The sequence below is a fragment of the Pinus tabuliformis genome, chromosome 2_2 (genome assembly GCF_031772625.1).
Source record: "Pinus tabuliformis cultivar Carrire ecotype Pingquan chromosome 2_2, CPIR1, whole genome shotgun sequence".
Lineage (NCBI taxonomy): Eukaryota > Viridiplantae > Streptophyta > Pinopsida > Pinales > Pinaceae > Pinus > Pinus tabuliformis.
In genome coordinates this window covers 524,157,538-524,301,716 of record NC_142300.1, presented here as the reverse complement: position 1 = coordinate 524,301,716, position 144,179 = coordinate 524,157,538, and the positions used below count along the sequence as shown (strand labels likewise).

At 39.8% G+C, this 144,179-nt stretch overlaps 1 pseudogene; it reads right to left on the bottom strand.

Moving 5' to 3' along the window:
* Window positions 1-770: 770 nt before the first annotated feature.
* LOC149193658 (large ribosomal subunit protein uL11y pseudogene) lies at window positions 771-1,271 on the bottom strand (annotated as a pseudogene).
* Window positions 1,272-144,179: the final 142,908 nt, after the last annotated feature.

Genomic DNA, 144,179 nt, shown 5'->3' with positions numbered 1-144,179 from the left:
TGTTGTATGAACCCTTTGTTCTGTATAGGCCCCATCGCGGGAAATTTGAGTAATAAAAAGTTTAGTTTAGTGCCTCGGATGACTCACTCAAGTGTGGATCCATAAAAGGGACTAGGTTCTTCCATCTGAATCTGACCGAGCATCTAAATAACAACCACGAAACTCAAAATCTGGATCATGATCTAAAACATCATAATCTGGGTATCGATCTACTGTTGATTGTGACAATGCTTTTGCAGCGTTGAAACATAGAAGGGTCACTGCACTAATATTAGTGTTCATGGGCTTCTTGGAAAGAGGGGGTGAGAGAAGAATGAGATCAGAAAATCAGATTCAGACAACAAACGAGGTTGTTATGAGACAAAAATAGGAAATGCAATTGTTTTATAGAATCAGTTCAAGTTGGCTTCTTTTTCTTAATCCATATAATGCAACAGTGCAACAAGAAAACACTAATTATAATTTCACCAATAATTTCTCTTCCAACAACTGCTTTCATCCATTCAGCGGATCGACGTGTAGATATATTATCTAACTACCCAAAGTCTTCAAAGAAGTGGAAAATGCCTCAAAATCCCTAGGACCTAAAATGAAATTCACAGGACCCTAAATGTCTCAAAACTTCCCAAGGTCGTGAAATCAAATTCAAAGGCCACCTTTTTCTAGTTTTCAACTTCCTTAAACCTTAAAACCCTAAACAAACGAACAAATAGCCAACAATAAAAATAATAGAAGGCTCTCACTTTAATTACCAAATATGAATTCTTCCTTCATTCTTTGGGGATCTCGACCTCCCCTTCATCGATCTCGGCCTAGACATCCTTGGGATCCTTTCCATCCACCGTGTAGCCGATGGAGAGGCATGTACCTAGAATCTCCTTCATCAACCTGGACAATTCCTTCAACATGGACCTCAGCCTCATAACCCTAGCGATCTCAATGATATCATCTAGGGCGATATTTCCATTGTGCTTGATGTTCTTCGTCTTCTTCCTATCTCTCTCGAGATCCTTTAGCGCTTTTATGACCAGGGCAGCAGCACTCGGCACCACAGCGACCTTGGCCTGCCTATTCTGAACAGTGAGCTTTATTGTGACCCTCAAACCCTTCCAATCCTTCACAGTTTCATTTGCAATGTCTTCTCCGATCTTCTTGGGTGATAGACCCAGAGGACTGATCTTGGGGGCCATAGATGAATTAGCTCCCACTTCGCCCCCTGTGACCCTCACATACACCTTGACCACTTGGGAAGGATCAAGCTTGGGAGGCATGGCTATCAATTTTTTCACAAAACACTAAAGAGTGTTTGATATTCTTGGCTTCTGATCATGTTGTGTTGCTCTTTCTCGCCCCTCCAGAGATCACTCATGTGGATGTGCAACCTTTACTTACTAAACCACCCTAGAACTCATGTTGGATGATGCAATTCTTGATGGATCTCCCAAATGGAGATATATATCCTTTCATATGAAGTCAATTAGTAGTAATAAGGTGTGGTTAGAGTTTTTATGGCTTGTTGCAGAAATTTATGGAATCAACAACTTGCTTACCAATAATCTTTGCTAATCTTACAATTGGATTGACTACTGGGGCCAATGCATGTGCTATTTGGATCTGGAATTGGCTACCTTTTCCAGGTTGAAGACACAATTTTTTTTACTTAACTTTTTCTTTTTAAGTGTCAATGGTGAGTAATTTTTGTCCTTGCATGTTGGAGGGTGCTCTTCCATTATTTTCAAGTCATCTCTCAACATTAATGATGTTGCAACTTGACACACAATAGCCCAAGTCACAACAAATCTGTGAACAGGAAATCATATAAACTTTTGTATGGAATAGCTTTAGGATTGGAAATAATGCAGAACACAAAAAACTTAAGGATATTACTTATATCAATTTGAAAATGTATCAATTATTTCCTTGAGTATGGCATAAAACTGTATAATATATTTCCTATAGTATGGGCTACAACCTATAACTACTTTTCATGAGCTAAGATCCTATGTCTTGTGTGGATGTAAGAAAATAGGTTAACTACCAACTAGTTGTTTTAGGTGGCTAGCTTTTGTTTTCACACAATGATGTAGCTACACATTTGGCTTTTGAGATTATATCAATAGAAGCTAGGCTAGTAGCCTCAAGTTTTGTAGGCTTTTCTTTATTTGGAGAAATAAATGATCACTTGAAGAATGTTATATATACCAAGGAGCCAAAGATTATTACACAAGACCCCTCTTCCTACGTAAGGAGAGATGGCATATGTGCTTTGTCTACAATTTGTTTATTGATATCTTTCATAACCATATCATTCTTAGTTGAGATTTATATTGCTACCTTAGATCTAAAAGCACAAACCTTTTCCAAGTTCAATGCAATATTCATCTCATGAAAACTTGTTGAGAGGTAAATGTTTTGGAGTATTTATGATCTCAAAATAGTTTTCTTTTGGCTTACTCCAACAGTGTTTACACCGTGATTGGGGATGCTTCATGATTTTTGGGGTACATGATAAATGCTCTACCCTCTGATGGTTTGATATGGATTGGTTCATGCGAGATGGTCTGTGATGGATTTGTAAAGTGGAGACAACTTGTTGAGTGATTTCTTGACCTTAGCTAGGTTCTTGCTTGACCTTCTTGCTAAGGGTGTTAGAATTCCTATGTGGACTCCTTGCATTATGGACACATGGAGAGATTCACTTGCTTGGAGAATGCACTACTTAGGAGGAGTGTAGTGCATCTTGGAAAAGGGCATCAATCCCTAGATGACATAGGTTATATTGGATTCCTAGATGGAGGCTTGGAGTTAGCTTGGGGACAACTGGGCTACAACTATGTTCTTGCAAGGGAAATTGACGTAGTGAATTACATGACATAGGAGGAGCATTGAAATTTGTGCAGGCTTGGGATGGATAGGTGTGGATGCACTTGATGTAGGTACACCATCTTGGAGCTAATATTATGTATGACATCATGTTGGAGCATGACATGTTTATCCTTGGAGTGGAGTGTCTCACTTGTGTATGTCTACATGAACTTATTGTAGGTTGGTTGCATGTGCTTGGGCCCAGGTAGTATTGTTCGTATCCCTTACATCGCGCGCACACACACACACACACACACACACACACATATAAATGAGAGAGTCATCATTCATACTTTATGTTGCCTATTCTTATTTAGTCTTGTAGAAATGTGACCTATTAGAGGAGCACACTAATATTCTCTCTTTTTTTTCTTTTGTACTCTCTCTCTCTTGGAGTCGCTAGAATTTCACATCTTCTTAGAGTCTAGGGTTAGGTTTTTTCTTTGGAGGTTTGAGATTAGGATTTTGTGATAAACACCTAGTGTATATTTTCCAGAGAAGAAGAAGACAACTTGCCTTCGAGGAATTCTTAAAGTGATTCTTGCATGTTTAAGCCCCTTAGTTTATCTAGGGTTTTTCTTCAGGTATCTCTAATTGTTGTTTTGTAGAGCTAGTGGTTCACACTAGATGATTGAGAAGGCTATAATATGTACTTGAGTTTCATCTTGAGGTTTTTAGTTGATGTTTAGATTGTTGTGAATATTCCATTGGAACAATTTGTCACAATAGATCTCATAAAATTACTGAAATATTTATTGTTAAATTTTCCTTAGATTATAGATTATTTAGTTAGTTGATTTTTTGATTAATTAATTAAATTAATTGAAATGCAAGAAATAAAAAATAGAAATAAGGACACACCATCCACAATAAACACAAACATTTTCCCTAGGAAATCCTTATGGGATAAAACCCAACTAGAAGGTGAGGCTACTCTGCTCTCTTTCTCAATGGAAAATGTGCAAGTACAAAGTAAGAGGTACTCCCTATGGAGTTACTTGAGACCTATGGCATTTATGGCTACTACATAATCTTAACCCCTTCAGTTTTTACTCTTTAACTTCCCACTCTTATTTTCTTTGCTCAACTTTGGAACAAAATGCAATAGCTTAGAATGAAACCCCTACTCCTAGTGGCATGTTATTTAACATAGTTTGATAGCCAACTATGGGTAATATTTAACTCCCTCAACCTTCAGCTATCATTGCGGGTTTGAACCTTCTAGATTCCTTCAATGCCCACATGTGGCTAGCTCCATATGCATTAGTAAGCGGGGTTGATGTGGTATCCACTCGTACCATGGTGGTCAACACAGTTGGTCAACTTGTAGGAGACATAAATATTACTTACGAATTTTGTTTCACATGATTCTTGAATTGTTGTAGTTTTCTATAGAATAAATTTAGGGGTTTGGCACAAGTGAGATTTTTTGGACTCCATAAAACTTTTTTTAATGCCTCAAAATGGCTCTAGAATCTTTCAAACCCTAATTCTCTCTATTTAGACCCACAGGTAAAAATGACCTCGCAAGCTCATTCCTTCAATTTTTCCTCCTTGAAAGTATCAAGATAGATGGAAAATAATATATGATCCATTCATGATCATAACTCCCCATTCATGGAGGCTTATGGTCCCCAAAGGCTTTACTGAATGAGGTGAGGAAATTTTTCCTCTACCTTCTCTTTCGAGTACCATTTTTCTTTACATGGAAGTCATCCTTTCAACCCAATGAGCCAAATGTCATGTTGCCCCTATCTTGTAGTTTTGGACCTCTTATGGAAAATTATCATCTACCAACTCTGCCTGAGCATCTAGTGTTGATTCCTCTATAGAAAGTATGACCTACCCCTCCTCATGGTTCAACATGGAAGGCTTATGGAGTTTGAGATTCTCCACATTCATGACTGAGTAAATGTGTATGCATGGGGGTAGATTGAGTTTGTAGGTATTATCTTCCACCTTTTCCAATATCTTGAAAGGACTATACCATAGAGACTTGATCTTCTTATAAGACCTTGTAGTTTTTCCTTGTTAAACTGTAGCCATATTTTGTCTCATTCTACTTTAGTTGGAATAGATGTCTCCTTTAGAGTCAAAGACTCTATAAGTACCTCAACTACCTCGCCACCTGCATCGGCATTGTCTATAGCAAACCCCATTTCTTCTTTTATATTATTTCTCTCCAAGGTTAAAGAATGAAGCATGTCCTCAAATTAATCTCTTTGGCCCTCTGTTAAGTCACGTTCCTCATCCACTCTCCTGATCCTTCTAGCAACATAAGCTACATTTGAGGCTTTCTCATGCTCATGTATGTGTTCAGTTTTAATTGCATGAGTGGGGGAAATTAGACATATTCTGAATTGATAAACAATATTGTTGTAGAAATATGTCTATAAGAGTTATTGCTTGCAGCGAAAGATGCATATTTTTTTCACAAACGTGAAAAAAATCATGTTACAAAGATTCAAGGGAGGGATTGCTTTAAAAAGTCAAGTTTTAGCCTACCTTTTAGGATGGGTTAGTTCCTATGGAATCATGAAGCACCTAAATATTGATTATACACAAGCCAACAAAAATAAATGTATACCAAACTAGAGCAATCAAAGATACAGGTACAATGTTGAGATTTGGATTTGAAAATCCTCTGGACTATACAAGTTTTCAAGTAATTTCTGAAAAGTACAAACTGTAGTACTTTAGCTGTAGACCCAATATATTCTTTATTATTTTCATAAAATTAGAAAACATGGAGAAGTTGAATCTCATTGAAATTTAAAGGTGCTTTATCTTCATACATGATTTTCTTTCATCATTACTATCCTCAACATGTTATATTATTTAGAGTGAGATTTCGTGAATTGGTAGGCATGTTTTCCCACATTTCTGTTTTTATATCCCACACAATTGGAATCCTACTACATTTTTCCTCCTCTACTTCCCCAGGCTACATGTGTTAAAGAGGGTACAAAACACTAATGATATGTTCTTTTTCCATAAGTTCTTCTCATTTTTGGATGGATTTTGTGGAAATTTTACGCATGTCAATTATGTGGTAGGAAACAATGTTCCATTATTCTTTTTTATCATCTCATGTTTCTGAGTTAGCATGCTTCTATTGTACTAGTTCATTACACCTATGTCATGTAAAGATAGAGTTGAGTGGGTTTTACATTTTATTTCCACTATGGTCAGTAACTGAATACATATCTTTTCTGTGTAGGTTGGATGATGGGATGACACACTTTGATTTCCATTAATGTTCTATTTTTCATATACTATCACTAGTGCACAAATAAAAAATCACTTTTTGTTTTACCTGTATAAGAAAATGATGACAAATTTGTATTTTGTAGTGATAAGGATAACTATGTATTGGAGCTAGACCTTGAGCCCTTCAATTCATCTTTTCCTTACGCAACATGACAATTTCCTATTGGTAATGGAGTTCAATTTTTGAACCAGCATTTGTCTTCAATACTATTTCATGATAAAGAAAGCACACAACCATTGTTGGATTTCCTTCGAGCACACGAATACCACAACCATGTCATTTTTCTTTCCTTGGTTAATATATTGTATCATTTTGTTTTATAGTCAATTCATTATTATTCTATGCACAATAAATCTCTATCAAATAGCAAAGAAGGATGACCTGGTTGTTTTAGAGATATATAATATGAATTGATTAAAAATTCACAGGGCTATTTCGATTTTCATCTTTCTATTTCACTTCTTTAGAGAAAACTATATATTCAAATACAAACTCAACTCAAATCAAACTAAAATAGAGAATCTTAATTATGAATATGTTTCTCTCCATACCTTTCAATGGCATTATTTTTTTGAATTATACTTGAATTTCACTGATAATAACTTGGATTCATATATTGCTTTGATCAACAAATTGACATAATGTTAAACATATGAATATCCCATTAAATATGACCTAAAGATTATTTAAAGAATATCACCTTTAGTCTAAGCACATGGCAAAATAATTTATGAGGTGTGAAGTTTTATTAGAGGCATTGTTTGTTTGTTTTGGTCAAAAAAGGGTTTGCTCTTGTTTTTATGTGACTTCAATTTATCATATGTATCATGTTGAGAAATGGGAAAGACTAATGTGTGACATTTATCTTGTAGAAATTGATGTTGAATGAAAGGATATAGAGTTTAACCAAGCTACAATCCGCTTTGGTAAATGTAGAGGGACATCGTAAAAATATACCTAAGAATTCACCATATACAAAGTTTGAACATAAGTAATATATGGTTTTTTATTTTGCATATATGTTATTTTTTCTATCCAATATATCATAGCAAGACAAATATTGATATTGTAGAAATTGTTAGAGGACCTCATTGAGGTCGATTTTTCTAATGTCCTACTTGATTAATATCTTCTCATGACACGAATGCTTTAAATACAAATTAATATGTTTGCGAAACAAACTAGATTCAAATTTTATAGATATCAAAGATAAAAACAAATGTCAATGCCTTCATTCAATTGTTACCTGATTTTAGTGTGGGCAGGTTACATGAAATGTGTTTGGAAAAAGGATGGGGAGACAATGGAGATGACTTCTTGGATATGATTCATTTGTTTTTGGAGATCCTTGAAGCACTTAAGCCATCGACTTTGGAAATGTCTCTAGTAGGTATTCCTATGGTTTTTAATGTTGTTATTCTTTCGCCTCATGGTTATTTTGGGCAATCAAATGCTTTAGGAATGCTTGATAAAACATCGATGGACAGGGATTTTTTTTTTTTTTTATAATTGCAATGTCAATTCCATCATATCCTCTCTTTAATGTTTGATTGTATTTTGATTTTGCTTTGCATTTTAACTATGAAATTGAAAATACTTGGTATCATGTTCGTTTAAATAACAACCAAAGCTTGAACATGAAATTAGTATTACAGGATATTGATTGAAATCCTTTTAATTGTCTTTTGTTGAAATATTTTCATGGCTTTTAGAAAACTTTACTTTCATGTTGTTATTTGAGCACATGTTGCTTATATACTTGACCAAGTTCATGCGTTAGAGAACAAAATATTGTTGCGAATAAAACGACAAGGATTAGAGATCACACCTTAGATTATTTGTTTTTACAAGTTATTTACAACTTGAGCTTTTTAGCATGTAACTTAGTTGGCATGATTGTGCCTAAGCTTTCCCTTAAGGTTGAATACTAAGTTACTAAGGTTTTCTTTTCTATGGTGACGTTTATTTGTTTATATAGGTCATCTGGTCTCATAGTGGCCACTATCGCTCAACTGAAGAAAACTTGTTCAAGTTTTTTTCTTTTATGGGGAAGGATGGCTTTAACATTGTTGACATTGAGGTATATGTCATATAAATCCTTTATAGTCTACTTTAGTTTATATTCTAGTGTTCATCGGCTTTCATGTCTTTCACTATGCATTGTATCTTCTTTTGTTTTCAGAAAAGGAACCCAATATTGATGGTTAGCGGCAGGATTTAAAGAAAGAGGAGAACACTAACAATGGAGCGGCAAATCCAAAGAGAGAGAATAGAACAGTTTAGTGATAACTTTAAAGCCAATATACTGCATAAAGCACACACATAGAGACTGGTGTTCAAGTCTTCAGAGTTGGTGAATTCACCTGCAATGACTGGGAAACACAATGATAATGTTTTGTAGCAATGAAACAACTTTTCATGTGTAAATTGTAGTCCAACCAATGTTAAGTTGGAAACTCATATTGTAATACTTGAAATTTCATTTAATATAATTTAAGTGGTTGAAATTATTTATAGTTGCTCTTAACCTTGTTTAGTATTTTAATTAACATATGTAACTTTTCATTTTCATATTAGATGAACGAGTACACATTCTATGACGTTTTTTTTTTTTAGTTGCAAAATCATAATAATTAATTTATGTTGATTAATAATGAACACATAAAATCAATATAAATACTAAATTAGTAGTTTATATTGATTAATGATGAACACAAATAAAATGAATATATGACTAAATTGATTGTTTATAATGATTATTAATGAAAATAAATGAAATGAATATAAACTACTAAATTAGTTGCTTATATAATGAATATAAAACTACCAAAAAATATAAATTACTATTATAAATGATTAATTTGTGATTACAAATAAAAACTAAGTTTTGCAGATATATGACTATTAGTAGCTAATTTACAATATCTTATAACACGACAAAATTTTAGTCATATTTCTTTGGTCATTAATTAGTTTCAAATGGTGACTAAAATTTGCATATATATGACTATTAGTAGCTAATTTACAGTATCTTATAACACGACCAACATTTTGGTCAAATTACTTTGGTCATTAATTGGTTTTCTCGGATGGCCATATAGTATAATATTTTGTTGTATATTTGGTCATTAATTGTGGCAATTAATGACTAAATCAATTACTAAATTAATGACTAAATATAATACTAGATGATAAAATTGAGACAACCAATTAATGAATACGATAAAAACGACTAAAAGTTGGTCGCGTTATAAGATACTATAAATTAGTTACTACTGGTCAACGACGGAAAAATGGTCATTTATATGCAAATTTTAGTCATTGTTTTAGTAACTAATTAACCACTTTGTACTAGTACTTGCTTGCCCACTCAAAAAGGCCTCAAAGGTTCCTCAGTTAGGGTAAGAGGCTCAAAGTTAGCTAAAAAGTGTTGGTTAGTAAAAATGGGGGTTTTGGATAAAAACATTCCTAGCTTATCCCCAAGTCTACAAAGCATACAAGAAAAATTCTAAGAAAAAGAAGAAAAAAATCCATTTTTTATTTTCTAAAAGAATGTTAATGCTTTTTCTATTTTTCTTTTTGCAGAAGAAAAAATAAATAAAAAGAGTGAATCAGTCAATGAAAAAGGTTTTTCATACCTTCACACCTCCTTGGAAACGACACCAAAATGTCATGTCCCTCAATATTATAGCAATAATGTTGCAAATCCCAAGGGTCTCGACTTTAATTATCAACCCACTATTCATATACAATTAAGAGGGATAAACACTATACATTTAGTAGGCACTATATCTTTCATTTTCTAATCCTCATACATGTAAGATATGTTGTAATGTATATTATATGAATAGGAATCAAGTCAGGTTGCTAAGCTAACTATACTACAGGAAAGTGAAATTGCAAATATAATTTGCAGAAATGTAATGGTTCACAACTATGTTGATTGTAGGAAATGGAAAACACACTTTGCAAATATAATTTGCAGAAATGTAATGTTTCACAACTATGTTGATTATAGGAAATGGAAAACATAAAATACTTCGAAAGTGAATCCGAGATCTATTTTCTAGAAGTTAACAACAACACTCATAAAACATAAATTAAAATCTTCTAAAATTAACTTCAAATGATCTCTACTCTTCCAAAATCCATCCTTTACATCCCAAACATGTTCTAATATGATAAGGAAACTACATCAAGTTTATTGCTGAACTGGATGAAGTAAATGGGTTGTTTATTGGTTGCTATAGGATTCCTAGTTTTGCTACATGAAAAACCATTGGACCAGAAAATGTACTAAAATGAAAATCTAAGATGAGAGAAGGGCTTAGGAATGATGAAAAATAATATTATTTATCTAGTAAAATAATATAGCAACTAAACCCAACCTTTAAAACTATGAAACAATTTCTATCCACCCTCCATAATCATAATCTTGGTTGCATAGTAAAACAAGAAATTGTAGAAATTGTAAAAGTAGATGCAATGAATGGAAAGAGACTTGAAAATACAATGGTAAGAAATATGAGTGATCCAAGACACTGAAAATATGTATAAATGACTTGCAAATAAATTTAGCTCATAAAAATACCTACTTAACCAAGCATAAGGCTATCAAACTGTAATTTCCAGAAATGTTGATTTAATGGCTAAAAAAAAAAATGAAAATCATGCAAATGATAGTAACAAAAATATAAGAGGGCTTTGAAGCTACTAGGGTGGACCCAACCTAAGGATTCTTAGAGTCCTTGAGGAGGAAACTAGTTAGAAATTGAAATGAGGAACTACTTCCATTAACTTAAAATCTATCTTACAACAGGTAATACAATGCTGCAAATCTTACTCAAAAATATTCAAAGCCTAAGCTTCTTCCTAATCTGTTCTTTTCTTCCCTTAGCCTCAAGTTCCAACTTGAATTTCTTATTTATAAATAAAGTGGGGAAACAACCTCCTTGAGAGAAGGATTGCCTGTACCCCCAAAAATCCTAAAAAGAAGGGATTTGTCCCTATTTCTAACTCACAATAGAAGGAGGAGGCATTAAATTCCCTAAGCCAACCAACTTTGAGTTTGCTTGCAATAGGGAGCAAGTTCCTAGAATCTCTCCAATTTTATATTCTTCATAATCTCCTCAAAATATTTATAAATAATGTGCAATAAACATATTAAGGTAATCAAACATGAAAACCACATTGAATCCTTTAAGAATTCATTAAGATACAAAACTATGCCATTAAGTGAAAAAAGTTGGATCAAAATGATGTTTTATTTGCCTAGGAGTTGACTAATGGGCCTCATGATCACCTTATGATTTACCTATTTCGGAGGCCCATCAAGAGAATGGAATCATTCAACCTAGCCAAAGTGCTTTCACTACATTAATGGTGATGGTTATTAAAAAATATGGTTCTTGGTGTATGTATTCATATTATAGACAAATCAATAAAAGTGACATTCAAATACAAGTTTCTGATTCCTATCATTGATGAACTATTATACAAATTGCATGGAGCAATTTTCATTACCATGTTGGATCATTGTTCTAGATAATATCAAATTAGAATGAGGTAACAAGATGAAGGAAATTTTAAGTTTTTGGTTATGCCATTTGGACTTACTAATGAACCTTCAACATTTCAAAGTTTGATGAATTCTATTTTCAAACCCTTCCTTAAGAAAATTTATATCAATATTTTTCGATAAGACACTAGTATACAACAAATATTGGGAAGAGAATATGCAACATGTTGTGAGGGTATTAACAATATTGGAAGAGAAAAAACTATATGCAAAGTCTTCAAAGTGTTCCTTTGGGGTTCAAGTAGTGGAATATTTGGTCATATTATGTTAAATTATAGAAAGAAAAGGCTTCATTTGACTTTTTCCTTAGTCAAATGGAGAAATTCGAATTTCCACTTTAGTAGGATGACTTGAGTTGTAGTTAGCAGAAGTGACATGGCCAAATCACTCAGTTAAGTTGGTCAATTCAAGTTTGTGGGCAAGAAGTAGAGTTATACATGAGTTGATTGCTAAGAGCTCGTTATCTAGTGGATTTATATTTAGTGAAATTCAATTATTTGAGCTCTAGTCTATAATAGAGTTAGTATGAGTTTAGATTAGTAGTTGTAATTGTTGCTAACTCATTGATCTCCTAGTTAACTAGTCAATTTACTAAAAATAGCCCTAGTCATACATGTAATTTGAATTGCCTAGTGGAGTGGAGGAGAAAAGGCATAATGTAATCATTATTGTATACTAGTGAGTGTACATAGTTTTCATTCAACATGTGAGCTATTTCTCTTGGGATTTGCGCAAGGAAATATGAGCTTCCCTATTTTTTCGGAGCAAGAATTTCGTAAGGAAATAGAAGCAGGAAGCCTATTTTTCCTAAGTATTGGGCAGAGAAGACCCAGGAGCAGGAGATAAGTATTGCAGTGTAGGTTGAGCTTCAAGGATTGAATTTGTCATTGTAATAGATCATTGTTTTCATATGATTTTAATACAAACAGAGGAGGGGTTTTTCCCAGCTGGTTTCCCCATTTAAAATTTTGTTCATTGTGATTGAATGATTGCATGTGTTTCTATTGTATGCTTTCCCTTCTGCAGATTGAGTAAAAGAAATTTGTGTCTATTAATTTCAATCTAATTTCATTAATAACAGAAAAATTTGAGTTATTTCTACATGGTATGAGAGTTATTGAAAACTACATATAAACCATGTTCCTAATCATCTCTCAAAGAAATTTTGAATAGCATATTTCTAGTGTAGGTATTTTCTTCAGTGCATGAAAAATATCTTTTAATGGATTGAGGTTTGAGTATGCATTAGAGGGAACTTCAAATTTATGTGCTTATAAAGATGGGATGGAAATTGTGTTGTATGGAAATGGAGTATTTTAATACATAAAATTATATATTCCCAAACCAGCAACATCATATGCACAACAAATGGCTTAGTGGAAGAAAGACATAGCAAAATCCAAGAGAATTATCCCAGAGGGAGTCAAATATCATGTGGTTTCTAATTTGCATGCAAAGGAGACTCCATTTGAAAAGTGGAAAATTTTCACATACCTATTCCAAAGCAACAATGATGCCAGGAAGCTGGCATTGAGGGATAAGCTTAGGAACATTCAAATGGGTAAAAATGAGACTATAGCTCAGCACCTATCCAAATTCACTAAGGTGAGAGATGAACTTGGTGGAGTAGGAGAGACCCGTGCCATCATCTGAACTTGTGATCTTAGTACTCCTTAGTCTACCAAACTCCTAACAAGGCTACCGGGATTTAGTTAATGGAAGAGACAAACACCCATATTGGGAGAGACTTTGGTCTAAGTTTGTGTAGGAGGAGATCAAAAGAAACACTAGAGATGGTGTCACATCCATAACTGATGAGGAAGAAAATTTGTCTTTAGCTGGAAAATGAAATAAGGCCAAAGGAAAGAAGGCCCAAGGTAAGGAAAAATTTAGCCAGAACCATGGCAAGAAGAAATACCTCAGTTAAATTAAATGCTTTCACTACTGTGAGTATGGACATTATGCAACATACTATCCACACAATGAATCCAATAAGAAGCCTCCAAGATGAGAAATAAGAGATGTTCTCACATCACAATTCGAGTCATATTTCACCCTCACTACATGCATGGAAAGTACTGTATGAGGTTTTTTATGGTACTTAGACTCTGGTGTTTTATTTCATATGACAGGAAATAAGGAGTTCTTCAACAACTTAGAGGAGAAGGACCTACAATTACACTAAATCTTGGAGATGATGGAAGGTATAGTACCAAAGGGATTGGCATTATCATCTTTAAGAGGAAATCAAGCTCCCATATTCACCTACATAATGTAATGTATGTTCCTGGTTTGAATAAAAATCTAGTTTCTATATTTGTACTGGAAGATAAAGGATATGATGTGGTGTTTGGTAGAGGGAAGGCTTATTTGAAGCATGTTTCTTCTGGACAAGTTAAACAAATTTGTGTTCGGGTTAAAAATATCTACAAGCTAGAGGTAAATTCTTGCATTGCATTGAGTAGCAAGGCAGAACATGTTTACGGTTGAGATGTTGGAGAGCTCTGGCACATGTGCATGGAACACCTACACCATTGAGATTGAAAATAGTGTTACAGATCACCAATGGACTACCAAAATGCACCCTTGATCTTGATGATGTTTACAATGAATGCACTCTTGGAAACTATGTTAAATCCTGCTTCCATGGCCGATATAGCAGAGTTGAAGCCATCTTGGAGTGAGTTCACTTAGATGTGTGTGGACCATTTTCCATAGTCTCAACTGCAAACTATAGGTATTATGTGATATTCATAGATGATTTTTCCAACAAATGTTAGATCTATTTCATGAAGAAGAAAGATGATGTCTATTCAAATTTTGTTGAATTTAAAGCCTTAGTTGAAAATGAGGCTAGAAAGAAAATTAAATCCCTAAGAAGTGATAATGGAGGAGAGTATGTGTCTAGTTGATTCAAATAATTATGTGCCAAGGAGAGTATTTGAAGGGAGTTTATTACACCCCACAACCCACAACAAAATGGGGTTGCAGAGTGGAAAAATAAAAGTATTGTAGGAAATGATAGAGAAATGTTGCATGACCAAGGATTGCCACTATCCCTATGGACAAAAGCTTGTAATATAACTATTTTCTTACAAAATAGGAGCCCACAAAGAATTCTTGGAATGAATACACCTGAAGAGGATTTCACAGGGAGAAATACAAATGTATCCCACTTTCACATTTTTGGATCCCTAGTCTATTGTCATGTCTCCAAATATTGCAGGAAAAATTTGGAGCCCACTGCAGAGAGGGCGATCTTTGTAGGTTATACTAAGACACCTCATATTTACCAAGTATACATGCCCTTTCTCACGATAACTGTTATGAGCAGGGATGTGAGATTTGATTAGGGGAAAACCATGAGGAGTTATCTAGAGCAAGAGTTGAGCATACCACCAAAGGAGGAGCTTCTAGTTGTAATGGAGAAGCCTTAGTGAGATCTTGCTCAAAGGAAAGAGGAAATTCCAAGAGGATGATGTGGAGCATCCGCATGTGGAGGAGCAGAGAGAAGACTAAGTGGAGGCACCCATTCACACAAAATATTCTAGAGAAGGGAGGAAGAGGACCAAGATGGTTGACATATTGGTCCAGGAAGCTACTAGTTCCTCTCATAGATAGAGGATATCACTCAATAAATATATAAGATATATGGAACTTATGACAAGATTGATAGATTCTAAGCCATGTTCTTTTCAAGAGGTAGTTTCCCAGTAGGTGTGGGTAGACGCCATGGTGGAGGAGTATGACTTCATTATGAAGAATGATGCTTGGGTGGTTGTGCCTAGACCTAAGAGAATATATGTTATTAGTTCTAGGTGAGTGTATATGGTGAAACATGCAACTAATGGCAATGTTGAGAAGTAAAAGGCTAGATTTGTGGCCAAAGGCTTCTCACAGGTGGAGGGGATTGATTAAGAGGGGAAATTTTCCGATGTGGCAATATACTCATCTATTATGACCATAATTTCATTGATAACACAGTTAGGGTGGAGGATCCACTAAATTTATGCTAAGACTTCCTTCCTCAATGGAGTGGTTGAGGAAGATATCTACATTGAACAACTTGAGGGGTTCAAGACCTTTAGCAGGGAGACACATGTGTGTAGGCTCAAGAGATCCCTCTATGGTGTCAAGAAGACACCTCATGATTAGTACACTCACATAGATTCTTATCTCATTTGATTAGGCTTCACTAAGAGTGAAGCATAAGCCAATCCCTACTACATTATGGTAGATGGCAGTCTTCTCATCTTAATTCTCTATGTGGATGATTTGATATTGACAGGAGATGATAACTTTATCTAGTCTTGCAAGGAAGACCTTGTAGGATGGTTTGAGATGAAGGATGTGGGTTTGGTGCACTACATCATTGGCTTGGAGGTGTGGAAGGGAGATGGAGATATATTTGTTGGACATGCGAAGTACACCTCTAATATCATTAAGAGATTCCATATCCAAGATTGCAAACCCATAGATACTCCTCTAGGTACTAACTAGAGGAAAGATGATGCTTCTATAGGAGAGGCAACAGATGGAACTATCTATAAATAATTTTTGGGGACCTTGATGTACTTGGTGAACACAAGGCCTGATATTTGTTTTGTAGTGAACCAACTTAGTCAGTTCATGGTGGAACCTTCCAAGCTTCACTGTAAAGAAACTAAACATGTTCTAAGATGCCTTAGAGGTACAATTAACTTTGGTTTATGGTATGTGAAAACTAATGGAGTGAAGGTTCGAGGCTTCAAACACTAGTACAAAATGACTAATTAATTACTAAAAAAAAACTAAAATTTGCATATAAACGACCATTTTTCAGTCAGTGACCAATAGTAGCTAATTTACAGTATCTTATAATGCGACCAACTTTTAGTCATTTTTAGCTTAGTCATTAATTGGTTTCCTCAGTTTTACCATCTAGTAGTATATTTAGTCATAAATTGGGCCATTAATTTTTCATTGGTTTAGTCATTAATTGTTGCAATTAATGACCAAATATACAACAAAATATATTACTATATGAATCATCGAGAAAACCAATTAATGACCAAAGAAATATGACCAAAATGTTAGTTGTGTTATAAGATACTATAAATTAGCTACTAATAGTCATCTATATGCAAATTTTAGTCATCATTAGAAACCAATTAATGACTGAAGAAATATGACTAAATTTTAGTCGTGTTATAAGATACTGTAAATTAGCTACTAATAGTCATATATATGCAAAATTTAGTTATCATTTTAATAAAAAAAAAATTAACATTTGCAGTAGTCATTTATCTTTTTTTGGTATTTTCATATTCATTATATGATCCAGGTGGATATTGGTGGCCACCTGCCAAGTCCACCTGGACCCCCACCATTGTCCTTCTCAGCATTTTCAGTTTCCTTAATTGTAGCACAGTTTACTATTTTTAGCAGTTTTTCGGGTCCTGAACTTCCGGAGCCGTTTTGAGGCCCTAAACGACGTTTTTTTTGGGAATCTGGGGCAACATGGGTCCATGGACCCATGTTGCCTCCCAAAGTGGTAGTACTCGGATAGATCTTTCTAACGAGCTATTGTACGCGTCAAACGGAGATCATATGCCAAAGTTACGACCCCGGGAAGTTGATGTACCAATTTACCCCCAAACGGGGCCCGCAGTTTGGCATTTCATCTCCTAGGGTTAGGTTTTGGAATGTTAAGGGTTTTCCATTGTTTCTCAACAATAAATAGGCCTTCGAGCCTCATTGTAACACAGTTCAGAGGCATGTAGCCATCACATCTCTTCTCAGAGATAAGCTACCATCGCCCTAGCTAGTTTATTTCCATTTCTGTTTGTAAGCATATTTCAGTATTTTCCATTAATGAAATGAAGTATTATTTCCGCTGCATCTTTGTGTATATGGTTATCTCTGTAATTTGTTGCGTTCCTGTCGGGGGCATTCGTATTTCATTGTCACGCGTGAGCTCCAGCTATCCTGAGGGAAACTTCGGAGGAAACCAGCTACTAGATGGTTCGATTAGTCTTTCGCTCCTATACCCAAGTTAGACGAACGATTTGCACGTCAGTATCGCTACGAGCCTCCACCAGAGTTTCCTCTGGCTTCGCCCTGCTCAGGCATAGTTCACCATCTTTCGGGTCCCAACAGGTGTGCTCGCACTCGAACCCTTCGCATAAGGTCAAGGTCGGTCGACGATGCACCCCCCAGAGAGGGGATCTCGCCCGTCAGCTTCCTTGCGCCTCGCAGGTTTTCAAACCCGCCGACTCGCACACATGTTAGACTCCTTGGTCTGCTGTGATATTCTTCTTGCAGGCCATCATAATGGCCATCTTTGAGAACCTGTCGACGACCACAAAAACACAGTCATTTCCATGCTTAGTGGAAGGAAGGCCTGACATGTAATCCATGGAGATGGATTCCCAAGGTCGACTAGGGGTAGGCAACGGGGTATAGAGGCCTTGCTTCTTAATGGTCGGTTTGGCAATGGCACAAGCAGTACATGATCGGATGTACTTCCCAACTCTGGCTGAAGATCAGAATGTCATCCAAGTATACTACTACAAAGGAGTTGGTGAATGGCCGCAAGATGTCATCCATTAGCCTCATAAAGGTTGCAGGAGCATTCGTCAATCCGAAAGGCATGACCAACCATTCGAAGAGGCCCTCCTTGGATTTGAAGGCAGTCTTCCACACATCTGAGGGCTCAATTGGTACCTGGTGATATCCTGACTTCAGATCGATCTTGCTGAAATATTTCGCCCCCTTTAGTTGGTCTAGGAGGTCATCAATCCGCGAGATCGGGTACCTATTACGGACAGTGATCTTGTTCAGCGCCCGATAGTCAATACAGAGTCTCCACTGGCCATAGCCCTTTTCAGGTGGGTTTGGGATTCCAGCCACTATGCCCCATTGATGTGGCCATGCCACTTGCAGCTACTCACATGAATTCATCTCATGTCCAGTCCGAAACAGATAAGGCCACCAGCTTCATTGAGCGCATCCAACATATTCGCCAGCAGGTCCATGACATCCTTGAGAAATCATATGCCAAGTACAAGCAGCGACATGATCAACATCGGGTGCCACACAAGTTTCAGGTGGGTGACAAAGTCTGGTTGCATTTGCAAAAGGAACGCCTTACTGGAGCCTATCGGAAATTGAGACCACTCCGATATGGTCCTTACACCATTACTAAGGCTATGGGAGACAATGCATTTGAGCTCAGCATTCCCCCATTCCTTGGCCTGCACCCAGTGTTCAATGTGGACCGCCTTCGGCCATACTTTCCACCATTGCTAGACACCTCCGACATTGCAGAACAGCTCAAACCCACAGAATTAAATCAGAATGCATGGAACAAGCTGCAACTGATCGGATCATGGACACACAGATCAAGAAAACTCGCCAACAGAATATCCAACTGTATCGAGTTGTCAAAGCAGGCCAACTCCTTCAGCAGGGCAAGTGGCTCACCAGGGAAAAAGTTCAGCAGAAGTTTCCTCATCTCATGGAGGAGCTCAACGCAATGGGGACCATTGCTTCCTAAGGGGGGAGGAATGATCCAGGTGGATATTGGTGGCCACCTGCCAAGTCCACCTGGACCCCCACCATTGTCCTTCTCAGCATTTTCAGTTTCCTTAATTGTAGCACAGTTTACTATTTTTAGCAGTTTTTCGGGTCCTGAACTTCCGGAGCCGTTTTGAGGCCCTAAACGACGTTTTTTTGGGAATTTGGGGCAACATGGGTCCATGGACCCATGTTGCCTCCCAAAGTGGTAGTACTCGGATAGATCTTTCTAACGAGCTATTGTACGCGTTAAACGGAGATCATATGCCAAAGTTACGACCCCGGGAAGTTGATGTACCAATTTACCCCCAAACGGGGCCCGCAGTTTGGCGTTTCATCTCCTAGGGTTAGGTTTTGGAATGTTAAGGGTTTTCCATTGTTTCTCAACAATAAATAGGCCTTCGAGCCTCATTGTAACACAGTTCAGAGGCATGTAGCCATCACATCTCTTCTCAGAGATAAGCTACCATCGCCCTAGCTAGTTTATTTCCATTTCTATTTGTAAGCATATTTCAGTATTTTCCATTAATGAAATGAAGTATTATTTCCGCTGCATCTTTGTGTATATGGTTAACTCTGTAATTTGTTGCATTCCTGTTTAAATCCGGATCAGTAACTTTGGCATATGATCTCTGTTTGACGCGTACAATAGCTCGTTAGAAAGATCTATCCGAGTACTACCACTTTGGGAGGCAACATCGGTCCATGGACCCATGTTGCCCCAGATTCCCAAAAAAACGTCGTTTAGGGCCTCAAAACGGCTCCGGAAGTTCAGGACCCGAAAAAATGCTAAAAATAGTAAACTGTGCTACAATTAAGGAAACTGAAAATGCTGAGAAGGACAATGGTGGGGGTCCAGGTGGACTTGGCAGGTGGCCACCAATATCCACCTGGATCATTCCTCCCCCCTTAGGAAGCAATCGTCCCCATTGCGTTGAGCTCCTCCATGAGATGAGGAAACTTCTGCTGAACTTGTTCCCTGGTGAGCCACTTGCCCTGCTGAAGGAGTTGGCCTGCTTTTACAACTCGATACAGTTGGATATTCTGTTGGCGAGTGTTCTTGATCTCTGTGTCCATGATCCGATCAGTTGCAGCTTGTTCCATGCAATCTGGATTTAATTCTGTGGGTTTGAGCTGTTTTGCAATGTCGGAGGTGTCTAGCAATGGTGGAAAGTATGGCCGAAGGCGGTCCACATTGAACACTGGGTGCAGGCCAAGGAATGGGGGAATGCTGAGCTCAAATGCATTGTCTCCCATAGCCTTAGTAATGGTGTAAGGACCATATCGGAGTGGTCTCAATTTCCGATAGGCTCCAGTAAGGCGTTCCTTTTGCAAATGCAACCAGACTTTGTCACCCACATTGAACACTGGGTGCAGGCCAAGGAATGGGGGAATGCTGAGCTCAAATGCATTGTCTCCCATAGCCTTAGTAATGGTGTAAGGACCATATCGGAGTGGTCTCAATTTTCGATAGGCTCCAGTAAGGCGTTCCTTTTGCAAATGCAACCAGACTTTGTCACCCACCTGAAACTTGTGTGGCACCCGATGTTGATCATGTCGCTGCTTGTACTTGGCATTTGATTTCTCAAGGATGTCATGGACCTGCTGGCGAATATGTTGGATGCGCTCAATGAAGCTGGTGGCCTTATCTGTTTCGGACTGGACATGAGCTGAATTCATGTGAGTAGCTGCAAGTGGCATGGCCACATCAATGGGGCATAGTGGCTGGAATCCCAAACCCACCTGAAAAGGGCTATGGCCAGTGGAGCTGTGAAGAGCTCGGTTGTAGCTGTGCTGAACGTAGGGGAGGCTCTCGTCCCATGTGCGAGGATGCTTTGAGTTATACATGCGCAGAATGTGCACAATCATCCTATTGACAACCTCTGTCTGGCCATCAGTTTGAGGATGGAAGGCTGTGGACTTCGTGAGTTTGGTGTCCAGCATTGACCAGAGACTAGACCAAAAGGTACTGAGAAACCGACTGTCCCGATCTGAGATGATAGACTGTGGGATCCCAAAGTGCACCCACACTCGTTCAAAGAAGAGTTTAGCAGTGTCTTCTGCTGTGATATTCTTCTTGCAGGCCATCATAATGGCCATCTTTGAGAACCTGTCGACGACCACAAAAACACAGTCATTTCCATGCTTAGTGGAAGGAAGGCCTGACATGTAATCCATGGAGATGGATTCCCAAGGTCGACTAGGGGTAGGCAACGGGGTATAGAGGCCTTGCTTCTTAATGGTCGGTTTGGCAATGGCACAAGCAGTACATGATCGGATGTACTTCCCAACATCCTGTCGAAGATTCGGCCAATAGAAATAGTTTTGCAGTACTGCCACTATTTTCTCGACCCCGAAATGCCCAGCAGCCCGACTGTAGTGTGCTTCCCAAATCATCTTGGCACGCTCGCTTGAAGGAACACAAAGGTGACCGAGGTGGCATAATAGGGCATCCTGGAGGTGAAAATCTGCAACCTGCCGACCCTCCAAGAGTGTCTGGTATGTGTGGCCGAATTCTGGGTCGCTTTTGTAGAGAACTGGCCAATCAGAAGTCTCGTGCCCGCAAGAGTTGAGCACGGTGGTCAGCGCCATGATCGGTGGTCGACTGAGACAATCTGCAACATTATTGGTGCTGCCGTTTTTATACTTGATATTCAAGTGAAACTGTTGCAGGCATGTAGACCACTTCTGATGGCGATCATTCTGCAATTTCCCTTGGGTCTGTATGAACTGCAGAGGTCGGTGGTCTGTGTGGATGACTGTTTCCTTCCCCAAAATGTAATGCTTCCATTGTCGGCAGGCCTGTACAATGGAATACATCTCTTTATCATAAGTGGGGTACTTCCGGACTGTGTCTGAAAGTGTTTCACTGTGATATGCCACTGGATGTCCATGTTGAGTAAGGACTGCCCCAATAGCATAGTCAGAGGCATCTGTCTCGACCTCAAATGGTTGTTGTAAATCTGGTAACGCGAGCACTGGTGCCGTGCAGAGGTGATCCTTCAACTCCCTGAATGCCTTCTGTTGAGATTCAGACCAAAAGAATTTTGCTTTCGCCCCGCCCTTGGTGACTTGACTCAAGGGCCAAGAAATATGAGAAAATCCCAACACAAACCTGCGGTAGAAGTTGGCAAGACCTAGAAAGCTGCGGAGCTCTGTTAGAGTGGTTGGAGAGGGCCAATCTCGAATGACTTGGACCTTGGCTGGATTGACATGCACCCCCTGTTCATCAATGATGTATCCCAGATACTGAACCTCGGTCATGCCAAAAGTGCATTTCTCCAAATTGGCACATAGCTTGTGTTGCCGCAGTGTTTGGAGGACCTGTCGGATGTGGTGGAGGTGCTCTTCCCAACTCTGGCTGAAGATCAGAATGTCATCCAAGTATACTACTACAAAGGAGTTGGTGAATGGCCGCAAGATGTCATCCATTAGCCTCATAAAGGTTGCAGGAGCATTCGTCAATCCGAAAGGCATGACCAACCATTCGAAGAGGCCCTCCTTGGATTTGAAGGCAGTCTTCCACACATCTGAGGGCTCAATTGGTACCTGGTGATATCCTGACTTCAGATCGATCTTGCTGAAATATTTCGCCCCCTTTAGTTGGTCTAGGAGGTCATCAATCCGCGGGATCGGGTACCTATTACGGACAGTGATCTTGTTCAGCGCCCGATAGTCAATACAGAGTCTCCACGTCCCATCCTTCTTCTGTACCAACACTATCGGGCTCCCACAGGGCGAAGAACTCGGATGGATGTGACCTTTCTGCAGGAGCTCCTGAATCTGCCTCTTGATTTCATCGTTCTCCAGAACGGAGCGCCGATAAATTGGTCCATTGGGTAGCGGCGCACCTGGGGTCTGATCGATGGAGTGCTTGACTTGACAGTGCTTTGCGCAGATCCTTCAGCGGCTACCCAGAAGCGGCGCATCGGCTTCCAGCAGCTCCTCTGGAAACGCCACACCCTTTAAGGTACAAGTTAATTTTGAAATCCCCATATTCGAGGGTCAGATAGACACCGATGCCGTAGATAAATGGTTAAATCTGCTAGAGGGTTATTTTTCTGTTCATGAATTTTCGAGTCGGGAAAAGATTGTTTTTGCCCTTCTCAAAGCAGCCCCCCACGTCAAGGACTGGTGGGAAACCTACTGCGAGCAGAAGGATGAAAGTACTGGCTCACTATTTTCAGCCGCACCCACCTGGGATTCGTTCCGGGATGCCATCAAGGAGCAGTACTACCCTGTCGGAAGCTATGAGGATGAATACATAAAGTGGACCACGCTGCGGCAGGGAAGGGACCAAGACGTGCCAGAGTTCACCAATCTTTTCCATACCCTTCGTACAAAGTTGGGTATCAAGGATTCGGAGCAACATTTGATACTCAAATACCGTGGCTGCCTGCACAAGTACATCCAGGAAGAAATACAGTTCCTAAACATCCCCTCGCTCGGCGCAGCATACCGGTATGCCGTCAAGGTCGAGCAGAAGTTTAAACAAAAGAAGCGAGACTTTGGATCTGCGAATCCAAAGCAGGGGAAAGGTGCCCCTAAACCACAGAACAAAGGACAAAGCCAAGGCGGGACAGCCCAAGACAACCAGCCGAAGCTGCAAGCAAAGAGCAATGCCGCGAAGCCGAGAAAGGACACTGGAAAATGGTGCGAGTTCCATAAGAGCTCCACTCACAACACAAGTGAGTGTCGGGCCAAGCAGTCACTGGTGGCTGAGCTAAAGGTTTCAGAATCAGATGCATGTTCCGACTCTGAGTCAGAACCCGATAAAGGGTATGAAAAAGGGAAGCAGATCATTGATGCGGATCCCAGCGCCACCGTTGCTACCGCAAAGATCCAGAAAAATGAACCCGAAGATCCAGAGGAGGAGGAGCGTCTCTTCCACTCCCAGATGTGGGTAAAGGGCTCCCCGATACAGTTCATTGTTGATAGCGGGAGTCAAAAGAACCTCATTTCGGCAGAGGTCGTGAAGCGGTTGGGCTTACCGACCACAGCACATCCACAACCATACACCATTGGGTGGCTTCACCAAGGGCGAGATCTTCGCGTGAGCCAGCAGTGTCGCCTTCCATACAACATCAAGCCCTTCACGGATGAGGTATTGTGTGACATTGCTCCCCTTGAAGTTTGTGATGTATTACTAGGACAACCATACTTGTGGAAGCGACATGCTGTGTATGAATCAAGGCCCCGTGCTGTTATTATTACATTGGGAAATAAGTTGTTCAGGATACCAGAGGTAGCACCACCTGCCGCCATCTCTTTGGTTACTGCAAAACAATGCAGTAAGATCATTTCCAAAACCAGGAAATTTGTTTTCCTGATGATACGCCCTCAAGGGAAGAAGAAGACAGTGGCCGCGGCCTCCAAACGGGGTCCCCCTGCACGGCAGCTACAGATGGATAAGATTGTGGAGGAGTACGAAGACATCTTCACCTCCCCGGCAGGGGTTCCTCTGCACTGTCAAGTCAAGCACTCCATCGATCTGACCCCAGGTGCGCCGCTACCCAATGGACCAATTTATCGGCGCTCCGTTCTGGAGAACGATGAAATCAAGAGGCAGATTCAGGAGCTCCTGCAGAAAGGTCACATCCGTCCGAGTTCTTCGCCCTGTGGGAGCCCGATAGTGTTGGTACAGAAGAAGGATGGGACGTGGAGACTCTGTATTGACTATCGGGCACTGAACAAGATCACTGTCCGTAATAGGTACCCGATCCCGCGGATTGATGACCTCCTAGACCAACTAAAGGGGGCGAAATATTTCAGCAAGATCGATCTGAAGTCAGGATATCACCAGGTACCAATTGAGCCCTCAGATGTGTGGAAGACTGCCTTCAAATCCAAGGAGGGCCTCTTCGAATGGTTGGTCATGCCTTTCGGATTGACGAATGCTCCTGCAACCTTTATGAGGCTAATGGATGACATCTTGCGGCCATTCACCAACTCCTTTGTAGTAGTATACTTGGATGACATTCTGATCTTCAGCCAGAGTTGGGAAGAGCACCTCCACCACATCCGACAGGTCCTCCAAACACTGCGGCAACACAAGCTATGTGCCAATTTGGAGAAATGCACTTTTGGCATGACCGAGGTTCAGTATCTGGGATACATCATTGATGAACAGGGGGTGCATGTCGATCCAGCCAAGGTCCAAGTCATTCGGGATTGGCCCTCTCCAACCACTCTAACAGAGCTCTGCAGCTTTCTAGGTCTTGCCAACTTCTACCGCAGGTTTGTGTTGGGATTTAGCCACTATGCCCCATTGATGTGGCCATGCCACTTGCAGCTACTCACATGAATTCAGCTCATGTCCAGTCCGAAACAGATAAGGCCACCAGCTTCATTGAGCGCATCCAACATATTTGCCAGCAGGTCCATGACATCCTTGAGAAATCATATGCCAAGTACAAGCAGCGACATGATCAACATCGGGTGCCACACAAGTTTCAGGTGGGTGACAAAGTCTGGTTGCATTTGCAAAAGGAACGCCTTACTGGAGCCTATCAGAAATTGAGACCACTCCGATATGGTCCTTACACCATTACTAAGGCTATGGGAGACAATGCATTTGAGCTCAGCATTCCCCCATTCCTTGGCCTGCACCCAGTGTTCAATGTGGACCGCCTTCGGCCATACTTTCCACCATTGCTAGACACCTCCGACATTGCAGAACAGCTCAAACCCACAGAATTAAATCCAGATTGCATGGAACAAGCTGCAACTGATCGGATCATGGACACACAGATCAAGAACACTCGCCAACAGAATATCCAACTGTATCGAGTTGTCAAAGCAGGCCAACTCCTTCAGCAGGGCAAGTGGCTCACCAGGGAACAAGTTCAGCAGAAGTTTCCTCATCTCATGGAGGAGCTCAACGTAATGGGGACCATTGCTTCCTAAGGGGGGAGGAATGATCCAGGTGGATATTGGTGGCCACCTGCCAAGTCCACCTGGACCCCCACCATTGTCCTTCTCAGCATTTTCAGTTTCCTCCGGATTTAAACAGGAACGCAACAAATTACAGAGATAACCATATACACAAAGATGCAGCGGAAATAATACTTCATTTCATTAATGGAAAATACTGAAATATGCTTACTGCCCCCGAAGTTTCCCTCAGGACAGCTGGAGCTCACCTCTGACAATGAAATACGAATGCCCCAGACAGTCCCTATTAATCATTACTCCGGTCCCGAAGGCCAACACAATAGGACCAGACTCCTATCACGTTATTCCATGCTAATGTATTCAGAGCATAAGCTTGCTTTGAGCACTCTAATTTTTTCAAAGTAAAAGCGCCGGAACCGCGACCCAGCCAATTAAGGCCAGGAGCACGCTGCCGACAAAAGGGACGGAAGGGCAGGTGCACACCGAGTAGGCGGACCGACCCTTACGACCCAAGATCCAACTACGAGCTTTTTAACTGCACTTTTGGCATGACCGAGGTTCAGTATCTGGGATACATCATTGATGAACAGGGGGTGCATGTCGATCCAGCCAAGGTCCAAGTCATTCGGGATTGGCCCTCTCCAACCACTCTAACAGAGCTCCGCAGCTTTCTAGGTCTTGCCAACTTCTACCGCAGGTTTGTGTTGGGATTTTCTCATATTTCTTGGCCCTTGAGTCAAGTCACCAAGGGCGGGGCGAAAGCAAAATTCTTTTGGTCTGAATCTCAACAGAAGGCATTCAGGGAGTTGAAGGATCGCCTCTGCACGGCACCAGTGCTCGCGTTACCAGATTTACAACAACCATTTGAGGTCGAGACAGATGCCTCTGACTATGCTATTGGGGCAGTCCTTACTCAACATGGACATCCAGTGGCATATCACAGTGAAACACTTTCAGACACAGTCCGGAAGTACCCCACTTATGATAAAGAGATGTATTCCATTGTACAGGCCTGCCGACAATGGAAGCATTACATTTTGGGGAAGGAAACAGTCATCCACACAGACCACCGACCTCTGCAGTTCATACAGACCCAAGGGAAATTGCAGAATGATCGCCATCAGAAGTGGTCTACATGCCTGCAACAGTTTCACTTGAATATCAAGTATAAAAAGGGCAGCACCAATAATGTTGCAGATTGTCTCAGTCGACCACCGATCATGGCGCTGACCACCGTGCTCAACTCTTGCGGGCACGAGACTTCTGATTGGCCAGTTCTCTACAAAAGCGACCCAGAATTCGGCCACACATACCAGACACTCTTGGAGGGTCGGCAGGTTGCAGATTTTCACCTCCAGGATGCCCTATTATGCCACCTCGGTCACCTTTGTGTTCCTTCAAGCGAGCGTGCCAAGATGATTTGGGAAGCACACTACAGTCGGGCTGCTGGGCATTTCGGGGTCGAGAAAACAGTGGCAGTACTGCAAAACTATTTCTATTGGCCGAATCTTCGACAGGATGTTGGGAAGTACATCCGATCATGTACTGCTTGTGCCATTGCCAAACCGACCATTAAGAAGCAAGGCCTCTATACCCCGTTGCCTACCCCTAGTCGACCTTGGGAATCCATCTCCATGGATTACATGTCAGGCCTTCCTTCCACTAAGCATGGAAATGACTGTGTTTTTGTGGTCGTCGACAGGTTCTCAAAGATGGCCATTATGATGGCCTGCAAGAAGAATATCACAGCAGAAGCCACTGCTAAACTCTTCTTTGAACGAGTGTGGGTGCACTTTGGGATCCCATAGTCTATCATCTCAGATCGGGACAGTCGGTTTCTCAGCACCTTTTGGTCTAGTCTCTGGTCAATGCTGGACACCAAACTCACGAAGTCCACAGCCTTCCATCCTCAAACTGATGGCCAGACAGAGGTTGTCAATAGGATGATTGTGCACATTCTGCGCATGTATAACTCAAAGCATCCTCGCACATGGGACGAGAGCCTCCCCTACGTTCAGCACAGCTACAACCGAGCTCTTCACAGCTCCACTGGCCATAGCCCTTTTCAGGTGGGTTTGGGATTCCAGCCACTATGCCCCATTGATGTGGCCATGCCACTTGCAGCTACTCACATGAATTCAGCTCATGTCCAGTCCGAAACAGATAAGGCCACCAGCTTCATTGAGCGCATCCAACATATTCGCCAGCAGGTCCATGACATCCTTGAGAAATCAAATGCCAAGTACAAGCAGCGACATGATCAACATCGGGTGCCACACAAGTTTCAGGTGGGTGACAAAGTCTGGTTGCATTTGCAAAAGGAACGCCTTACTGGAGCCTATCAGAAATTGAGACCACTCCGATATGGTCCTTACACCATTACTAAGGCTATGGGAGACAATGCATTTGAGCTCAGCATTCCCCCATTCCTTGGCCTGCACCCAGTGTTCAATGTGGACCGCCTTCGGCCATACTTTCCACCATTGCTAGACACCTCCGACATTGCAGAACAGCTCAAACCCACAGAATTAAATCCAGATTGCATGGAACAAGCTGCAACTGATCGGATCATGGACACACAGATCAAGAACACTCGCCAACAGAATATCCAACTGTATCGAGTTGTCAAAGCAGGCCAACTCCTTCAGCAGGGCAAGTGGCTCACCAGGGAACAAGTTCAGCAGAAGTTTCCTCATCTCATGGAGGAGCTCAACGTAATGGGGACCATTGCTTCCTAAGGGGGGAGGAATGATCCAGGTGGATATTGGTGGCCACCTGCCAAGTCCACCTGGACCCCCACCATTGTCCTTCTCAGCATTTTCAGTTTCCTCCGGATTTAAACAGGAACGCAACAAATTACAGAGATAACCATATACACAAAGATGCAGCGGAAATAATACTTCATTTCATTAATGGAAAATACTGAAATATGCTTACTGCCCCCGAAGTTTCCCTCAGGACAGCTGGAGCTCACCTCTGACAATGAAATACGAATGCCCCAGACAGTCCCTATTAATCATTACTACTCGGTCCCGAAGGCCAACACAATAGGACCAGACTCCTATCACGTTATTCCATGCTAATGTATTCAGAGCATAAGCTTGCTTTGAGCACTCTAATTTTTTCAAAGTAAAAGCGCCGGAACCGCGACCTAGCCAATTAAGGCCAGGAGCACGCTGCCGACAAAAGGGACGGAAGGGCAGGTGCACACCGAGTAGGCGGACCGACCCTTACGACCCAAGATCCAACTACGAGCTTTTTAACTGCACTTTTGGCATGACCGAGGTTCAGTATCTGGGATACATCATTGATGAACAGGGGTGCATGTCGATCCAGTCAAGGTCCAAGTCATTCGGGATTGGCCCTCTCCAACCACTCTAACAGAGCTCCGCAGCTTTCTAGGTCTTGCCAACTTCTACCGCAGGTTTGTGTTGGGATTTTCTCATATTTCTTGGCCCTTGAGTCAAGTCACCAAGGGCGGGGCGAAAGCAAAATTCTTTTGGTCTGAATCTCAACAGAAGGCATTCAGGGAGTTGAAGGATCGCCTCTGCACGGCACCAGTGCTCGCGTTACCAGATTTACAACAACCATTTGAGGTCGAGACAGATGCCTCTGACTATGCTATTGGGGCAGTCCTTACTCAACATGGACATCCAGTGGCATATCACAGTGAAACACTTTCAGACACAGTCCGGAAGTACCCCACTTATGATAAAGAGATGTATTCCATTGTACAGGCCTGCCGACAATGGAAGCATTACATTTTGGGGAAGGAAACAGTCATCCACACAGACCACCGACCTCTGCAGTTCATACAGACCCAAGGGAAATTGCAGAATGATCGCCATCAGAAGTGGTATACATACCTGCAACAGTTTCACTTGAATATCAAGTATAAAAAGGGCAGCACCAATAATGTTGCAGATTGCCTCAGTCGACCACCGATCATGGCGCTGACCACCGTGCTCAACTCTTGCGGGCACGAGACTTCTGATTGGCTAGTTCTCTACAAAAGCGACCCAGAATTCGGCCACACATACCAGACACTCTTGGAGGGTCGGCAGGTTGCAGATTTTCACCTCCAGGATGCCCTATTATGCCACCTCGGTCACCTTTGTGTTCCTTCAAGCGAGCATGCCAAGATGATTTGGGAAGCACACTACAGTCGGGCTGCTGGGCATTTCGGGGTCGAGAAAACAGTGGCAGTACTGCAAAACTATTTCTATTGGCCGAATCTTCGACAGGATGTTGGGAAGTACATCCGATCATGTACTGCTTGTGCCATTGCCAAACCGACCATTAAGAAGCAAGGCCTCTATACCCCGTTGCCTACCCCTAGTCGACCTTGAGAATCCATCTCCATGGATTACATGTCAGGCCTTCCTTCCACTAAGCATGGAAATGACTGTGTTTTTGTGGTCGTCGACAGGTTCTCAAAGATGGCCATTATGATGGCCTGCAAGAAGAATATCACAGCAGAAGCCACTGCTAAACTCTTCTTTGAACGAGTGTGGGTGCACTTTGGGATCCCATAGTCTATCATCTCAGATCGGGACAGTCGGTTTCTCAGCACCTTTTGGTCTAGTCTCTGGTCAATGCTGGACACCAAACTCACGAAGTCCACAGCCTTCCATCCTCAAACTGATGGCCAGACAGAGGTTGTCAATAGGATGATTGTGCACATTCTGCGCATGTATAACTCAAAGCATCCTTGCACATGGGACGAGAGCCTCCCCTACGTTCAGCACAGCTACAACCGAGCTCTTCACAGCTCCACTGGCCATAGCCCTTTTCAGGTGGGTTTGGGATTCCAGCCACTATGCCCCATTGATGTGGCCATGCCACTTGCAGCTACTCACATGAATTCAGCTCATGTCCAGTCCGAAACAGATAAGGCCACCAGCTTCATTGAGCGCATCCAACATATTCGCCAGCAGGTCCATGACATCCTTGAGAAATCAAATGCCAAGTACAAGCAGCGACATGATCAACATCGGGTGCCACACAAGTTTCAGGTGGGTGACAAAGTCTGGTTGCATTTGCAAAAGGAACGCCTTACTGGAGCCTATCGGAAATTGAGACCACTCCGATATAGTCCTTACACCATTACTAAGGCTATGGGAGACAATGCATTTGAGCTCAGCATTCCCCCATTCCTTGGCCTGCACCCAATGTTCAATGTGGACCGCCTTCGGCCATACTTTCCACCATTGCTAGACACCTCCGACATTGCAGAACAGCTCAAACCCACAGAATTAAATCCAAATTGCATGGAACAAGCTGCAACTGATCGGATCATGGACACACAGATCAAGAACACTCGCCAACAGAATATCCAACTGTATCGAGTTGTCAAAGCAGGCCAACTCCTTCAGCAGGGCAAGTGGCTCACCAGGGAACAAGTTCAGCAGAAGTTTCCTCATCTCATGGAGGAGCTCAACGCAATGGGGACCATTGCTTCCTAAGGGGGGAGGAATGATCCAGGTGGATATTGGTGGCCACCTGGACCCCCACCATTGTCTTTCTCAGCATTTTCAGTTTCCTTAATTGTAGCACAGTTTACTATTTTTAGCAGTTTTTCGGGTCCTGAACTTCCGGAGCCGTTTTGAGGCCCTAAACGACGTTTTTTTGGGAATCTGGGGCAACATGGGTCCATGTACCCATGTTGCCTCCCAAAGTGGTAGTACTCGGATAGATCTTTCTAACGAGCTATTGTACGCGTCAAACGGAGATCATATGCCAAAGTTACGACCCCGGGAAGTTGATGTACCAATTTACCCCCAAACGGGGCCCGCAGTTTGGCGTTTCATCTCCTAGGGTTAGGTTTTGGAATGTTAAGGGTTTTCCATTGTTTCTCAACAATAAATAGGCCTTCGAGCCTCATTGTAACACAGTTCAGAGGCATGTAGCCATCACATCTCTTCTCAAAGATAAGCTACCATCGCCCTAGCTAGTTTATTTCCATTTCTGTTTGTAAGCATATTTCAGTATTTTCCATTAATGAAATGAAGTATTATTTCCGCTGCATCTTTGTGTATATGGTTATCTCTGTAATTTGTTGCGTTCCTGTTTAAATCCGGATCATTATATAAATTGTTAGGTTCCTATACCAATAGGAGTCATAATTTTTGAATGGCTAAGATTAAACTTGTAATATGTACATACCTTTGCTTTTTGCAAATGTTTTCCATATTCAAAAAATTTAAAAATGTAAAGAGGGTATGTCCTAAAAGAAAAATCAAAGGACAAAAAGAATAAAAAGGTCAAAAAAGATGAAAAATATGAACCCCAAGAAAAGAGAATACCATGAAAGTGTGCTAGTCAAAATGCCACTACTATTTACTTTTTATGTAGAATAAATGATTGTATGCAGTTTGTAACCTATGCCACAATCCATGATGGTCAAAATGTTTAAACTTGGCTATTTCATGTTTCAATTTCATGTTTATAGATAGAGAATAAAAATCTGACCAAACAGTGTAATCTTGGCAGATAAGTAGATTAGGTAGAGTAAATAAAAAGGAGCTCAATTGTTTAATCTAAGCCCTTGGATGTAATAAGGTCAGATTTAGCTAGATTTCCATTGTAAAGAAAAGAAAAATCTTTGATAAGTGTTTGCCAGCTCAAATGCACCCTACTAAAGAGAAGTAAAAATGGTAGGATGAGTAGATGGGTAAGTAAAAGAAAGGTTGCAGAATTGTGATGATTGTTAGACAAAAGCACATTTATCACCCTCATCATGAAAGTTCTAAGTGTTGGGTCTTGAAAATGTCATTCATTTCCATTACACTTTCACTATTATATCCATTATATCACCTCCATTTCACTACTATGTCACCACATTCATCCCACTTTCATTATCATTGGGCCACATATATGCTTTTCCAAACTTTATTAATTCCAAGCCTTTTAAGTGAATTTTTGGTTAAAAATTAGAAAATAATGTGCATATGCTTATACCTAACAAGTGGGTTGAGATTGTTGACATACGTAGGTTAAAGGGAGGCTTCTAGAAGACCCTTATGTGGCACTCTAAGGCCAAATTCGAATTTGAGTGGAAAGATTCATGGGATCATGAGGATATGTATCACATCTCCTAATTGTATTGAAACTCTAAGAAGACATGTGTCTTATCAGTTCCTATTTTGATTAGGACTCTAGAGGTAGAGGGAGAGATTCATGGACTCTCATTAATGAGATGGCTTCTCATCTTTTTGTATAAATAGGAGATCTCTCTCCTTCATTTGTTAGCTTGTTAGTTTAGAGCTTGTTAGCTTGTTAGTCTTAGCTTAGCTTGGCTTTGTAGTTCTTCCTTGATGGCTTTGGAAAGCTTTGGAGAGCTTTGTTGTACTTTGTAATTTTGAAGAATTTGAATAAAGATTTGATGTTCTCAACATGGAAGGAGATGTGAAGTAGATGTCATGGAGCACATTAGAATGTAAGGTAGAGTAGATTTTATTTTGTAATTTTGCTTTGATTTCATTATGTCATTTGATTGCTTTCAAGTTTGATAGATTAGAGTTTCCATTGATGCAATTTTAATTCATGCAAGTGTGTTCAACCAGTTGATTGTAGATTAGTTTTTATTTACATGTTTTTGTATCAAATAGTGACATGAGATTTGCCTTTCTGTTGAACTTTTTCTTAAGCTTTTCAATTTCAATTATGCTTTGATTTCAGTCTTATTTATTTGTTGTTGTTAGTTAGTTTAGATATCAAATCCTTCATGTCATTTGACGTTATCTCCAGAGCAATGTCTTAACCCCGAAAAGCTACTTGGCGAGCTATCGGATTATGAGTGAAGTGATTTGATTTTACTTTCATCTCTGCAATTAGATATTAGGTTCTTCATGTTATTGGTGTTATCTCTAGAGCCATGGCTTAACCCCGAAAAGCTACTTGGCGATCTATTAGATTATAAGTGAAGTGACTTGATTTTACTTTCATTTGCAAGTAGGTAATTTAGATATCAATTCTTCATGTTATTGACGTTATCTCCGGAGCCATGGCTTAACTCAGAAAAGCTACTTGGCGAGCTATCAGATTATAAGAGAAGTAAATTGACCTTGCTTTCATTAGTTTGCAATTTTTGGTGTGTTTAAGTGCAATAGTTTAGATTTTATTTCTGTAATTAGATGGGCAGTAGAGATAGTGATTTCATAATCAGTATTTCATCTTTTGTTTGATTTAAGTAGCTGCATATTTACATTCATGTTCAAGTATTAATTTTATCAATAGCATGTTTTGAGATCTTTTGAAGTGCTAAGTTTGGGACGTTACCATAAGGGACATAAACCTTGTCTTGAAATCTATATCCATACTTGACCTTTAAAAGTATTCTTAAGACCTTAGAATAGGATTTCTATTTACATTAGTCACTTTAGGAGATCAACAAGAACAAAACCTCAAAACAAGATAAAAAATATAAAACAACGAAGTAAGAAAAAATGTTAACTAAGCACATATGGTGCACCACACTTCATCAGTTTATGATACTCGGATTAATAATTTATGTAGAGCAATTTAAGACGTTAAATTGACTAGACATTTTTGGTGCTGTTGTCAGGGAAGTGTAATTAGGAGACCTTATTTCTTACATCTAAAAAAAATTAATAATTCTTGAGTATGCTCTTCTCTTGCACTTTGTGTGATCTAGAGGATCAGAAAAAGATTGTTATAAAAAATAATAATTAATAATTCTTGAGTATGCTCTCCTCCTGCACTTTGTGTGATCTAGAGGATCAGAAAAAGAATTATTATGTTAAAAAAAAAAAGAGACAAAGTAAACTTCATCATTTCAATTGATTCAATAAAAAAAAAACAAAAAACAAAATTAAAAAAAGTAAAAAAAAACCCCAACTGCATTGATAGGTTCAACTATCCAAAATTGACTAGTTATGGTTTGTAGTGGTCCTCAAAACAATGTATCATGTTTTAATAAGATTTTGCAGCTTAGCTAGGAATGTAGCCTGATTCCGCAGCTAATTGTGAATTCCGCAGCTAGTTTCAAGGTTTAATAGGTTACAGGCATCCAATGAAGAAACTGACCACATGGGCATCTCCGGAATTGTCTCGACATGGATCCTATCCTAGTCACCCAACCCAGATTGATAAAAAATCAGCTTAAGACCTCAGTCAAAGTCCTGTTTTTAGTATATTTTACTTGAAGTCTTTGCTGCCTGAAATTAAAAATCATTAATAATTTTTATAAAATTTCACAATTTCAGAGAAAAAAAGAAGAAGAAACAATCAATGGCTATCCCCAATTTTAGTTTTCACTGTGGTCTCAATAGAAAATTTGCATTCCTGTCTGAGCTTTGGCCTTGAAACAAACCTATAAAATCTTAAAAAAATAAAAATAAAACCTGCAATAGCCTCCTCTAGTTGTTTACCTGACTCTTGTAATCAACAGCAGCAGGCCAATGTTAGTGAAAATCTTCAACACTCATCCATATTCCATCCATTGTTGAAGTATCATCAACATTGTTACAGCTGCTATTTCTCATCTCAATCATTTCTTCTGTCCCTCCATTTTGTTGGAACATTCCAACTAAGACCATAAATATATGGAGATGTCTGCCAAAATTTATAAGGAAATCAGTAACTTTCCAATGAGATGTGAGCCATACAATATCAAGGATCATAATATAGGAGTATATTGTGATGATAGCAATTGAGCAGAGGTTCATTACAAAGCACGCATCCCTCCTCTATCTTTGGTCGAGACAAGCTTAAACCCTCCTAGGTGCACAACACTAAGTAAACCAGGCCAATCCAGATTTCTTATAGTGGAAAATAATGAGAAATTGGTTGGGTTACTTACAAGGGGGAATATGATTAAAACTGCACTGAAAATCAAACATGTTGTTTAGTACAAAGCTATAGGGATTTGATTATATGGAGATCTTAAAACATGGATTTAGAATGCATATCTCCTTACTGTATAGGTAAATAGCTAGCCTCAAGAGCCATTACACAGCAAATGAAACCCAGAAAGCCAAAATTTTAAGAAATTTGAAGTGATTTGGGAGATCTCCTTGGTTCTTTGAAGCCCATTTTTGCAGGCCGTGAGGAAAAAACAGAATTTGAATTAATTAACTGATAGTTGATTTAATTCGGCTGCTTCCGATTTGAAATCAATGGCGTGCTGATAATTAACTGTTTGCTGATTATACATCTCCCACCTTTTGCCACCCGTCTAACACCTGCTCTGCCACTTCCCAATTAATAGCAATTCTAATTGGATACGGCCCTTCACTGATAGACGTAACACCTATTAATAGTAGTTCCAATTGGATATGGCTCTTCGCTAATAGACATAACACATGTTAACAAAAATCTTAATTGGATACGGCTCTTCGCAACCAACCAATAGATGTGGCATGGAGCTTCTTGGCATTCGATGCAGAGGCCATTCGAAAACTCACTCACATTCTATTCATGTATATTTCCTGTGAGTTAAATCCAAAATTACCTCTAATTACATCGGTTGCCTGGAACTACCAGAGAGGAAGAAAAAGTATCAAAGTGGAATGAATCCCATGTAGGTAGTTGTGTTGTTTGTTTTTAGAATCATCGCCTGGATATTCCTAGGAGTTGTCTTAAAACATGAGCTATGGCTCAGTATATGCATACTTTAACCAAAAACAGCTAAAATCTATCAAAGGAAATGTAAAAAAAAACCATGGCTATCTCATTCAACAACTATGAATTTTGGGAAATGGTTTCTTGAGAATTTTCAAATCCAAAATAAGATTGAGTGTTGCAGTAGTTGGTCTGGAAAATAATCCTCTATACATACAAAAAAAAAAAAAAACTGATGGTTGGTTGTCTTTTAGCTGTGGAATGAAGCCTGATTCCGAAGCTAACTGGCAATTCCGCAGCCATTTTATTACTTTTATAGGTTATAGGTGTCAAGAGACGAAACAAACCACATGGGTAGCTAGGAAAATGTCAGTACATGGATGGTGTCCTATTCATTTGATCCAAGTCGATGAAAAAGCCCCCGATCAAAGGGAAGTCAAGGTGTGTGTTATCACTAAGTCACCGCATGTCAGGAAAAAAAAACAATTTTGAATCAATGAAATGAATAAGTTATTTGCTTACTTTTCTCAAGGTATTGATTAATTTTGGACTGATCATGAATGATGAATGGCTAACTTTTTATTCAAGATTTTGAGCTACAGAAACTGTGCACATTCCACAGCTAAAGTCCAATTCCGCAGCTATTCTCTAATTCTGCAACCAAAAAAAACCTCATTATTCAAATCAACTTATCTTTGTCATACAAAATCAAATTTTGATGATTCAAGTACCATTGGAAAGATCTCAATAAGATCTACACAATGAGAAATCCATCATCAGAGTTTGAAATAGCAAATAATGAAATAAATTTCTGAAAAGAAGCAACATCAACTTGAGGTGCTAATTCCAAAAAATGTATAAATTCTTTTGATTTTTCCTTTGAGAACTTGTTTCATTAATACAAATTCTTAGTTTTGTGTGTAAATATCATAACTAGAGAGATTGATCACCTCTCTCCTTTGATAATGTTACATTCCATTGTAGAAGAAGTATTAGTTTTTTGCAGGTTCCAGGAGGAAGGACAAATGACTACAAGAGAATAGTGTCTCTCTAAGAGACCAATTTGTTTCATAAGAGGATGATCAGCGACAAAGAGGAAATGTGCTGATGCAAAATCAGATCCAAACACTTAAAAAACTTTCAGATACTATTGTCTCCATGAAATCCATACCTGGACAGAGTGAGGGAGTTGTACCCTCACCTCTTTAATAGGTAGTTGAAGGCTTTTGGGGTCCAAAAGCTTCCCAATGGGGAGGCGTGATCAGGTGCTCATGTCCTAAGTGTCATAAAATGCTCAAAATTTAAAGTGCTTAGAACTAGTTCAAAGTTGAATGAATGGAAAGTGCTCGTCTTCCCGATTCCAGTGCCGCAAACGGTTCGAAAAATGGTCACCGTATGAGGAAGTTATGGCAAAAAGAAGAATTTGTCCATAACATTAGAAATTTTAATTTTTCAAAAAAAAATTAAAAAAGGAATATTCCGCCGGGCACGAAATCTGAGGCAACCACCAAACATTAAATGTAACTACAGTTAAGTTGGCAGAATTTTGGCAGGAGTGCCAAATTTGGCGAACACGCCATAATTGGCGGAGCTATCTGGAGTTAACTAAAGTTAGCTGGAGTTTTTCTAGGGGCAAACTGGAGAAACTTTAAATGGCCATAACTTTGGCTAGGAAAGTCGGTTTTGGACGATTTTTTTTTTCTGATTTTGGGTATTTTCGACCTGCTGAAGCCATTGGTTTAGGTCTTACAGCCATCTGAGGTCATTTGCAGAGGTTTTGGAGCCGTGAAAGTTCTAAGAGCCACCAGGGCCCTGTTTTGTGAAGACTGTATAGGGTTGCAGGTATCCATTGGAGGTGATCCAATAGTCAATCCTGAAGGATTCAAGTGTTCTGAATCCATTTTTACCATCTATTTCTCCTGTAGATGCTTCTATTTAGCTATATTTTCAATTTGAGCATTTAATAAAAACAAGGACAAGCCCGGTTGGGAGCTTTGGACCCAGCAGACGTAGCCCTGGAGGGGGTGAACTGCTTTATCAACTTCTTTTGCATTTGTGGTTGATTTATTTTGCAGAACAAATTCATTTTAATGTGTTAAATAGTAAAAGGAAATAACTCTGCTATGCTTAAATGGGTCATGAACAACTGAAAATTTCATGTGTTTTCTTTCTGCAAGACATGGAAATCTTTTAAACATGTTTAATTCTGAATTGAATACCTTGCAAACAAATTTCAAGTAGTTTCAAATTCAGATCAAGTTGGTATCAGAGCCAAGTTGTGTGTAAATATCTTCTAACTGTCTTGCAAAGTATTGATGCTTACCAGGTTGAAACTTAAAAGAGGGGAAGGACAGTTGACTAGAGAACGAGAGAATCCTCAGTCAAGGAAGGCCAGAGAGCCATCACCTCCACCTTCAATTTCACCCTCAAGAGTCTCAGCAGAAGCTTCAAGAATGTCTGCACATGAAGGAGAAATTCCTACAGAGACAAATCCAAGAGAAGAAGAAAGAGTCTTCAGAAAGGCTTTCTTGGACCTCACTGAAATGGTGAGGATATTGTACCAAGAAAGAAATGAGAAATTGGCTGGAGAAGGGTCCAAACATCCACATGAAGGAGAGGGCTCTTCAGGAGGTAAGAAGGATGATGATCATTCCAAGAAAGGACATGGAGGAAATGGTGATCCACCACCCCCATCTTCATCTTCGTCTTCTTCTGTTCATAAGCATAGATCCTCTAGAAAAAGTCCTTTTTTGAAGCTTGATGTAAAATTTGAATTACCTATGTTTAATGGTGAAGTGAATGCAGAAAAGCTTGACAACTGGATTAGGCAGTTGGAAGTTTACTTGAGGATCCAAAATATGCATGATGATGCCACAAAGATTCAGTTGGCTTCTTTGAGAATGGATGGAGCAGCACTGGTATGGTGGGAGGTCAAGACTAAGGAGGAGATCAAAAAATTTGGTAAGGTTACCTTAACATGGCCTGAATTTCTGTTAGCCATTAGAAAACAGTTTTATCCTCTTGCTCACATGCAGAAAGCCATTATGAATTGGCAAAATTTCAGACAACTTAAGGGTCAGAGTGTCCAAGACTACACCCAAGAATTCAGGAGAAGAGCTCTCTTGTTAGGGGTAGATTTACAGACCCATGAAACCTTGCTGAAATACATCGGTGGCTTGCATAGCTACCTTAGACATACCATCTTGATGTTTAACCCTACTAGCCTGGACGAGGTTTGTGTCCAAGCTACCCATTTAGAGGCAAGGGGAAAAACACATTTGAAGAAGGTAGAAACAAGCCCCCCAAGGGGAAAAACAAAGAGAAAACCTCCAAGGGAAAGAGCAAAAAGAATGCATCTGTCAAACAGGAGAGTGAGAAAGTGATCTGTAAACACTATTCTAAACCAGGCCATGAGGAGAAAAATTGTTGGAAATTATATCCTGAAAAAAGACCTCAATTTAACAAATCCAAAGGGAAACAGAAAACTGCTGCTACTACATCTACACCACAAGATTTAGGGGAAGATTCAGGTGATGAAACCAAAATTGCAGCCATGGGTTTGAAAAACTTGAAGGGAAAAGAAATTGAAACTCAAGCCAGCACTAGTACCTCAAACTGCCATGTACAAGCTCCTAATGAGGAAGAAAGAATTGAATTGTTTCATGTGAGGGTGATTTCAAAACATACTAAAATTGACACACTTTTGATAGTGGGTCACAAGCAAAACTTATATCAGAGGACTTGGTCAAGCAGCTTAAACTTGAGACCGTTCCACATCCGAAGCCATATCCACTTGGATGGATTTGCAAGGATGCAAATTTACAAGTTTCAAGAAAGTGCACATTGTGCTTTGCAATTACTGCACATTTTATTGACACAGTTGAACTTGATGTGGTACCTTTTGATATAGCAGGAATTGTTTTGGGAAGTCCTTACTTGTTTGACAAGAAAGCTATCTTTCATCGCCATGAAAACAAATATCATCTGTTTAAAGATGGCAAGGAGTTCATTGTTAGAGCTCATCGCAAGAAGACAAATATAGCGATGGTGAATGCAGGACAGGTAAAAAGGTTGGTCAATTCAAGTAAGAATTTTGTTCTTCTTATGATTAAGCCCAAGGTTGATGTGAATCATGAGTCATTTGAAAATTGTGATCCAAAACTTAAATCAGATCTGTATGATGTAGTTGATGCATATCATGAGATGTTTCAGGAGCCAACAGGTTTGCCTCCTAAGAAGGAGATTCAGCATGAAATCCATTTGCATCCAGATTGTCCTCTTCCAAACATAGGCATGTACCACATGTCTATTATGGAGAGTGTTGAAATAAAGAAGCAAATCAAGGACTTGTTGGACAAGGGTTTCATAAGGCCAAGTACTTCACCATGTGGATCACCGATTGTATTGATTCCAAAGAAAGATGGCACTTGGCGTATGTGTGTTGATTTCAGGGCCTTGAACAAGATAACGGTAAAGAATCGTTACCCACTCCCAAGGATAGATGATTTGCTAGATTAGCTAAAAGATGCTCGATATTTCACTAAGCTAGACTTGCGCAGTGGATATCATCAAGTAAGAATTGAAGAAAGTGACATTTGGAAGACAACCTTTAAAACCAAACAAGGACTCTTTGAGTGGCTTGTGATGCCGTTTGGTTTGTGCAATGCACCTGCAACTTTCATGTGGGTAATGGATGATGTCTTGCATCCTTTTCTTGATGATTTCGTTATTGTCTACTTAGATGACATCTTAATTTTCAGCAAGTCTAGAGAAGATCATGTCATGCATGTTAGAAAAGTACTTGATGTTTTGAAGAAGAATCAGTTATTTCTTAAAATGTCAAAGTGTGAATTTGGAAAGACTTCTTTGATTTATTTGGGACACATAGTAGGAGGAGGTGCTTTGAGAATTGATCCTGCTAAGATTGAGGCTATTGTGAAGTGGCCTACTCCTAAATCCATAACAGAGGTAAGAAGTTTTTTGGGTGCAGCTCAATATTGGAGGAAGTTTATCTCTAACTTCTCTTCTATAGCAGCTCCTATGCATGTAGTGACAAGTGTGAAGCATGCTTTCCAGTGGGGAGGCAAGCAGCAAAAAGCTTTCGAATCTTTGAAAGAGAAGATTAGTTCAGCTCCAGTCCTTGCATTACCAGATTTGAGACAGCCATTTGAAATACAAACTGATGCTAGTGATTATGCTATGGGTGCAGTTCTTCTACAACATGGTAAGCCTATTGCTTTTCATTCTGAAACTTTTAATGGTGCTGTTGTAAATTATCCTACATATGATAAGGAGTTGTATGCATTGGTACAAAGCGTCAAAAAGTGGAAACACTATTTGATGGGCAAAGAAACTGTTATACATACCGACCATCAGCCCTTACAGTACTTGCAATCACAAAGCAAGTTACAACAGTCACGACACTTCAGATGGATGGGCTTCTTGCAATAGTTCCATTTGGTAATAAGGTATAAGAAAGGTACTTTGAATAAGGTTGCTAATATGCTTTCAAGGCCTATTATTGGTGCTGTTACTTTACTTAAGAATGATTCCATTGTACATGATAGTTACATAGAACAATATGCATCTGATGATGACTTTAAAGATGTGTATGTTAACTTGAGTAAAGGAAATCATGTAGAGGAAAATGACTATCACATGCATAACAATTTGTTGTTTCATTTGGGCAAGTTGTGTATACCACAGGGGGAGAGGATAAATGTCATAAGAGAAGCTCATTCTTCTCTTATTGTTGGCCATTTTGGTGTGAGCAAAATAGTTGCACATCTACAGAGGTATTGCCATTGGCCTCGCATGGTAGATTATGTTTCAAGGTTCATAAGAGGTTGTTCATTATGTGCTACAAGCAAGCCTAGCAACATGAAGCTTGGTTTGTATACTCCTTTGCCGGTACCTTCTAGACCATGGGAGAGCATCTCTATGGATTTTGTAGGAGGTTTTCCAAAATCTCGAAAGCAGCATGATTATTTATATGTAGTAGTTGATCGTTTCAGCAAAATGTGTATACTTATGCCTTGTAAGAAAACTATAACTGCTGAACAAACTGCTGAATTATTTTTTCATCATGTATGGATTCACTTTGGTTTGCCTACTTCCATTATTAGTGACAGGGATTCCAGATTTGTGGGGAATTTTTGGTCCAACCTATGGGAGATGATGGACACAAAGTTGAAGAAAAGTACTGCTTTCCATCCACAAACAGATGGACAAACCGAAGTTGTGAACAGAACCATTGTGCACCTCTTGAGAGGTTATTGCAGCAAGCATCCCAAGCTTTGGAATGAACATTTGCACTACATACAGCATGCTTACAATCGTGCCAAGCACTCTTCCACAAACACCTCACCGTTTGAAGCTTGTTTTGGTTATTTGCCAAAATCACCTCTTGATTTCATTCTTGAGAAAGATGTTGCCATTGAGGGACATAGTGACATTGACAAAGCTCGTTCATTCATTGAAAGGATTCAGCAAATACATAAACAAATTCAAGAATAGCTTGAGAAGAGTCAAGGCAAGTACAAGGAAAGACACGACAAGCATAGAATCGATTACAAGTTTCAAGAAGGAGATGAGGTATGGCTGTACATTAGTAAGGAAAGGATGCAAGGAGAAGGTAAAAAGTTGAAGCCTATTCATTATGGTCCATTCAAAATCCTCAAGAAGGTTGGAAATAATGCTTTTCAATTAGATTTGCCTTCCTACATGCAAATGTATTCTGTTGTCAATGTGGAGAACTTACGTTTGTATGAACTTCCTTTGATTGCTGATCATGAAAATGTTGTTCAGCTGCCATCTATAGAAGATTTCTCACCAGAATTCTTAGATGAGCAGAAAGAAGATACAATCCTTGACAGAAGGACACACACTTCAAGGAGGGGTAGTGTAGATTATGTTCGGGTTGGTTTCAAAGGCAGCAAACCGAACAAGGCAAAGTGGATGGAGGTGGACAGAGTGAGGGAGCTGTACCCTCACCTCTTTAATAGGTAGTTGAAGGCTTTTGGGGTCCAAAAGCTTCCCAATGGGGAGGCGTGATCAGGTGCTCATGTCCTAAGTGTCGTAAAATGCTCAAAATTTAAAGTGCTTAGAACTAGTTCAAAGTTGAATGACTGAAAAGTTCTTGTCTTCCCGATTCCGGTGCCGCAAACGGTTCGAAAAACAGTCGCTGTATGAGGAAGTTATGGCAAAAAGAAGAATTTGTCCATAACATTAGAAATTTTAATTTTTCAAAAAAAATTAAAAAAGGAATATTCCACCGGGCACGAAATCCGAGGCAACCACCAAAAATTAAATGTAACTGCAGTTAAGTTGGCGGAATTTTTGCAGGAGCGCCAAATTTGGCGGACCCGCCATAATTGGCGGAGCTATCTGGAGTTAACTAAAGTTAGCTGGAGTTTTTCTAGGGGCAAACTAGAGAAACTTTAAATGGCCATAACTTTGGCTAGGAAAGTTAGTTTTGGACGAATTTTTTTTTTGATTTTGGGTATTTTCGACCTGCTGAAGACATTGGTGCAGGTCTTACAGCCATCTGAGGTCATTTGCAGAGGTTTTGGAGCCGTGAAAGTTCTAGGAGCCACCAGGGCCCTGTTTTGTGAAGACTGTATAGGGTTGCAGGTATCCATTGGAGGTGATCCAATAGTCAATCCTGAAAGATTCAAGTCTTCTGAATCCATTTTTACCATCTATTTCTCTTTTATATGCTTCTATTCAGTTGTATTTTCAATTTGAGCATTTAATAAAAACAAGGACAAGCCCGGTTGGGATCTTTGGACCCAGCAGACGTAGCCCTGGAGGGGGTGAACTGCTTTATCAACTTCTTTTGCATTTGTGGTTGATTTATTTTGCAGAACAAATTCATTTTAATGTGTTAAATAGTAAAAGGAAATAACTCTGCTATGCTTAAATGGGTCATGAACAGCTGAAAATTTCATGTGTTTTCTTTCTGCAAGACATGGAAATATTTTAAACATGTTTAATTCTGAATTGAATACCTTGCAAACAAATTTCAAGTAGTTTCAAATTCAGATCAATACCTCATAATAAACCATTCACCTCATTTCACTCCATATTTTCCATTTACATTCACATACACTTTCCATCTCTTTTTGTCCATTTATAACCCACAAATAAAAGCAAGAGGCTCATTCACATGCTTATTGCCCATTACTATTTCTGCTCTCCATTGCCATCTACCATTTTCATCTTTCATTTCCTGTCAATTTCATTTCGAAAATAAGCCCTACTTCAATGAAAATTATTGAGTCCATAGTCCTTTGAGTCTAAGTTCTTTGTAAAAACACCTTGAGGCTTGCATGCCTTAATGGCAAGTCCTCATGCCGACAAATAATGGGAATACATTAATGTTCCTTGTTCATCAGATCTTCTAGGTGACTCGACATCGGAAAAACTATTGTTACCTAGAAAAATGTGTTTGGGCATCTTGACTCTCATTGTCATCAATGGTGAGAGTTCTCGTGTTGACTAGTGGCATCCATTAATGGCCACTAAGTCAACAATTTCCTGCTATGTTCGATATCAGAAATTTTTTTTCACGTAGTAGGAATTGTGCCAATGAGTTTTGAAGACATGAAGACTATTATTTTCAGCATTTTGGAGCAGATTCAACAAGTTTTAGTAGAAGAAATATAAAGTCATCATAACTCTTTATCCATGCTTTTTTTCTTGCTTTTACAACAGGTCTTCTTCTAGCTATCAAATTAAGTCAAGCATTGTAAAAAAATCAGTCATACAGAACTATTTTTAATGAAATGAACAATACGATTGACTGGATTGTTCTTTATCCAATTGAATCACGGAAATATTCATTATAATGCTGATACAATCTGTACATACTATGATATACACCTTTACTCCACCATTCATTTTGTTACACATGAACTCTTCCATCTTGGAGAGATGGCTGAGCGGACCAAAGCGGCGGATTGCTAATCCGTAGTACGGATCAGCCGTACCGAGGGTTCGAATCCCTCTCTCTCCGTTCGTCCACTATTGATCCTGAAAATGAATAACCCCGAATCTTTCTACGGAACGCAAAAGGCCCATTAACCTAGAGACTTCCTATTTTGACCTTTTTTCATTGCATAGCACAAAATGATAAAGTTATCATTTTGACTGAGCATTTGAACTCAGTATTTTATTTTTTCCTGCAGTAAAGTATTACTGTTTATGGAACAGTAATAGCTCCACTCTTTAGTAGAAAAATGATATTTTTTCATCAAAAATTATATCTGACTTAGTCCATAAATTGCAAAGGTATCGTTCATGAATGAATGGAAGGATTAGAATATCTCGTTTCTTTCCTCTTTTTTTATCAATATAAATGGGACCAATCCCTACATTGTGTATTGGTACATACAAACGATAAAATATCTTTGCCTCTCCCTGCTATTATGTATGAACAAAATTGTTTCAAACCTGTTCCATCATTAGCAATGTCCAAGTGAATAGATGTTCACTTTCGAGATGATCCGGGTCTAGCTCGATAACATGATCTCTTCCAATCCAATGTGAGAAAGTTACATAGTGTCTACTTTTTCCGATAAAGGGGTGTTTGCATGGGTTTTCCTTGGTATCGCGTTCATGCCGTCGTATTGAATGATCCTGGACGGTTAATTTCTATACATATAATGCATACATCTCTAGTTGCTGGTTGGGCTGGTTCAATGACTCTATAAGAATTAACAGTTTTTGATCCATCCGATCCTGTTCTTGATCCAATGTGGAGACAAGTTATGTTCGTTATACCTTTTATGACTCATTTGGGAATAAAGTATTAATGGAGTGGATGGAACATCACCGGAGAAACTGTAATTAATCCCGGTATTTGGAGTTATGAAGGTGTGGCCGGGGCACATATCATGTTTTCTGGCCTGTGCTTTTTGGCAGCTATCTGGCATTGGGTATATTGGGATCTGGACATATTCTGTGATGAACGTACGGGAAAACGTTGTTTAGATTTTCCAAAAGTATTTGGAATTCATTTATTCCTCTCAGGAGTAGCTTGTTTTGGATTTGGAGCATTTCATGTAACGGGTTTGTATGGTCCTGGGATATGGGCGTCTGATCCTTATGGACTAACTGGAAAAATACAACCAGTGGATCTAGCATGGGGAGCTGAAGGTTTTGATCCTTTTGTTCCAGGAGGAATAGCTTCTCATCATATAGCAGCGGGTATTTTGGGTATATTAGCAGGTCTATTCCATCTCAGTGTTCGTCCTCCCCAACGTTTATACGTAGGATTACACATGGGGAATATTGAAATGGTCCTATCCAGCAGTATTGCTGCTGTGTTTTTTGCAGCGTTCATTGTTGCTGGGACCATGTGGTATGGCTCCGAAACTACTCCGGTCGAATTATTCGGTCCCTCTGGTTACCAGTGGGATCAGGGATACTTCCAACAAGAAATAGATCAATGGGTTCGTGCCGGTCTGGCTGAAAATTTAATCCTATCAGAAGCTTGGTCCAAAATTCCCGAGAAACTCGCTTTTTATGATTACATTGGTAATAATCCAGCTAAGGGGGGGTTACTCAGAGTAGGTGCAATGGAAAATGGAGATGGAATAGCTGTTGGTTGGTTAGGACACCCTATCTTCAAAGATAAGGAGGGAAATGAGCTTTTTGTACATCGTATGCCTACCTTTTTCGAAACATTTCCAGTAGTTATGGTGGACAAAGAAGGAATTGTGAAAGCTGATGTTCCTTTTAGGAGGGCAGAATCAAAGTATAGTGTTGAACAAGTAGGTGTAACTGTTGAGTTCTATGGTGGTGGACTTGACAGGGTCAGTTTTGGTGATCCTGCTATAGTTAAAAAGTACGCTAGACGTGCTCAATCAGGTGCAATTTTTGAATTAGATCGTGCTACTCTAAAATCTGATGGTGTTTTTCGTAGTAGTCCAAGGGGTTGGTTTACTTTTGGACATGCTACATTTGCTCTCCTTTTCTTTTCTGGACACATTTGGCATGGTGATAAGACCTTATTCAGAGATGTTTTTGCTGGTATCGACTCGGATCTGGATGCTCGAGTAGAATTTGGAGCATTCCAAAAACTGGGAGATCCAACTACTAAAAGACAAGTGGTATGATATTGCTCCTATCTCTTCTCTAATAAATATTAGTACGAAAGCTATCTCCATAATTGTAAATTTCGATCAAATCAAATCTATGGAAGCATTGGTTTATACATTCCTGTTGGTATCGACCCTAGGGATAATCCTTTTCGCTATTTTCTTTCGAGAACCACCCAAACTTCCGACTAAAGGGGGAAAATAATTTTTCTTCTCCAAATCGTCATTCTTTCTCTCCCATCAAAGAAAGAATGACCTTCCCTATAGGGAAGGTCATTCTTTCAATTAGTCCTCGTGATCCTCAAAAGGATCCCTAAGTTGTTTAGAGGGTTGCCCAAAGGCGGTGTATAGGGCATAACCAGTAAAGCTTACAAGTAAACAAGATATGGAGATGGTGACTAAGGTTGCAGTTTCCATTATTAGGTGATCCCAATATCATGGTATGTTTACCATATAATAACAAAGTTAACAGATCTCAACCAATACAATAGTTTCTATGGCTACACAAACCATTGATGATAATTCCAAAACCACACCAAAAGAAACCCTTGTAGGAACGACCTTAAAACTGCTTAATTCAGAATATGGTAAAGTAGCTCCTGGATGGGGAACTACTCCTCTTATGGGTTTTGCAATGGCTCTATTTGTAGTATTCCTATCTATTATCTTGGAGATTTATAATTCTTCCATTTGGATGGGATTCTGGTTAGTTGGGGCTGAGGAACTCCAAAATTCACCTGGTGAGCTCTTGAAGAAAAAAAAAAGAACTGAGGGATTCAAACCCAGACCAAATAGTGGCTTTGAGTTTTTAGCTTATCTTGTTCCAATAGTTTGATCGTGTAATTACTTTTCTCTAAGTATTTTTGGAATATGGGTGTGCGACTTGTTGAAATCGATCAGAAGACCGATCTGTTATCTTCATCAAGATGGTCCTACCTCATTGGATATTTCATTTCCAAAATATTGAATCTCTAGAGCACGAGGTCTATCATAAATATGTTTCGGAAGATCTGAACTATGGTTTTTACCTATCATTTCCTCGTCACCAGACTTCCAATAAAGAAATTGAAAGAGGTATTTCCTATAATAAATCGAAGGATCTATCCCCTCTCATAATTATGCTGATTATGACCAAAGAATGATATAGTATCTGATTTCTCTTAGTTAGCATATTTCGTTGAATGAGAGAAAATGAAAAGGTTATTACCCAGAGAACCTTTTGGGGATTTGATAAAATCATCGGGGTCTAATTGAAATCTGAGGTTTGGATTGATTCATCTATTGAGATCTCGACAAGATAATTCCTATAAATCGTCTATATTAGTTCTTTTCTAGGGGACTGGTATCACACGAATAGGGTAAAAGATCGTTCAAAGGGCCTATACTGATTTATCATAGGGATGAGCCGACTTGAAATTTTGGCAATTTTGGAAATTTTGGCACTATAGAGTCTTCTAATAAAAATGTTGGATTGTTTCGAATGATCTTCATTTCTCCAGCCGGTTAGGCAACGAACCCTCAAGTATCTCTTTTCCCAAATTTATTTATTCGTGTCCAAAAGCATTTGTGTGTTCTTGTTCAAGCCATATGAAGGGAAATTCTCATGTACGGTTTTCAGAGGGGGAATTTCAGTTTACCTATTTCAATAAAGTATACGATCGGTTCGAAGAGCGTCTCGAGATTCAGGCGATTGCGGATGATATCACCAGTAAATATGTTCCTCCTCATGTCAATATATTTTATTGTCTAGGGGGGATCACACTTACTTGTTTTTTAGTACAAGTAGCTACTGGTTTTGCTATGACTTTTTACTATCGTCCGACCGTTACAGAAGCTTTTGCCTCTGTTCAATACCTAATGACCGAAGTTAACTTTGGTTGGTTAATCCAATCAATTCATCGATGGTCGGCAAGTATGATGGTTCTAATGATGATCCTGCATGTATTCCGTGTTTATCTCACAGGTGGATTCAAAAAACCCCGTGAATTAACTTAGGTCACAAGTGTAATTTTGGCTGTGTTGACTGTATCTTTCGATGTAACTGGTTATTCTTTGCCCTGGGATCAAATTGGTTATTGGGCAGTGAAAATTGTGACTGGTGTGCCTGATCCTATTCCTGTAATAGGATCTCCTCTGGTAGAATTATTACGCGGAAGTGTTAGTGTGGGTCAATCTACCTTGACTCGTTTTTATAGTTTACACACTTTCATATTACCCCTTCTTACTGCTGTATTTATGCCAATGCACTTTCTAATGATCCGTAAGCAGGGTATTCCAGGTCCTTTATAGAGAGGAAAGATAGATTGAAAATAACTATTCATAACTTATTGTTCCGAACAACGACAGTAATATATCATCGCCAGGAGTATTTCTTATTCAAAAATGGAAATATCCATAGAAAATATGGTCCTCAGATTTCTCCTTTCGATTTTGGAGTATTATTCATCCAATACAAACAAATAATTGGAGTATATTCTCAGACGGAGAAGATGGATTATGGGAGTGTGTGACTTGAACTATTGATTAGGCCATGCAGATACTTTCTCTGATCTACCACATAAATATTTCTGATAAAATGTGTCTCTGTCTCAATTTCCTTATCAGAAATAGGAAGTTTAGCACCTGGGTGGAAAGGCATTGGTCAGTTTGTTCCGTTCCAAGAGAATTCTTTCTATGATCAAATCCGAATCAGGAAGGGCTCCGTGAGATCCGGACAATGGGACAATATTTTCATATATTCAATAATTGGACTATATGACTTTACTTCTCCTTTTCATAGTGTGAAAATGCATCCATTTCCCTTGCATCCATTTCGATCGGAAAACAATTGGAGTGAAAGAAGGGATCTAAGGAAGGAGAGAGGCCGGATCAATAACAAGTCAATACCTTGTATAATACTAAAAAAATTTTGAGGTCTATTCGTGGTGATAAACACAAATTACAAGGACTAAGATGGTCCAAAAGGCATATCGATCATGATCGAATTTGTGAGCTTACTTGGGTCATGAGAATTTAACTGGAATAATAAAATGACCAATGATGGATAATCATAGACATTATTAGTTCCTATTTTTCCAATTCGTCTTCCATCACGGGAAAAATAAGTGATATATACTTCCTCCAGTTATTGTTCGAGCCGGATGATAAAAATTGGCATGTCCGGTTCTTTTGGGGGATAGATCCATAAAGATCTACTTATCCCAATAACAAAGAAACTTGACCTAAATGATCCGGTATTAAGGGCTAAATTAGCTAAAGGTATGGGACATAATTATTATGGAGAGCCCGCTTGGCCCAATGATTTTTCATATATTTTTCCAGTAGTAATTTTAGGTACAATTGCATGTACAATAGGTTTAGTGGTTCTAGAACCATCAATGATTGGTGAACCAGCAAATCCATTTGCAACTCCTTTGGAGATATTGCCTGAATGGTATTTTTTCCCTGTATTCCAAATACTTCGTACAGTACCTAACAAATTATTAGGTGTCCCTTTAATGGGCTCAGTACCCGCGGGATCATTGACGGTGCCTTTTCTATAGAATGTGAATCAATTTCAGAATCCATTTCGTCGTCCAGTAGCTACAACAATATCCTTGATCGGTACTGCAGTAGCCCTTTGGTTAGGTATTGGGGCAGCATTGCCTATTGATGAATATTTAACTTTAGGTCTTTTCCAATCCAATTTGATCCAACTGTCGAATATAAAAATATTTCAATTTTTTTATTCATATATCTAGGGAGTAGTTGCTTTAAGACAAATTATATCTCCCTAGATATAACCATCTTGTCAGATATTTCGTTCGAAAATTCCACGAGAGAGAGATATGTCAAAGATTCTCATGACTCTCCAAAAGAACTTGGGGAAAGGAAATGAAGAGATGAAATGAAACCAACCATTTTATGAACCCGAAACTAATTCCTGGGTGGATCAATTGCGAAACGTTTTTGTAGAACTTCCAATACCTGTTCGACAGATTCCTTCCCGAAGTGTTCAATTCTCATTAGATCTTCTCGACTGTAATTTAAGAGGTCCAATAATGTATGTATATTGGCTCTTCTAAGGGAGTTATAGGTTTTGGGGGGTAACTCTAATTGGTCAATGAAAATAAGTTGAAATGCTATTTTTTCTTTCGTTTCCCCCGTATCAGTCAATACGTGCGAAAGGGGGAAGGGAAGCATATTAGACCCTTTTTTATTGTTCATTCCATTGATGTTCTGTTCCTCTCCATGCAGGAAGGGAATAAATAAGTCGATCAAATTTCGAGAAGCTTCGTAAAGTGCCTCCCTAGGAGTTAACCCCCCATTCGTCCATATTTCCAGGAAAAGGACTTCTCGTATTTCATTTCCACTCCCATAGGAATGAATACTATAATTCGCATCGCGAACAGGCATAAAAACAACATCTATAGGAAAAATTCCGTCCTGATAATTATTTGGACTATGTATAATATATCCACGATTTTTTTCAATTTGTAATCTGATATCAGAAGTAATTGATTTAGTAAGTCTAGCTATATGTTGTGTAGTATTAATTATTTTCACAGAAGGTGGTAATATGATATCTTGAGCAGTTACATTTCTGGGTCCAACAATATAAATAGAAGCTTCTCGGATTCCGTACGAGTCACTTCTAAATACAATTTCTTTTAGATTCATCAAAATGTCATGTACTGATTCTTCAATACCTATTATCACGGAATATTCATGTTTTATGTTCTCTAATTTTACATGTGTGATACATGTTACTTCTACTTCTCCAAGTAAAGCTCTTCGCATTGCGATGCCTATTGTATCGGCTCGACCTTTGCGGAGTGGGGATAGAGCAAAACGGCCATAATGAAGACACTTACTGTATGCTCTGGATTCGATGCATTTCCATCGTAGTGTCTAAATAGAGACTGAGATTTCATCTCGAATCATACCAAGAATGTTTGATCAGATCATTAAATCATTTCTTTCTCTTGAAATTTATTCAATTCTTACACACGTCTCTTTTTGGGAGGTCTACATCCATTATGTGGCATAGGGGTTACGTCACGTACAAAACTTAATAGTATGCCACTTCTATGAATGGTTCGTAATGCTATATCTCTCCCTCGACCAGGGTCACTTATCATAACATCTACTCGTTCCATACCCCAATCCATTAATGCACGAATAACATTTTCTGCTGCAGTTTGGGTAGCAAATGGTGTACCTCTCCTTGTACCTTTGAATCCATAGGCACCAGCAGAAGACCAAGAAAGAACTTGTCCCCATACATCTGTAGCAGTCACTATGGTATTGTTAAAACTTGCTTGAACGTAAATAACTCCTTTGAGTACTCGATGTCATTCCTACGTGAACCAATTCTTTTTATAGTTTTTGACATATTAATCATTATGAGTTCAGTTCGAAAAATGCATATCGAAATCTATTTTACCACTAGATCCATTAATTGATATAGAAGAGGATTACCCCTGTTTTTGCTTATGTCTCAGATTAGAAAAAATTATCATAACTCGTTTCCGTCTACAAATTGGTCGACATTTTCCACAAATTCTACGAATAGAAGCATGAATTTTCATATTTGTGACCCTCCAATTTGCTCATATTACATTTTGTTTCCTGAGACAGAGAGTCTATTTCATCTGTGATTCTCGATCCCTATCAGATGTTCAAAAGGTGATTCAATCATTTGAAGATTTGTTGCTAAGTCTATATATTATACGTCCTTTGGTTAAATCATAAGCACTTAATTCGACCTTCACCCTATCTCCTGGTAGTATTCTTACGGAATTACGTTGAATCCTACCCGAAATATGAGTCATAATTTGACATCCATTATTTGTCAGAGCTCGAAACATACCGTTTGGAGTGATTCAGTAACCAAACCTTCCGCATGGATCAGATTCTGTTTCTTCATCGAATCTCCTCCTCTTTTGATTCAAAAACTTGACTAACATGCCTAGATGAAGATGAATGGTGTCTCGACTTGCTCCGACTTTTCATACTATGGGGATATCTTACAGAATAAATATTTTTGGACAACATTTGGATTAATTACCATACATAACATAAAATTTCTCCTCTAATTTTTTTCTATCGAGCTTCTCGATCCGTCAAAATTCCTTGGGAAGTAGAAAGAATTATGATCCCCATTCCACCTAGAACTTTTGGAATTTCTCGATAATTAGAATAAATTCTCAAACCAGGTTTGCTGGTATGCTTTGATGTGGTCATATATGTCCTTTTCTTCCTTCTCCGATATTTTGAAGTCGATATCAAAAAATATTTTTGGCCTTCCTGATGTTCCCTAACATCTTCTATAAAACCTTCTCGTAAAAGGATCCTTCCAATGTTCTTGGTAATATTAGTAGCTGTTACTTGAACCGTTCCTTTTTCTACCATGTCAGCGTTTCTTACAGAAGTAATTAGATTGGTAATAGTATCGTTACCCATGATGAACGAATTCTTAGGAATTCCTGGTCTCGATATAAAAGGCATGTTCGATCTTCTTTGAGGAATATGCCTGAGGTGCAATGAATTTAATTGATCCATGTACCATTTGATGAACCTTAAGCAAAGATTCCTACAAGATCTATCAGTACTTATAATACTTCGGGAGCCAATGAAACTATTTTCGTGAAATTCAATTGTCTCAATTCCTGAGCAACCGGACCAAAAACTCGAGTTCCTTTTGGATTTCCTTCCTGATCAATGACAACGGCTGCATTGTCATCAGATCGTATCATCATTCCATTGTCACGTTCAAATTCTTTACAGGTGCATATAACTACGGCTCTAACTACTTCCGATTTTTCCAGGGGAATGTTAGGTACTGCTTCTTTAATTATAGCAATGATAACATCACCTATATGAGCGCATTTACGATTACTTGCTCCTAGAACTCGAATACACATTATTTTTCGGGCTCCACTGTTATCCAGTATATTCAAATAAGTTTGAGACTGAATCATTTTTCCTCCAAAATATTTTTTACCTCGGCAAATAACATGAAAAAGAAGGAAGAGTTCTTACGAACTAGTAATCTTCTTCCACCAGAAATAACTCTTTGATTCTGTATGGATGGGTTGGGTTAAGTAGTAACAAATTGAGTACGTATAGGCATTTTGTATGCAGCTATTCTAGCAGCTGCTCTAGCGATGGTGTCCTCTTGTTTAGCCACTTGAAGAAGAATATGATCAGAATTTTGCAGCCACCACACATACAACTCATTCATTCCAAAGGGTAAGTTAAGGTACGTCATTTTCTAACTTTTTGACCATAGAATTCCATAAAAATCTAGAATAATAATTGTTGGAAAAACATTTCTCTTCCTCATTTCATAAAATTGCCAATACCATCAGTTTGGGGGGGGAATATATTCATCTTCATATATTTCCATGTCCATATCATACTCAGGAGCCCACATACTTCCAACATATATTAACTATTACATTGTTATTATGAGCATACAATGGCTTTTCAAAAAGTGCTTAAAAGATAAATTGGATACAAACAAATCATGGTTGTCACACAAGAACCAACCATCATGCAATCCAATAAAGATATACTTTGCAACAATAATTAAAATATCATTATGCAAAGTTCAAAGATCAAAATAGAATGCAACAAAAAAAAATGGTTGTAACACAAGAACCAACCATGTTGCAATTCAAGTAAAACACTTTGCAAAAATATGAAGTTATCAAATGATATCATGCAAAGTTAAGCCAAAGCTCAAGGATCAAAAGAGTTAATGTAATATATATTGCATGAGAACATGCAATAACTTCAGTTGGGGGGTATGTTGGGTCTTGAAAATGTCATTCATTTCCATTACACTTTCACTATTATGTCCATTATATCACCTCCATTTCACTACTATGTCACCACATTCATCCCACTTTCATTATCATTGGGCCACATTTATGTTTTTCCAAACTTTATTAATTCTAAGCCTTTTTAAGTGAATTTGTGGTTAAAAATTAGAAAATAATGTGCATATGATTATACCTAACAAGTGGGTTGAGATTGTTGACATGTGTAGGTTAAAAGGAGGCTTCTAGAAGACCCTTATGTGGCACTCTAAGGCCAAATTCGAATTTGAGTGGAAAGAATCATGGGATCATGAGGATATGTGTCACATCTCCTAATTGTATTGAAACTCTAAGAAGACATGTGTCTTATCGGTTCCTATTTTGAATAGGACTCTAGAGGTAGAGTGAGAGATTCATGGACTCTCATTAATGAGATGGCTTCTCATCTTTTTGTATAAATAGGAGATCTCTCTCCTTCATTTGTTAGCTTGTTAGTTTAGAGCTTGTTAGCTTGTTAGTCTTAGCTTAGCTTGGCTTTGTAGTTCTTCCTTGATGGTTTTGGAAAGCTTTGGAGAGCTTTGTTGTACTTTGTAATTTTGAAGAATTTGAATAAAGCTTTGATGTTCTCAACATGGAAGGAGATGTGAAGCAGATGTCATGGAACACATTAGAATGTAAGGTAGAGTAGATTTTATTTTGTAATTTTGCTTTGATTTCATTATGTCATTTGATTGCTTTCAAGTTTGATACATTAGAGTTTCCATTGATGCAATTTTAATTCATGCAAGTCTGTTCAACCGGTTTATTGTAGATTAGTTTTTCTTTACATGTTTTTGCATCAAATAGTGACATGAGAATTGCCTCTCTGCTGAAATTTTTCTTAAGCTTTTCAATTTCAGTTATTTTTTCATTTTAGTCTTATTTATTTGCTATTGTTAGTTAGTTTAGATATCAAATCCTTCATGTCATTTGAAGTTATCTCCAGAGCGATGGCTTAACCCCAAAAAGTTACTTGGCGAGCTATCGGATTATGAGTGAAATGATTTGATTTTACTTTCATCTATGCAATTAGATATCAGGTTCTTCATGTTATTGATGTTATCTCCAAAGCCATGGCTTAACCCCGAAAAGCTACTTGGCAAGCTATCGGATTATAAGTGAAGTGACTTGATTTTACTTTCATTTGCAAGTAGGTAATTTAAATATCAATTCTTCATGTTATTGACGTTATCTCAGAGCCATGGCTTAACCCGAAAAAGCTACTTGGAGAGCTATCGGATTATAAGTGAAGTAAATTGATCTTTCTTTCGTTAGTTTGCAATTTTTGGTTTGTTTGAGTGCAATAGTTTAGATTTTATTTCTGTAATTAGATGGGCAGCAGAGATAGTGATTTCATGATCAGTATTTCATCTTTTGTTTGATTTAAGTAGCTGCATATTTACATTCCTGTTCAAGTATTAATTTTATCAATAGCATGTTTTGAGATCTTTTGAAGTGCTAAGTTTTGGAAGTTACCATAAGGGACATAAACCTTGTCTTGAAATCTACATCCATACTTGACCTTTAAAAGTATTCTTAAGACCTTAGAATAGGATTTCCATTTGCATTAGTCACTTTAGGAGATCAACAAGAACAAAACCCCAAAACAAGATAAAAACTATAAAACAACGAAGTAAGAAAAAATGTTAACTAAGCACATATGGTGCACCACACTTCATCAATTTACGATACGCAGATTGATAATTTATGTAGAGAAAATTAAGACATTAAATTGACTAGACACTAAGTATGAATGAGAAATGGGACTGGCATAAAATTCACAAAGTCAAATTGATTAATTTCTCCTCACTCATTTCACCTTTTACTTAACTAATTTCCCACAATAAGGATGAAGTACCCAAAATCTTAAGTCAAAGAGGCTCAGAGCATTTCTCTGACTTTTGGAAGGACCGGATCCTCGACCCAATGACTTATAGATCTTAAGCACTAACCTCCCCTCTAAACATTCACCCCCTTCAATTCATTCATTTTCCCTTAATAAATCCCTTTTCCTAAGGGTAAAACACCATTTTTCTAAGGAAAAGCAATCACCCCCATGGATACCCCTTTTTATGCAAAACCCACAAAAATGCCTTTAGCCTGAGTTGTAATGTTTCTATGTAAAAAGTGAAGGAATTACAAAAACACATTATTCTTAGCGCACTTCATTTATCTCTCGCAACTTTCATATTAACTTTAACATTATTTATATGTTGGTTCCCGAAAAAACCCATTTTCCCTTATATTTTATTAAACCTCTTTAATATTAATATCCCTACCATGAAGTTTGAAATATAAACTTTATAATATCCAAACCCCGACAAAAGACATAATTAATTGATCTGCGATTAATTAAAGTCAAACCATCCGCCAATCATATCCCACCCGATACCTTAATCCCTGCTTTAATCCCTCATTAAGCTAAAACCACCGCGTTTAAATGCCCGTCGGGCCCCTCCATTACCTTCCATGCAACTCCCATGCCTGACCACCACACGATCTCCCCCCTCCCCATCCGATGGCCCATGTTGATTTCAGAAGGGCCCGAAATCCGAACAATACCCGCCCAAAATGGGTTGTTTTTTACCGAGCCCCCGAGGCGACGTGGCGCTCGATGAGTGGAATCGAGTGGCCTCCCCCCAATACCGCCAAGCGCCCAAATGCTATGCAAAGTAAACCGCTTACCGCCAGCCTGCTACTTGCCAAAATAGTCACTATTCATCCTGCTACACGACAAACAACCACTGTTCACCTGTACCCACCAAATTTCCTTTTTGTGTATAAATCCAAAAAAGCACCAAATCATTGTTTTTATCGTTTTTAACTGTAATTTTCCATGCATGCACCTATGAATGTTGAAAGCCATCAACCCACCTACACTTGCACTCTGAAGACGCGAAAAGCTCCCAGATTGCCTTCTAGCCTAATTGAAGCCTTTTCAACCGTTCAGAATTACTAGTTACCTGGTTCACACCCCATTTTCTTCAATTCTAGGTATTTAAGCTAGAAGCCATTGGAAGCCCTATTAAATTTCTGAACCAGTGTCTAAAGCTTTCTTAATTGAAATTAAAGGGAACTTTAGTAACATAAAACCCACCTAGAATTGAACTCCCATTACCTCAAAAAACTAAAAATTTACCGTCTCCATTCTTAAATCCACAAGAACTAAGAATGGCTACCCCTATTGCCATGGAATTCAGGCCAATTACTACTCCTCATCTGGACTTGGACCACCTTCCCCTTGCTGATAAAGATTTCCAAATCAAAGACACCTTTGTCTTTGAGTCCCCTATCAAACTGTACTGCTGATACAGAGACCAATATTTTAACCACGCTAATAAAATAGGTCTTTGGGAGTCTAATTTGCCCAAATACCAATTCCCTAAGATGCACATCTTTCCAGAGATTGTCCATTATTTCCATGAAAACTACATTCCTAGTCAAAGAGCAGTGATGTCCCCTGACCACACCATAATTTTCACCGTCACTGCCGAGTCAATCAATGAAATGATGCAACTAAAACCAGGGCAGAACTTGTTAGCCTTGTTGCCAAATGGCCCAAAAATGGATCCAAATATGCCCTTTAAGCCTTCAAAAGATAGTAAAATCCTTCCAAAGATGAAAACTAGTGTAGGAGAAGAGCCCTTAAAAAGGTAGAAAAACACTATCGGGAGGCTAAAACACTCAAAAATAGTGAAAAACCATGTATTGCAGGCTTAAACAGTCCAATGCACAGCAGTCGTTAGATCTTGCCGATCAACGACCCAGATCTAAGTGTCAAATCTCAATCGGCCTAGCACAGAGGATGACTTAAATATTGGCGGAAGACACCCCCAATCAGCGATCTCTGATGATCGGATCGGCGGGTCGCAATTGGTGGATTGCAATCGACAGGAACATACGTCGTGTTATATGGAAAGACCTCTGGCTTGGGCGATATGCGATTGTGACAAATCGTATCGCAATATCACGTTAGAACATTGCGAAGGAGCGGGGCCTTTATATAGGCATATGCGTGATGTGATGATGCAGACCCGACGGTATTCTAAATATTATTTGATAATATTTAAGCTCTGCAGAAAGTCTGGTTTGAATGCATTTTCGCAGTTTTTTATGTATTTATAAAATACAAAGGGAAGCTTGGATTTGCGATATGTGATAAGACCTGGACCCAAAAGGGTCCGAGAAGGGAAATATATAATATTTGAGGTCCGCGGGAAATCTATTTTCAATGCATTTTCGTGTATTTCGTTATTTAATGAAATACAAAGGGAACCAAGGGGCAGCGAAGATGCGATAGGTCCCGGACCCGAAAGGGTTCGGGAATGAAATTTTATAATGTTTTCAGGTCTACCAAAGCCATTTTCATGTATTTTTAGTGTTTTTTTTTAACACATTCCAAAATACAAAGGGAACACAAGAACAAGCCTTCTGTGACATGCGATAGCAACCCTAAGGGTGGACCCGATAGAGGGATAGGCCATGATTAAGGACTTTTGAAGTCCGAAACGTTGAAAGCTTGGTGGGATTTCTCAAAATTGCAACGTTTTTTGTTTAAAACAGAAAACAGACATTGTTCACATTTAAAAGATAATAGAGGCCCGAAGACCCATTCTATCACATAACAGAGGCCAAGAAATAACTGTTGGGAGACAGAGGCCAAGAAGCGATCATGGGCATTGACAGCACAGCTCAGCAAACCAACAGAATCGATTGTGGGGCATCTCTGGCACAAGAAATCTCCCTGCCAGTGCAACAACACACCCAAATGTAGTTATTCTTCTGTCAGAAGAAGAAACCTCCAAGCCCATGCTTGCCTAGTCAGGGCATCAAACACTTAAAGGACAGAGAGGATAGATTAGGACACTATGAGTCTTTGAGAGCTCAGGAGCATTGTAAAAGGCCTATAAAAGGCTGAAAGTTAAATGTATGAAGGATTCAACTTCTAAAGACTGTTGATACTCTGTTCCTTGCTGCGTCTCATCTTCATTCTAGTAATACAAGCTTATTTTGTTGTTACTTGTTCAATATCCATTTCTCTTATGTTCTAAGTTTTCACTTGAATAGTCTATTCATGATTTCTTCTGTATCTAATGCCAAATAACTGTCATCTTATCTTTGTGTTGATAAATTAGATTCGCAAGCTTCTTTTACTGCCTATAGCTAGCCATTCATATATGTTTATATATGCATTTGCCGATACAGTTAGTATTCTCCATCTATCCATTGAATCTATAAACTATTGAGCATTAGTGGTCTAAAGCCTTATCAAGTTGAGGGTGTTCATGCATATCTGGAGTGAAAATAGAGTTGAAACTGTTATCTAGCTTGATCCAAACCTTCATTCATTCCAATAGTTTCGAGAAAAATATTGAAGATTATATGTTACTAGGCATCTTCGAGCTACAACATAGGAGAGTTTCCTGGAGTGATAACATAATTGGCGCCATTGTCGGGGAGAGGAAACTGAAGCTCAGCTTCCCTGGGAGACGACAAAAATCCAACTTTGATGATAGACAAAGTTTGGGCGCTTTTTTGGTTGTAATCATCTATCTGGCGACTCTACTGAAGGATGAACCTCTTGGCGACTCCACTTCATAGTTCTGGCTCAGTTTGTAGAGCATACTTGGAGAAATCCTCAGAAGCCACAAGTTGACCCAATACCTGACCCTGAAAAAATCATCAAAGGAAGAAAGGTATTGCAGAAAGGAGCATCAAGTTCAGGTCAACCTAAACAATATTCTATATCTCTTCAAGAAAATCCTACAATCAAACAAATACATGTTGACAGTATAACATCTAATACTAGCAGTGAAGAAAAACTCTCAGAGATTCATAAAGCTCCTTATTCTTTAGGTTCTCCTTTTGTTGTAAGCCCAAAGGAAACCTCACCTCCTATCCATCATACCCCTTTATTCTTGTCAGTTACTCCTCAACCCTCTATCATTGAGACTGCCAGTACTCTTATAGCCACCACAGCTATGGCAAGTCCATAAGCACCCACCAAAATGGAAAGAATCATAGCTGCTAAGTATGGACCTCTAATACTGCCCACTCCTTTGATTGCCATGCCTACTGGAGAATATAAGGAATATAGGCCTAATTTCACTGGGACTAAAGGTGTTACAGCTAAAGAACATCTTGAATCATTCTATAGTTATGCAGATAACCTAGACATTAGTGAAGATGATGTCTGAATGAGAGTCTTTGTCCAAAGCCTAGATGGAGAGGCTAGAAAATGGTTCAGAGAACTGACCCCAAGTTCTATAGTAGATATTGAGGTTATAGATGATGCATTTCTAAAGTATTGGGGGGATAAGAAGGATCTACTCTACTACCACACCGTGTTTAGGAACTTAAAGAGGGAAAATGGTGAGTTGTTGTCTGATTTTAATAAGAGGTTTAACCGCATGTATAGCAAGATACCAGCTGAAGTAAAACCCCAACGCCTTTGATTCTGACTTCTGTTTACTGTTGAGGGAGAGGTGATATGCTACTTTGGCTAATATGCAGGATGCAGCCTTGGAAGTAGAATCAAACATCATGGCTGCTGAGAAGCTCAAGGGAAATATTGATACAAGAAGATTGAGGGGTGAATCTTCATCATCTTCAGATCCCAAGATAGATAAGATGACCAAAATGATAGAGTCATTAGCCTCTGAAATCTCCAAATTAAAGGTTGAGTAGCACCCTGGGAAAGGAAGAGTTCCTAACACCTTTGCTCCTAGAGATCCAAATCCATATAGAAGAGCAAAGGAGCAGTTGCCGATTTTGCAAAGAAGCAAAGATGCCAATGAAGACCCCTTTTCAAAATGCAGTCATGGAGGAAGAGCAATTTGAGGAAGATGATGTGATCCATTGTTTTGAAGACAAAGGCAGTGCCCCTTTTTTTTACCTTACCTACCTATGAAAATTCATTGTTCAATGACCAGATCAGCCAAGAGTGGGACGATGAAGTTTTTCTAAAAACTGAAGATCAACATAGATATAATCTGAGGTCAAAGATCAATAATGCCAAGGAAACTCCTGTTTAAAGAGTTGATGTCCCTGTACTACAACAAGCTAATAAGTAGAAGCAACTAGCAGTTGATCCTATCATCCTCAAAGCTCCAGCTCACGAGGTAAGAGGCCTTGACAAGTCTCCTTCTCCTTTCAGTTTTCAATCAGAAATTCAGAAGCTAAGAATACCTATGCCTCTAATTGAACTAGTAAATAATGAGTCCTTCAAGAAATCTATCCTCGAGGCCCTTGAGCGTAAAGCCATCCAAGCCTCCCCTGACTATGTAAATCTACAAGATGACCAATCAGCTGCTTTTCTCAGCCCAATGATTGAAAATTGTGAAGACAGCTCCCCATGATTCTATGTCTCTCTGACTATTCATGATAAAATCCTTCACAACTGCCTTCTGGACGTTGGAGCCAGCCATAATCTAATGCCCAAGGCTGTCATGGATAAATTGGGTCTTGACATTACCAAGCCTTATCATGACTTGTTTTCTTTTGACTCTAGAAAGGTGAAATGTCTGGGATTAATCAAAGACCTAGCCATCACTTTGTCTCAGCTGCCCATGAAGAACATGATGATGGATATTGTGGTAGCAGATGTACCCCCCAAGTTTGGCATGTTGCTTTCCAGAGGCTGGATCAAGAGATTAGGTGGAACATTGCAAAATGATATGTCCTATGCTACTGTCCCAATTTTTGGAGGTGAAAATAGGAGATTGTACAGAGAGGCTCAGTTGGCTTATATCATCAACGATGAAAGGAATCCCACTAATCATCCCATATATGCTGTCGACATTGATTTTGGAGCTTGTTTTCTTCAGATTGAAGAATCTCAGTTGGCCTCCATGCAGCTTAAGAAACCAGTTTTCCAAATCACAGAGGAAGAAGGCCCACAGATTTGGGATATGTTCTTTGATGGGGCTTGCTCTAAGGAAGCTACAGGAGCAGGTGTAGTCCTTATGTCCCCCACATAGGAATGCATTGATTCATCTTTTATATTAACTTTTCAGGTGAACAAAACCTTCCAAGCAAAACATCCAAGGTTGAAAGCATATAGAGATGAGATGAAATATAAACCATCTCTGCCTAACAAAGTCAAATGCTATAAATTTTTTGAAGAGGATGATCAAATTAATAGGCTTTTACAAGTCTTTGATGAATTTGATGCCTTATAGACAGGTTCATTTGTCATCGCTCAAGTTCAGATGGGCAACATTTTCGTTCTGCACAGTCTAGAAGGAGGATATGTTTTTGATGGCCCAGTCAATGGGCGGTTTTTGAAACTTTATTTCATTTAAGGTGTTATCACTGAAAATGCTGTTGTCAAAAATTTTTAGCCTAGCTTAAAGACAGGGTGTTTTCGCAGCGCCAGAATTCTTTTTAGCAATTTCGCAGCGCTACCTGTTTAGGTGATTTCGTAGCGTGCTGCGAAATTGGGGATTTGTTCAAGTTTTCAGTGGAGGTTCAAATCCTATCATGCCTTTTGTACATGGGCTACAACTGCTGTGGATGAGGATGATGTGCTTAAAGGTCTAATGCTGACTAAAGGATATAACTCTGGTGTTATGCATTATTTTCTGACAATGTGCTGGATACCTCTGTCGTGGTTAATTCAACCATACTGAATGCCAAGGAACCTGAAAAGCATGTTTTTCATCTTGTAACGGATAGATTGAATTTTGGGGCTATGAAGATGTGGTTTTTAGAAAACCTTCCAAGCAAAGCTACAATACATGTTGAAAATGTTGATGATTTCAAATGGCTAAATTCTTCCTATTGTCCAGTTCTAAGGCAGCTTGAATCTGTATCAATGAAAGAATATTATTTTAAGGCAGATCATCCAACTACTCTAGCAGCGGGTTTTTCCAATTTGAAGTATTGAAATCCAAAATACTTGTCTATGCTAAATCATCTTCGCTTTTATTTACCACAAGTTTCCCCTAAACTGGACAGGATCCTCTTTTTGGATGATGATATCGTGGTACAGAAAGATTTGACTGCACTCTGGTCTGTCAACCTCCAAGGAAAAGTAAATGGTGCAGTTGAAACATGTAGCGAGAGTTTCCATTGCTTTGACAAATATCTGAACTTTTCTAATCCTCACATAGCCCAGGAATTTGATCCGAACGCTTGTGGTTGAGCATATGGAATGAATGTTTTTGACTTGAAAGAATGGAAAAAACGTGATATAACTGGCATTTACCACAAGTGGCAAAGCATAAATGAAGACAGGGTATTGTGGAAGCTTGGAACACTGCCACCCGGTTTGATTACATTTTACAACTTGACCTTCCCTCTGAATAGTTCCTGGCACGTATTGGGCCTAGGATACAACCCAAGTGTCGAGTTTTCAGATATTGAAAATTCAGCTGTCTGTCACCATAATGGAAACATGAAGCCTTGGTTAGAGATAGCAATGAGCAAATAAAGGTCTTACTGGTCAAGTGACAACATACGTGTTAACTGTATGACACATGGCCTCTACAACAGCGCGCTGGATTGTGGATTATGTTTGGGGAATTGCCGGGTGTTATAGATCATTCCGTTCATGCGCAAATGGAGGATTGTCATTATAATTTCTGGCGCTCACTTAAAAGCCACAGTTCAAGAAAATCTTGCTTATACAGAAGCTTATAATCATCTAGAGATTTTGCACCGGGAGTAGCAGAGATAGTTGTGGATATGTCGGGGTTTTCTCATACCCGGTTTTCTGCATGTGGGAGCTTCAGATTCTGTGAGATTGTAGGTGGAGCGGTGGAGTTATTAGTTAACTAGATTGAAATGCTACTCTGTACTCAGGAAAGTATGGTTTTATCCCGACAAAGATGGTTTGTGTGAAACTGCTGCATTAATTCTTGCGGGGTTATGTGAGTAGCTTACTAGATTGGAATGCTGCTCGCCTTTATCCATTCGCTCCCTCCCACCTTCTACAAATCCCCATCCTCCGCGAACATCGCAAAGCCTATTTAATCCATTGCATCCTCCCCCATACTTCACCAGAGTTAGAAATATCCGAAATCTCCTATCAAATTCCTAAACCACTTCATGAAGGCTATGTGAGAAAGCGCTCAGCTAGTGCTACATCTGGGACTGATGTAGGTCTAACGTAGAAAATGAAAAGCATTAGCTTTATAATTACATGTGTTGAACATGGACGCCACTGGAGATTGGCATATGCATACAAAAGAAATATGGAAACTGAAAATTCAGGGGTTATTGAAGACAGCAAGGAATACTACAGTGACTTTATGTTCCAGTTGGGATTTATGAAGCTTTTTATTGGTTTGATGCTAATCAAGTTTGCTGTGATATGTAATGACAGAAGCAAGCTTCATCTTTTTAAAACTATTTAGGTTCCTAATAGCTGTACAAATGTCTGAAGAGATCATGAATCTAAGCAGAAAACGCTTCAAAGATACATAGGTTCTGTTTTGACATCTACAGCAGTTTCGTAGCGCGCTACGAAACTGCTGTAGAATGCTGTTTTGTGGAAAAACAATGAATTTTGATGATGAGGTCAGCTAACGGTAAAAAGAAGGTCTCAAACACAGGCAGGGAGATCATACATGGATTTCATAACAGCTCAAACAGTGACAGGTGTAGGTCTTGAAGGGAAAATAAAATATTTTGTTTATTTTCATAAAGTTTTCTCAAAGGCACTTTATGACCGAGCTACTAGGGTATTGGTGGGGTTACCAGAATGTTCGGTTGGTACACCTGTTTGGTCCATGAAGCATCCAGATCATATGGCATATGGTTATTATGCGTTGTCATTAAAGGTTTAAAGAGTTTGGAGCGTGGTATTTATATGATGAAGGAAAATGGGAGACAGAGACCGTTAAAATAGGAGCACATCTCTTGGTCAATTAATGAGCCATCAGCGCTTTCAAGCATCCAAAATCAGTATTCATTGTATCTGTAGCTCAGCCTTCTCAACTCAATCAGCAAAAGGACATGTGTCAGGAGCCAGAACAGCATCATGCTACGAGGAGCAAAGATTGTGGATTTTGATTAAATGAAAACCATTTGTAATTTCAGTTTAGCCATTATGTAATTAATAAGTTAGTTATGCACTAGATAGGGATAGTCAATAGCCACCTTCGAGGCTCCCCTCATGCTGGAGGAGGAAGCTCGAGGTGTTAAGTTTGCTTGCCTATAAAGGGATCAGATTAGGATGTAGAAAGGGTTGGACATTTTATACAAAAACAGAGTTGTTTTGGGCCATTGTAAGACTTGTGACAGTAATAGTAAAACAGTGTTGATTTCTTCTCAAGATTCTCGATGGATTATTGTGTTCAAATATAATGATGGTGTTTTATATTTTATGTTCTTTTACAGCCTTGTTGTAACACAATCACTCAGAATTCATAATCTTATGCTCTGACTTCTTGTGTGTTAGGCAAGCTGTGGTTTTGATGGAGTATGTTTGACATGTAATGCAAAGAGCCTTGACTTCCATGAGATGACTATGTTTTTCTTGTTTACTTAGTATATGAGACTCCATAGCCCAATGAGAACCAGTTTGATCTGTTTCCAACCAGCTTTTGCTTTCATGAATGAATAAAGAGTTAGCCATCTGTTGTAGTGAAGGATTTTTATCAAGAGTTTGTGAGAGAGCCCTCTCTGATCAAAGAGGCTAAGCTTTGATCTAAAGTTAGGTTGAAAGAGTTACATGAAATCTTGCTTGGTTGCAGCCCTCAGTAGTGATTTTGTGATAACATAAGGCTTGAAAGCCTTGGTATTGTAAATATGTTTTTCCAATTTTTATTTCATTGCAAAATAGACTCCATGCCCAATGGAACACTAGGAAGAAGATTTGATTTTGTTTTTACAGGAAAGGCATTGTTCTGTGATTCTTGAAACCTCACAGGGAGGATTTCATCACCAGAAGGAGCCAGTGTTAGCCTTGGTTGCAAATGGCCCAAAAATGGATCCAAATATGCCATTTAAGCCTTCAAAATACAACAAAATCCTGCCAAAGATGAAAACCAGTGCAAGCGAAGAGACCTTAAAAGGGTAGAAAAACACTATCGGGAAGCTAAAACACTCAAAAATAGTGAAAAACCATGTATCGCAGGCGTAAACAGTCCAACACACAACAGCCGTTATATCTGGTTGATCAACGGCCCAGATCTAAATGGCAAATCGCAATCAGCCTAGCACAGAGGATGACTTAAAGATTGGCGAAAGACACCCCCGATCAGCGATCTCCGATGATCGGATCGGTGGGTCGCAATCGGCGGATTGTAATCAGTGGGGACATACGCCGTGTTATATGGAAAGACCTTTGGCTTGGGCGATATGCGATTGCGACAAGTCGCATAGCAATATCGCATCAGAACATCACGAAGGAGCAAGGCCTTTATATAGGCATATGTGCAATGCGATGATGCAGACCCGACGATATTCTAAATATTATTTGATAATATTTGATTTCCACAGGAAGTCCAGTTTCGATGCATCTTCCCAGTTTTTTACGTATTTATAAAATACAAAGGGAAGCTTGGATTTGTGATATGTGATAAGGCCCAGACCCGAAAGGGTCCAAGAAGGGAAATATATAATATTTGAGGTCCGCAGGAAATCTATTTTCAATGAATTTTCGTGTATTTCGTTATTTAAGGAAATACAAAGGGAACCAAGGGGCAATGATGATGCGATAGGTCCCGAACCCGAAAGGGTTCAGGAATGAAAATTTATAATGTTTTCAAGTCTTCCAAAGCCATTTTTCATGTTTTTTTAGTGTTTTTTTTTAATACATTGCAGAATATAAAGGGAACACAGGAACAGGTTGTCTGCGACATGCAATAACAACCCTAAGGGTGGACCCGATAGAGGGATAGGGCATGATTAAGGACTTTTGAAGTCTGAAACGTTGAAATCTTGGCAGGATTTCTCACAGTTGCAGCGTTTTCTGTTTAAAACAGAAAACAGTCATTGTTCACATTTAAAAGATAACAGAGGCCCGAAGACCCATTCTATCACATAACAGAGGCCGGGAAATAACTGCCAGGAGACAGAGGCCGAGAAATAACTGCCAGGAGACAGAGGCCGAGAAGTGATCATAGGCATCGATAGAACAGCTCAGAAAACCAACAAAATCAATTGTGGGGCATCTCTGGCACGAGAAATCTCCCTGCCAGTGCAGCAACACACTCGAATGCAGTTATTCTTCTGTCAGAAGAAGAAGCCTTCGAGCCCATGCTTGCCTAGTCAGGGCATCAAATAGTTAAATGACATAGAGGATAGATTAGGACACTCCAAGCCTTTAAGAGATCAGGAGCATTGTAAAAGGCCTATAAAAGGCTGAAAGCTAAATGTATGAAGGGTTCAACTTCTGGAGATTGTTGATACTCTGTTCCTTGCAGTGTCTCATCTTCATTCCAGTCATACAAGCTTCTTTTGTTGTTACATGTTCAATATCCATATCTCTTCTGTTCTAAGTTTGCACTTGGATAGTCTATTCATGATTTCTTCTGTGTCTAATGCCAGATAATTGTCATCTTATCTCTATGTTGATAAATTAGATTTGCAAGCTTCTTTTATTGCCTGTAGCTAGCCATTCATATTTATTTATATATCCATCTGCCGGTACAACCAGTATTCTCCATCTATCCATTGAATCTATAAACTATTGAGCATTAGTGGTCTAAAACGTTTTCAAACTGAGGGTGTTCACGCATGTCTGGAGTGAAAATAGAGTTGAAACAATTTCTGGCTTGATCTAAACCTTCATCCATTCCAATAGTTCCAAGAACAATATTGAAGATTACATGTTACCAGGCATCTCCAAGCTACAACCTAGGAGAGTTTCCTGGAGTGATAATAGAACTTAACTTATTTCAATTAGAGACCTACTAGACAGATTTCCCAAGCTTACCACTGCCAAACTTGCTGAAATGCTCCAAACCTTCATCAAGGAGGAAAAAAACATCCCAAAATACTCTCCCCCATATGTGGCTACCATATTTTCCCCATTTGGTTAGGATATAGTAGCAATGATCTCTTGTGTTTTAGGCTATACCACTAGTGAGTACATAGATGAAATCATTTTAGCCTTCATGTCCATTTTTTCTCCTAGACAACCCCCTGCTATCATGTATGATTATGCGAAGTACATAGCTGATAGGATGCATGAACAATTTTTGAGAATGAGTAATGAAAGAGTATTTAAGTATTCTTCAGTTTTGTACCACCTTTTCTTATATTACCAAGTTGACAAGTTCCCTTTCACTCTCCAAAAGCTTGACACTAAAGGTCATCCTAGGTCAGTAATTTTTTGGACTCCTTTGACACATAAGTATGATTCCCCATATCAATACACATACTTCATAGATCTTTTTGTACATCCAGTAATGACCATGCTGCTAGGAAGTCCTCCTCCGAGAATTAGTTCAGATATGAGGAGGATCATGCAGTTGTCAAAACAACACAAAGTGGGAGATTGGTACTTGTACCAAAATCACATAGAAATTAGGATCTATGGCTCGGAGTTGGACCCATATAAACTGCCCAGATACCTCCCAATGAGGTTATTTGCTCTGGAGTACTACAGGCAGATAATCAACTCAGATGAGGTACATTTTGTTAAGGCCAAAAAGAAGGCCCACATCGAAATCAAAGATCAACTAGGCCCCTCTGTATGTAATAGATGAGAAGTTTGAAGAGAAGTAGAAGAAATCCTTCAGAGACTTAAACTAAAACAAAGCTTCATGTGGAGATATGACCCATGTGACTTCATCTGCAACAAGAGATAGAAAAACAAGATGGCTCCCTACATTCACCACTAAATCCCTGAGATAGAGAAATATGCAAACCAATTGGAATGGGTGGAGAACATTTTAGTGGACAAGGATAACATTGAAGTAGCAGTTGAGAATGATCTAATTGATTTAGAGAAAAGGCTTGATGAAGGTTCTTTCCTGCAGGTGCCAGGAGAATCTCAAGTCCAAGGACAGTCCCAAATCCAAGAAGAATCATAGGCATAGGGAGAATCTCAGGCACCAAGTGAATCACAAATAGAAGAAGAATCCCAGGTGCAAGAAGAGTCAGAGCAGCCAGACCTATCAGAGGAATTAGGTCAAACAGGTATACAACAACCCACTATGAGTACTCCCCCTAACTTGCAAACTCCTCTAAATGAGGAGAAAAGCCTCAAAAGGAATAGGGAAGAGGCCACTACATCAGGCAGAGCAACCACACAAACATATGCAGAGACCAGCCTAGTCAAAAGGCAAAGGTTAAATCCTGTTTCAGAATAGGAATTCATAGAAGAAATTGTTGGGGCCACCAGCACTGAAAGAGAAAGAAGCAGGCCTACCACTCCCTCTGGGGGCACACTAGAACCTTCCACATCAAACACTCAGATGTTGGAAAGGCAACAGAGTGTTGAAGTGTCCTCCTTTAGGATGCCAGCTGACAAAGATCAAGACATTAGAGAAAGGTACAAGGATATAAAGGCCAGGAATGAGAGGCTAAAAGCCTAGACTTATGCACAGTACCTAAAAATGGCACCTACAAACCAGACAAGGCTTATGTCAGCCTATGATGTTAAAGAAGGCAAGATGCAGATGACATTTTTCAAACCTACCACTCAGCAACCAAGAACAACAGCTAACTTCAAGAAGATAGATTTCAAAGTGCTGGCAAAGGACATACATCCTATTGACCAAATTGAGTTGCACAAATAGATAGGGGAGATGATTTACTCCACCTTGACAAGGAAAGCCATCGCAGCTCATCAATTGAAAAATTCCCTAAACAACATATCAGCTCAATTCCAATTGGAAAAGGCCTCTTCACAGGCAAAAGAAACTAGAATCAAGTCCTTAGAGGACTTAATCATTGAGTTTGGACATGATCCCAAAGATGTGAAGGCCACTGAAAGACTGATCAAGAAGAAAAATGATGACATAGCTGCTTTGAAGAAGCAACTTAAGATTCCACCACTACATCACCCACAGACAACAGAAGTCTTAGAGACCCAAAAAGGACAAGAAGAGCTTATGGACTTGGTCCTAAAGCTAAATGACCAGTTGAAATAAACAGATAAAGAATTGAACACATTGATTCAGTCCAAACAAAGTGAATTGGCTACCACTTCTACAACTTCCACTCCCACAGTAACAAATGCAGTTCCCTCAACACTGGAAGCATCCTTGGCACCAACAGCTCCACCTGCCATAGCACTGCCAGTCACAACTGAGTCTACAACAGCAGGTACTTCAACAAAAAAGAAAGCATAGCTAGTGAAAGCCATCGAGGAAATGTCCATCCAGGCAACAAAACTTAAAAGTCTTAAGGAGAAAGTGGAAAGCTTAGAAACTAACTGCAAGCTTGCCTAGATTCAGCAGAGAGAAGAAATGTAGAAAGCCCTAAGGATGGGTGAGAAAATTAAGGTCCTAGAGAAGGATCTAACTCTACAAAAGCCACTAGGATAGACTAAGGAGATTCTCTGGGCCAATATCATTGACTCTGTTAATGATATTTGGCCATCAATTCAAGAAATATTTGAGCAAACAGAACTGGTGAAAGTGGCCACCAAAGAAATTCAAAAGCTAAAGGAAGACTTAGGAGACTAACCTGAGGATGCTAATCGACTCATCCACTTCTTGAACAGCAAGAACATGCATGAACTAAATGAGCTTGGTGTGGAGGACAGAACTGAAGCCATCATAGAAGTCAAAAAGGTTCTTTCTAAAAGAAACCTTATGCTTAACTTGGAGGAAAAATGCCATAACATGCAGGTGTGCATTGACAGATTCATGGCAAAGTTTCAAATTTTGAGGGATAAAGGCCTCCCAAGTCCTATGGTCATCCATGACAAACTTATGACCCAATTGGACTATGTTGACAAATTAAAAAAGTTGTCCAAGGAATAGGCAAGCACTTCAGGAATCAAATCCTTGCCAACAAGAGAAGTATTGTATGATACTTTAGAAAATCTATTTTTCCTAGAGCATGAGGTGAAACATCTGTTTGTCACCAAGCCAAATTTTTCCAAATACACTGAGGCAGATGAGATCTATAGAAGAATGCTCAAAGTAAAGTTACTTGGGGATGAATGGTGGGAAAAGATGACAGATTTACTATAAGTTACCATAGTGAATTTGAATAATAGCCGGATGAAACAAGTGAACAGGGTCAAAGAGTATCAGTAAAAGACTAAAGACAAAGATGATTCCAACATACACATATCAGCCAGCCTAAAAGGGCTCAATTTCAACTGCAACAACTAGCGCTACCACAATAAAAGGGACAACATGATGCAGTTTTCCATCTGTCCCTATCTTCATGCTTGAAGATATTTTTATTTCCTTAATTAAATCTCAAACTGTTATGAGATATTTTGTAATATTTTTTGTATAAATACTTCCCATTTCGAAGTATTTAGTGTGGATTCAAAGACATTTCTATAGACTTTTATCTAAAATCAAAGTTCTATTTTATCAAGACTGGATTGGCTTGTTGGATCATGGAATAAAGTTCAAATGTTTTACAGGATTCTTGTGTAAAGCGAAAATGAAATAAGTATTCTCTCATGTGTATTATTGTCTTTCCTTATGTTTATTAATAATCATATGTGTTTCTATGAAACCTAAATGGTAAACTAGGAATGATATTTCAGAACTAGCTTTAATGCATTCTGTTTTGACTATTTATGTTCTTAATGTTTTCTACTAAACTATCTTAGTCAGGGAATTCTTAAATGCTCCCTTACTACCGTAGTTTCTCTTTGTGGTCTATGTAGCAAAGGATTCTTAATTGCTCTTTGTTGATGATCACCCTCTGTTCCTCATTCTGATCCTAATCTAAGGATTCTTCATTACCCTTTTACCCTAGTTAGAATCATTCCATCCATCAGCCCTTTGAAGATTTGCCTTTTGTTTTGCTAGCCTGCCCTGTGATCAATCCCTTTAATGATCTGGTCCACTTAAGCTATTCTTTGATTGACTCCATAGACCAATGGCTTAAAGACCTAGATCTATCCATCTATTCCAAGAATTCCACCACCCAACTTTGAATCAAAATCAAAATCCTCATGAACATTAAGAACTAGCCTAAAATATAATAGAAACAAAGTTAAATTATAAAGAGAGAGCCCTCTCTGGACTTAGGTTGGCTAGAACCTGAGTCTAAAAGATTTGGTTTGTGTTTACCTCAAATTATTCCTTCTTTTGATAACTTCTAGGGAAAACTTCTGAGTGATAACATAAATGACTGATTTAGTAGTTTCTATTCATTTCATTTAATTTCATTCATAATCATTATAAACGACTAATTTAGTCATATATTCATTTTATTCGTGTTCATCATTAATTAATAAAAACTACGAATTTAGTAGTTTTAGATTGATTTTATGTGTCATTATTAATAAACATAAATTAATTAGTATGATTTTGCGACTAAATTTTTAAAAAATGCCATACAATGTGCATGTTTATCTAATATCATAATGCAAAGTTACATATGTTAATTACAAGACTAAAAAATATAAAGTGAAAATAAAAATAATTTCAACAATATAAATTTTATTATATAAAATATCAAGTATTAGAATATGAGTTTCCAACATAATGTTGGTTGGACTACAATTTAGACATGAAATATTGTTTCATCATTTCAAAACATTATCATTGTGTTGCCAAATCATTGCAAGTTAATTCACCAACTTTGGAGGCTTGACCATCAGCCTCTATGGGTGTGCCTTATGCAAGATATTGGCTCTAAGGGTATCACTAGACAGATTCTCTTCTCTCTCTCATTTTTCATTTGTGGCTCCAATGTTATGGTTCTCCTCTTTCTTCAATTGTTGCTTCTTACCATCAATATTGAGTTCCTCTCCTGAAAATGAAAGAAGATACAATGCAGAGTATAAGACATGAAAGATGATGAATACTTGAATACAAAATAATGTAAATTATAAAATATTTATATGACATATACATCAACATTCGATAGTGGCCATTATGTGGCTAGATGTCTTATGTAAACAAAGCAAATAAAACATCACCATCGAAAATAACACCTTAGGAACTTAGTATTCAATCTTCAACAAAACCTTAGGCACAATCATACCAACTAAGTTACATGTTAAAAATATCAGGCAATAGATAACTTGTGAAAACAAATGGAAAAAAGAAGATCGGTGTAAAAAACATCCTTATTGCTTGTTTTAAAAGAGTCATGTTCCTTAAATTTTGATATTCTTTTGCCCACAATAAAAGTTCCTCGCTATTATGACCTATGCTTTTAGGATCATAAGATTGATCCAACATCATATTGGATTGTGGAGACAAAATGACTCAACTTTCCAAGATGAGTACCTCACTTTGTTGAATGAAGGTGCTAGCTGTGAGTAGTGTCAAAACCTTAAGGAAGTAGAACACTAAGGCCTAAGAAAATATATCACCACTTGTCCACTAAAAGAAAAAATTTAAATCTCACAATGGTCTGTGGGAGTACATTTTGTTGGATGGATATCACACTCTGAGAGATGATTGTCTAATACAATGAGAAGTGTACATATATTGTCGCGATGCCCATAGCAGTTAGACCCTATAGTTGTGTCCTATAATATTAACGATATTATACTATTTAATTATAAATTATGACTATCAGATAATTATTAGTTTGAATAATTAGTCTGAAATTGTGTTTTTAGTATTTCTATATACATGAAAATATTTGGAAAAAAAAGAAGAAGGTTTTGTGACTAGTTAATTTCAAGTGAATCTAAATACACAAGAAATTATGGTGCCTCGGTGTTTCTCTAGCAGTTATCCGCTCATTGTACCAATTGCTCCCATGTCCTCTACTACTTTTGGTGAATTCCTCTTTGATGATGTCCAATGCCAATGCAATGGACATTTATCCTCGATGTTTTTCTGAGCCAAAGGGAAGCTCCACAAGTAGCAACCAAAAATTAGCCTTAAATATATTATTGGGGGCTAAAATGTAGTGATTATATGACAAGCCAAGAAACACTACACATTAATCATCTTCCCTTTAATATTGATTAATAATTTGTTTCCATGATCATGTAATACTAAAGTGTTAAGTAGGGACATTTAAATTTAGTCATCCATCAATATCACCTTTGAGAGTGCTTAGTAGTTAATACTTCCTATTACACACACAGTAGATCACCAACTTCAAGGATAGCAATATAAACACAACAAAAATGAAATTAAAAGAAATGTTAGGAAGTTAAATGTGACTAATCTTGAGTCAATAAAATACCAATCCCTTCACATTAGCAAGGCATTCTTAGGCACTAAAATAGAAAATCCTTCCATTGCATCATTTTCACCTTTTCTTTAATTTCTTTAATTGAAAATATGAAAAAAAATTAAATAAAATAAATAAATAAATAAAAATTAATTAATTAATTAAATAAAAAAATTCATTGAAAAAGGTCTCAAAATCCTAACAAATACTTGATTGATTGTCGTATCAATTAAACAGAAAGGAAATCATTCGATATGCTTTTAACTTGAAGAATATATTGAAGAATATGAAGCTTTCTCATCCCTTGCTCCTAATCAAATTGTAATTTGTGGGTTCGGATCAAGTAATCAATTTCCCTCCAAGATAGTTAAGACACCACTTTGGAGAAGGACTTCTAGAAGCATTGAGATAATAGAAATGGAATTAACTAGGAGGAAAATGAAGCACTTTAGTGGGTGCTCCAAATATTTGAACGCAACTGAAAATGATTTTAGACTCCCTTAGCACATTTTAAAACAGAAAGCATTCAACTGCATCTAATTTATTTTCCACCTTTATGTAATATGCAATTCTTTGAGCAAGAATAGAGAATTCATAAATATTGCCATGAAAGAGGAATATTCATAATCCTAATAAGTTGGGTTCTAACAAATAAACAATTTCATGTAGTGAATAAACATTACATGGTAGATTTTAGTGATTAAAATGACAACTTTATTCTTAATCTCATTACAACAAAAATAAATTCAACCCTAACTAGTTTGGATCTAACAAATCAAGAATTTCATGTAATAAAGTAAACTTACATGGTAGATCCCAATTATTTGCAATGACAACTATATTCTTGATCTTATTACAACATAGATAAATTCAAGAGTACATACATATTTCCTTATCTGAGACAAACTTTGAACACATTCTGAGATTTCATAGAAATATAATGATACGGTTTACCTGTAGGACATGAGAAAGCTATCTACATCTAACACTCATCACTGGACAATAGTGTTATTGAGACACCATCTCATGGAATTAGAATCATGTAGATAGATAGTGTTATAGAGATACCTTGCAACACGTATTCAACACTACCTTCAAGCTTCAAATTCATCAGTTGATTTACTTTAGTAGCAAATTCTAGTGGGATTTCATTAAATACAACCCAACAAAAGCCATTTATGATAGTTGTTGTTGCCTTCTCTAGATCTATCCCCCTTTGGAAATAGAATAACTGATATTCCCCAATTTTTGAGGTACTTGCTTCATGTTCAACATGGGCTATTGGGTTCTTCACATGGAAAAGGTTGCAAATATTAGATGTATAATGGAAACAAGCATGCAATTCAAGTTTGCTCTTAAAGTCTCTTGGGTGTATTATAAAACACCATCTACTTAAAACATGATTTATGGTACTAACAAAAACCTACCCAAGATCCCACTTAAGAATTCAAAATTTTGCAAATAGGAGATGTCTTAAACAATAACAACTATTTAATTGCATAATCACACTAAAATAGACAAATCTTTAAAACATTGAAAAGTGTGAAAAAAATGGAGTTGGAATATTATAGTTATGTCAAGGTAGATATAACTACATGAAATGTAACTTCTATATAAAATTATAAATATCCTTTTTCTATCTTTGGTTATTAACTTAATACTCCACCAAAAATAACATTGAATTGGTTCTTCACCAACCAAGGAGAAATTTTAAACTAGAGTGAAGAGAATAACATTTTTTTATCTTCAGTTATTAACTTAATACTCCACCAAAAATAGCATTGAATTAGTTCTTCACCAACCAAGGGGAAATTTTAAACCAGTGTGAAAATGCTTACTCATTCCCCTGTCATATTTCTGATATTTTATTTGTGTGTGGATTTAAACAGTGTAATGTAATTTCTACATATTTGACAATTTAAATGTAAAACATTACCCGGAATGAAGCTATACAATTAACATATGCACAATAAGATACAATATGCATGAGTTATAAGTAATATGATGTTTACATGTTATATCAAGACAAACTTTTTCTCATCTCATTAACTCTTATCTTATAGTTGGTGATGGATATAGCCTTTAAAATTATGAGCCATCCTTGTCATATCTTATATTTAATGATGGATATAGCTTTTAAAAGCATCAACCTTGTTTGTTATTTTATGTATGGTCAATTTAAATGGAAGTGCTCATAATTTTATTCAATATTATCTTCTACAATTGGAAATAAAATGATGTGGGGGTGGTGTTTCTAGTGATTAGAAAAAAAAATTACCTAAATTTAGCCTATTTAAAATAAATAGGGGTGGTTTTTCTAGTGATTTTCAAACTTGTTTTAATTACCTTAATTTAGCTTATTTAAAGTAAATAGTTGCACTAAACATCTTATCTTCAAGTCAATAACTTTGCTTGAGGGCATTTTCATGAGATCCACCATCTCTGAAAATTATGAAATATTAGTAGTATCTTGCACTAAATAGACAATGTTGGCATATAATATTTTATTGTGTTTTTTACTCCGTGTCACAAATTTATTAATATTTTATGATTCTTGGTTTCGATTTCCATGCTAAGACTCGATTCATCAGGCCTGCTAGGATTTTTAGTTGTGCACATCATATTGCTCACTTCTAATTGTATCAAAAACATTGAGTATGCACATGAAATGTAGTGACATGTGGGTGTCTATTTTACTCAATGATATGCTTGGTTTTTTAACCCATTCCAATCCTACCACAATGAAATTAAGAGACTTTAGATTGCAACTCAAATTGTACCTGAATGTAACGATAAGTATTTGCAGCTGCCTAGTCACCGATGAGCATCGAATCACAGTGTCAAAAATTCCTTGCATTATGAGAATTTGGTTGCACCTGCACTAATCCTTTGTAGTATTTCCTTGACTTGCCTATAGATATAATTTTAAAAACAATCTTACTCCTACATTTATTCCCTTTATGGATCATATTTGTCCCCCCCTATTGATAGTTATTTTTCAAGGCAACAGAATAGAACTCTCCAATTGCATAATCACCTTTCAAAACAATGCTTGAGTATTTCCAGGTGATTGTTGAACCAGTCTCTACTTAGGTCCATGAAATCCATGTTTTGTTTCCATCACACAAACCTATTTTCATAATAAAATTATAAATCCCACATCTACATTCCTCGTCCCTGACATACCAATTCTTTATAGTGGAATATTTTATTGTTGCTCCCTCGGTGCAATAGAGATCCACTATTGTGGCATGGAGATGATTGGTGTCATAAAATGGTGTAGTGCATCCTTCAATATATGTCATAGAATTCCTCTCGCCTCACATAAATCCTCTCATCTACAATAATAAGAGTCCTCTCAAACTGTCTAGTCTCCATCTCATTCAGCATGAAATAAGTGGATATTTCCATGGGTGACAAAGTGTGCTTGGGGATTTAATAGAAGGACTTATCACTAAAAAAAAAAAAATGCAGCATAATAGTTATCAGCATGAGGAACAAACCCGCCAAGCTACTTCCTAACTAGATCAAGATACTCCTGAATTACCTCTTATAATGAACAAAAGATAACCTTAATTGTTTATAGAGTCCACCTATGCATGGTAGCAATGAAAACACTGTCAAAAACAACATCTACAACAACATTGGTCAATCTCTTCTTTTAGTCAAGTGCATGCCCAACTTTTCAAAAGTATCAAGCAAGTCAGGGTCCACCTCATCCAAACTCTTCTTCTTCTACTACTCTTTCTGTTTAGGTTCATAATAATAGCAAAGGTCTTGGAAATTGATGGGTGGGTAAAAGTTATCAAACCATTTGGGTTCTTCCATTTTTAATCATTCTCTGTAAGCATTGAGTCTAAATTGCAAAAGCCATTCAGGTTCCTTATTTTTAGGTGAAATTAACCTAAGCTTTGGAGACTTGTAAGGTTTAATGGATCTAAATATATTCTACTTAAAATATAGTAACATGGTTTAAAACTGTAGGCATTGAGATCAGAATCTAAGGATGAAACAAAAAAGATTTTATGCTCATGATTACAAGAAATTTTAATTTCATGTAACAAAGTTTAAGGAAGGTCTAGTATTTTCATCCTATCAAAAAAAAATTCTTGCATCACTTGAGCCCTTTGAATCTGGGCATGGTACTGTCCATTACACAAACAATCAACCACTAAAAAAAGGTGAAAAGAAAAAATAAAATTTCATGCATTCTGAGCCTAGAAAAGTTAGGGAGGAGCGAACTGATCTGTATAATAAGGACATGAAAAATGCTTACTTTTCCATTGTCCTTTGATGAATTGTTGGCCGCAATCAATGCATTATCATAATAATTAAACCCTTTGTACAATAAGGACATGCAAAATTCTTACTTTTGCATTGTCTTTTTATGAATTGTTGGCCGCAATCAAGATCTGCATTATCATAATCATTAAACCCTTTGTACAATAAGGACATGCAAAATTCTTACTTGTGCATTATCTTTTGATGAATTGTTGGCCACAATCAAGATCTGCATTATCATAATCATTAAACCCTCAACTCTAGATGAAACTTATGCTTTGATCATATAAACCCTTAAAATTGTTTACCCATAAAAAAAATAATCATCTTTAGTAAAAAGGAAGAAATCTCGAGAGTCCAAATTCATACCCGTGTACAAATGGCCAAAATCTCCACGCTCAATGACCTTGCCCTTCCTCGGTTTGAATCCCACGAAATCACGTTGATGGTCTTCGTTATTCTGGAATTTCCACGCAGATATCAACAAGGCATATAAAAATGCAATGCTACAATGTGATGTTGTAATCTATGAATATTTTATTTGAACCCAGCACCAAACTGAAAATGGAAAAGAAAATAAATATTTATAATGGAAAAAATAAAAGAAATATTTATAATATAAAATAAAATATATAAATTTCAATTGGGTTAAAAGATTTATTTTTAATAAGAATTTGTTATTGTCGGGTAAGATGCTAAATTAAAAAGAATGAGAAGAAGTTAAAAATGATACTGGGATGAATGTAAATATTTAAATATAGCCTCAAGTAATAATAAAAAGTTAAATTAATAAAAATAATAAAATTCAAATTGTTATATTTTGATTTTGTTATTAACTTTTGAATAGGCTTTGTTACAATACCATGGGCCAATACCACGGCTATCAATATTACAAGTCAAAAAACCATAACTTATTTCACAACCAAAATATTTTATAACAATATGACAAGATTCTTAACCATGGATATTTATCCCCACATTACATTACGGTAGATATTATTAACTTGTAAAAAATATCCTTTCTTACAATACCATGGGTCAATACCATGGATTATCAATAGCACATTCCCAAAAAACATAAATTATTACAAAATCAAGATATTTTATAACAATATCTATCCCCACATTATAGTAGATATTATTAACTTGTAAAAAATAGCCTTTGTTACAAGGCCCTAGGTCAATACCATAGATTATCAATAGCACATTCCCAAAAAAAAAATTATTTCAAAATCAAAATATTTTATAACAATATGACAAGATTGTTAACCATGGGTATTCACCCCTCACTTTACCATGGATATTAACTTGTAAATCAGCTTTGTTACAATACCATGGCTTATCAATACTAAATGCCAAAAAACCATAACTTATTTCATAGTAAAAATATTTTATTTTAATCTAATTTTACAACATTTTTTAATTGAATCTGAAAGGGAAAATGTTACAATTTTAGATATATCTAAACCCTCTACGCTCACAACTACTAAAAATATTCTCATAGAAATTAAATTAAGGTTTAAATAAAATTAAGCTAAGATGGATCTATGCTTGTTCTTTATTTATATATATATATATATATATATATATATATATATATATATATATATATATATATATATATATATATAGAAAGAACCCATAGATCCATCTTAGCTAAGGATCCAAGGGATGAGACCAAGCAAATTGACTAATTATAATACATTAAATATACTGCTTGATTTTTTAAAGTTTTTAATTATTTTATTTTCTTTGACATGATTGATCCAAAATATAGGTTTAATATCTTACAACCAATTAAATTTTTTTAATTTAGATAATTTCTTAAACACAATACAATGTGATCAAATTTAAGAGAGAGTTGGGGAGAGGGCGAAGAGAGGGAGGGAGATAGTGAAAATGTTGGAGGGTAGAGAGAGAGAAATAGAGAGTGATGGGGAGTGAGAGAGTGAGGTGGGAGAGAGAGAGAGAGAGATGGAGTTGGAGTGGGAAAGAGAGGGAGGAAAGAACAAAGACATAGAGAAATAGAGGTGGAGAGAGAGGAGTGAGAAGGGAGGGATGGAGAGAGAGTGAGGGAGAGAGGAGAGGAGGGAAGAGAAATAAGAGGAGAGGATAGAGATAGGGAGAGAAGGGAAAGGGAGAGAGATGGAGATATAGAGATGGAGAAGGACAGGGAGGGGGGAAGATAGTGTGTGTATGTTTGGGGCATGAGATAGAGAGAGGGAATAACAAAGAGACACAAATACAAATATAGATATTATATAGTATTATATAACCAACCTAGATCCATATTAACCCTATAACTATCAAGTGTCGTGAGGGATCCAATCTCTCAAGGTGCAAACATTTCCTTAATTTTTGCACTAGAAAAAAAAGTTTGCACCTCGAGCGATTGGATCCCTCTCGGCGCTTGATAGATCCAGGGTTTAGATGGATCTAGGTCGGTTAATATGAAATTAAAGTATTCTTTATTTGATATTATAGTCTTAATGATCCAGGTGGCTCCAGAGACACACAAAGGACAAAGAGGGCTTATGAAAGCTCGAAAATCAAAGTGATCATAATGAAGTCAAACCAAGACCAGAGCATAGATCTCGTCGTCCAGATCATGACGGTGTGAACAGTTCATTAACCCGAGCTCGTATGACGGAGAACGGGCCAATCAAAGTTCTGGTCAAAGTTGGGTTGTGGGCCAGGTTTAAGTGTCCTACAATTTCATTGACCTCGAGGCATGAAACTTTGCTCCCGAAAGTGGTCAAAATTGTGGCCTCATTAATTTGCCCAATATCCCTTATTTTCTAAAGATTTGGAAAACACCTCTATTATAAATAAAAATCAAAAAAATAATTATGAGGTGGTGGGCCACCACCCCCACCACCCCCCAACCAACATACCAAATTGTATTTAAATTTGGCCGATAGGCCATGACCCCCGTCAGCCCCCAAACCCAACAAACCAACCAACACACATAAACAAAGTTAATGTTAATGGGTCGATGGCCATCACCCCACTGGACCCTCCAACTAACCCATATTGAACGTTATAACGATTATTAAGGGGGTGGGCGGGCCACCTCCGGTGGACCCGACCCACACCCCAACTAACACATGCCACATATATCAATGGGTTGGCGGGAATCTAACCCACCTGGCCACGTGGTTGGCCCGCACCACGGGCAACCCAACATATCATATAACACACCAACCATTAAACCATGTACAACCACCATACACCAAAACATTAATGCACCGACTTCGCCAACAAAGAAAATAATGCAGGCTATGGAGGGTATGGGGTGGGCCACCCAATGCGGACCCAACCAACCAAAACATACATATGGTTTCAAAAAAAATCTGTAAAGTATTAAAATGATAGGGGCGGGGATTGACCACCTGACCCCTCCTCAACAAATTTCCTCATTGACCAACCTGCCAAACGACTTATTTTGATAAGTCGGCCCATCGAAATTCATATAAACCTTAATCTCACCAGTGTGACTAGGGAACATGGAGGAACTAGGAGCGGGCATGGAATTCGAGACGATATTTTTTAATTAATTTATTGCACGTGGAACCATGACTGAGCAAAATTTCCAGCAAGGTGAAATTTTTGCGGTGTCCAAATTGGACAAACTTTATGTCGATCTTACAACTCTTGGCAACACAAACCTGATGGCGCAGTCAGTTTCCTGATCTGAGCAGCCAATTTGCAGAGACCCCGAAGGAGGGAATCTTTAAGGAATCTAGGGGGAATCTAAAAGATTTCTTAAGCCCTAGATTTTCACTTTCTCATAATTCACAAATTTGACAGTCGATTTTGCACTATCCGACGCCACAAATCTGATGGTGTGTTCAGATTTCCCATTTTCTCATTTCATTTTTTGGCCACTTTTCTAAGTGGAGTGCAGGTGTCATCATTCATGTGCAAGCAGCCATTTCCATGAGATTCAATGTCGCTGGATTCGACGTGCGACCAGCTTCAGCAGCTTAACATCCTTTTCTTTAGATGACTCCTGGATGTGAGGTACATGCACTGTGTTCATGTACTTCTTTTTTATGCATTGTGTTGTACAGATACCTGTTTGATGTTTGATGTGGGATCCTATTTCTTACTTGTCTCATGATTCCTGCTTGATGTGATGTGGAATCAGCTGTGTGATGTACTTGTTGTCATGATTCATCATGTTTTGTTTGAGATCCCTTTGTTGTATGTTCATGGGATACTCATGTGTCACCATGCATGTTTTCATTGAGACCCCTTTTATGCCATGTTGGCGGGATGCTCATTATCATCATGCATGAGTTTGTGTCATATTGATAGGAGTCCTTTTGACTGAGAGTTCCTATAGCGGAACATCTCTTGGAGCCACTCCTGCATGAGGACATTTTCCTTGTATGATAGCAACATCACCTCTTATGTACATCATCACTATTGACATCACTTAGTATAGCGACCTACACCATCTTGACACCGGGGCCTGGAGACGTAGTCCCTCCTGGACAAACTCCATTATCAACGGCTTATGTGTTCATGTGTTCCTCTTCTTTACAGCATGTAGATGTATTCATTTATGTTCTTTTAAAAATGCAATTTAACACATCATGGAAGTAAAAGGTCTTGGAAGGGTCCTTTGTCACACCTGGACCTGGATCACTTAAAAATTAAAATTTCTCTTCAAATTAATTTCAAATTAGAACTAGATCAAATTAGATTCAATGAATATATTTTTTAAAAATATATAAAACAATTTTTCTATTAAAAAATATATTTTTTAAATTACAAATTATTAGAGATAAATAATGAAAAGTTGGCTCACGTATACACCATGTGAGGATGAAGAAGTGTTTAAGGAAGGATAACCTTTAAACCAATATTTAACCACCTTTCAATCCCCTATCACTTGTAAGTTTAGATTGCTTGACACAATTAAGATGACTCACATAAAAATTGATTCATATTATTGTAGTACTTGTTAGGTAGTTGTATTTTTGTTCTTAGACTAAATTATTCATTCATGTTATTTATTTTTAGTTGTATTACTTATTAACTAGTCACATATTTTAACTCGTGACTAAATTAGTTATTTATGTTAGTCGTTTTTAGTTTGGTCACTTAAGATTGCTAATTTTTTGTAATATTTCACTTGGAAAAGTTGTGGTTACTAACTTAGTCACTTAGTCACTAACTTCTCATTTTCTACTAGTGAAAGATGCAGATTAGGTAGGGAGTCCCTCAGTCAAGAAGAGCACATCAGTAGCAGTCTTTACTGTCAGGTCAACAACAATTTCTTGGTATAGTAGGAAACATAGATTCGTAGCACTTTTCTTAATAGAGGTCGAGTATATAGTTCTTATTCAAGCAACACGTGAGGCTATTTGGATGAGGAAGATCTTGGTTTGTCTCTTCAATCAAGGGATGGACCCTTATTTGATCCACTGTGACAATAAGAGTTGTATAAAAATATATGAAAATCTAGTGTTTCATGATAGGTCCAAGCATATAGACATCAGGTACCATCACCTAAGAGATTGTGTGTAGAGGATGGTTGTTATAGTTACATTACATTCCTACAGAGGAGTAGGATGCAAAAATATTGACAAAGGATTTATCAAGAGGTAAGTTTGAGTTCCACAGGAGCAGGACTAGGGTTGTTTAGAACCCTTTTCTTGCTAAGAGGTTGTGTTAAATTGTAGCAAGAAAAGGCTTCATTTAACTCATGCCTTAGTCAAATGGAGAAATTCAGATTTACACTTTAGCAGAATTACTTTAGTTGCAGTTAGTAGGAGTGACATGGCCAAATCACTTAGTTAAGTTAGGAAGGTCCCTTTTCTTTGAAAGTAGATAACTTAAACGAAAAAGTTACTCAATCCCATCTATGAAAATAAGTGTTGGACATATTGCATATAGTTAGGAAATGGTGTCCATACCTAGTGTAGGAGCATCGACAAATGTTTTTAAACGTTATTAGATATTATTGTTTTGTTTTAGGAAGTTTGATTTCTCATGCAACTATTTTAATTTTTTAATAATTAGTAGGACTCTAGAAACATTATCATCGAATATTATGGATTAGGCTAGAAAAATAATAGTGATAGCTTATATTTTTCCAAATTAGTTACTAAAATAATGGGTCTTATCCACTTATTATGGATCTTGATCCTATTTTAGATTTAGAATGATTTATATAAATTAGTAAGTATGTGGAGAACTAAATAAGTATTGGAAGTATGAGTGTAAGAGGAGGAGAAAGCTAATTTTTCCATTGTGAATCCTATCTTGATTCATTGAAAGAAAAAACTATCTTGATGTAATATATTTTTCAAGATATGATATTATTTTGGTTTTCGTGGAGTATTGTAAATGAATATAGAGGAAACATACTTACAATTTGAATTGATCCATATTCCAAGCAACCATTTTCTGCACTTTCCAATTGAGTTATAATAGAATGAAAGGTTGTTATGTCCACAATTAGAATTTATGCATACTAATTGATTGAACTAATATGATCCAACCTTTGATTGATTACTCTATAAAAATTGTGTGAGTGATAATATTGTTGTTGTGAGGATCCATGCATAGAATAAATTTAATAATTTATAGCCTGGTTAATTTATAATTGCTAATTCAGTAATACATCATGTGAAATTAAACATTGGAAGGAAATTTGGTGGATGATTCCAGCTGGTTGTTAAGTCTTTAAAATGGTATTGTTAAAACCACATTTTAGCTATAAATTGTTGAGGAAATAGAATGGATATGAAGGGCTTTGTTTTTTGTTTCAAATTAGATTTCAATCCCATTGGATGACAATGTAAAATTTGCTATTTAACACAAATTTTTTTCTAAAGAATAATTTCGAAGAACCTTGGCATCAATTGGTATCAAGTATTAGTTATGGGATATCAAAGAGGAGCAACAAGAGGAGCAACTCGGGGGGCACAAGTGGGCAGGCCTGTAGCAAATTTATCTTTACAGGTAGAAATGAGGAGACTTCAAGAGAGGATGGTAGCTATGGAAGTTTCACAAAGAAGAGGAACTAACATGGGAGATGTTAGTGATATTTTATAAGAGTCTTTTAGTGAGGAAGAAGCGGAGGAGACAACAAAGGAGAAAATGTTGAAGATGTTCACCAAGATGACTGCAAGGCCAAAAATGGAAGTACCATTATATGAAAGTAACTTGAATGTTGATGAGTTAATGGATTGGATACATTCATTAGATAAATACTTTGATTATAAGGATGTTGACAAGTTTATGCAAGTCAACGACGCAGTGACTAGACTTAAAGGACATGCAACCCTATGGTGGGAAGAGGTACAAGCTGAACGAAGGAGGAAAGGAAAAGCCAAAATTAAAGAGTGGGATATGATGGTAGCGAAAATTAAAGGTAAGTTTTTAGGTAAGGATTATCATATTAATATTTGTAAGAAATTACATAACTTTAAACAAAGGAACGTGACTATTAAAGAATATATTGAGGAACTTTACAAATTAAACATTAGGGTTGGAAATGTAGAAAATAATGATGAAAAATTTTCAAGGGACATTATTGGTTTAAAGTTTGAGATTTAAGATGAAATTAGCTTGTTTCCTTTGAAAACTATGGAAGATACATATCAGGTAGCTTTGATAGTAGAAGAGAAGATTTCCTGGAAACAAAAACTGAGAAGTAGAGGAAGAAGTCTTGTGAAGGATAAAGGACAAACCAACAGAAAAGGAGTTCAATATCCAAAGGAAGAAAAAGGAATTTCTAGTAGTCAAACACCAAGAGAAATTGATTTCATAGGGAGGAGATCATTTTCCAAAGGCAGAGGATGAGGAAGAGATTATCAACCTGTTAGAGCCTAGATTTACCTCAGGCTTAAAAGGTAGGATCTAGGGCCAACATCAAACCACACTCAGCCTCGTAGCTAGCCCTACGAGGACAGGAGAGGGCTCTCTTCGGATCAATCTCAACAAATAATGATCTATAGGGGCTTGAGATGACTAAAATATCTTCTGATTTTAGGCTAGGTATTAAGTGCAAGGATTTGATTTGATTTTTTGGGGGTTTTGTTGGAATCAACGGAAAGGAAAATTTGGGTTTGGGGATGAATGCCAGTTTTACAGAGTTCTGATTGGCGCAAGAAAGGAAATCGTTTTGATGCATTGATTTGTAAAGATGCAGGGATCAGACTAATGAGAAGCTGAAGAGGGTGTGATGGTATCAAGAATCCTCCTCAAACTGAAGAAAACATTGAAAATTAAACAAAACTGAATGGCAGAGCACAGCAAGCTAATGAATTCTACCTTTGTCACTCATTTGTTTAATTGCAGAAGCAAAAGAGAAAGGAAATGGTGCACATAAATATCAGTGAACTTACAAATTACATAGAGAAGAACACCATCAAAATATAGAGCCACAGGATTCCCAAAAAGTGCTGCAAAACCCTCGCCTTTCCTTTGCCAAAAATGTAGAAATCAAATGTACAATGGAGTGCCAAGCAATCCCAAGTGTCCAACCCTGAAAATGACTAAGAAATTACATGATATAGACAAGCCTAACTCCTTCCCGTGCCTCTAGGGGTTGATCTCATCATTCTAGGAGCTGTTTCAACCATATCTAAACAAGGAACTAAAAAATAGGCAATGAAACAACTTGCCTCTATATAAAAGGAAATTGATTCATTCAGTTGTTTTTTACTTTTTAGTGAATGAATCTACTAAAACAAGTAAATATATGCCAAAATTACATCATCTTCATGAAATTACATCAAGATACGTCAAAAGTTACATGGAAAAGTGAAACTAGTCAGAACTAGGCGAAATTCTAAGCTGCCGAGTGAAAAATAGGCCAAATTTCCCTATGCGTCGCGCCTGAAACCTGTATGCATAACACAACTTTGAGGCTGATTTTGAGGGTCTTTCTGATGTCCAAATTGAGCTCAAGAGAGCTCGTTGGAAAGCCCTTCCCGTCTACTTTCCAACCCAAGTGGAATTTCTGGATTTGGTGTCCATTTGCCCCTCCAAATATCCAATCTCCCAACACTGCTTCCTGTGGGTGCAAAAGGTGGTAGAGAGGTCATTTTTTGTGTGTTTTTTACCCTTTAGGAAACCCAGAACTTGATGAAATCCTTAGGTAATTCATTAGCATGCATAAATTTTCATAAGAAATCTAGAAATATAAAGTTTTCCTCCAGAGAATCTCCCAATTATAAGCGCGCGCCAAGTGGTGCTATGCGTTGGGCAAAAAAACCTGTTTTGAAGCCAAAAAATTCAAAATTGACAAAATTTTCTCAAAATTTGCTAAAATTTGGACTAAAGGTCATTGCCAAGTATCATGCTCAGCCAAAGAAGCTTCAGCCAAGATTTGGAGTGTGTCATTCCTTTTGCATCATTTTAGTGCCCTCCTTAGTCTTGCCTTCAGGATTTTGATCCTCATTTTGCAAACATGATTTCATGCCCAATAATGGTTTTTCATGTGCCTGAGCATGTCTTTGTCCTTGTTTTCCTTCACCAACAGCTTCTCAAGATGCATGTTGTCCTTCTCAAGCCAAATTTCTCGGTCAGCCTCTATCTCCTGCTAAATGCGTGTCATCTCATTTTGGCTTCTTTGGGCAGCCTGCCAGTTTTCACGGATGTTTTGCAACTCCATGACTATATGCTAGTCCTCCAACTATTTATTTCACTGCTCCAAATAGTTTATGGCCCATTGAACTCTCTGCAACTTGTTGGTCAATGCATCTATCTCAGCCTTCTGCTCTTGAATAATCTCCCTCAGCTTTGAGCTAGGAGAGCTCATATCATCATTGATGAGTATAAAATCAGTGTCTTGGCCTCCTGAAGGGCCCTCATGCTACATAGGCTTCTTGTCTCTGTCCTGTACCTATACTACTGATGACGGCAATGAGACCCCTTCCACCCTTGGTGGAGATAGTACTCATCGGGCTGTTGCGAACAATCCTCTCATGCTTCTCTGATAGGTGGCATATGTCGGCACACTAGTAGTTTACATCTCGTGACCTCCATACTGATGTGAAGTTTCACCTGCATGATGGACAACCTCCTGCTGAGCTGCTGAAGCTGTAAAGAACTCATGGGAAATGAAGTCTTCCCTTGTGATACCCTGCAAACCAAGCTGATGTACAAAAATGATTTTGATGAGCGCATAATGGTAAATGTTATTGTACTGTTGTTCAGGAGTCTTCTTTTGCACAAGAGTAGTCATCCTCTCGATGTTTCGGCACATGAAATATGGAATGTTCATCATCTTCACTCTCGTGAAATGCATCAACAATCTAATATGATATGCATAGAGGCGTGAGAAGTGGCCCTCACAACTGAAGTATTTGATAATGAGTCTCATCAACGACGCATAGGATTCTTTCAAAAACTGGAATGGGAACACCCTGCTGAGCTGTTTCACATAGCTGGACCTTATGTATGGTTCATAATGTACTTTTTCTACTTGCATTCTTTTGTTCCACTCCTCACCTACATTCAGTATTCCTGTTGCTTGAGAAATGGTCTCTGGTGTCAAGGTGAAATTTACACCAGCAAGAGTTACCTGACCATCATGCAAATGCAAAACAAATAACCGAGCCAACTCCTGATGATGTTGAATCTGAGCAATCATTTTGCAATACTGAAAGCATGACTGTTGTTGGAAACATGCCATGGCAAGTGGGCAGGCTTGCAGTTCAGTCAAAGAGGTGGGCTCTTCTCTGACATGTCTGCCACCCTTACGAGGCCTCCTCGGTGCATGAAGCTCTGTGGTAGAATCACTGTCTTGTTCATATGATGAATCAGTCTCCATTTCCATAATGTTTCAAGCAAGGTGTATGTTTGGTTTGTTGAGAATGACTAATTGGTGCCTTTGTTTTCAATGCCAAATGTGTGCCAAGTAGGAAAGGATTGTGATAAATAGGGACAGTGGGTATAGTGGACTATGGGAAAAATATGGTTCAATCAAGTGAAGGTGAGGACAGTCACTTGACTGTGTTTGGAAATTGGGATTTAGGGATTTTTTGCAAATGACATGGAAAGTGATAGGGATGGGATATTGTAGGGTTTAGGGATAGGGATAGGAATAAATGGGGGAATAGGGGATTAGTGAATTTAGGGGGTAGTGGAACTTAGGGGATAAGGGAGTCAAATGGAAACAAAGGGACAAGGGAGTAAACTTGGTGGCAAAACAATCATCAAAACCCTAGGCAGCAATTTTGTTTGACAGTTTTGAAGAGATAGGGTTTGTTCTCCTTTACACATTCATCATGTAATAAACACCATCACACAATCATCACATTTGAATGCACAGCAGTATTGGAGACTCTACCTACTTGAAACGAGGCAAATCTGTGTGTTTTTGAGCGATTTGAGTGAATTTTGACTGTTTCTGGGCCTCTGGTTGTCTGCATTGCATGGCATACCCAGTGTGCCACGCTGTCTATGTGCACCGTGCACGTTCAAAACGACACTGTGAATGGCGGCTCTATGCACCGCGACCTCCCGGTGCGCCGCGACTACCTCCCAATGCGTCACGCAAGCAATTCAACACACAGTGGGCCTTCAAAATCACAATTCCGCCCTTCCACAATCTAACTTGACTTCTTGCTATCTCCTTGTGTGCAAATGAATTGTTTGGACACCAAAATATCTTGTATAACCATTGGACTTGAATTTTTTATCTCAATAACCCACTTTCTAATGTTTCCACTTTGGCACTTTTCACTTTCTAATACAAACTCTGTTTTTTTTTCCTTTGACTTTTGACTGAAATGATGAAACTATTCGCAATTTTTTGCGGGGATGATGGCCTTCGATTTCGGCAAAGGATGACCAGGGCTACATTGAAGAACTGTAGAACTTGAAAAACCTTAAAAATTACATATTTATTACAAAAAATAAATTTAATGATTTCTTCTTCAAAACAGAGTTTTGAAGAAGAATCATTCTCGAGCATTATTGGCAATGAAAAATCTGGAATAAAAACTTATTAGGAACATCCTCATGGCCTGCTGGAATTATTAGACACTTTGAAGTCAAAATTTGCGAAACCTTAGACCTAATGACTAAAATGACTCTCGACTGACCAAAAGACCATCCATAATGACTGTAAAATTGATTTGATGAGCTTTGATGATCAGACACGAACCAACAGGTACATGACATGAGGGAAGTATGGAGACAAGACCCTTCCGTCAGAAGATCGATGCTCCTAATGGAATGCAGATGATCGATCTGAATGAGACACCTAAAATGAAATGCAATAAAAGAGGTTTTGATCTCTAACGGAGGGATGAACAGACCGACTCTAACAGTGGCTCCAATGGGGATGGTAGCTCCTTGGAGGTGCCAAGAACTACAGATATCTGGGAGAGATAGACAATGCCTTCGTCCATTAGGCTATGGAGTCGATAACTTGACAAACTGACAGAAGACTTTTGACTCATTTATTGACTGAAATTTGACTCAAACTGACTTTTGAAACCAAAATGACTTAAAAACATGACTTGACACACTCAAACCAAAGCTGAAATCATTCTTCAGAATTATAGCCTTCACTTCGGGCCCCAAACTGAAGAAAAGATCACAGCACACTCTTGCAATGAAACTGAAATAAAATGGTATATACAATGACAATGTAATCAGCAGAAAACATCTCAAAAATTATACCGCTTGAGCAGCCAACCATTGACCGGCCCTCCTGGATAGTCTTCCCCATTCATCTCCTTCAGAAGAAAAGCATTCTGACCCCGATATGCAGCAATTTTGAAGGGACCTTTCCAGAGATTCTTGTCTGCCTTTGCTTTTCTGTCATAGATTTTCTTAATTCTCTCCTATATCTTGAATGTGTTTTGGAAAACCTCTTCTCTCGTTTGCTGCAAATGAATCATTTGATTTAATCTTCGCTGCATATGATCTTCTTCACTGCCAGCTTCCTGAAGAAGTTTGACTACCGGAGCTGCAAGAGAGGTAGGGAACACTGTGTCAACTCCATATACTAACTCAAAGGGGGACATACCAATGGATTTCTTCTGATTGACTCAGTCTTCCCAAAGTGCATTAACTAATTTCTTATGCCAACCTTTCTTATTTATTTCCAGCAAATTTTTAATGATGTTAACCAAAGATTTGTTGGAAGACTCTGCCAATCCATTGCCTTGTGGATGATAAGTGGTTGAGTGTCCCAAAGTGATGTGATACTTATGACAAAACTCAACCATCCTTTTTGATTTGAAAGTTGTTGCATTATCAGTGATTAACTTATTCGGGCAACCAAAATGAGACAAAATGTTATTCTCAAGGAATGAAATTATTACCACATCCGTAGCCTGCTTGGTGGGAATTTCTTCGATCCATTTCATGAAATAATCAGTCGCCGTGAGGATCCACCTATGCTGAGCTGAGGAAGGAGGATGGATCTCACCAATGAAATCCAAACCCCACTACTGAAAAGGGGCGCTTACCTCAATAGGTTTAAGTGGCAAAGGCTGCAATTTCTGTCTTCCTTCAAAAATCTAACATTTATGATAGCTCTTGACAGTCTTATACACATCAGCAAAAAGTGTCGGCCAATAGTATCCGGCTCTCAAAATCTTGTTGGCCATTGTTTTCCAAAAAAGGTGACCCCCGCAATCTCCTTTATGGAAATCCTCCATGACCTGCTTCACTTCTTCTTCCACCAAACAATTCAACAAAACACCACTGGGATCTTTCCAATAAAGTGCAGAATTCAAAATACAAAACTTAGTAGCCTTCAACTTCAATGTTCTACTTTTGTTCTTGGCCATTCCGGGAGGTGATGACAAATTTTGAAGCACAAAAACAATGTCTGAATACCAAGGAGAAAGGAGGAAAATTTATGATACCTAAGTGGGCAAATTTTCTTCATCTTCCTCGGACATAGCAGCAATTAAATTAATGTCCAAGGCATGTAGATTTGACTCAGCCATAAGTTTTTCCAGCCCCTGTCCTTTAATGAGATTTGTCAGTTTGATTTCTACATCATATTCCAGCAAGGCAGCAATCCATTTCCCTCTCCTTCCCTCTGGATCTGTTTGCACTAGGACATCTTTGACAGCAGCATTAGGAACATAGGCAAGGATGTGAGAATGCAAAATATAAACCCGAAAATATTTCAATGCTTTTACCAATGCAAGGGCCTATTTTTCAATAATATTATACTTCAATGCCGCATCCCTTATGGTTCTGCTGAAGAATGCAATTGGTTTTTCGAGCTGGTCTCTCTTCTGCATCAAGACCGCTGCCATAGTATGATCCGAGGCAAAGGAAAACAAAATAAAATCCTGAGTATAGTCCGGGCTGATCAAAACCGGAGCTGAAGAAAGAGCTAATTTCACCAAATTAAAAGACTTAACTGCTTCCTCGGTCCACCTTACTGCACTATCCTTTTTCAACATGTTTGTGATCTCTCTTAAGTGTTCTACAAGATTGGGAACAAAGCGACGTAGGAAATTTATCTTACCATTGAAGGATTGGATTTCTTTCTTACTTCGTGGGAGATCAATCTTTTGAATGGCCTCCACCTGAGCTAGATCGATTCGGATGCCCTCCTTTGAGATTATATGCCCGAGAAGCTTGCCTTCATCCATGGCAAACAAGCTTTTCTTTGGATTGAGTGAGATGCCATACTTTCTACACCGCTGAAAGACAATCTTCAAATGATAGAGGTGCTCCTCATCTGTATTGGAAAAAACTGTTAAGTCATCAAGATAAACAACAAGAAAACATCTTTTTCATTGGCAAACGCTATATCCATCGCCCTCTGAAAGGTTGCACCAGCATTTTTCAATCCAAATGGCATCTTTGCATAATGAAAAGTTCCCCACGGAGTGGTGAATGATGTCTTGTCACAATCATCCTCATGGACCAAAATTTGGTTATAACCCAAATAACCATCGAGTAGCGACATCCGTGATGCTCCAACTACTCGCTGAAGTATGTGATCCATCTTGGGAAATGGATAATTGTCTTTCAAGGAAACTTTGTTCAGATTTCTAAAATCAATGCATAAGCGAATCTCACCTGTCTTATAGGGATTATGATACCAACTTTATACAATCGGTTCACCTCCTTTTTGATTGAGGGCAGAAGCTTTGGATTGATTCTTCTTAGCTTTTGGCGAAAAGGCTTTTGATTTGGCTTGATCGGGATCACATGCTGAATTATGCTTGTGTCATATGCCTTCAAATCTGAATAATCCCAAGAGAATACATCAGTAAAAGAGGATAACAAACTGATATATTTTTCCTTTACCTGTGGGGGCAGCACCTTCGATAATTTTACCATCTTGGGATGTTCAACTAATCTAATGTTCACCTCTTCAACTTCGTTTTCGGTTGGCAGCAAGGTTGGTTTTTTAGCCACATCGTCCTGATTGAAGAGCTCCTCTAAAGGTATTAGACCCTTTGGAATGATGTTGTCTTTGAGCTGCAAAACTTCCATCTAATTGACTTCTATATTCTCATCACCATCATCATACTCCATGTCAATAGAAATGTCCTTGAATTTACCTTTGTTTTGCAAAAATTTATCGATCTCATCATCATCTTGGAACACTTGCCAATACCTTTGATTGTCGAGGACAGCTGGGCGATGCTTTACGTGAATCTCAAACTTGTTTTTTGAGTTCATAGGAATCTTCAAATTTCTTGTTGCTGTTGCAAGTGAGTCTACAATGGCATTCTAAGCACAGGGCACACAAGTAATAGTATAATCAGAAAATACCTTCAAGATATCCAACATTGCATTGTGGTAGGCCCGCATTCGAGGATGCTTAGCTTGATATTCTCCTTTCACCTGCTTGATGACTAACTCAGAGTCGCCATACACTGAAATCCTCTTAGCATTTAATTTTCTAAGCACTTTCAAACCAGCAATCAAAGCTTCATATTCAGCCTCATTGTTTGAACAGTCAAAAGCTAATTTATAAGAGCAAACCCTTACATTACTCGGCACTTTTTTTGGGGCGAAAACCAAGCTGCGTATCCAAATGCCAATTCCAGCACCTTCCCTTCCTACCGTGCCATCAAAGTCCATACTCCATAGGCCTATTTCATCCTCTTCTAAATGCTGAAACTCTTTTTCTTTACCTTGTTGTCCATCATTATGTTGCTGCTGTCGGATTGCTGATTTTTCAGCGATACCATCAAGTCCTTGCCGTTCTTGTCTCAAAACTTCTCTAAAAATTTCAGAAATCTCGGGAATGTCCTCTACTTCCACTAGTTGACTATTTACATCATTAAAACTATCTGAATACAAAACAAATGACTCTAGATCAGTATGTACATAGTTGATCGGATGATTTACCAGTTTCTCCTTGCTAGTGATCATGTACTTCATTTTCTGCTCCCGGTATAATTTCCTCATCTGACCGAACATGGGAATCGTAGCATAGGAGAAGTCAAGTTGCATTGTCCCTTTAATATTTGCTCCCCAAGATCTGGAAAGAAGCATGCCAAATCTAGGAGGTATATCTGCCACCACCACGTCCATCAAAACATTTTTAGCTGGAATCTGATCCAAACTGACCACCAAATCTTTGATAAGCCCGATGCACCTTACTCTACCGGAATCAAAAGAGTAAAGGTCATGGTATTTTCTAGTGATTTCCAATCCCAATTTCTCCATGATGGCTTTCGACATAAGATTATGAGAAGCTCCGGAATCAAACATAGCATTATGTAAAACAAAGTCATGCACCCTGAGACTGATATAGAAAGGAGCAACATCACTATCTTGGGACTGACCTTCCAACGCTGGCCCAAAGATCAACTCGGGACTATCATCCTCCACATTTACCATGTCTAATGATGGATCTAAGCTCAAAATTTTAGACACCTGACTTTTATAATTGTTGTTCTTCATCAGCTCAGTCAAAGGAATGGATATTTTCAACTTAGCAATTTCATTTTCTAAGTTAAACACTGAAACTTTATCTACCTCTTTTGTTGGAACATCTTTCTTTTCCGCTTTCTCCTTTGACACATTGGGCTGATTTGGTCTTTCACTTGCTGATGTCGATTTTCTGCTGCTAGGATCAGCTGTCTCTTTTCCCTTTTTCTGCACATTAGGAGGATCATTCTTTGAGGCTGCTGCCTCCTTCCTTTTCTGAATTGGATTTACAGGCACATCTCTATTTCGAAGTGAATATTGCCACTGCTGAGCTGACAAAGCATTCATGTATCCTCTTTGGTAATCATCGGACTCTTCCTCAAGTAGTATCTCGTTTGCCAAAATAAAATTTTCATCCCCTCGTTCAGCTGGATTCTCGGAGTACTCCTCATCTTCAGTGATGTAAATTGGCATGTCATCGGGTGTAAAGAAATGATTTTCTTCTCCAATCACATTCTCCTCCTCTTCTGATTCTGGACCAAGTACAACATTCTGTTGGAGAGGTGTCTGCACTTGCTGTTATGCTGTTTGATCTTGGGCTTGCTGCTCTCTTTATTTGATCCTATATTGGGGCTACTGCTGGCCATGAAAATTAGGATTTCTGATCTGTGGTTTGGGCTTATCAAGTTTCAGTCTATCCAGCATTTGTTCCACCTTTTGAAGCACTTGATCTGATGAGGAAGATTCTTCTTTTATTGTGACTTTCTTTTTAGCTCTTTCTCTAGCTCTTTTGGCCAGCAGATTTGCTTCAACGCTAACCGCAATCTTCTGCATGTCTTCTAAAGTAGCTGGATCTCTTTCTCGTAATTGGTAAGCCATATCAGTGTCAAAACCATCCGGAAAATTAATCAAGGCTTGCCCCATGGGTGGCTTTATGTGATCTGGGATTGCATTGTAAACTCAATTGAATCTAATGCAATAATCTTGAACAGACTCACCAGTGTTCCGCTTGATGTGCTCATACTCGGAAAGGATCTGCAAAGGATTTTTCTTCACTTCCCAGCGGTTTAAGAATTGTCTCTGCAAATCGGCCAATGAAGTGACGCTTGCAGCCAGCAAGGCCCTGAACCATTTCATTACTTCACCACCAAATGTTTGTACAAACAACCTCATGGTTACATTTTCTGCATCAATCTCATGAAGATCACAGAAGTCTGTCATTCTATCCACATGTTGCTGAGCTGTGACACCATGAGGAGTGTCATCAAATAGAGGAATTTTGATTTGATAGTTGGCCGTCATATCATCAAGATTTTGAGGCAGCACAAGAGATGCAAAACAAGCAGCCATTACTCTTGGTGGATTTGCAATCGGTCTTGGTGAGGCTGGGGGAGTAGGTGGAGCTGATGTATGGGGAGTATGAGGAGGTGTATGTGGTGGTGAAGCAATCTTCGCTATTTTAGGAGTAGAAGGAGTAGATGGAGGTGATACGACTGTAGATTTTTTATCATAGATAGTAGGCTGCGGGGGAAGGGTAGGAATGAAAGGCGGTTCGGTGGGAATTCTTGAACTAGACGCAATTGCGGATGACCCAAGGGTTGCAGAAGCAGTCTCTAAGAAATCAGCAATATTAGAAGCCACAATTGAAGTCTAGAGCTGGTTCAAAAAATAATCATCAATGGATTTATTAGCCCTCTCAGTTTCAAGATTTCGAACAAACTCAGGATTTAAGGCAGTCGAAGCAACAACACTTTCAAATTTGGTTTCAAACAAAGACAACTCAAACTACTCATCAAACTCAAGATATTCGAGATGCTCAAAACCAACAAGACACGATTGAGCTTTGAACACGAGAATGATATAACTTCCTTGGCGAACGATTCTTGGAATAAGATTGGTATTTTTGTAGACAGGAGGGGGATCAAGATCCGGGTTTGCTCTAGTATGTCTTCTGGAAGCCAGTGTGCTATTATTTCCAAGAAATCAAAAGGACATTAACAACTTGTTCAGCCTATCAAATCCTAAAATTATCATCCAAAAGCTTAGAATTCTCAGATGTACTGGGGTGATCTGCAAGTTAGATACTCCGTTTATAAGACTAGACAGGAGATTGACTGAAGTAGCGTATATCTACTTGTGCTAATGCAAAGCAAAAGCGTTTTGAAGGCTACCTGGCTAATCTTCGGCTCTGTCTGTAGTTTATAAAATGAAGAATACCAACAAACAAATAATTTAGTCCCCAGTATGGTCGCCACTATGTTAGAGCCTAGATTTACCTCAGGCTGAAAAGGTAGGATCCATGGCCAACATCAAACCACGCTCAGCCTCGTAGCTAGCCCTACGAGGACAGGAGAGGGCTCTCTCTGGGTCAATCTCAACAAATAATGATCTATAGGGGCTTAAGATGACTGAAATATCTTCTGATTTTAGGCTAGGTATTAAGTGTAAGGATTTGTTTTGTTTTGGGGGTTTTGTTGGAATCAAGGGAAAGGAAAATTTGGGTTTGGGGATGAAGGCCAGTTTTGCAGAGTTCTGATTGGGGCAAGAAAGGAAATCGTTTTGATGCTTTGATTTGTAAAGATGGAGGGCTCAGACTGATGAGAAGCTGAAGAGGGCGTGAGGGTATCAAGAATCCTCCTCAAACTAAAGAAAACATTGAAAATTAAACAAAACTGAAAGGGAGAGCACAGCAAGCTAATGAATTCTACCTTTGTCACTCATTTGTTTAATTGCAGAAGCAAAAGGGAAAGGAAATGGTGTACATAAATATCAGTGAACTTACAAATTACATAGAGAAGAACACCATCAAAAATTAGAGCCACAGGAATCCCAAAAAGTGCTGCAAAACCCTGGTCTTTCCTTTGCAAAAAATGCAGAAATCAAATGTACAATGGAGTGCCAAGCAATCCCAGGTGTCCAACCCTGAAAATGACTAAGAAATTACATGATATAGACAAGCCTAACTCCTTCCCATGCCTCTAGGGGTCGAGCTCATCATTCTAGGAGCTGTTTCAACCATATCTCAACAATTAACTGAAAAATGGTAATGAAACAACTTGCGTCTATATAAAAGGAAACTAATTCATTCAGTTGTTTTTCACTTTTTAGTGAATGAATCTACTAAAACAAGTAAATATGTGCCAAAATTACATCATCTTCATGAAATTACATCAAGATAAGTCAAAAGTTACATGGAAAAGTGAAACTAGTCAAAATTGGGCGAAATTCTGAGCTACGGAGTGAAAAATAGCCCAAATTTCCCTATGCGCCACGCTTGAAACCTGTATGTGTAGCACAACTTTGAGGCTGATTTTGAGGGTCTTCCTGAAGTCCAAATTGAGCTCAAGATAGCTCGTTGGAAATCCCTGCATGTCCACTTTCTAACCCAAGTGGAATTCTGGATTTGGTATCCATTTTCCCCTCTAAAAATCCAATCTCCCAACACTGCTTCCTATGGGTGCAAAAGGTGGCAGAGAGGTCATTTTTTGTGTGTTTTTTACCCTTTAGGCAACCCAGAAATTAATGAAATCCTTAGGTAATTAATGAGCATGCATAAATTTTCATAAAAAATCCAGAAATATAAATTTTTCCTCCAGAGGATCTCCCAATTATAAGCGCGCGCCAAATGGCGCTACGCGTTGGGCAGAAAAACCTGTTTTGAAGCCAAAAATTTCAAATTTGACAAACGTTTCTCCAAATTTGCTAAAATTTTGACTAAAGCTCCATCATCAAGTATCATGCTCAGCCAAAGAAGCTTCGGCCAAGATTTGGAGCCTATTATGCCTTTTGCGTCGTTTTAGTGCCCTCCTTAGTCTTGCCTTCAGGATTTTGATCCTCGTTTTGCAAACATGATTTCGTGCCCAATAATGGTTTTTCATGTGCCTGAGCATGTCTTTGTCTTTGTTTTCCTTATCCAACAACTTCTCAAGATGCATGTTGGCCTTCTCAAGCCAAATTTCTCGGTCAACCTCTATCTCCTACTGAATGGGTGTCATCTCATTTAGGCTTCTTTGGGCAGCCTGCCGGTTTTCACAGATGTTTTGCAACTCCATGACTATATGCTGGTCCTCCAACTATTTGTTTCACTACTCCAAATATTTTATGGCCCATTGAGCTCTCTGCAACTTGTTGGTCAATGCATCTATCTCGGCCTTCTGCTCCTAAATAATCTCCCTCAGCTTTGAGCTAGGAGAGCTCATATCATCATCAATGAGTATAAAATCAGTGTCTTGGCCTCCTGAAGGGCCCTCATGCTTCATAGGCTTCTTGCCTCTATCCTGTACCTATACTACTAATGACGACAATGAGACCCCTTCCACCCCAGGTGGAGATAGTACTCGTCGGGATGCTATGAACAATCCTCTCATGCCTCTTTGATAGGTGGCATATGTCGGCACACTATTAGTTTCCGCCTTCTGACCTCCATATTGGTCTGAAGTTTCACCTGCATGATGGACAACCTCCTGATGAGCTGCTCAAGCTGTGAAGAACTCACGGGAAATGCAGTCTTCCCATGTGATACCCTGCAAACCAAGCTAATCTACAACAATGATTTTGATGAGCGCATAATGGTAAATGCTATTGTACTGTTGTTCAGGAGTCTTCTTTTTCACAAGAGTAGTCATCCTCTCGATGTTTCGGCACATGAAATATGGAATGTTCATCATCTTCACTCTCGTGAAATGCATCAACAATCTGATATGATATGCATAGAGGCGTGAGAAGTGGCCCTCACAACTGAAGTATCTGATAATGAGTCTCATCAACGGCGCATCGGATTCTTTCAAAAACCAGAATTGGAACACCCTGCTGAGCTGTTTCACATAGCTGGGCCTTATGTATGGTTCATAATGTACTTTTTCTACCTGCATTCTTTTATTCCACTCCTCACCTACATTCGATATTCTTGTTGCTTAAGAAATGGTCTCTCATGTCAAGGTGAAATTTACACCAGCAAGAGTTACCTGACCATCATGCAAATGCAAAACAAATAACCGAGCCAACTCCTGATGATGTTGAATCTGAGCAATCATTTCGCAACACTGAAAGCATGACTGTTGTTGGAAACATGCCATGGAAAGTGGGCAAGCTTGCAGTTTAGTCAATGAGGTGGGCTCTTCTCTGACATGTCTGCCACCCTTACGAGGTCTCCTCGGTGCATGAAGCTGTGTGGTAGAATCACTGTGTTGTTCATATGAGGAATCAGTCTCCATTTCCATAATGTTTCAAGCAAGGTGTATGTTTGGTTTGTTGAGAATGACTAATTGGTGCCTTTTTTTTCAATGCCAAATGTGTGCCAAGTAAGAAAGGACTGTTATAAATAGGGATAGTGGGTATAGTGGACTGTGGGAAAATTATGGTTCAATTAATTGAAGGTGAGGACAGTCATTTGACTGTGTTTGGAAATTGGGATTTAGGGATTTTTTGCAAATGACATGGAAAGTGATAGGGATGGGATATTGTAAGGTTTAGGGATAGGGATAGGAATAAATGGGGGAATAGGGGATTAGTGAATTTATGGGGTAGGGGAACTTAGGGGATAAGGGAGTCAAATGGAAACAAAGGGACAAGGGAATAAACTTGGTGGCAAAACAATCATCAAAACCCTAGGCAGCAATTTTGTTTGACAGTTTTGAAGAGATAGGGTTTGTTCTCCTTTACACATGCATCATGTAATAAACACCATCAAACAATCATCACCTTTGAATGCACAGCAGTATTGGAGACTCTACCTGCTTGAAACGTGGTAAATCTATGTGTTGTTGAGCGATTTGAGCGAATTTTGACCATTTTCGGGCCTCTGGCTGTATGCGCCGAGTGGCATTCCCAGTGCGCCGCGCTGTCTATGTGCACCGCACATGTTCAAAATGACACTGTGAACGGAAGCTCTATGCGCCGTGACCTCCCGGTGCACCGTGACTACCTCCCGATGCGTTGCGCAAGCAATTCAACACACAGTTGGCCTTCAAAATCACAATTCCGCCCTTCCACAATCTAACTTGACTTCTTACTATCTCCTTGTGTGAAAATGAATTGTTTGGACACCAAAATATCTTGTATAACCATTGGACTTAAATTTTTTATCTCAATAACCCACTTTCTAACGTTTCCACTTTGGCACTTTTCACTTTCTAATACAAACTCTGTTTTTTTTTTTTTGTTTCCTTTGACTTTTGACTGAAATGATGAAACTCTTGGAAATTTTTTGTAGGGATGATGGCCTTGGATTTCGACAAAGGATGACCAGGGTTGCACTAAAGAATTGTAGAACTTGAAAAACCTTAAAAATTAGATATTTATTACAAAAAATAAATTTAACGATTTCTTCTTCAAAACAGAGTTTTGAAGAAGAATCATTCTCGAGCATTATTGGCAATGAAAAATCTGGAATAAAAACTTATTAGGAACATCCTCATGGCTTGCTGGCATTATTAGACACTTTGAAGACAAAATTTGCGAAACCCTATACCTAATGACTGAAATGACTCTTGGCTAACCAAAAGACCATCCATAATGATTGTAAAATTGATTTGATGAGCTTTGATGATCATACACGAACCAGCAGGTACATGACATGAGGGAAGTATGGAGACAAGACCCTTCCGTCAGAAGATCGATGCTCCTAATGGAATGCAAATGATCGAGCTGAATGAGACACCTAATATGAAATGAAATAAAAGAGGTTTGATCTCTGACGGAGGGCTGAACATACCGACTCTAACACAACCCAGATGTTATAATTGTGGACAATTATGGCACATGCCTTGGGAATGTCCCAAACATAGATCAACAAACCAACGAGGTACTCATGTGGCAGAGGCAAACGAGAAGGATAGAGATCTAGTTGTAGTTGTAAATTCTTCTAAGGAAGGTGAAGTATAAAAAGAGACCAAAGAACTATATCAAATTAGGAGTTTGTTCAGAAATATGTGTAAGTCCAAAGGTAAGTGTTGCAAACTAGTGATTGATGGTTGTACCACAAATAATATAGTCTCTGTTGAAATGGTAAGAAATTTAAACTTAAAGAAGACACCACATCCTATACCTTATAAGTTCTCTTTGTTACAAAAGGGTCATTGAGTTTTGGTTACTGAGCAATGTAAAGTATAATTTCAAATTTGAAGTTATAAAGACGAAATTGTGTATGATGTCTTGCCAATGGATGTCTGCCATATTTTTTTAGGAAGGCCTTGGGAATATGACAAGGACGTAACACATAATGGAAACCAAAACACTTATAGTTATAAAAAGTATGGAAAATTACATACACTTATACTATTAAAGAATGCAAGAAGTAATCAGGTGTTAATGTTGATAACAACGGATTTTTGAAGGATGAAGCAACATGCAAGGAATGTGAACCATTAATTGAGGTAAATCATTTATTTCTAGAAAAACAAGATCTTTTAAATGAATATGAGATGAGGATATTTTAATAAATGAACAATAGAAGAATGTCAAGGAAAAGATTGCTTTGGAAACTAGTGAGAAGTTAATGTATGAAAAACTCCAAATTCTAGATGAAGGCAATCATAATGTAGAATATTTTGGAAAAGAAATAGAAGTGGTCAACAGAGAAAGTACTTTGGGAGCCATAAAGATTTTTTTTCAATTAATTTTGACATGTTTGTTTCATGTGCAAGAAATATGGTTTCAATTGTATGGGTTTGGGTCTTTCCAAAGAAATTCCTGAAAGAATTAGTAGCCAGAATGATTGAGAGAGTTAAGTTTCCAAGATCATATTTAAATATACTTCATTTGATTAATGGGAAACCCTAGGATTCTGGAGGAAATTTAAGTCATCATGAAGAATTTTAGCTAAAGACAAGTTACAACAAAGGGTTAAAGACATCCTTGACAAGAGTCCAGGAATATTTTGTTCTTTGGGGGTCTGATGCAGGAGAAACAACAAACTTTTATAAACATTATTAGATATATATATTTTTTTGAGGAATTTAGATTCCTCATGGAATGTTTTTAATTTTGTAATAATTATTTGGAATCCAGAAATATTATTATCAAATATTTTGGATTAAGATAGAAAATAAAAAAGTAGTCGTAGTTTTTATTTTTCCAAATTAGTTACTAAAATAATGGGTCTTACCCACTTATTATGGATCATGATCCTATTTTAGATTTAGAATGATTTTTTTACATTAGTAAGTATGTGGAGAAATAGAGAAGGATTGGAAGTATGTGTAAGGGGAGGAAAAAGATAATTTTTTCCATTAGGAATCCTCTCTTAATTCATTGAAGGAAAAAACTATCTTATTGTAATATATTTTCCAAGATATGATATTATTTTGGTTTTGTTGGAGTGTTGTAAATGAATATAAAGACATCGTATGTACTCTTTGAAGTAATGCATATTCCAAGCAACCATTTGTTGTTATTTCTAATGGATTTATAATGTAATAAAAGGTTGTTACATCCACAATTAAAATTTTTGCATAGTAGCTGTCAATTGAACTGATGTGATCTAACCTTTGATAGATGATTCTGTAAAAAATGTGTGAGTAATAATATTGTCTCTGTTAGGACCCCTCCATAGAATAAATTCAATAATTTCTAGTGTGGTTAATTTATAATTGTTAATTCATTATCACATCATTGAAATAAAACATTGGAGCGTAGTATGGTAGATGATTCCAGCTAGTTGTTAAGTCTTTGAAATGGTATTGTTAAAACTAGAGTTTAGCTATCAATTGTTGAGGAAATATAATGGATACGAGGGGGTTTGTTTTTTTTCAAATTATATTGCAATTCCATTGGATGACTATGTAAACTTTGGTATTTAACACAAATTGTTTTCTAAAGAATAATTTGGTAGAACATTGGCATCAATACTTAATAGGAATACACTTCTTAGAACAATGACTATCTATATAAGAGAAGAAAAATTGTTTACAATGATGTTATTTTATGGATTTGAAATTATTGACGAAAAAGGAAAACAAAATATTGCGGCAAATGCACTTTGAAGGAAAGTGGAATACATCAAGGGTTTCTATGCATTATTTCCATTCCATAATATAACTAAGTGGAAGAAGCTAGGACAGAATGGAAGAAAGATGAGAAGGTATAAAAGATCATCCAATAATACAAGATGACCTCGATGCAATAAAATAATTTATGTGGAGGAATAATTTTTTATTTTATAAATATCACTTATACATAAGTGAAAAATCTCAACTCAAATAGAAGTTTTTATGAGAAGTACACACTTCTCATGTAGCAGGATATTTAGGGTTTTTGAAAACATACAATTGGATCAATATTTTTTTTGAAGGTATTAAAGAAAAAATTAAAAAGTTTGCAGATAAATTTTTGGTATGCCAATAGAATAAGAGAGAGAAAATCAAGACCCCGGGGCTCCTACAACCATTATCCATAGTAAGCCAACATTGCGAATATTACATGTTTACTCAAATCTAAAGGAAATAATTCCATTACGGTAATGGTAGATCGATGACAAATTTTGCCCATTTAATCTCACATTCCAATCCTTTTAAAGAAAGTATAGTGGCAAAAAAATTCATGAAAATAGTCCAAAATTGACATGAAATCCCAAAGATTATTGTAAATAATAGAGATCCATTTTTCATTAGAAATTTTTGGAATGAATTATTTTCTTATTTGGGTACGTAGTTGGCTCACAATTTGTCTTACCATCTTAAATCTACTGAGAAAATTGAGATTGTGAATAAGTGTTTATGAGGATATCATTGTTGTTTTCCATCTGATAGACAAATACAATGGGTTAAATGGTTACCCTTCATAGAATGGTGGTGGAACACATCCTTCCATACTTCATAAAAAATGTCTGTGATTATGGAACTTTATGGATATCATCCTCCATCCATCACATCACCCTTCAAAGTGATTGTAAAGGCTCAAGAAGTGAGGACCGCATAATACATCGACAAGAGGTTTTGAAACTATTGAAAGATAACATGATTATAACAAAAATACGGTGAAACAAAAAGTAGATCAACATTGCATTGAAAAGGAAGTGGGTATTTTGGTATTTGTGAGACTACAACCACATAATATATGCCCCTCAAGTAACAAAAGTAGGACAATAAATTAGCATTGAGGTATTATGGTCACTATAAGGTGTTGCAGATAATTCGAAGCATGTCTCACAAATTGGAAATGCCTCTATATTCTCGTATATGTCTTCTTCCAATTTCTTTCTTAAAGAAGGTAATTTGTCACAAGATCCCAATCCAGAATATTTGACTAGAGATTAATGAGGAAGGAAAAATCATGCTAGAACTAGAAATAATCCTAGAAACAAGGATTACATAACTAATAAATTTAAGAATTATTGAGTACCTCATCAAATGGAAAACCCTACCAATGGAAGAGGTGACATAAGAAGATAAGTTGTTAATGGAGAAACACTCATAGTTAGTCAAGTGTTAAGGACAAAAATTGTTTGAATGGGAGGGTCATGTTAGGTCCTATAAATCCCCATGTTAACCTTAAACCCTGTTGTAGCGGCTACAACCACCCTCCAAAATTTTTCCTTTGCTTCATTTTGGAGCCTCCCTTCTAAACTACAGCAACTCATCTGGCACCGACCGAGGTACTTGCGCTTTGATTGAGCTTCATCCTTTGCATTATGGCTTGTGTTTTCTTAATTGGTTTACTATCTAACCCACAAGTTGATCTCTTGACTTAGTTTCCACCCAGTTCCGGGCTTGCCTAAGAGAACTACACAATCCTTGAGGGAAAACATCCTTGCTCTTGGGAATTGCATATTTCAAGCTAACAGTGAGCCTTCAACTCCAAAATTTCATAAAGCTAGTGGATAGCTAGCCTTCAACTGGTAAATTTCATAGAACATGAGAGGAATCCAGAAGCCACTCAGCCCAGAAATTGCGTAGGACCTCATTGTACCCAGAAACTATGTAGTGCATGAGATAGATTTTTGCCCAGTCCTTCCCACAAATGTGCAATATTTCTGGGAAATTCATGGAAGGTTTCCCCCCCCAGGAAAAGAAATAAAAATAAAGGGAAAGAAGCATCCCTAGGAAGTAGGGATCTATTATTAGTTTTCCAAAGGTGGCACATGGCTATCCATAGAATTTTCCACCAAGTGTCGCTTATGTCCTTGATATCAGGCATGTACGTCATAAATTCCAATTTTATCAATTATATGGGATGGAAACCTCTAGAGCTCATTTTTACATTCGATCATCAATATTAACATTACCAAGGAGATCAAATAGCCTTCAGAGCATTGTCATTGCTTTTTCGGGGGAGTTTTGCTCTGATCGTGTTTTGCCGCTTTTTCTGTCACTTTTGTTGTTTAGCTTGTGAGAGTGTTGTTTCACTTGTTTCTTTGAAGGACCACTGGAATTTTAACCTGTTTTAGCTTGTAGAAGTGTTGTTTCAAGTTATAGATTACCTTTCCGAAGTGTCCCATCAATTTTCTCATTTTTGCACCAATGATCGTTGTTCTGGTGACTCTTCACATGCTTAGTTGTCCTTCAGTTTTATTAATTGTTGCACTTATTTCACATTCATACATCAACGCTTAGTTAGATATTCACCCATCATCACATCATCCTTTAGATATGATTTATTTTCACACTCCCCATGGGCAGATCTAGGTCCCTTGACCAGATCTCACATTTTACTACATGCACTGAGAAATCTGGGAGCTTAAGGCCTCTGACTTAGCTTCTAGAATTACGTACAGCCTATACTAGGTTGGATCAAACTGCACACTGCACATTCCCAAGAGCCAGTCTCATAGCTTAGCCACTGAGACTGAGCAATATGCAGTCTCTCCCAGGCCCTTACCTAGATTGAACAGTGAATTGCGCAATTCCAGTCATCAAGCTTGCATATTGACTGTTGGGAATGCAGAGTGCGCAGTTTCCACAGTCAGTCAGTCACCCCTATCAGTCAAAATTATGCAATCCCTTTCATGAAATTCCCTGATAGATGCTTGATCATGTTGTAAAGCTAGATTTTTAATAGCTAATGTTTTCTTGCCATGAGTGTCCTTTCCATCCCACGAGTACCAAACTAGTGAAGCACTTCTCTCCAACAGTCATTATATCATGGCACCAAAAGATAATTGCTACAAGAGAAACCATTGAAAGAAGTATTGGGAAAGAAGTTGAACAAGCAACAATTAACTTGCTAATATATGAAGACACTCAACTATTCATAGAAAAGGAGTCAATACTAACATGGCAGCAAGACCAACAGCAGTATTAGAAGGAAGCAATTCAGTACAAGATCATGGAAAGAGGAAGTTGTTGACATAATAGAGGGAGAACAAAAATACAGAGTAAAAGTAGATTCGATATCCATGCAGGCAGCTTTGGCAGCAGAAGCAAAAGGAAGCAAGGGACATAGACAACAGAGTAGAGGAAGAGAGAAAAGCAGAGCTTGCAAGTAATAGAATTGAGATCGTGTAGAAATTTTGAATAATATGACACTTATTCACAGAGATTATCCCGATTATAAACTATTGCGGAATATGTGCACAATACATAATCTCCTCTATGTTGATCATCAATTTAGCAGCATCAAAAACAATGAAACATTAATAGCATGCACACATTAACATAGTATGTAACCCGAGGAAAGCTTACAGCTGAAAACTCCACACTACCTGTATATTAATGATTGAGAACATGTAACAATACATAGTACAATACTCCTCACAAGTACTCAGTACTATCTCCACCTGTTACACACAAAACTAGCTCAAATCCGAACAAGTCACAGGTTCAAATCTCCTTCGCTGCTTTGCCTGCCTCCACTGCACAATGCTTGAAGAGAATCACTCACACTAAAAATAAGATGAGCACAGGCTATAATACTTGGTATTGTCCCACACTACGCAGTCTTCATTGGCATTACTCAATCCCTTTGATTGTGTAAGATCTCATGCACAACTATAGTCACAACTGATAGCAATCTCAACCTCTAACACCTATCTCCACTGAACTGTACATGCACTAACATGCCACTGAGTTAACTGATGTATTCTTTAGTTGCTTTATGAGTTGATAATTAATTCACACAACTCATCACTAGTCTATTTGCAGTTAGACTAATTACAACTAGTTTAACCAAGTCAAACTGAACAAAACTCCATCAACTCCACATCCAACTCCACCAAACTCAACTGCTTGAGTTCTAACTGAAGTCCTACATGCAATAGCTCAACTGACCCACAAAGAAAGCATATTTCCTTCTGACAGCTACATGTGCCACATCTGTAGCTCAAACTGAAGTGCTCCAAGAGGATAAGATAATTTTTATAGTCCAAATATTATTATGAGACAATAATATTTGACTTTTCTATTTTTGACTAGCATTCTAAAAATAGACTCTGATCACTCCTGCTGTGATCCAAAAATAGAAGTCCATCTATTTTTCTCAACATGACCAATCATCCATAAATAGCATCCTACAACTCATAGACATGATCCATATGTCTAAAATAGACATAGTCTAAAACTAGACTTTGTGCCATAATTTTCCTACGGGCCCACATAGTGAAGGCGACTCCTTTCCACTAAGCTCCATCATCTTGTTGCATTCTCAACACTCCCTCTCAACAAGATATGGATTATCAGCAACCCCTATCCTGCCTCGATGATATTCGAATTTGCTCCTGGTGAGCGCCTTTGTCAAGATATCAGCATCCTGATCCTCCGTTGGAATGTATGAAAGTAACATGATTCTCCGCTGCACACAATCTCTAATATGATGGTACCTGATGTCAATGTGCTTAGATATATCATGAAATATAGGACTAGCCGAGAGTTTAATGCAACTCTGGTTATCACAGCAAATCACAGTAGGATCCAAGTAAGAACCGAACAAACCGACCAGGATCTTCCTCGTCCATATAGCCTCGCATGCAGCCAAACTTGCTACCATATACTCGGCCTCTACTGAACTGAGTGCCATGGATCTCTGCTTCCTGTTGTACCAAGAAACTATTGTTGACCCAATACTAAAGACCCCTCCTGATGTGCTCTTTCTGTCCGTTGGGATCCCTGCCCAATCTGCATCTGTGAAGCCACATAGCTTCACTTCATCCTCCTATCTGTACCACAATCCATATCCCAATGTGCCTCTCAAATAACGCAATACATGCTTGCCTGCCTTCCAGAAGAGCTTGGTTGGCTTAACCATAGCTTGTGAAAGATGGTTAACAGCATAGCATATATCGAGTCATGTATTGACCAGATACATAAGTGACCCCACCAATTGTCGATAAACAGTGGCATCCACTTCTTCTGCTGAAGTGGCATCCTCCTTCCTCCAACCTCCAGGAAGAGGAGTATCAACAGGCTTGCATCCATGCATGTTGAACTTCTCTAGTATCTCCCGAGCATACTTACCCTGAGAAACAAATAGTCCATGACTGCGCTGCCAAATTTCCAATCCCAGGAAATAATGAAGGAGGCCCAAGTCCTTCATCTCAAACTCCTTAGCAAGATCATCCTTGCATGAAAGTATCAACAGCTCATCACCCGTTAGAATCAAATCATCTACATAAAGTACAATGATAAGAAACTTACCCTCCACCACAATCTGGTATAGGTTAGGATCCGCCTCACTCTTGGAGAATCCAAGTCTGGTGAAATAACTGTCTATCCATGTGTACCAAGCACGTGGTGCTTGTTTCAACCCATACAACACTCTCTTGAGCCTACACACATGTGACTCGCAGCTGAAGATCTCGAAACCTTCGAGTTGTTCTATGTACACCTCCTCCTCAATGACTCCATTGAGGAACACAGTCTTCACATCCATCTAATGAATGTACCATCCCATCTGCGCTGAGAGGAAGAATCGTCCATATGGAAGAATACCTTGCGACAGGTGCAAAGGTCTCCTCGTAATCGATCCCCTCTATCTGTGAAAAGCCTCGGGCAACAAATCTTACCTTTTACTTCTCCACACTCCCGTCAGCCGCCTGCTTAACCTTGTAGATCCATCTCAAACCCACCACTAATTTCCCTTCCGGTCTAGGAACAATCTCCCATGCACTGTTTCTGATAATCGAATCATACTCTTCCACCATGGCGTCTACCTATGCAGAATCCTCCATAGCTTCCTCGAAAGAGGATGGCTCAGTCACAACAAATTTGCTCACAAGAGCCATGTATCCAGTGTACCAATCAGGTGACTGTCTCTGCCTTCGTTAGGCTGTAGGTGGTCCTACAACTTTCTCTGCATCTTGAGCCAGTCGCTCAGCTTCTGTCAAGCGCTTTCACCCTCTGATGGTTGGCGATGCATGAGTGGTGTCTTCCACTCCATGAACTTCGTCCTGTGGCTGATCCACATCCTGAAACTCATCCTTAGGAACTAATAGCTCCTCATCTGCATGCAAGTGTGGCTCCCTTTCAAGTGAACACTTCATGGCTTTCTCCTCTTGAAATTTTATATCCCGTCGCACAACAGTCTTACCACTATCTGGAAAATACACACGATAGTTGTGGGGTGTATCAGTGTACCCAAAAAATATCCCAACCTCTGCGGTCAGCTCCAACTTCTTCTTGGCTCCTTCGTCACATGCATGTAAACGTTAGCACCAAAAATCCTCAAATGAGAAAGATCAAGCTTCTTACCAGAATAAGCCTCCTCGGATGTAATCATGCCAAGTATCCTGTGAGGACAACGGTTCTTCATATATACTGTTGTATTGCGTGCTTCTGCCCACAAGTGAAGGGGTAGGCGTTGATCATGAAACATCGCCCGTGCAGCACCCGTGATCGTTTTATTCTTCTGCTCAGCAAACCCCATTCTGTTGTGGGTTATGGGGAGCTATGAGCTCTCTTCGAATCCGTTCTGCACTGCAAAAGTCCTTGAACTCACTAGAGATGTATTCACCACCATTATCGCTCCTCAGAGCCTTCACCTTCTTCCCCGACTCCTTCTTGACTAGTGCTTTGAACTCACAGAACTTTGAGTATGTCTCGCTCTTCTTCTGCATGAAAAAGATCCAACACTTACGAGAGAAATCATCAGCAAAAATCACATAATACCTGTGTTTTGCTGTCGAATCTACTGAGAAATTTCCACACACATCTGTGTGAATTCTCTCAAGGATTGTCATGGCGCGACTATCCTTCTCGTGAAAGGTGGCTTTCACAAAATTTCCCAAAGTACACCCCTTGCACTGATCTGACTGCGCAAGAGTGCCTTTAGGAAGCCCTGTAGTGATCTGTTGCAGTATCTTCAAGGCTCCATGGTGAAGGTGACCCAATCTCTTGTGCCACAGCTCGCCATCATCCCGACTCACCAATCCTTCTGCCTTGCATGCCATTGTTGTGCAACCATCTACATGCAACTGATAAAGGTTCCTCACTCGAACCCCTATCTTTCGGGTTTCTCCAATTGTCTTGCTGCGAAGGAAAGCCTTTCCCTCTCTGAAAACAACATCATATCCCTTGTCTTCTAACATCGCCACAGAGATAAGATTCTTCTTCAATACTGGAACATGCATCACTTCCTTCAATACGAAGGGTTTACGAGGCTCCCTCTCAAAGGAAATGGTATTGATACCAGTCGCACTGTATCTACCATCATCGCCCATCTCGATGTGAACTCCAAGATCTTTGTCCTCCAGATCAGAAAACAAATCTCGATCTCCTGTCATGTGAAAAGACGCACCACTGTCCAAGAACCACACCGATCCCATCACACTTGAAACCAAGCATGCGATCAATGATAAATCAAGCTCAAACTGCGAGGCTAGAGCCTCTCCTACTGAATATCTAGCAGCTAGCTTGTTCTTCTTCTTCTGCGGACAATTAGTGGCATAGTGTCCGTGCTGGTGACAGTGAAAGCACTTCACCTTGGACATGTCCTGCTTCTTGCCTTTCGCACCAGACTGAGAAGCTTTCTTGTTCTTCCCTGTTACACAGCAATTTGTCACCGTTTGTCACTATCCCTGTTACCCCCTCACCTGTACACTGGAGGACTCATTCCGGGACCTGTGAGAAGTGACATGACCTGAAACCAATTGCATTATATTCCTCTAAGTATGAGCTTCATTTGCCCTGAAGACATCTCCCCCAAAATACTCATGAAAATAGCTCTTTTTGCATTAGCGCGGGTCCATAGTTCACTGCTCGCGCCAGTGAGGGAAATCCTCTAAAAAGGGCGCGCCATTGGCACTCTGTCCTAGAGTCGCACTCGCGCCAACCGAATTGAGTAAAGTTTTTAACCAAAAAACTCCCGAAGGTTCTCTTCAACCCATTCACCAACTGAATCTATGTTGAGCTAGGATGGTTTGGGTTTGAATCTCCATAGAAGGGAAAGTGGTTTGCCACCTTTCATGGAAGTTTCCAAGTGATAAAACCAATCCCATGAATAATGTGGTTGATCCTATCTTTTCCCTCTCTATCTATAAAAGCTTGTCTCTATGCCTTGAGCAAGCTAGTTGGAATTACAGTAGTTCCAGGAGTTTAAGAGTTTGAAGCTGCAAGAGCCTTCTTTGCACCCATAAGGCCAAATCTAAGTAAGGAGATTCTTGTCACCCAAAGAGAGAGAGGCTTGTTCCTCATCCCAACAAGCTTTGCAAGACTTGTGTAGCTGACTACCCAGCCAAAGGAGGATTTGATGTCAGAACAATGGTTGTATTCTTCTTTGTTATTTATTAATAATAGATGACTATCATTATGGTTCCACTCTCATTTTCTTATGTTTGATGTTGAGTTATATCTTTTCTGACTGATATATAATTGCATCTACTAGATTTTATGCTTGTTTTCGTGTTGTTCTTTTCATGTGTAGGTGTCCAATCACGGAGATCGTGAGGATCGTGACCGGCCAAGGCAAAGGAACGAGGGCGACATCTCTTTGACAAATACCAGCATTGGAATCCAAGTAGGTTCTCACCATCTACTTTGTATTTGCAATTAGGAACTTGCGTGGTAGCATTGTGTGATTGTTGCTAGACCCGGTCTGGGCTAGTAGGGATCGTCTCTGTCCGCAGAGAGGATTTACCTCCACAACATTTTGGCGACTCCGCTGGGGAGATCTTGTTGTTTGATTTGTAAAATTTAGACGGAGCCTGAAGTACGGCCAGGTAGCCTTCAAAACTTTATTGCTTTGCATTAGCGAAGTAGATCAACGCCACTTCAGTCAATCTCCGGTTTGGTTTATGGACTAAACAACTTGGAGTTTGTCTTGTCTCTTTGGTTTTTGTTGCTTTGATTTCTTAGATAGCTTTCTGGGTCAAACTTCTTGCTGTTTCTTGCTTCCTGGTTTGCCTAGATACTGTTCTCAAGCCCTGGGTCACTTGCTTTTGTTTTTGATTTAGCAAACTTGATTAGCGCGCTTTTTAGCCTGACAGTCGCGCTACTGGCGCAAGTTGCTCAAAGACAACCCGCTCCAATCCTATAAAAGTGCGAGTTGCAGCCTGACAGTCGTACCAGGCCTATCAACTTTTCAAGTTCGCTTGTCCTTAAGCCCTCTGAGCTTGGATTTGTGTCTTGTTGTGTCTTTTTCAATTACTAAAGTGTGTTTGATCCTGGTTTGACTGGTTTTAGACCTTCATCATTCGGGTGTTTGTCTTTTTCTATCGATTTCACATTTTAGCCCTAGGGCATCTAGTGGCTTCGTGCGTCGAGCCTCCCGTAGGTGTTTTGTGTTCTTTGATCATCCGGTCAACGTTGTGATTATTCTTTTGCATTCGCTCAGTAGTTGTCAAAGTTTTTTTTTCTTGTTATTCAAGTGATTTACTTCTTTTTCGCTTGGGTTTCACTTGGCTTCGTTTGGGCTTGGATCACATAGCTCATAAGAGGTCTTTGTACTTTCTTCCTGGTTTGAAGGACTGTTTTGGTGTTTTTGGGATTCAATTGTGTTCTCATTGAGTGAAATTGGTCTTTTGCTCGATGTTACTGTCTCTCAAAATTTGTTTAGTGCGCTTTGCCGTTGAAAAAGAAAAACGAATAATCTCTTTTGCGTCGCATTAGTTAATTGAAATTAGAAGCTTTTCATTGATTAAGTGATTTAAAACAAAAGAAAAGTTTCGTTTATTTGTCATTAACTGCATCAGAGTGATTCTTGCTTGTTTATGGTCATTTTGTTTGAAAAATCCTTAACTCTCTCGTAGTTAGCATTCATCGAACGAAATGATATTCTTTGGCATATAGTTTGCATTTAGAAAATTGTGAGAGATTACATACGGTAGGACCTGGAAACTGAAACTTAACTGAAGATCAACCATAAAATGAATTGAATGAACTTAAAAACGCATTGGAACATAACGCTCACTAATTAGAGGTCTAGGCTAGAGACGTGCTCCGGCGTCGTTAAACCTAGTCACTGTTGTTTCACACTATAGTTGGGTGATTCCTCCTTTTGTGACTCGATAGTGGTCTAGCACGGACTTGAGCTCCCACGTACCGTCACGTATATAGGGGAGACCCCACTAGGTGTCTGCCACCTTACAAGCCGTAACGCACCGAACACAGCATTCCGGAAGATTGACTGCCGTAAAGGAAGTCCTTGGTTTTCATATGACTGCCAAGGTGTATATGCAGTTTTACGGATTTGTTTGGTAAACCCTTTGCCTAGTCTCTCCAGAGTAGTCACTTTTGATCCTTTTTAGACTCCTTAAAAGAAAAGGCTCACTTGAGCAGTTTGTCACTTCGGGCTCACAAAACATTCGAAGGCGACTAGAGTCACCTTTTTGTCCTTTTCTCGACTCTTAAAACATGAAAACGTCAAGTTGTGTCCTTGCGTCTTAAAATTCATTTGGCCACGATAAAAATTACCTGGTTAGATCTTGTGTGCGTTAAGTTGAGTAGGGACCTTTATCGTTAGATTCCCTTAGATTTGTTTGAAGTTTGCCATCCTGGCTAAACCGTCAACTCCAGTTCCAAGTGATCAAGGCTCTCCGTCTTCCGCTGCTCCTGAGGTACCAGTTGTAAGTGATACTCTTCCTGTTATCCCGAGTATCCAACCGATCAACTCCCGTGCCCCGGGCGACGAAGATTACGAAGTCGATTGGAACCCCATTTGGGAGCCTGACGAGGACGATATTCCCGTTACCCCCCCTGGTGTTTCGTCTCCAATGTCTACCTCTCACATGGATGAGACATCTCCTAGAGTGAGTGAGACACCTGTGGTGTCGAATATCGACACTCCCATCCCAGCTACTTCTCCACTCCCCCCACGCTATCAGTCATTGAGGGATAGGGTAAGTGCCAGGACCCCTACTTTGACCATGTGGGATCCCCATATCACTCCCACCACAGGACCTTTTGTTTCACAAGCCCACACTACACCTGTTACTTCAGTTCCGATGAATCCAACTGTTTGTGTAGCACATTCAACTCCGGTTGTTAGTGTCGTAACAGCGTCCTCAGCTTTGAACACTGGTGTTGGTCCCCCTCGCGGTCAAGTGAGTAGTGGCCAACTGGCACTCTCGCCTAGAGTTGTCCACCCTGCACAAAGTGCTCCACCCTCTTCTGGTCCCGTTCCAGGAGGGGGGCCGTATGATGCCTCTGGACAAGCTGTTCAGGATCCGAATGCGTAGGGTCCATTCTTTTACTATGATTCTACTGGTCAATACCTTCAACTCTCTCAACCCTTGCCTACTCAACCGGTTGTTGAGGTTTCGGTACCATTATGCATTGCTTGGAACCCTGGTACCACCTCTTTCCATGGGGGCCAACAATGCCTGCACAGCTTCAGGGACCACCTAACCAAGGCCAGCCATCTTATGTGCAAACCCCCCAGGGGCAGCAATATTATGGCCAGTCTTACCCAGGACAACCTGGGGGCCTACAAGGAAAACCCTATCAGGGACAACATTTGGCCGCTGGCGGTCCATCTTTTACCTATTTGACTCAACCTTCTGGTTATCCGGGGCAACCTGGTACCCAGCAAGGTTATCCCTCTAGACAAACCGGACAGACTTACATTCCACAAGGTCAACCGACAGTCCAACAGGGGTATCCTTCTGGGCAAGGGGGGCAGCCTTACATACAGCAGGGCCAACCCACTGCCCAGCCTAGCCATCCTTCTGGGAAAACGGGCCAGCTCTCTGCACAGCAAGGCCAACCCACTGCCCAGCTTAGTCATCCTTCTGGACAGGCTGGCCAACCTCAAGGTCAACCAGCCGTCCAGCCCGCTCAACCATCTGCTCCGCAAGGACAACCCTTGGTTTCTCAAGGACAACCTAGTACCCAGCAGACACATCCTTCTGGGCAAACAGGTCCGTCCCAAACCCAACCAGGCCAACCTTCCGGCCAGATGGTCCAAGCCCAACCTGTTCAAGGACATTCTTCTGGGACCCAGACTCAACTTGGTTATCAAATGCAAGGTGGGCCACGACCCCAACCTTCCTACCAAGCGCAGCCTTCTTATCAGGCTCAGTATGGAGCTCAGCAAATGTATGGCTACCAGCAACCCCAGGGGCAAACTCAATTTACCCCTTATCAAAATTATCAACAAATGCAGGTTACTCCTTATCAAAATTATCAGCAATAGTACGTTGCACCTGCAGGTCAAGTTGCTAATCCATGGGGTGCTGGGGGGCAGACCCAGGGTCAACTGTCTGCTTATGGACAAAATCCTTATGGACAGAACCCCTATGGGCAAAATCCCTATGGGCAGAACCCTTATGGGCCAGGCCCATCCGGACAAAGTCCATGGGGGCAACCACCACCTGGTTGGAACCCTGGTACTACCTCTCTTCCGCAGCCACAAATTTCCTTTAATCCTCAGTTGCCTTTCTTAGTGACGTTGGAACTTCCAGATGTGTCCAAGTTGACAAATGATCCCATTCTTCATAATCCATATTGGCCGCCAGTTCCAACTAAAATACTCGGTGACTGCCCAAAATTCGATGGCAAAGCTGGTGAAGATCCTCAAGCCCATGTCATGACCTATCACCTTTGGTGCTCATCCAACTCGTGGCTTGATGACTCCATCCGACTCCGCCTCTTCCAAAGGACTCTCACCGGCTCAGCCGCTAAGTGGTATATTGAGTTGAATCGCGGAACATTTCAAGATTTCAACTTGCTGGCTATGGCATTCCTAACTCATTTTCAGTTACCCATTCGGTATGAGACATGGATACATCTCCTTACGTCTCTCAAACAGGACATGGCCACACATATATCCGATCATATACATGAATGGAGATGGCATCGTCGCTTGATCAAATTTTGGATTCCTGATCAACTCCTGACCGATTGGTTCACGACTTCCTTTGTCCCTGCGATCGCGCGAGACATCGCCATGGGAGCTTGTGTAACTGAAGAGCAAGCTATCGTGCATGCTCAGTACCTCGAATTAGTATACTCTCAGCCAGGTACTTTATATGATTATTTGCCAGACGCCCTAAGACCCGGAACATCCAAAGCTCCGCCAAAACCATCTGTTGACGGAGTTATTAGCTCTGTAAACACGTCATCAAAGAAATCAACCGCGAACCCTGGGAAGCAAAAACAGAATGCTTCTAGTGGAAACACTTCTCAGGGTCAATCTAATTCTGGAAGTACCTCCGAGGTTAACGCCGTTCAGTCCACCACGGTGGATAAATCCTCGAAGGGGAAAAAGAAAGGGAAGGCTAAGAATAAGACCGAACAGCCCAAACAGGATTCCCCTAAAAATCCACCTGAGGAAGGAGCCAAACGAAAACCTAAGTATCCTTGTCTTATCTGTGATAAGGATCACTACACTAAAGACTGCCCCAGGTGGTCCGAAGTTAGTCGATTATTGAAAGGTGCTCCTGGGACTCCTGCTGTGCTTAAAGAACCTTTCCCTTCTCAGCAAACTCAAATGGTGGCAGACCCATTGCAACCCTCTTCTTCATTTGGCTCTCAAGTATTTATGGCTAGGACAATTCCCATCCATGTCACTACTCGAGCAAAAGAATATCCATCTCCCACCAGGAAAGAGCCGGAGGTCCCCTCCAGCGCTCCTCCATCCAGTTCTGGTCCTCTCCACATCGAAAGACCCAGCACTGAGACGATTCCCCGACCCCCTCCGAAAGGTATACCCCGGAAGTCTTCTTATAACCCTAATGCTCGTGCTGCCCAGCACTACAACATTGTTGAGGACTTAGCTCAGGCTCCATCTGCTATGTCTGCTCTAGAAGTCCTCCAGAGCTGCCCCTCCCAGAGGAAGTCCTTGCTATCGGTCGTCGGTGGCATAGACCCGGTTGACTCAGATCTGATTTCTTTTGATCTCGAGGGCTATACGTCGAGACTACCCCACCAAATCGCTTTCCTTATATAGGTCATCATCAATGGCAAAAAAATTCATCGTACAGTCATTGATGAAGGTGCCTCAACTTGCATCATGTCTGTTGCTTACTGGAAAGCTATTGGTTCTCCTGCATTGAGCCAGTCTCCTACGACGTTAGAAGCCTTTGATGGAAGAGAGTCTCGTCCTTACGGTATCCTCCAACGCTTGCCCATATCCTTGGAAGGAAAGATGGTAGAAGTGGAGGTTGAAGTTGTTGACGCTAATCTTACCTACAACCTCCTCCTTGGACGTAGCTGGACATACACCATGCAAGCCATGGCTTCCTCCCTTTTCCGTGTCATTCGTTTCCCTCATCAAGGGAAGATTGTCACGGTGGACCAGCTCTCCTTCTTCGCCTCTTCTTCCGAAGGTAATGCGCCATTCGTGGTGCATACCTCTAAATCATTCGAGAGTGTGGGAGTCGAACTCTTTAAGGATCCCGCTCTAATGGGTGTCTTTCCCCTTCCACCTCTGAGTCTCGCCCCTATTAAAACGCTTTCTGTGCATCAGATGGAATCTTGGGGCGATATGATGCCATTCTAGCGCAATAACAGTGATGTCAACCTTCACCCCATTTTCAATGGACTGAAGCTTGGGGGGCATGTACCTCGAATTGAGACACCATGCTAGGGGGCATGCCCGTCCCTTTATTCTCAAGTTTTAATGCGCTTCGATTTGTACATGTGTGTGTGTGTGTGTGTGAGTTTTCATGTTTTCAGTTTGGTGTGAAAGCGTGATTGCCCCTTATTGTGTCTTTTTGCTTCTTGTGCAGATGTCAGGTGCACCTTACATTGGTTTCACTGATGGTGCCTGCCGCAGTACTCGTAATTTGTCCTCTGCGGCATGGGTGATCTACGATCCTCACGGTGAATTGATAGACCTTCAAGGTGTCTGTTTAGGCTGTACTACAAACAATGTTGCTGAATATAGCGCTGTTATTGAATTATTAGCTGAGGCAATTAATCTCGGTATTCGTACATTGCTTGTTAACCTAGACTCTCAGCTTGTCGTCCATCAGCTCAATGGGCGATATTCCGTCAGAGACCGTCACATTTTAAGGTTATACTTACGTGTTAAATTGTTAGAAAGGAATTTTGACTTTATCACATATCAACATATTCCACGACGATTAAACACATTATCTGATGCATTGGCCAATCATGTATTAGATAGACATTTGCGTAATTTATAATCAAAACATCATACAAGAAAGCACATAAAAGCACAATAATAAACCATAGGCATATGTATATATATATATATGTGTGTCATAATGTCTGCACCGTGTGCGTTACAAAACTCAAAAATAATACATGTTCATCCTGATACATCCTCGGACAACATGTCCCTCAAAAAATATGCATGAAAGAAACCTAGGAGTCTACTCGTGGTGGTGCTCATGATAACACGCCACCGCGCGCACCAAGCGTCTCAAAAGACGATGGATGCGGGTCGTCACCCCCACTATGTGTGTTGGACAAGTAAATCCCCTCTGCGGACAGAGGCGATCCCACTAGTCTAAAGCAGAACTAGCCACAATCAAACCACGCTGCCACGCAAGTTCCTAGTTATGCATCAAAGGTGGATTAGAAAGACCAACCTGGAGTCCAACGCTATGTTTGAAGTAGAGCTGATATTCCCGCTCCCTCACTCTAGCAGATCATGAATGAACACCTGCACATGCAAAAGGAGAGACAGATACCAACATAAAATCTACCAAAGCACAACTATATTTCAGTCAGAAAGGAAATAAATCAACACCATAAATGATAATGAGATTGGAACTATAATAGCAGTCGCTCATTAATTAATATTAAACAGGAAAAGTTACAACCATGGTTCTGACGTTGAACCTCTCCTGGCTGGGCGAGTAACTATATGTGTCTTGCACCGCGTCTCTTCTCCGACAGCATAACTTTTCTAGCTCTCATTAGCATTCCTCCAAGAACTCAAGAACTCAACATCTAACACTCCATAACTTTGACTCTTAGCACTAGCGACTAGCTTGTCAAATGCATAAGGACAAGCTTATATAGATGAAGAAGGGAGGAGGATACAACGAACCGGGACACCTATTGTGGATTAGCATCTTTTTCCCGAAAGCCACTAAAGATGGAAATAGGATAGAGCTCGACATAAGACTGATTTTTTATCTTCAAAAAGCTCCATGTAATGAAGGAAACAACAGTCGGACGTGCATTAAGGCAAAAAGCATGACTAAACTCGGTTGGCGCGACTGCTGCTCTAAGATAGAGCGCCAGTGGTCGCACCCTCTTTTGAGGATCTCCATCATTGGCGCGGGTAAGACACTGTGGACTTGCGCCAATGGAAAAGGGGCACTTTTCAGGGATAATCTGTAGTAGGTGTCTTCAGGAAACATGAAGTATATGCTCAAGGGAACATGATGCAAGTGTTTTTAGACTTTGTCACTCCTTATAACTCCCGAGATGAGTCCTCCAAGGTACGACAAGAGGAGTAACAGGGATGGTGACAAATTACTGTGTAACAGATGCCCCCTAAAGCATGAAGTCCGAGAGGTGGAGAGGGGTGAAATGCTTTACAAGAACACACATAAGAACACATATAGTTACCGCCGCCGAGGATCTGTATTAAGAGACATGACTGATAGTTCAATTACATGATGTATGTGGTATGGTCGCAGCCATCCATAAAAGAGTACATAAATAATTTAGATCCATAGTATGGACGCAGCCATCTAGTTAGGATCAATGAATTGACTCGGGTATGGTCGCAGCCATCCAGTGAATGAGTCATGTATCAAGAATCACGCCTGGATTACAACAGACACAATCCAGGGTCTTGCGCTCCATTTCGACCCGAACAAAAGTACAAGTTCAAACATGTGAATATATGAGCTGATGTCGAACATGCATGAACATCGTCTGATTACCAGTCAATAGTGGAAACTGTTAACAGACGCGAGAGGTACCACCAATAATGACGATGGCCCTCAAGGTACTATAGGTACAATCTACGGCGTGTGAATAAATGATCTGAAGTCGAACACCCGTAGAATCATTCGATCGGAGGCCAATGATGAAAACCTCACGTCGAACACGAAGAACCTGCCATTGAGGCATGCAGGCTCCAAGGCACCGGAAGGGAGTCTCTAGATCAACTTCCTGGATAATGAGTTGAAGTCGACAGGAAGTGACCTTGATCGAAGGTGGGCCATAATGTTTCCCACATCATCGACACGAGACAGAGAGACAATATGGTGAATCAAGATTGTATGAACTATCAGAGGGAGGTTGTTTCTTTGCAGAGGTCAACTTCTCTTGAACATATCGGCGGCACATTAACGGAATTGGCAGTATTCGACATCAATGTATCAAAGGTCATGATGACGGGGCAATGAGTGAATGAGAGGTCAAATCAGTGTACCCAAGTCCATGGAAGCAAGTGAAAGATGTGAGATGAGATATCCCCACCCTGGACACGAAAACAGAACAGTGCCATGTTCAAGAGCGACATACTGCAATCTCATTATCGTTTATGGTGTTGATTTATTTCCTTTCTGACTGAAATATAGTTGTGCTTTGGTAGATTTTATGTTGGTATCTGTCTCTCCTTTTGCATGTGCAGGTGTTCGTTCATGATCTGCTAGAGCGAGGGAGCGGGAATATCAGCTCTACTTCAAACATAGCGTTGGACTCCAGGTTGGTCTTTCTAATCCACCTTTGATGCATAACTAGGAACTTGCGTGGCAGCGTGGTTTGATTGTGGCTAGTTCTGCTTTAGACTAGTGGGATCGCCTCTGTCCGCAGAGGGGATTTACCTGTCCAACAATTTGGCGACTCAGAGGTAAGGAAGAATTTTTTCAGGCCACAATCTCGCAACGCATCCATGCATGCGTCATCTTCCATTGCCATGGCATCTATGGCCTCGTGTTCCCTTTATCTCCATTCTATTGACATTTTGACCAATACCTGCAACCAAAAACCAAAAATGTCATCAATAGATCAATGAGAAAGCCAAATATTAAAAGAAATTGCAAATCTAACGGTGAAAAGAGAGTAAAATTAGGGTTTGCACGATTGGCGCGACTGTTTTCAAAACAGTCACGCCAATGGCGCTTCTCCTTTAGAGAAAATTGCCCATTGGCGCGGACCCGTGAAGGATACTCGCGCCAATGGGCGCAGCCTTAATTTTTGCAATCCCCCTTACAGAGGATCATTCTGTGGAAGGAAAGCTAAATAAATAGAATAAAAATGGAGCTAAAGATGAGGCCTCTTACCTGTTTCAAACGGCAGCTCGAATGGTGTCCTGGATTGGTCGCAAGCAGCAGTTGAAATTTGCACCCAAAACCCTCCAACGGTAAATTCACAAGGTGAAAAGTGAAAAGTAATTTTATTTTTTACTATTTTACTATTTATAACTTGTTTTGGCTTAAAAATACATTAAAATAATGTTTTATGGAATATTTTTATGTCAAAGTAGGATTTTACGCTGTTTTTGAATGTTGACAGGGTTTAGCGCCACTCAAGCAGCATAACGAGCCCCTTTTTTGACCTTTTCAAGCTCGGTAAAACACGAGAGAAGGTTACTTTAAGGTCCGCTTTCAGCTCTTTTCTGACCATTTAAAGAGGAAAAGATTGCCGAGTTTTCCCTCTTGACTCGTTAAATGTTAATAAGGGGCAGTCGTTTTAAGTTCTTTTTGTCGACTGTTAAAACATAAAAAGATTACCGGGTTTTTGTCGTTTCAAACTCGTTAATGGTTCCGAAACGACGTGGCTTTGACCACTTTTTTACTTTTTCAGGTCGAAATCACTAATTATGAAAAGTACTCCTCGATCGTAATGATCGGGCGGTTCTTTCGGGTATTATTTTATACTTTTTCGGGCCCGAAAGACACAACTTTACGAAAAAGACACCCCTGGAGTTTTCTTTTCTGCTGTCTTTTCAAACTCTCTAAACATGAAAAGACGTCGAGTTCTTCCTTTGTCAGACTCGTTAAAACTTGATGACATCGGATTTTGTCACATCACAAGCACATGCTATCCCCATCAAGCTTATTAAAAATAACTGGGGTACTCGCCAGAAATGGCGGGGGGAAAAGAAACCTAGGCGTCTAAGCACGGTGATGCTCATGATAGCATGTCACCGCCCGCACCAAACGTCTCAACAGACGATGGACGCGAGTAGACACTCCCACCGTGTGCCTCTAATACGCTCTCGGCACATCGGCTAATCTACCATAATCTGGTATGCCTCGAGTAAGGGCCTCAAGGTTCTGAACCAAATCATCCTCACCCTCCACCTAAGGGTCTGCTGCAGGTTGTGCTCTCCGCAGGTTGTGAGGCAAGTCGGCTGGTCGTTCTGTACCAACATCTGCATACACATAGGTGCTGTGAGAAATGGACATGTATTACAAAAACTTGATTATGTAAAAATATTAAAAAATGAAGAGTTCTTACCTAGCTCCTCATCCCAGTCCTCTCCCTCGGGTAGCGGGAGGTCTGGATCTCCAGTGAAATCAGTGCCCGCATAGGGCCAGTCCTCCACGACGATCATCTGGTGTTGGAGCCAAATGAAGAACTCGGGCCTCCAGGCCATCTGCTGGCCCCCACCTCCTCTAGGCATAAGTGGTGCCCATCGAGCCAACCTCAGCTCTCGTGGCACTGGGTCTGCCACTATGCCTCCCGGGATCCGGAAAATCGGTAACCGCTCCAAGAAAAACGACACTATAATGGATCTATATCTGAATTGTTTGTTGCCATCGCGCTTATACTTGGTAAGCTGCCTCTTAATATTTGTTGTCACTACCGATGCCCAATCAAACAGTGTCGGTTGCAGACACTCAGTTGCCAGCAGTAAGAGATTCTTGCCAGCCTCATGGGGTGCCTGTATCCCAGCTGTCCGGGTGATAGTAAACAGTACCACTCGTAGCACCAAATCTGGGATAGTGACTATATCTACCTTGGCGACATTGGATCCAAAGTGGGCCCCTGAAAAAATTCTTCCTTACCTCATATCTGCGTGCACAGCCCGAGCTACTAAGGTTTATTGTGGATGCCTGGGATATTGAGGATCAGGTATTCCGTCTGAAGGACCAGTCATTGGAGTTGGATGTCTCTGATGTCTATTTTATTACTGGATTATCACGGCGGGGTGCACGGCCCATCTTGTCCGGTAGTAGGCCTTCCAGGGAAAAGATGGGTGAGGTAATGGCAAGAGTTTGTCCTGGGGCCCACTTTGGATCCAATGTCGCCAAGGTAGATATAGTCACTATCCCAGATTTGGTGCTACGAGTGGTACTATTTACTATCACCCGGACAGCTGGGAAATAGGCACCCCATGAGGCTGGCAAGAATCTCTTACTGCTGGCAACTGAGTGTCTACAACCAACACTGTTTGATTGGGCATCGGCAGTGACAACAAATATTAAGAGGCAGCTTACCAAGTGTAAGTGCGATGGCAACAAACAATTCGGATACGGATCCATTATAGTGTCATTTTTCCTGGAGCGATTACCGATTTTCCGGATCCCGGGAGGCATAGTGGCAGACCCAGTGCCACGAGAGCCGAGGTTGGCTCGATGGGCACCACTTATGCCTAGAGGAGGTGGGGGCCAGCAGATGGCCTGGAGGCCCGAGTTCTTCATTTGGCTCCAACACCAGATGATCGTCGTGGAGGACTGGCCCTATGCGGGCACTGATTTCACTGGAGATCCAGACCTCCCGCTACCCGAGGGAGAGGACTGGGATGAGGAGCTAGGTAAGAACTCTTCATGTTTTAATATTTTTACATAATCAAGTTTTTGTAATACATGTCCGTTTCTCACAGCACCTATGTGTATGCAGATGTTGGTACAGAACGACCAGCCGACTTGCCTCACAACGTGCGGAGAGCACAACCTGCAGCAGACCCTCAGGTGGAGGGTGAGGATGATTTGGTTCAGAACCTTGAGGCCCTTACTCGAGGCATACCAGATTATGGTAGATTAGCCGATGTGCCGAGAGCGTATCAGAGGCACACGGTGGGAGTGTCTACTCGCGTCCATCGTCTGTTGAGACGTTTGGTGCGGGCGGTGACATGCTATCATGAGCATCACCGTGCTTAGACGCCTAGGTTTCATTTTTGTATATTTTGAGAGACACGTTTGTCTGCGGCTGTATAGGACTTGGACATGTATTATTTTTGAGTTATGTAATGCGCGCGGCACAAACATTATGATACACACGTATATACATATGTTTATGGTTCGTTATTGTGTTTTTATGTGCTTGCTTATGGACTGTTCTAGTTACAAATTATGCAAATGTCTATCTAACACATGATTGGCCAATGCATCAGATAATGTGTTTAATTGTCTCGGAACATGTTGATATGTAATAAAATCAAAATGCCTTTCTAACAATCTTACACGTAAATATAATCTTAGAATATGATGGTTTCTGACGGAATATTGCCCATTGAGCTGGTGGACAACAAGTTGAGAGTCCAAGTTCACTATCAGTGCGCGAATACCGAAATTAATTGCTCTAGCGAGTAGCTCGATTACAGCACAGTATTCGGCGACATTGTTAGTAGTACGGCCTAAACACACACCCTGGCAATCTAGTAGCTCGCTATGAGGATCGTAGATCACCCAAGCTGCGGAAGACAAATCACGGGTACTGCGGCAGGCACCATCAGCGAAACCAACATAAGGTGTATCCAGCATCTGCATAAGAAGCGAAAAACACAATAAGTGGTGACTATGTCTTGACACACACACACAACACACTAAAGTACATGTATGTACACAATAAAATGTACCAGCATCATGCATAGTACTTTTTCAAATAAAGCCCATTTCGGGGCTTTCCAAGAGGGTTACCTTCATAATCAATCAGCTCGTAGGCCCCTTTCTGCAACACTTTTTTGACAATATAAGGGCCTAGCCACATAGACTCGAGCTTCCCTGCGCCTTGCTTATCTTTTGCTTGATCATAGAGTAGGACTAAGTCTCCCTCAACGAAAGAACGTGGACGGACGGTCTGATCGAAGTGAGTCTTGGCTCGCTTCTTTTGGGCTTCGATGGCCAAAGAGGCCAGGCAACGAGTCTCATCTAACCGTTCTAAGTAAAGAAGGCATTCTTCTAACGGAGTAGTGTTGGGAAGCAGCTCGACAGCTAATTTTAAAGAAGGGATCTCACATTCAATTGGTAGGGTAGCCTCTAGTCCGTAAACTAGCTGAAATGGAGTGAAACCAATGGCATCCTTTACGGAGGTTCGGTAAGCCCACAAGGCAGGAAATAACATCAAATGCCAGTTAGACTTGTGCACACCAACGATACGTTGAAGCATTGTAACCAAGATTTTATTGACCGCTTCAACTTGACCATTGGACTGAGGGTAGTATGGAGTTGAGCTATCGTGTTGCAAGCCTAGCTGGGTTGTTAATTCTAACATCATATGATTATGGAAATGCTTTCCGTGGTCAGTGACAATGGCTTGAGGGACACCGAATCGCGAAATAACATGATTAAATAAAAATTGCGCCGCAGTGTGACCGTCTTCAGTTAATGTAGGCATCGCCTCGGCCCATTTAGTAAAGTAATCGACGGCAACGATGATGAACCCATGCCCCTCGGCCGAGCGAGGGTTACAAGTCATATAATCAATGCCCCACTTAGCAAAAGGGCCAACGGAAACAACAGGGTGCAATGGAGCAGGAGGCGCTCGCATTTTTCGGTGGTATATCTGGCACTCATGACAAGAGCGAACAACAAGGATGCGAGCGAACAACAAGGATGCAATCCTTGAAAATAGAGGGCCAAAAATAGCCAGCACGAAGGATTTTTTGGGCTGTAGCATATCCGGACATATGTCCGCCACAGGCCCCGGAGTGGCAGTCATTGAGAACCCATTCAGCTTCCTCGAATGTAAGGCAACGGCGGAGAACAGAGTCTGCACCGAGACGATACAATGTATCTCCAATGATACGGCATGGTTGAGATTGATGACGAATCCTTCGCCGAGCGTCTTTAGACACATCGGGGCGAAAGGAGGACATTTGCAGATAGGTGATGATATCCCCGTACCATGGATCGAGGGTGCTAATAAGGAACAGGGTCTCATCCGGAATTTGATCCTCTACAGGCGAGGTAGAGGAAGAAGATGGCAAAGAGCAAATTAACTCAGCAAACACCAGGGATTTCTTAGACTTGGCAGTAGTAAATTCCAAGTCGAACTCTTGGAGGATAACAATCCACTTTGAGTATTTGCCCCCCAGTAACTGGCGTGACAATATATACGTCATGGGGTTGCAATCAGAAATTACAGTAGTAGTACGTAACAGAATATAATGACGGAAGCGTTGTACCGCACAAACTACGGCCAATGCCAACTTCTCGACATAAGCATATCGAGTTTCCGTGTCTAATAGATTGCGGCTGAGATAATAAATAACATGTTCGGTGTTATCATCATCAGTTTGGACAAGAACCATGCCGATAGTGGTATCGGCGGCAGCCAAATACAAGGTGTAGTCGCGATAATAATTCGGAGGACGGAGCAATGGAGCAGAAACAAGCAGACTCTTGAGACGCTCAAAAGACTCCTGAGCTGTGGCATCCCAACAAAAAGGGACATCACACTTCAGTAATCGTGTAAAACCTTTGGCCACCTCGGCATAGTTGGGAACAAAACGACGTAAAAAATTGGCTTTTCCCTGCAAGCTCTGCAGCTGATGCAAAGAAGCGGGGGGAGGGAGATTCACGATAGCTGCGACTTTAAGGGGATCCAGACGGATGCCCTCTCGAGAAACGATAAACCCGAGAAGTCTGCCAGATTCAACGCAGAAGACACATTTGTGAGGATTTAGCCTGATTCGATAGTATCGACAGCGAAGAAAGATTTCGCGAAGGTGTTGAGGGTGGTCTTGACGTTTAGCTGAATGAGCAGGAAGATCATCCAGATAAGGTTGCACAATATGCCGAATGTCATGAAATGCATAAGACATTGCACGCTGGAAGGTAGCACCGGCATTTTTAAGGCCGAAAGGGAGCTTCTTATAGGCAAAAGTCCCCCATGGGCAAATAAAAGCAGTTTTGTGTTGATCGGCGGGAGCAATATTGATCTGGTTATAACCAGAGAAACCGTCCATAAAAGAATACATTTCACTGCCGGCACACTCATCAATGATCTGATCAATGAATGGTGTGGGAAAATTATCTTTAGGATAGGCTTTGTTTATATCACGATAATCGACACAAACTCGAATCGTACCCTGTTTTTTAGTTACAGGGACAATATTAGAAACGCAATCTGTAAGAGGAATAGGGTAAATAAAACCGGCATTAAGAAGCTTTTCTACCTCGGCTTTAATCGCTGCAGCCTTTCGGGGGTGTACAGGACGTAAACGTTGACGAACCGGCTTAGCATCTGGGTACGTGATTATTTCATGTACCACTATACTAGAATCAATGCCGGGCATTTCTTCATAGGACCATGTGAAAACATCACGAAATTCATGAAAAAGTTTGGAATAAAGTTGAATCTCTTCTGGAGTACAAGTGACTCCAATGTGAAGGTGCTCGACTATCCCGAGTTTGACAGAGATGTCGATAGGTTGGGTTTGCGTAATGTTCGCCATATTCCCCTCAGAAAAGACTTGATCAATTTGAATAGGCGTTTGAAGGATTTGTGATGGGAGACAAGGAGCAAACTGCTCGAGGCATGTCAGAAAATGCTACGGGGCAGGGAGAAATGAAGAACGATGGTGAGAATCATGCCAAGGAGGTTCCTTCAGAGACATGGTTTCAAGAATGGCTTCGTCGGAGAGAAATGTTTCTCCTAGGGAATCGGAAGAACCTCCGTCGAGAAGCCCTGAGTGTTGTGGGGAAAAGTATCCGATGCGGATGACACTAACCCTTTCTAAAGGTGACAGACTTTAGCAACAACTGAATGACAAAGTTTTCATGTTCATATTTATGAAAGCACAGAGAGTATGGAAATAGGGTCAACCAACCTAGTGTCTTGCGCTTAGTCGATCCTTGTCCTTCTCTCTTTGTATCCGATTCCCAGCTCTTTGCTCTCTAAGCCGATCCAGCTACACACAGAATCTGCACAACAAAAGAGAGCAAACTACGAGATACAAGCAATCATAATTGAAGCATGGATTAGGTTGCATCAAATATACATGTAAACACAAAAGCATCTATGTAAAACAAGTATATAGGAGAACATGCAAACTTTATTGATAGAAAGTAACAGGGTTCCAGAGGAAGTTACAACCAATGATGTTGGCTCCAATCCAGCAGCACCTCCTCGGCAGCAAGAACTCTCTTCTTCACCTCTAGTAAAACAATCACCCAATAATCCTGGCAGTATACCAACAGCACCTCCTTGCTTATACAAAATTCCAGCCTCCTTAGACCTCATAGAAGAGCTCTATATATAGGAGGGAAGAGGAAAGGATGAGTCAGCTGGAGGCTGGCATATAGCTGACTAGTGTCCTCTCCATCTTCAGTTAATCTTCAGTTCCTGTGTCCACTTGGAGATCCTTGCTTACACATGGTGATTAAGTACCTCTTACTCATCACAGGGCGAATCTCATGACCCAAGTGTCAGTTTGGAAGCTTCCTGGGCAACTGACACCTTGCAGGATGACTGTGCCACTTGGCCAATCTCGCCCAGCACAGGTAGCCTTCATTGTTTTTGACTTCCAGCGCAGGTACAGAGTGGGACAGTTGCAATACAGCGCAGAAGCTCAGTTAAGCAGCTGACATGATCCAAAATAAGCCTGTTCTGAAGTGTTTTCAGGTGGAGAACTGATTGGAAGTGCTGTTGATTGATGACCTTGTTCTTTTAGGGGTAAGAACAACATGTTTAGGGACTGAGGATCCCTGTAATTATCGACATTCCCTGCTCCTTGACGCGAGGCACAAAAATGTCTATAACAGTTTCCCCCTAAAGTATGAGGCCGTTAATCGGGTGAAATGCTTTAGCTAGAGGGTCCGAAGTTCGTTCCAGTGCTGAGGAGAGTGCCCTGTAATACAATACAATACAATACATTATCTTTCATTCATCATTATTCTCATGATCTAGTTGAGGCGGGTATTCCCATGCTCAGTTTTCTATAAATACATTTTGGTACATATGACAGATGATCGTCTGAAGACAGACTGATAATCTTCCGCTAAAATTATCATCCTTTGAGGAGGATGATCATCTGCTGCAATGATGTACATGGCAAATGCTTTTATATTTCCTGAATATATATCGCAGTCCGGATGGATGAAACTAGATCCGGGGTCTTCAAACTCGTTCGATCTTCACTCTAAGTACAAGTCGATCCATGTGAGAATTACGCTGAAGTCGAACATGGAAAGACATCGCTTGATTACCGGTCAATAATGAAAACCGTTAACAAGCGCGAGAGGAATCACCAATAATGACGATGACCCTCAAGGTACGGCAGTACAATTTACGTGGCGTGAATAAAGGACTTGGCGTCGAACGCCATGCAAAATCTTCTGGTCGAAGGTCATTGATGTATACCTGTCGCCGGAAGTGAGAAACTTGCCATTGAGGCATGCAAGCTTCAAAGTACTGATGGGGGTGTTCCTAGATCGACTTCTTGGATAATGAGCTGAAGTCGACAAGAAGTGATCCGTCAAAGGAGGGCCTTGATGAATCCCACATCAATGACACGGAATGGAGCTAATGATTGGTGGAGGTGAAACAAACTGTGACATATGATTCAGGGTGGCGATCATGAAATGGATGAAGGAAAATGTATGGTAGTGGATGGGACACGGTTGACACTTTCTGAATGACCCCTCTTGAACATATAACGACACTAATGTGATGGATCGGTAGCATTACCCCGACTGGATGGTGTGGCGAGGACCATGGTGATGAAACCGGTGAATGAGACAACCCAACCCGATGTGATACGGAAGAAAAGTGTCATGTTCAAGAGTGATTTGCTACCTCTAAACTTTGATGTTCTCCCAATTTTTCCCCAGTCATTTCTGACCAGTACCTCTTTATTTTTGTCAAGCTTGAGGAGGATAACATATGCTTGTTCTATAACCTGCCCTTCGGGCAAGCCCATCGCTATGATTTAACGAGCCTAGCGATAGGGAAACTCGTTCTCGTCTAAAGACAAGTTTGTCGCTATTTAATCATTTTAACGAGTCTAACGACAAGGAAAACTCGGTCCTTTTCATTTTTAGAGAGTCTAAAAAGGTACAGAAAGTCAACTCCATAATTCCTTTTTCGTCAGCTAATCCCTTAAGTCCGAAAAAGTATAAAACAATACAGAAGGGATGGCTGTTCGGTACTTTTAACGAGCTGAAACAGGCAAGCGCTCGATCCTTTTGTGCAATAATCCCTCAAGTCCAAAAAGATTAAAATTTAGAGGAGGGATAGCGTTCCGATCATTTAACGAGCTGGAAGGCCAAAACTCGGCAAACTTTTCATATTTTACGAGTCAGTGAAAAGAGCTGAAAGAAGACTCGTCTTTTGAGGAACGAGTGATAAACAGGGATAGCTACAGATTCCAGGTACAGGTTGGAATTTCCAATCACGGCAGTGTCACCAGGATGGCTCGGTGAAATCACTCTTCGCAGCTGTTTCTCAAAAGAGGTAAACACACAAATGGAAGTGAATGATCAGCCAAATCAACAGTGGAGGTGATGGATGAAAACACGATCAAGGTTCTTATGGCTGATGAATTTACGATCTCAAAAGGTTATTTACCGGTTCATTTTTTCCATGAGCTTGAACTCTGGGGGAAACTTTTGCTCACACTTTTCTATTTTTTAACGAGCATAAATTCAGTCATAAAACTGCTCGATTTTCGCGTTTATTTTTTAACGAGCATGAACTATATGCTAAAACTGCTCGATATACCAGTCATAAGAAGAACGCCTCCTCTAAGGATCCATTTTTTATAGAGCTTGGGCCTTACCACAGCTATGCTCCATTTTTGGCAAATTTTACTTTTGCCCCACAGGCTTTCTTCGTGCAAGGTTGGAAACGGCTAATCCTACGAGTTTAACGGGTTAGACCTACAGGTTTAAAGGGAGGACCTAAAAATTTAAAAAAATCAATAGTCGTCCCTTGCTTGCATTCCAAAAGTTTGCATGCCCCCAGGTATAGGATAGAATTTCGAGGCTGCCCCTCCTCTCCCCTACTTTTGTTTTTCTCTGGGTGTTCTTACTTATTTGTCATCTTGCTAATCTAATGCTAACGATACTTGTCTTCTCGTTATTTTAAGGGGTCTTATGCAGTACTCAGACTTCCTGTCGGCCCACTTTTAACAAACAGCTATGTGACAATAGAAGAACACTACTCAAAGATAAAACATTGGTATTATTGAGGGAGGCTTGCCTCTTTCTTATTATCCGAAGAGTGGTTCTATTCGCTGCCGCAAATCAATCTCTTTCTTCGACGCTGTCTATCATTGGGTTGTCCAAAGATGGTTACCCTCTGTTACAACAATACGGTCTCCTTCTTAGTTTACTGCCCCTGCTTATCCTTCAAAACATATGTTTCGATGGGCGAGGCTTGAATTTAAAGATGGTGACTACTTGTTACAATAAGGGAATTCCTACTTGGGCATTGCCCACTTTTTAGACAAAGGTGAATGACTCTTTTGCCAAACACATAACTTTAACAAAAGAACACTATTCCAGAACAACCCCACTTCCTTCCACGGATGGGGTACGGACTAGTCATGTTCTTCTGCGGAAATTCTTCCTTATATCCGGAGTTTCCTCTGCCCGAAGCAGACCAGGGTGCATGCCCCCTGGGTCCTAGTCTTTCTTTCCGAATCACTCGCATTCATCGGGAAGGAGGACTGGGGGCGGAGGCGAATCTTGAGTGAACAGACCATTTAGGATTGGTATTTGACTATTTGCGATGCGAGATCCCGGAAATGAAAGTTGGTCTACGAGCTTGACCAGCCTTCCTTCGTGTGGAAAACACATTACTCTAAAGAGTGAGGAGACTATCGCTCCCATGCAATAAATATAGTCGCGTCCAAGGAGTAGGTTATAATCCAAGGGTCCTTGAACTACCAACACGTTCATCCTGACGGTCTTCCCTTTCAATGTAACAGGTACATTGGGGAGGATCCCTAATGGTCGACTGGTTCCTTTATCAAAACCTGAGAGATTTCTCAACTCAGGTAAAAGCGCTGGGGAACCCAGTGCTTTCCAAGCAACAGAGGAAAGGATACTCACAGAAGCCCCTTCATCAATGATAGTACCGGCCATAACCATTCTATAGATCTGGACAATGATTCTGAATGGAACACTGGCTGGTAACCGGGGTCTGCCTAGTTGATTCCAATCAAAGGATACAACCAGGTTGCTTGGTGGTGGGACCGAATATACGGCCGGATACGACTCAGATGATGTTCCTTCCTGCGATAAAGGAATGGGCGCATTGCCCGGATGCTCGTCGGAGTCGGTGCTGATAAAGAGAACCTGGATGGTGTCATCCTTGTTCTCATCAGTGAGGGAGTCACATGAAGATGACACTTCGGTGACGGTGTCATTTGAAGACGGGTCTTCAATGACGGAGTCATTGGACGATAGAACCTTTGAAGGAAGAACCGGGTCAACTGCCGTTTCGACCTTTAGACTTTCGTCTGGTCTAGATTCGGTAGGTTCATTCTCAATGACTGACACATCAGCTGACCACTTGAGTGGTTCAACTGGATTTTCAACTATCGAGGGATTAGGCGCGAGTTTTCGGTATCCAGGCGGAAGTTGCACCGGTGACACCGGGCGATCTTCCAAAACTCTCTTGGCCTCATCTAAGAATGGACATTTGTGGATGGCATGGTGACCTTCACACAATAGACAGGGTGATCTTGGTCCCCTTCTTCGTCCTTCACTCTCGCTAGTTGAGGGAATGCAATCAACTTGACAACTAGAGGTTGATGCTACCGGATTGTGCAACCTCGGGGACCAGTCCTTTAGTATCCGGGGAATACAAGGACAATCACGATGGAAATGGATCCCTTTGCAAATGACACATGGTGATTTAGGCCCGGTCGGTGCAGTGTGTGGGTTTTTGTCAGTTTTCTTCTGCTTGCCCCCAGTCGCCTTCGCCAGAGGCTCCTTCTACTTCTTCCCTTTCTTCTTCTTTTCCTTCTTCTCCTTGGGAGGCTGACTTTTGCCGGCTCTACCCTGTGAAGATGAAGGATCAGAGGAAGTACCACAAGATGTAGAAGGCTGGTGGGTAGTTCTAGATTGTTCTGACAGTTGATTCGACTGCTCAGGATTAGTGGTGATTTGGACAACATTAGTTGAAAAGAGCCAAACAGGAAGGCCGATTGTCAATCCTGGAAGTGACAATGTAGCCATATGAGGCGCACCAACATCTCCCCAAGAGGAGAAGGGATTTGGACTTCCGCCAAGGTTACTTCCTTGGTTGGTGGGCTCCATACTTTTCAACTGAAAGATCAACGTGGGAATAACAGGTGATTATGTTCCGCTTTAAAATAAATTTTATTTACGACGCTTTTAGACACAAACTTGCTTTTTCATGTTTTAAGAGTCGAGAAAAAGCTAAAGATGACTCTAGTCGCCTTCGATGTATTAACGAGCCCGAAGTGACAAATGCTCGGTTGGACCTTTTCAGTTATAGAGTTTGAAAAGGGCCAAAAGAAACTGCTCTGGAGATCTAGGCAGAGGGTGTGCCAAACCTTTCGCGAAACCACAGAATACGTTTTACGGTACGGGTGGTCGATCTTCGTGAATGCTGTGTTCACTGCATCGTGATTAGTAGGGCGGCCGACACGGTTTCCTAAGGATAAAGGATAAAAGCCTATAGGGGTCTCCCAATATACGCGACGGTACGCGGGAGCTCAAATCCGTGTTAGTGCCACCGACTCTCAGGAGGAATCACCCACCTTCGTAGAGATCGACAGTCACTATGTTTAACGACGCCGGAACACGTCTCTACCTAGACCTCTAGATGTTTGCGTTAAATTCCAAAGCGTTATTATGTAAATTGAGTTTATTTTAATGTTGATCTTTCTTAACAGTTTGCCTTTCAGGTTCGCCACGAGATGTATATATACAACTTCCTATATGCAATCTAAGAATGAGAAGCAAAATCTTTTCAATCTTTCAACTTTGAAAAACCTTAATCTACTTGAGGAAAGAGCAAGACACAACTTTTTCCACAGATCAAAGAACACACACTAAAATGCACATTTTCCCAAATCGTCAAGCATACAGTCAAATGCAAAATGCACAATGCATGTATTTCTTTTCGTTATCCTTAATGTTGATGCTTAACAAAAGGAAACGGTTGTATGATTTTTGAATCAACTTTCAAGTAGAAACAAACAAGCTTGTCCACAATCAAAAGAACACCTTATGAAAGACTTGTTTAAAATACAGGAAAAGTATAGATTCAAACCATAAAGTGAGAAGCAAACCAATCCAAAACAGCTATGAACAGCAATAACACTAACTCATAAGATCGCAATCTAAGAGGCCACAGCTACTAGGTTCGCTTTTCACAATGGGAAATTGTAACTGAAACAAGAAATACTGAAAGAACGTTTACAATTTCATCACACAACTGAGGCGGAATAATGTCAAGGAGATGAGGTCTACAGCAAATACAATAACCAGCAAGCAATCAGCCAAAAACAAGTGCAAACAGGGCCAAGACACAAAGGAAGAGCTGAGCTAGACTAAGGCCAACTGGACCAGCGCAGGCACTAGTTCACCAGTTTCACTCTCAGCGCAGTTCCCGAAGGGACTACCTGCGCTGTAATGCAGACTGCCTGTGGACAGCCTGCACTGACTTACGAGAGTTACGTCTGCTAAGAATTCCGGGTCATAAAAAGCTCAAAAATGTACTGTTTTGACTGAAATAAAATGCTATGGGTTAAGTACAGGCTAAGGGATGATCAAGAGGATAAAGATCTATCACTAAGAGTAAGGATTCATCTGTAGATTAGCTCTTTAAATCTTGAATTTGCTCAGCAAAGGAGCAGGAGTAGCAAAACCCTCTACTTCGCTTTTGATAGAGTCAAAAGCTTTTCGATTCGGTACTCCTTTCTTCAAGAAATGAATAGCAAAATACTACAACAACAAGATACTAGGATCTCCCCAGTGGAGTCACCAGTTTGTTGTGGGGAAAAGTATCCGATGCGGATGACACTAACCCTTTCTAAAGGTGACAGACTTTAGCAACAACTGAATGACAAAGTTTTCATGTTCATCTTTATGAAAGCACAGAGAGTATGGAAATAGGGTCAACCAACCTGGTGTCTTGCGCTTAGTCGATCCTTGTCCTTCTCTCTTTGTATCCGATTCCCAGCTCTTTGCTCTCCAAGCCGATCCAGCTACACACAGAATCTGCACAACAAAAGAGAGCAAACTACGAGATACAAGCAATCATAATTGAAGCATGGATTAGGTTGCATCAAATATACATGTAAACACAAAAGCATCTATGTAAAACAAGTATATAGGAGAACATGCAAACTTTATTGATAGAAAGTAACAGGGTTCCAGAGGAAGTTACAACCAATGATGTTGGCTCCAATCCAGCAGCACCTCCTCGGCAGCAAGAACTCTCTTCTTCACCTCTAGTAAAACAATCACCCAATAATCCTGGCAGTATACCAACAGCACCTCCTTGCTTATACAAAATTCCAGCCTCCTTAGACCTCATAGAAGAGCTCTATATATAGGAGGGAAGAGGAAAGGATGAGTCAGCTGGAGGCTGGCATATAGCTGACTAGTGTCCTCTCCATCTTCAGTTAATCTTCAGTTCCTGTGTCCACTTGGAGATCCTTGCTTACACATGGTGATTAAGTACCTCTTACTCATCACAGGGCGAATCTCATGACCCAAGTGTCAGTTTGGAAGCTTCCTGGGCAACTGACACCTTGCAGGATGACTGTGCCACTTGGCCAATCTCGCCCAGCGCAGGTAGCCTTCATTGTTTTTGACTTCCAGCGCAGGTACAGAGTGGGACAGTTGCAATACAGCGCAGAAGCTCAGTTAAGCAGCTGACATGATCCAAAATAAGCCTGTTCTGAAGTGTTTTCAGGTGGAGAACTGATTGGAAGTGCTGTTGATTGATGACCTTGTTCTTTTAGGGGTAAGAACAACATGTTTAGGGACTGAGGATCCCTGTAATTATCGACATTCCCTGCTCCTTGATGCGAGGCACAAAAATGTCTATAACACTGAGGATGGAGTAAGCGTGGAAGAAGAAACCGAGGCAGCAATGATTTCAACATAATTAAGCTCGGCAGGACTCAAAGGCATCCGGTCGCCCCAGGAATCCACTTGGTCTGTGGGAGGTATGAACCACGGATCAAGGCCAGTAGTGATCATACTGACAGAGGCGATATTGAGAGGAGGGAGTGGAAAAACACCCATAAGATCGGGATCTTTGAAAAGTCCAGCGCCCAGACTCTTGGGTAATTTGAAGGTATGCTCCACAAACGGTATGGTGCCTTCGAAAGAAGAAGCAAAAAAGGAGAGCTTGTCAACGGTAACGATCTTCCCTTGATGAGGGAAACGGATGATTCGAAAGAACGATGAAGAAACAGCTTGCATTGCATATATCCAGCTACGTCCGAGAAGGAGGTTATAGGTTAGAGTAGCATCAACGACTTCAACTTCCATCTCGACCGTCTTCCCTTCCAAAGAGATTGGTAGACGTTGGAGTATACCATAAGGACGGGACGCTCTTCCATCAAAAGCTTCCAAGGTAGTAGGAGACTGGCTCAGCGTTGGAGATCCAATAGCTTTCCAACAGGCAACAGACATGATGCAAGTTGAGGCACCTTCATCAACAACTGTACGGTGGATCGTCTTGGAATCAATAATTACCTGTATGAGGAAGGCGATCTGGGGAGGCAGTCTCTGAGTATGGCGTTCTAAGTCAAAAGTTATTAAATCCGAATCGGCCGGGTCTATGCCACCAATGGCAGATAGCATGGACTTCCTCTGAGAAGGGCAGCTCTGGAGAACCTCTAAAGCGGACATAGCCGACGGAGTCTGTGCTAAGTCCTCAACGATATTGTAGTACTGTGCAGCACGAGCATTCGGATTATACGAGGATTTCCGAAGTACTCCTTTTGGAGGGGGTCGAAGAGGCGTTTCAGTGGTAGGTCTCTCGATGTGGAGTGGACCTGAACTGAACGGAGGAGCACTTGAGGGAACCTCAGGCTCCTTCCCGGCAGATGACGGATAATCTTTTGTTCGAGTACTGATATTAATGGGTATTGTACCAGCCATGAACACTTGAGAACCAAAGGAAGAGGGAGGCTGAATAGGGTCAGCCACCATTTGAGTCTTTTGAGTATGTTGGGTGGGAAAGGGCTCTTTGAGCACCGCAGGAGTCCCAGAGGTACCTTTTAACAAACGACTAAGTTCGGACCGCCTCGGGCAATCCTTGGTATAGTGATCCTCATCGCAGATAAGACAAGGATACTTGGGTTTGCGTTTATTGCCGTTCTCATGTGGAGGTTTTGGGATTTCCTGCTTAGGTTGTTCTGGCTTATTTTTCGGTTTCCCTTTTTTCTTTTCTTTCAAAGCCTTGTTTGCCATATTAGATTGGACGACATTAACCTCAGAAGTAACATTCGAACCAGGCGATGCCTAGGAGGGTTGTCCATTCGAAGCATATGTTTTTTGCTTCGCAGGATTCGCCGGGTTTTTCTTTGAGGATGAATTAACCGAACCAATGATACCGTCAACAGTGGGTGTTGGCGGGGCTTTAGACGTTCCTTGTCTTGGGACGTCTGGCAAATAATCATATAACGTACCCGACTGAGTGTAAACTAGGTCAAGGTACTGAGCTCGAGCAATAGCTTGCTCTTCAGTGACACACGCTCCCATAACGATATCCCGAGCTATCGGAGGCACAAACGAAGTTGTAAACCAATCTGTAAGAAGCTGGTTGGGAATCCAAAATTTGATCATACGTCTACGCCGTCTCCATTCATGGATATGATCAGAGATATGCGTAGCCGTCGTTTGTCTTAAAGAAGTGAGGAGGTGTGTACCCATTTCGTATCGAATGGGTAACTAGAAATGAGTGAGAAATGCCATAGCCAAAGAATTAAAATCCTGAAAGGACCCGCGATGGAGTTCGATATACCACTTAGCGGTAGAGCCAGTGAGAGTCCGTTGAAAAAGGCGAAGCCGAATTGAATCGTCAAGCCATGAATTAGATGAACACCACAAATGATAAGTCATGACATGGGCTTGTGGGTCTTCATCGGCTTTACCATCGAATTTTGGACAGTCACCAGGTATCTTAGTTGGAACTGGAGGCCAATAAGGATTATGAAGAATAGGATCATTGGTTAATTTGGATACATCCGGTAATTCTAAAGTTGCTAAGAATGGTAATTGAGGATTGAAAGACATCTGGGGCTGCTGGTAGGGTGGAGCACCAGGGTTCCAACCAGGTGGCGGTTGCCCCCATGGATTTTGTCCAGAGGGATTTGTATATTGCCCCCCAGCATAAGGGTTACCAAACGATGCTGTAGATGCGCCATATGGCTGTTGATAAGTTTGCGAGGGATTCGCCTGCGGTTGTTGGTAGTTATGGTATGGGGCAAACGAAGGTTGCCCTTGAGGTTGTTGGTGGCCATAAGGAGGTGGGGCTCCAAATTGGGTTTGAAGACCAGGTTGGGTTGAATAAAAAGTCTGTGATTGAGACCCAGCCTGTGTTTGAAAACCAGATGGGTATTGGGGTCCCGTTTGGGGCCACGGACCGGACTGAGCCGCACCAGGAGGCTGTGCTATAGGTTGGGCTATCTGGCCAGAAGGAAAACCTTGTTGATATTGAGGTTGGCTGACCTGTCCAGAAGGTTGTACCTGCTGATACTGTGGTTGGCCTACTGGTTGAGACTGGAACTGTTGTTGCGCATATAAAGGTTGACCGGACAGGCTAGATGGCTGAGGAGCCTGGGCAGCTGGTTGGCCCAACTGTATTTGAGGCTGCCCAGCTTGCCCAGAGGATTGCGAATACTGGACAGTAGGTTGACCAACTGGTTGAGTAACTTGTCCAGACATTGGACTATACTGGACATTAGATTGGGTTGGGTTAATAGTTTGTTGACCAATTTGTCCAATGGGATAACCTTGCTGGATACCAGGTTGGGCTTGTTGAAAAGACGATTGGCCTGAGTTACCAGAAGGTTGGATATAAGAAGAGAAAAAAGGAGCACCAGTCACGAAAGGATTCCCATGAAAGGATTGCCCTGGTTGGGCTTGAAGGGGTTGTTTCGGAGATTGCGCAGATGAAACCTGACCACCATGAAAAGAGGTGGAGGTCCAATCAATTGACAATGGAACTGATACTTAAAAAACCGGTTGAGATGACAAATATGGATCATATGGCCCCTGTATTGGGACACTCGTCATGGGATCAAAGACTCCAAACAAAGAAGCTGAAGGATGACTAGGAATAGGAGTCGAAGAGGCTGCACAAACCGTTGGGGCGGTTGTGACGGAGGTAACAGATAGACTGTGACTTTGTGGAGTAAAAGGCTCCGTAGTAGAAAGAATGTGTGACGACCAAATGGGACCCGTAAACGGGGTTCCAGACGGCATAGTATCTCTTAAAGCTTTATAGCCTGGTGGTAAATTGGTAGTAGTAGGTGTACTACTAACGTGTATAGGGTCCGTTGAGACGGGAATTTCACCACTCGTCGCAATGGACTCATCGGTCGTTGTAGGGGACAAATCATCCATGTCAGATGAAACAGGTGGGGTTGACACACGAGGAGAGGTATAGTCCCAAAAAGGGACACCGTCCTCAAAGGGTTCCCACGTAGGGTTCCAATGAGATTGGTAAGTTTCGTCACCTGGGGCGCGAGAACTTAGTGGTTGTATACTCAGAACCACCGGAAGACTCACAAGCAGTGTCTCGGTAGAGGACGAAACTGGTGATTCCGCCAGGATGAAACTTCAAAAACTTAAGGAGCTTACCCTACTCAAACCGACACAAACAAAATCTAATCGGGTAGATGTTATCGTGGCCAATAAATTTTAAGACACTGAACTTAACCTTTTCATTTTTTAAGAGTCGAGAAAAGGATAAAAGATGACTCTAGTCTCCTTCGAATATTTAATGAGCACGAAGTGACAAGACGCTCATAGGCACCTTTTCTTTTAGGGAGTCCGAAAAGGATCAAAAGTGACTACTCTGGAGATTCTAGGTAAAGGGTGTGCCAAACTTTTCGCAAAACCACAGAATACTTTTTAGGGTACGGGTGGTCAATCTTCGTGAATGCTGTGTTCACTGCATTGCGAATCGTAGGGCGGCAGACTCGGCTTCCTATGGATAAAGGATAATAGCCTAGTGGGGTCTCCCGTATATACGCGACGATATGTGGGAGCTCAGTCCGTATTGGCACCTATCGTTTCACAGTGGAGGAATCACCCAACCACTCAACGATAAACTACCAGGTTTAAAGATGCCGGAACACGTCTTCTTATGTTCATTGAATTTATTTTAAAGTTTATCTTCGGTTATGTTTCAGTTTTTTGGTCCTACCGTATGTGGTCTCTCCAAACTTCCTAGATGCAATCTATATGCCAAAATTATATCGTTTCATTCGATGAATTCTACCTACAGAAGAGTAGAGATATATTTTTTCACACGAACAAAATGATCATCAAGCAAGTAACAAAGATCCTAATGCAGCTAATAACAAGAAATAACAGCTTTTCTTTTTCTTTTTAAAAGCGACAAATAACAATAAATGCTAACTAATATAATGCAAAAAGCTCTTTTGTTTTTTGATTTTTAAGATAGCATAATGCATGTAAACAAACCTCAAGAGATATCCACGAATACAAACAATTACTCAAAAGGGCCAATTCAGAAACATGAAGATGAACTATC